Raw genomic sequence first — 144,179 nt, 5'->3', positions numbered from 1 at the left:
AGGAGTGTATTTGGGTAAATTGCTAATTCTTGATATTTCCTAATTTTGTGCTTGTAATGATATATACCTGATGTAACTGTATTTATGGCATTATCTTTGTTAGTACAAATTTCTATAGGTAACACTTTAAGAAACACTTGTTTTATTAGAATGCAGTTAAGCGTGTTTAATAAATAATAATAATAATAATAATAATAATAATAATGGTAATAATAATGATAAAACACTAAAGTAAACACTTCCATGGCTTCTTTCCTAAGCTTCAGTGCTTTGGACGACATAGTTTTCAGTTTATAAGCCAATTTCTAGTACATAAATGGTTTCAAAGATCTTTTAATATTGTGGTCATCTTCTTCCACCTTATATTGTTGAAGGACATCTTTTGGTTCTCTTGAATGTTCAACTGCGGAGCTCTCGTGCCCGACTCCATTGCTGTATATGTAAAACATTCTCGGTTTTCTTGCCGCTTCAATTCGGGATAAAATCTCAAGGTTTCGACGATATCCTCCATCGTCATCGTGAGGAGCAACTTATTGTCTTCAGTATTACTGTGGTAGCCTTTCTTTATAGCCCGTGGATGGATTCTGATTGGTCGCCTTGTGATTGGTCAGCGATTACGTATAAGTGCCGTCGCGAAAGACTTCGCTTCCATTGCTGTATGCTACAAGATGGGCAGGGATTACTATAGTAAAAGTCTTCTCCTCCTTATCATGGTTTGTGCGACGGATTTTTATCGTTTAGTTTATCTGAAAATGATTAGTATAGGTATGCTGACGGACAAATATTATTACACCCTCTTCGAGGTTTACAATGCACTCAAAATTTATAGTTGCAACTGTTCATATGGAGTACATGAAATGATTACATTTAGTGATCAATAGCATAAGCGGTTCTGTGGTAACAGGAATCGATCCATACCGAAACACACAGATTAGTAATTTATGTAGCATCCAGTCGATAGTGTCGATAGCGGATACTGACGGATACGTTATTCCACGTGTGTACGAAGTGTTCACTTAGTTCTGTAAGCGTTGTTGGTTGACAAGCCGCACGAGTCACTTCTCATCCCAATGTATCCCACATGTGCTCGATTAGAGTTCAAGATGGCTGACAACAACAACTTGTTATTAACCGAAGCAGTTTCATGTACCACAATTGCACTGTGTGGATATGCGGGAGAGAAGCGGGGGAAAAAAAGGAAACACACCTGGGTGAAACCGTTGGTTTTACGACGACACGATAAAAGCATTCAACAAAACTTCGTTATGTGAGCTTATAGTGGAAGGTGTCAAGTCGTACATCAATTACTTAAGAATGGATGAGCATGCATTTCTGTATGTGCTCATTGAAGTGTATCCTCATATCACAAAACACAATATTCACTTAAGAACTGCTACATGTGCAGAAGACAGGCTCACTGTAACACTCCGATTCTTTGCTACAGGAGAGGGTTGGGTTAGGTTAGGTTAGGTCTCCAGTCTTCTTAATTTATTTTTGTAGTCTGGGTGCCTCACGTTCTAAAGCGCCTCATCAGCTTCATACACCTCTATTAATTTTGTAGTTGTCGGCCCACACCAATTGTAGTTACCGGAAATGTTTATAAAAACACTGCAGATGACAGAACGCTGCAGCAATGCTAGCGCTCCATGTGGTAACATGTCACATTGCAGTGAACAGAAGACAAGCGACTTCTTAGATCAAATCTACAGCGATGCCCTAGATTTGATCATATATTGGGCGACATTTGACAAAGTTCCCATTACACCATCAAATATCTTTGACAAAGATTTTTGACCAAGATATTTGACAAAGAAACTTGATAGTTAATACAGGTCTTACTGGCCTGGGATGTTGCCCCACGGTTAGCAAAGTATGTTGAGTTTCACGGGCAGTGTGGGGGGAAGCATTACCCTGTTGGAACAACACATCACCTTCCTGATGTAAGAAGAACAGCAAAACAACGGGGCTAATAACATTCTCCAAGTACCGAGCACTGGTTAGCGTCCCGTCCAGAAACATCGAAGGTGAACGAGAGTTGTAGCTAATCGCATCTCAGACCATAAGGTCTGTGGGTGAGCCAGTGTGTCTTGAGCGAACGCACTCTACGAGAAAGCGGTCGTCAGGTCTAAGTCGTACCATCAGTTGCGTGCAGACCAGATGCTGCTTTCGTCGCTCAAAACCACGGCGCGCCATTCCACCATCCAAGTGATCCTCTGACGGCAACAGTAGATCCGTGTACGTCGATGCTGCGGCGTGAGTGGAAGACGGGCTAGAGGTGTGCGTGCTCCTAGTCCCAGTGCTAGTAACTGAATCGCAACATTTGGTTTTGGCACGTCTGGGCTTACAGGCCCTCTTATCGGTGCTGAGGTAACAGTACGACCAATCATTGATTTCCTTGCAGTTCGATGATCTTTGCGGGTGTCTGTTTGTGTGAATGTCCAGAACCTCGTCTACGGCAGTCAGAATGTTCACGTGACCGCTTACACCAGTATCGTTGCATAACCGTCGCAGCACGTTCAAGTAGTGCGACAATTCTCCGTAAGGACCGTCCCGCCACTCGGCAGGCCACAATTTGACCCCTTCCAAACTCTCTTAGTTGACTGTAGGAAATACGAGTGCGTCGCAGTGACATGGTTACCTGCTTGCTTCACGCGTTTGGAGAACACTTAGCCCTCCCGGTATGAGCACTGCCTATTAAAGGGCAAACACAGATGGCGATCTGGTAACTATGCCGCTACGCTGGCGGTGGATGACGTTTAAACCATTATGAGTACATCTATTATCCCCTAGGTGGCTTGCCGGCCGCAATTGCCAAGTGGTTCTAGGCGCTTCTGGCTGGAACCGGGCGACCGCTACGGTCGCAGGTTCGAATCCTACTTTGGGAATGGATGTGTCTGATGTCCTTAGGTTAGTTATGTTTAAGTAGTTCTAAGTTCTAGGGGACTGATGACCTCAGATGTTAAGTCCCATAGTGCTCAGAGCCATTTGAACCAACCATGTGGCTTATGCCGTCATCGGATCGAAAACGACGTTATCTTTCCGGGCGTACCAATATTTCTCCGGGAATTTCAAATAGCTGCACGCCCTCCTGATTACCCACTACCATTGAAACGCATGTGTCGCATGGTAGGTTATCAGAAAACAAATGCGAATTTGCTGTATGTTGCTAATATGCCTCAATTCGTACTGGTAAAGCAAAGACTGATTATGGTCCGCAGAGTTCTCCGCCTGTTGACTGTGCTGTCTCGAATTTTCGCTGTTAATCCCTGTTCCATATTGTTGCATCGAAATACTTTGTACTGTATCTGCAGACACACAGCCCGATGCACCAATTTGCTAAAATGGCTGTTATCGTTCTTTCCCAGACAATGTGTGTCAGTGAACTATATGCGTATATTGAAGTTTGCTGTGTGACAAACTTTGCCCATATAGAGCATCTTTAACGTGAGTTATGAATTTGAGAGCTGCTTTGTCCACTGATGAGTGTCTGTTCCCTATACGTCCTGTAATTTTTGTACAGTCCTATTCTGAAACCTTGCAGGGTCTTGTGAATAACGCTGTGTGTCCCATCTCTCTGTCCGTTTCACAATGATGGGAAATACTTTCTCACGTTTTTGCTTCTGACCACGACATTGATTGAAATAACGGTTCATTATCGGCTTTCACTCCGAAAATAATTTGGCAGTGAAAGCGTTAATACGAGGCGCACGTAACGATGCATTGCGTTGTTTACGCATTAATACCCTCTCGGTGCCTTCGTTTTTTCAACAATTTTAAAACTGATTTACAGAAAGTACACCTTAGCAGAAAGAAGGATAGAATAAATATATTGTTTTATAGAACACAGAATTAACCATGTATCATCACTATACATGATCTCGCTTCAGGATAGAATTGACTACGCATCGACACACTATCGTGACTCACTCAATGCAATCGATTCCTGAAATTTTCGCTTCGATATCTTGAATATCTCAGGAAATAAAGCGAGTGTTAAGCCTGACGTGGCGAAGTAGACGATGTGAAGGAATCCTGTTTCCTTTGAAAGCATAATAACACATGGGGGAAGCAAAGTAGGCCATAAAAACCACACTACCACATGCTCAGAAGACATTCTTGCCCGAAAGAAGACTGCTAGTACCGAACGTTGACCTTATGAGGATGAAGTTTGTGATAATTTTCTTTTGGATCACAAAATTGCACGAAATTCAGTTGTTGATTGTGGTAATACCGGAAAAGAATCGAAGCGCTAGATATGTCGTGCTACAGAATGATGTTGAAAATTAGGTGGACGGATAAGAATAGGTGGAGCCAGATATTCGGTATGAAATAAGACATGAAGGAATAACTTTCATAATATTGTACCACAGAGAGTCACAGTAGACATAAATTGTAGAGGAACGTAACCACTAAATAATTGAGAACGTAAGATGTAAGTGTTGCTCTGATGCGAGGTTGGCATAGGGGAAGAAGCTGTGGTAACCCTCATCGAACCAGTCAGAAAACAGGTAACAAAAAATGCACTAAATTTGTCGATATTGTCATCGGGAACGAAACTTGAGGCTGCGGATGCAGTAACGGCTCTTTAGCTCTTACTCGTCGAACTTGGGAATAATTTTCTACTTTTCTTTTCATAACTTGGTGCGCGCTACGCTGTAAGCCGTAATATTCTAAATGGATTTGTGTTGAAATTATCTATTACCCGGCTAGAAACACGAAAAATTTACGTTTCCTATACTTGACCTCCAGTGAAACGCATTTCATACACCCCTCCTATTCGATAGCGGAGGATTGTTTGCGGGTTGTAAACGGATTCATTGCAGGCTAAAGCTCTCTCCACGTCTTATCGTTAATACTAGAGACTTTATAGAACTACCACAAAAAGTCACATAAAATAACGTTTGACAACTATCTGCCAACACAGGGCTAACCTTCCGAGTCCGCAATTGTAAAAATCACATGGTTTTGAGGCGAAGAATTCGTCAAGCCATATTCGCACCTCATTTCTATCCGGGTAGGTAGTTCCTTCAAGGTCGTTCGACACAGAGCGGAAAAGGTGAAATTCTAAGGGCGCAAGATCAGATGAATAAGGTAGGTGCGGAATGACTTCTCATCCCAACTACTCTATAGCATTTACTTGAAATAGCTACATGTAATGAAAATTGAAAATTTTAACGTCTTATGCAGGAGTATAAGCGATATATCGATTACAAAGATGTACGTGTGAAATAACGCTGCGAGGCAGCTATCGATAAGGCAGAATAAGTGTAACAAAGAGCTTACGTTAGGTCGAACGGTGGTAGGCAGATGTTGCTCCGGAGTAGCGAGGAGTAGGGCGCCAGAGGCTGGCAATGTCTCTTGAGGTACACCGGAGTGGGCAGTCGCTTAGTATTAAATATACAGTGTAATAATTTCAATGTTGTGTATTAATGATTTCTGGAAGAAATAAGATTTGAATTAATAAAATGTTACAAATATTATTATGAAATTTTGATGATGAATATTTCTACATATTGTTACATCAATCTACTACAAGAAAATCAATACTCATTTATTTATACGCTTTTTTTGAACGAGACTAGCTTTGTATGTAACCCCAAGTTTTTTTTATTGTACGTTTTGTAAAGATCATTTGTTTGCGTAAATGTAATTTCTATGATATGTCTTTCACAGTATAGTAAGGTTTTCGAGTGATATATTACAGTCGAATTACTGAGTCATGTTCCGTCTTCCAATTCCAAATCGTTTTTATTTAAACAAATTCTAAATGTTTCCCAGTCAAATATCTCGCATTTTGACTTTTGCCACTTTAGTTAGTTTAGTAGTGCTGAGAGCAGAACAATGCGTTATCCACGGCGACATCAATACGAGGTAAGAAATTTATTGCACACAGTTTACGAGCTTTCGCAGAGGGACTGGTTTTGCCGTAGTAAGATCGAATATATTTGAATGTACTTACCTCTAATTGCTCATTGTCGCGCACAGTCAAAATGCAAGATATTCGACTGATTATATAATTTTTTGGAAGTGGATGTCACGGACGATTGTATAATTTATGAACTGGTTGTCACATGAGTAAGGTAAAATCTGCTAAATACATTGTTTGCTCTGCAACAAAATCTTTCCTTTGCTAACCACATGCATATTAGTAGTTAGAGCCTACAGGAGTTAGAATCTTTTATTTAGCTGGCTGCATTGGTGTTTGTGTATCGCTGTAGTTCGTGTAGTAAAGATTTTTTTGTGAGGTAACTGTCTTATGAAATGTATAGCTTACTGTTAGGATTTGTCCTAATTCAGTATTATTCTTTTGTGTTAATTATTTGAGCAGTTAGATTGCATATCATTGAATATTGTGGGTCATAAATGAGTAGAATAACTTTGAGCTTTATTTGTCAGGGAGAATTCTATACGTCAGTGTCGAAATGATAATAATTTAGTAAAGTGATAAAACGTTCAATTTCACTCAGCAGTTTCAGAAGTAAATTAAGAAGTTTGACCCACTCAGTTATTCAAATTTAAGTAAAAATAAATTTTGATGACTTGAACATGTAACCTGGTCGGACGAGTCTAGTTTCAAACCGTATCGAGCGGATGGACGTGTATGGGTATGGAGACAACCTCACGAATCCATGGACGCTGCATGTCTGCAAACAGACTGTTCAAGCTGGTAGGAGGCGTGTGCAGGTGGAGCGATATGGGACCCCTGACACGTCTAGATACGACTCTGAGAGGTAACTTGTACGTAAGCATCCAGTCTGATCACCTGCATCAATTTATGTCCATTGTGCATGCCGGCGAACTTGGGAAATTCAAGCAGAACAATGAGACACTCCACACGTCCAGAATTACTACAGAGTGGTTCAAGAAACACTCTTCTGAGTTTAAACAATTCTACTGGCCACCAAACTCCCCAGACACGAATATTATTGAGCATATGTGAGATGCCTTGCAACGTGCTGTTCGGATGAGATCTCCACCCCTCGTACTCTTACGGATTTATGGACAGCCCTGCAGGATTCATGGTGTCAGTTCGCTCCAGCACTATTGCAGAAATTAGTCCAGTCCATGCCACGTTATGTTACGGCACTTCTGTGGGCCCTACACGATATAAGGCAGGTGTACCAATTTCTTTCCCTCTTCATTGCATTTCGAGATATTGTAAATTTGATTGTGAACAGGAGATAGCCATCATCACCAGGAAAGTGTTCGAAAAGGGTCCGATATGCGTTTCAGAGATTTTTTTACGAGGATGAAACTATATCGAAATTACATTGATTCATATCTACTCTACAATTAACCTTCTGAGGTTATTATGTAGTGCATGATTGAGGCCCGTTTTCTAAATATTAGTAAGGTCAAGTTCTATTTCAAGCGCTTATGGAGAGCCCTCGCTGTTAGTAATTTTTTTCTTCTGCCCTCCACACGAGCTGCAGAGGCAGGCGAATTGCTCACGAAAAAGGACTCTCCTTTCTTCGACAGAATCCGTCGAAATTTCTCTTACAACTTCTTACACTATGTTCTGTACAAACGCGTTACGATCCCAGCAGTGCAACTCTGAATCTGTTCGATGTTGCCATCCCTACTTGAAATGGGTTCACACGCTGGAAAAGCATTCTGTATGGTATTTCACTGCTTATCCGCGAACTGTCTATTGAGCAGATACAGCTAGTTTTTATTTTTTAGTCTTAGTGAAACATTGTGTACCGTGTAAGCTAAACGATACACTTCTCTGCCTTGTTTCAAAAAACTCTTCTTTCTTTCGTACGACCAATTTTCAGGCTATAGCACACAGCTGATCTTAAGGATAACAGAACAAATCTTTGGAAAATGGGCTTTTCACTCGAAATTTACGTGTTACGGAACTAAGTTTTTTCGAAATAAGGCGAAAATGTGTTTCGTTTAGTTTATATAATACTATTTGTAGGTAAGGCAACCTAGAACAGAGACTATACAGTCGAAAATACGAAAGAAAGGTGTTGTTGGGTAGCTCTGTCTTCGGAATAAGAGAATCTGCAAATCCTTTATACACCGTACGCACAGATAAGCCATAACATTGTCACTACTAATCAGCGTTTAATTAAAAGGAAACGAATTCCTGTCCTGCGTGAATCTCAGCACTTCAGACCGGAACTTGGACCCTACGCCCTTAACTTTTGTTGGATGTATTCCCGTCTCTGTATTCCACTACAGTTTTTGCCCTTTGCTGTTCCTCCTAGGGTCATGGAAATTATTCCCTGGTGCCGTAACACAAGTCCTATTATCTAGTCTCTTCTTCTTGTTAGTTTTTTCCGCATGATCTTATCTTAGCCGAATCTGCGGAGAACCTTCTCATTCATTGCCTTATCAGTCCACTAAATTTTCAGCATTCTCCTTTGGCGTCACATCTCTAGCGCTTCGATTCTGTTCCTGTTTTTCCACTGTCCACGTTTCACTATCATACAATGCTGAGCTACAAAGGTGCATTCTCAGAAATTAGGGCCTTTGTTACATATCGGCATGGTTCTCATCGCCAGGAATGCCTTCTTTGCCTGCACTAGTCTGCCTTTTAACCCCTTCTTGCCTCATTCGTCATGGAATACTTTGCTTTCAAGGAAATTAAGTATCTTTGCCTACCTCATGATCACCAATTTTGATGTTAAGCTTTGCGCTGTCATAATGTGTGCTACATCTCATTGCCTGTCTTTTTCCCGCTTACTCTCAGTCTATCCCCTTTACTCATCAGGCCATTCCATTCAACTCATCTTGTAATTGTTCTGCACTTCCACTGTGCTCAGCAATGTCGTCGCAGTATCTTATCTTTGCTATCCTATCACAATGAATTTTGATCCCACTCCTAATCCTATCTTTTATTTCCATCTTTGCTCCTTCGATGTCCAGAGTAAACAGTAGGGATGAAAGACTGAATTCTTGTGTTACATCCTTTTCTTGGTCTTCCGATCTTATTGTTCCCACTCCTTTCTGGTGCATGTTGTGTATTACCTTTCTTTCTCTACGTATTACATCCTTTTTCGGAATTTCGAACATATTGCACCATTCTACATTTGTCGAACACTTTTTATAGGTCGACATATCCAATGAACGAGTCTCGATTTTTCTTTGGTTTTGCTTCTGTTACCAAGTGCAATGTCAGAGCTGTCTCTCTGGTGCCTTTACCTTTCCTGCACACAGACTGGCTGTCATCTAATTGATACTCATTTTACTCTCCCATTCTTCTCTATATTATCCTTGTCAGCAGTTTGGACGCATGAGATGTTAAGCTGACTCTGTGATATTCTCACAGTTATCTGCCCTTCCTTCGGCATCATGTTCATGATATTCTTAAGAAAGTCTGATTGCGCATCTCCAGTCTCATACATTCTGCGCAACAACTTGAATAATCAGCTGGTCGCCAAATCCCTATTTATTTTAGACATTCCATTGTCTCACTTCATTTCATGTTTTCCAGAGGCCTATTAAATTCTGACTCTTAACGCCGGATCTCCCATGTCTTCCATATCGACTCCAGTTCCTTCTTCTATCGCATTGTCGGACATGTCCTCCTCCTCATACAGGCTTTCAAAGTTCTCTTTCCATCTGCCAGCAGCAAAAGAAATATTTAACCGTGGGAGAAACAAATAGGGAATCACTGTACGGACGACACACGTCGCCGCAGTTTCCGCTCTGTACAGCAGGACAGATCTGTTGCAGATGTGACGACGGAATACAACGCTGGGGCAGCCACAAGTGTTTCGGATCACACAGTTCAGCGCACATTCTTGGCGAAACTTGGGAGGCGTAAAGCTTTCAGTCGTGCGGTCATCGAGCGTACATGGGTGGGCATTCGGCTCCGAAAGCCCTCATCGATGATGTTTCGTTGAATGGTTCGAACACTAACGCTTGTTGATGGCCCGGTATTGAAATCTGCAGCAATTTGCGGATGGGTTGCACTTCTGTCATGTTGAATTATTCTTTTCTGTCATCGTATGTCCCGTTCTTGCAGGATCTTTTTCCAGTCGCAGAGATGACTGGATTTGATGTTTTACCGTATTCCTAATATCCACGGTACATTCGTGAAATGGTCGTAGGGGAAAAATCCCCACTTCATCGCTACCTCGGAGGTGCTGTGTCCCATGGCTCGTGCGCTGACTGTAACACCACGTTAAAACTCACTTAAATATTGCTAACCTGCCATTGTGGCATCAGTGGCCAATCTAACAACTGCGCCAGATACTTGTCTTATATAGGCGTAGCCGACCGCAGCTACGTATTCTGCTTGTTTACATATCTCCGTATGTGAACACGCATGCCTATGCCAGTTTCTTTGAGGCTTCAGTGCATGACATGGTGCTACGGGATAACAGTGATGATAGAGAAATTTATAGCATGATTATAGCCTTAATCAATCGCATAAGACTTCGTTTTACGAATATGATTCGACTCTCATAGAGCCGTCCTCAAAACTGTAAGGTCACAGCGAAATTCCGCTCATTCTAGAGCTCAGTCATGTATCACAGACGTACTTGTAATAAATGTTTACAAATAATACATTTATCTATGTCATACAGTGTTAAGCTCTTTACTTTCCTACATATAAATAGTATTTGTGGAATAAACTATATGTTGCACTGAAATTATTTTATGTGAAAGTGATTCAGTGAGATTAAAAAACGTGTTATTAATAAAAACAATATGTGGTTAAGATAAAACATTATTTTAAAAAAATTCTAGTTTCCTAAATTTACCTTCTGCAGGGGACTGATTAACGGACAAGTGTCGGAAAAGCTTACTTGATCGCTGTCTAATGGCAACAGTACGGCGGGTATATTATCTAGTATGTGTTGTTGTGCAGGCTGCCTAAGCACTCCTTTGTATAGGTAATTGTGCAAGCAACGGTCTCTGTGATAGCACTATAGATGGCACCTAGAATAGCCGATCGAAAGCTTTTCTTCCTTACAAAGCTTCACCCCTTAAATGGATATTTTCGTGCTTCCTCCGCACCCTCAGTAGGTAATTCCCCTGCATCGCTGGCAAGTTCAGTCGCACCACGTGTCTTATTCATTCTTTAAACACTTCTTTGTTGATTTTAGCTTACGGACCAAAACGAAAGTGACTTAGGATTGAACACAATGTACTGAAGAAGGGAACGAATGTTTTTTCTCAAAACCGAGGTTCATTTTCTGAGTGAAATACGCTGCCTGGCAAACAAAGTGAAACAGCCGGGAAGAGAGGAGGAGACAATATCAAACTTCACGTTGAGAGTGAGTATGTGGGGTTAAGCTGATCACTGCAAAATCGAGTCATATCCTCAGAGAACTAGGCAGTTTGAAACCACTTACCAGTACGACGTTGCACTCCCTCCGGCCTGGATGCATGCAGTGATTCGGTTGGGAAGGGGGAAAAAGGAAGCTGCCCACAACTGTCGTAACAGATCCTTGATAACCTGGATACTGCCAAACGGACAGAATTTACATCCGAGATCTGAGGATCTTACTGGCCACGTGAGTACCTCAGTATCACACATAGAGTTCATAGGAGCACTTACCACGAATGGATTAGCACTTTCCTTTTAAACAGTAGCATAGCGATACCGTTCCATGAGAGGAAATTGGGAGGCCGGACATTCGTGACGCAACGTTGTGCCATCGGAGATCCCTTGATGACCACCAGCTACGACATGAAGTTATACCCGCTGGCTGCTCATGCCAGGAGTAACACAGCAGTGCATCTACAAAACACTGGAAGAATTGGACACCCCCCATGTTCGTCACCATACTCGTTAACAATGATCATCTGGGGCAGAGTAAAACCGCTACTCATTGAAGAACACAATGTGACGCCATGCATCAGCAGAGCATTCTTTCCGGTCAAGCACAACCCCAAGCGCAACTGTCTGCGTTTGTTTACGGCGACCTACGTGTGGGAGGGTAATTGTCTAGTCCAGATACTCGTAGTGTAGGGCTAGTGGTGCGAGATGAAATATAACTTTGCAGGGAGTACTTGTTCTCGGACAGTAGGCGCAGATGTGAAGGGCTTACGTGTGCTTGCTACACAATATCTCGATCAATGGTTCAAATGGCTCTGAGCACTATGGGACTTAACATCTGTGGTCATCAGTCCCCTAGAACTTAGAACTACTTAAACCTAACTAACCTAAAGACATCACACACATCCATGCCCGAGGCAGGATTCGAACCTGCGACCGTAGCGGTCACGCGGTTCCAAACTGAAGCGCCTAGAACCGCACGGCCACACCGGCCGGCAATATCTCGTTCCTCCCCTGTGGTGGTCAGGCGTACTCGACCAGAAACTCGACGACGAGTGTGTGTCCTCATGTTCCTAGCAATCGACCTACGAGCCACAGACACTTTCCGAAAATCCCCTCTCCTCACAAATCTTGGTTCTGCGCGATTTGCCACCAGAAGAAATGGAGACCCACAATAAAGTCTCTTGCAGGGTCGGTCAGATGTTCTTATCGCTGTATCACACGTGTGCAAGTCATCTCCGAGTACTTCATAGTGATTACTCAAGAACATATGCAGTCCAGTGCTCTTATACACCGTACGAGGCTTGGTAACAACGCTGGATCCTACAACGCTAAGATTTTCTGGTGGCCACTCTACTTGTCACAGGAGATTGTGACTCTTAATTATTTTTACATAAGAACTGACTGTGTGTACGAGTACGAAGTTATACTGAAATCCGACCATATCGTCTGGGTGCTTACTTTTTTGCCAGGCAGTGTGTTTGAAAACTAGTTGCTACATAGGAAGCAAGTTCACATTCTGAAAATCAAGCTGTCTTCTCGTGAATACTCCACACATCCTCGTCGGTCTTTTCTTCTTTGTGATCGCAAAAATTTCTGCAAAAATTTCTGTGTGTAACTTGAGTCGCTTGTAATTTTGGAGGTGGGTGGTCATTGCTGATCGTTTTTGTGGAGAGGATGATTCCAGCTGTTCCCTGAGACTAGTCATTAATCATAATCATCTGTTTTCATCATCATACTTTGCCTGCACTGAAACACAGAGCGACCAGTTAATGGCAAAAAGATATTCTGTTAATATTTTTTTCCGACTGCTCCTGGCTGTTTGGAAGCTTTCCAGCTGTGTCACCGCTGGCCATGGAGTTTATTTCATGAAGTGCATCGTCATGAAGCTGCTGACCATCATGACGTCACTTTGTTCTTCTGATTGTTTAACATCTACTAATTTCCATGCACTGTTATGTATTCGTCCTTCTTCAGTTTTTCTTTTTTAGTGAAGTCAAGGCCCTCCTTTCTATCTTTACGCGATGTGTCGAAAAAGTCGCTACCTTACTCTCAGCCTTGTCTGGGGTAGTTTCATGTATTTCATTTTTATGGATTCTGACTGTATGTAATGATTCTTATGAATATATAATCCTGTGCACTTTGGCAAGAGTTCAGTTTGTAGCTGCGCACCCAAGTCTAAACGTACCGGAAGCAATTCCATTGTAAATGATGCTAGGTAGGCAACGAAGCCAACCAAATCCGTTTGCTGATGTCTAACCGAATTCTGCTTTTCCTCTGCTTGCCCGCTGTGTTATTGTCATTTCCCACTTCGATTATAGTTGCATTATGGCCACTGGATGTTAGGTAATGGGGCACTCGGCAACTGTAAATCTTAGCTGTTGCAGTGCGGTTTCTAAAGTGAAATCTATGTTAGTGGCTGCACCTGCTTGTCCCTCGAATGTACTCCGTTGGGCGTTCTAGATTTAAAACAACGAGGTGTAGTTCCTGTATTGCATCCTCTGATATCTCATCTTCTTCGCCAGTGTGCCTTCTGTGACACAGCAAAGATTTGGCATTTGCATCTGTTGCCTGAGTTTATCCAGGTAAGGTACGATAGGATGAGAATACTGCATATATCTGCTTACTACAACCCACTTTGTCTGCGCTCCTTCAATTCTGCTGAGACCATGTGTTTGTCACATAGATATGTCACCTTTATCTTACTGAATTTCCTACTTGTAACGACAATGGCAGACATTGCCTCATCGTGCTCAGTAGCTGTTACCACATTCGCAGCAAATTGTCGGAGATTATTGTTTCTATATATGGTTCTTGCAAACAGACTATATCAACACTCCCCTCGTCAATTAGTTTCCGTATTTCAGTCATTGCCAGTTTGCTTCGTCAAACTTTTATCTGTAGTTTGTTTATCCTTTTACATGTTACAAGCCTTAACAAAGCACTTCAGAAGGGAGAACTGGGTAAAAAAAAACGTGTCCATACGCTTTTACTAAATCCACTAACAAATGTTCAGTGTCGAATGTTTCTTTTCGTGAATGCTTGGGAAGGAGGTCACATAACGGTTTAAACTCTGTTGGAAAATTATTTTCTCTCAAAAGAATCCTGTCTAGTACCTCGGGTGTAGGATACGTAGTAGATTTTTCTTTAGAATACCCAACTCTAATAATATGTCTAAGAGACATCTGGGATTTTCCAAACAACTTAATTGGCCAATAACCACAAAATTATTTTAAATTTTATCTGTGTGGATCTGAAAATCGTTTTTAACAGGACTCGAAGTATTAGAAATTTTTTTTGGGATTTGATAGAAGAACATGATTTTCACTGCGCTTCACTGTTTTGTGATTGTTGTTAGTATTATCACAGTCGCCATACTCCACATCACGCGGAAACAGAGGAGGCTCTGCAGATGGTGGCAAAGCTGCGTGGATGCCTACTGGTACAGCAGATGATGTATTGATGTTATCGTGATCATCATCATCATCATCTTTATCATACCCTTTAGCAGGAGTTCCCCATTGATGCGGCGTCTGATTGGACAGATAACAAGTAGGGAAGATTTCGGCTGCAGGCGTTGCTGCACCGGTAACATCTCTTCTGTCAGCACCCTCCTCAGCTTGGGTTGATCCAAGTGTTGCCCACATGGTGTCTCTTGAACGAAGTTCACAAACTTCATATGGTGTGATTTCGAATTTGATGAGGAAGTGCTTTCTTGTCTTGAGGACAGGACATTCTAAATTATACTGTCTATATTACAGATTCCTGAGCGTGCAGCTTCACTTATATAAAACTGCTGTAATTCTAATTCAATTTTCGTGCAACGTATCAGTGTCTGGGTTATTAGCCACTTAATACACTGTCTTGTAAGTTCCTTTGCATCTGCTCTCTTCTGTAGTAGCACTGAGGGACTAAACATCTGATGACATCAGATGTTTAGTCCCTTAGTGCTCAGAGCCATTTAAACCCATTTTGAAACTTCTACAGTCACTCTACGACGATATCTTCCCCTTATACTAAAAGGACATCAGCAAACACTTGCAGACTGATGTCCACCCTATTCGTTGTTGTCCACACACCACTGCCCAACAGCCGCGGCTTTATGAAAGAGTGCATTGTCATACTGATACTATCGTCTCCGAAATGCTCCCCTAGGATATGCAGTACACAGTGATGTAAATGTATTCAAATCCTTCAGCATTTTCCCTTTTTTAAGAGCAATAAGGGGAACACACTTTAACCAAAGAAAACAACTCCGTACGGTGACACTATATCCACTCTTCTTCATTGTTTACACTACATATGACGGCAGGTAACGTTCACCAGGCCAATCCTTCCTTCGGACTGCCATCGGTTATAGTCTGAGTCATCAGTAGAAATCATTTGTTTCCATATCAGCGCACACTCCGCTGCAGAGTGAAAATCTCATTCTGGAAACATCCCCCAGGCTGTGGCTAAGCCATGTCTCCGCAATATCCTTTCTTTCAGGAGTGCTAGTTCTGCAAGGTTCGCAGGAGAGCTTCTGTAAAGTTTGGAAGGTAGGAGACGAGGTACTGGCAGAAGTAAAGCTGCGAGTACCGGGCGTGAGTCGTGCTTCGGTAGCTCAGATGGTAGAGCACTTGCCCGCGAAAGGCAAAGGTCCCGAGTTCGAGTCTCGGTCGGGCACACAGTTTTAATCTGCCAGGAAGTTTCATATCAGCGCACACTCCGCTGCAGAGTGAAAATCTCATTCTGGCATTTGTTTGCAGTCATTCACTGTCCAGTGGTGCCGCTCTTTGCACCACTTCAGGCGTCGCTTACCACTGAGTACAGAAATGTGTGAACTGCTTGACCATTTTTTTTTTTTTTTTGTAAGAGGTGGAGCCCCTCCACGCCCACACCGGCATGATGGCCAACACAAAAGGTCTACTGCCATCTCTGCATAAGGGTTAGTATTCACTAAAGTGAGGTGTCGCAGGATGTGGGTACTGCGATGTTTGCGTACGTCTGGTTAGGATTAACCATTAATACGCGCTCATCTGGAGATAGATTGGTCGAAATCTGACGAAGGGTAGCGGTTTGAAGGCCAGAGGAAAAAAAGTGCCAAGGCAAGAGCCAAGAGAAAAAAACCTCTGCGAAAGTTAGGACGGGCGGCAAGAGCAGTAGCGGTTGTCTTGCTGCCTGCGATAGGTTGTGCAAGGATAGGCTTTGTTAGTAGTGGGTATCATGCATGTCGATACCTTGACGTTGTGCGTTTGTGCTGCTCGGCGGCTGGCGCTGGGTGCTGGTACAGAGTCCTCGTTCAGCGTCCTGCAACCTGCAACAGTTATGTTTGTTATCGGTCTTGTGTCCGATAGGTCATATACCGGAGGCACAGTGTGAGGGAGTGTTGGGAGATTGTTCGTGCGTCTGTGGGCGAGCTCGTCGGTGTCCCTGCTGTGGCCTGTTGGTCGGCTCTAATAGCAGCTGGTAGTTGCCAGTCAGTATTGCTGATATGCAGGGGCTTACCGACGTTTGTCGCTGTTTGCGTATGTTAGTTTACCATAGGTGGTTATGCCCTAGCCAGCAGTGTCTTTGGTCGCTTGTGTTTCCACCTGTGGTTGTGATCGTAGTTTCCCAGAGTGAGGATGAAAGGATTGTTCGAGTGTCTCGAGTTCCTGTATAGTCGTGTAGCGTGTTTCTTGAATACTTCCTTGAGGGTATCAAGGCGGTATTCATGGTGAAGATCCACGGTGCGTGTGTAGCGTGGAGCATTGCTAATGATTCGTAGCACTTTGTTCTGTATGATCTGCAGGCGGCGCAGTCGTGTGGGAGCTGCATATCCCCAGACGGGAGCTGCGTACGTCATCAGAGGTCTAATCAGTGTAGTGTATAAGGACCTCGACACCCTCCTATTCAGTGTGCTTTCCCTGTTGAGCATTGGGTAGAGCTGTTTGAGCCTCGCGTGCGCTCGGTTGGCAACGTATTCGATGTGGTCCCCCCATGTAAGTTTCCGGTCCAGCCAGACACCAAGGTATCTGACTTTCTCTCGGAAACGTATTGGGCGTGTATGTAGTGTTATCGGTCTACAGTGTTGGTGTTTGCGCAGTAGTTTCGGTCTGCGTGTGAACAGAACTGCTTCGAACTTGTCGACGTTTACTTTAATACGCCATCGCTCCAGCCAAGGCTCAGCTGTTCTGAGTGCTGTCTGTATTCGTGAGTTGATGTTCGACGGTTTCCAGTCTTGCGCGAGGATGGCTGTGTCATCCGCGTAGACGGCTAACGTCGTGTTTCGTGTCGCTGGGTAGTCATTAATGTACAGGTTAAACAAGATGGGCCCCAGAATGCTTCCTTGGGGTACTCCAGCTTGGATACCGTGTTGTGTTGATTGTTTATCCTGCACGTTAGTGTTGAAACATCTGTTCGTGAGATATGAGTGTATGAGACGTACGAGTCCGTCTGGGAAACCAGCTTCGCTTAGTTTGCGTATGAGTCCGTTGTGCCAGAGACGATCGAAAGCCTTTTCGATGTCTAGGAACACGGCCCCTGTGGCTTTGTTCATGTTGTAGCCGTGTGTTATATGTTCGACTACGCGGAGGAGTTGTTGTGTTGTCGAGTGGTGATTCCTAAAGCCGAATTGCTCCGGTCTTAGGGTGTCGTTGGCGATGCAATGCCTAGTGATACGTTTTAGTATTACCTTCTCAACAATCTTGCTGAGCGAGCACAGCAGACTGATGGGTCGGTAATTTTGTGGGAGGGAGTGGTCTTTCCCTGGCTTCCTGAACATCAGGACCTTGGCCGCCTTCCAAAAGTCAGGGAAGTGTTGGTGTGTCAGGATGGCATTCGTTAGGTGTGTGAGGTATTCTACAGCTTTATCCGTGAACTCCTGGAGGACACGGTTTTGAATGCCATCAGGCCCAGGGGCTTTTCTAGCGTTGGTGTGCTTGATAGCCCATGTGACTTCATTTGTGCTAGCACGTCTGATTTCGTCGCGCGAGGGCTGGGCTACAAGTCGTGTAACCTCCTGGTCCGTTTCAAGTGTGAATGCTGGGTCTGAAGGAACCAGATTCGGCATGAAGGACGCTGCAAGTGTTGTGGCCATAAGCTCTGCCTTCTCCGTCGCGGAGTAGGCTGGGCCGTCTGGTCCTTGTAACGTGGGAATGTAATGTTTCTCCCTGGTGAAGTGTCTGGCCAGCTGCCACACGCCAGGACGTGTGGTATCCAGCCGAGCGAGTCTCTGTCCCCATTGTTCGTTTCTGAATGTTTGGATTTTATTCCGTATTATGCCCTGGAGTCTGTTGACGTGCAGTTTATAGAACGGGCGCCTGGTACGCTGCCAGTATCTCCTGAGGCGGTTCCTCATTGAGATAAGGCCCAGGATTTCCTGGGGCAGGGCCGTCGAGTGTTGTCTTGGTGTTGTAAATGGAATGGCGTCAGTCATTGCGTCTTGGACGGCAGTTGTGAGAGCCTCCACAGCCTCATCGATTTGCTGTGTGTTGTTAATTTCGTGGGTGTCAGGAATGCGACTATCAAGCGTTTCCTTGAACAGTGTCCAGTTCGCACGTTTGTAGTTAAGCATCCTGCGTGGTTCAATGTCCTGCAGTGTCTCTTCCATGTGCAGTATTACAGGCATGTGGTCTGAGTGCAGATCGTTTTCAACCGTTAGGTTGAGTGTGCATGTGATGCCCTTTATGAGGGCTATGTCTAACACGTCTGGCCTATGTCGGGCCTGTGTAGGCACGAACGTGGGAACGTCCGGCCCAAGTATAATGTAGTTTCGGCCTAGTGCGTGTTCGTACAGTTTCTTGCCGTTGGAGGTTCGTATTCGTGAGTTCCAATCAGGGTGTTTTGCGTTGAGGTCTCCAGCGGCTATTACCCGCGGTGCCATGTTGAGTACTGTGCTGATATCGCGTGTTACTATGTTTTTAGGAGGATTGTATAGCGATACCAGTGTGGTGTTGGCTCCGTTGAACTTGACCCTAACGGCCGTAGCCTCCAGTCTTTCAAGTGCTGGGAGCTCGATGTTCGTGTGGTCTATGTCTCTGTGTATAATGATTGCCGTGCCGCCTCCCCTCCTGCCATCCGCTCGGTCGGTACGATAGACGCAATAACCTGGGAGGTTTAGTTGTTTGCGAGGCGTAAGCAGTGTTTCGTTCACAAGAGCGATTCGGATGCCCTTTCGCTCCATGAACGCGGCCATCTCGGCTTTTTTGTTTGCGATCCCGTTGGCATTCCAAAACAGGATCTGTGTGATTGTGTTTAAGTCTGCGTTTCGGGGCTGGTGTGGTGTATTATCCATGTAGTAGTGTAAAGAGCGGTGTGATAGTGGCTTGGAAGCTAGTCCAGTTGAGCGTACCCGACATGAACTGCATGAAGAGTTGTGAGACACACCCCATAATCTTCGTGACTATTTCGGTGGTCGTGCGTCCGGGGAATAATGTTTCCATTATTCTCTGGAATGTTGTTGAGATGTTGGTCATGTCGGCCTGGGAGTTGTTGGTCGTGTTAGCGGCCGCTTGTTCCAGTGTTGGCGTTTGGTGAGGGCTGGCCTGCGAGTCGGTTGTTCGTGTGGCAGTTGTGGGCGCCTGTGTATTTTCTGAGGTGAGTGGTTGTGTTATGTGGGTTGTTGAGTTGGTGTCCGGGATGTGTTCGTGGGTGTTGGTGTTCTGTTGACTGTGTACTTGTTGTGGTACTTGACCACTCCATCACATTCCTTTTAACCACCTACGGTTGCTAGTATTGCTGGTAGCTCTTCTAAATTCAAGACTGACGCCTTTCGCTGATTTTATGCGGTTTTCTACGGCCTCCCTCCGCAATGCTCAACGTGCCTGTCCACCAGTAAATAAGATCTGCCCGGTCTTCATTAGCTGTACTTGTTTCGTCGCATTTCCACTTGAAATCCACATAACAAAATGTCGATCTGGGCAGCTTCAAGCTGTTTGGAATGTCCCTGATAGTTTTTTAACTTCAGCGACATACAATGACTAGTCATCGTTCGAAGATACTGAGCACTCGAGACTGCCCTACTAGGGTGCTACTGCTTCTCTACTGGCAACTGACCTTTTAAACTGGCGGGTCTGCTTCTCGTGAGATCCAGTGGTCAGTACCACATTACACAGTGTGTGTGGATAATTTTCATCAAGCCGTGTACGTTTAAAACAACGCAGCTTCATAGTTTATCCCTGCTGTTCATTATTGTTGTGTTCATACTTTCTTACTGAGGAGATAGCCGATAGATCCAAATACTACTTTGAAGGCCGCAATGAGGGATAGGACTTCTCGGAAGACGTGACAGACGAAAAAACAGGAGCCGACAGGGAAGAGATAGGGTATCCGGTTTCAGAGTCGGAAATTACAACAGCTTTGGTCGTATTAAGATCAAAAAAGGCAGAAGAGGTAGAAGGGGTTGATAACATTCCAGCAGAATTTGTAAAACCAGTGAGGAAAATGGCAACAAAACGACTATTCACATTGGTTTGTAGAATGTATGAATCTGGTGATGTACCGTTTGACTTTAAAAAAAAAAGAAAAAAAAATGTATCCACACAATTCCAAACATTACAAGATATGACACGTGCCATAATTATCACACAATCAGCTTAACTAATGATGCATCCAAGTTGCTGACAAGAATAATACACAGACGAATGGAAAAGAAAATTAAATGGCTCAAATGGCTCTGAGCACTATGGGACTTAACATCTATGGTCATCAGTCCCCTAGAACTTAGAACTACTTAAACCTAACTAACCTAAGGACAGCACACAACACCCAGACATCACGAGGCAGAGAAAATCCCTGACCCCGCCGGGAATCTAACCCGGGAACCCGGGCGTGGGAAGCGAGAACGCTACCGCACGACCACGAGATGCGGGCAGAAAATTAAAGTTGTGTTCCTTGACGATCAGTTTGGCAATAGGAACGCACCAGAGACGCAGTACTGACGCTGAGGTTGGTGATTGAAGATAGGCCTAAGAAAAATCAAGAAATGTTCGTATGATTTGTCGACCTATGAGGTAAATTGGTACAAGCACCAAGAGGGAAAACCAAGAATGCAGTGCCCTACTGAAAAGCGTGGAAGGCAGGCATGCGTCTTTCATCCACACTATGCACTCTGTACATCGAAGAAGCAAAGATAGAAATAAAAGAAAGTATGAAACATGGGAAAAAATTCACCGTAAAGAAGTGTCACTGATACGATTTGCTAAAGAGAGTGTTATCGTAGATGAAAAAGAATTTCAGATTCGGTCTAATCAGATTGACACTCTAATGAGTAATAAATGTGGATGGATAGTAAACCGAAGAAAGATGAAAGTAATGTGAAGTATCAGAAATGAGAACAGCGGAGAACGTAACACGAAAATTGTTGAACACGAAGCAAACGAAGTTAATGATGTCTGCCATCTGGGAAGCAAAATAGCTCATGACGGGTGAAGCAAGAGGACAACAAAAGCTGACTACACACGCAAAGAGTGGATCCCGAGCCAAGAGAAGTCTGCTGGTATTAAACATTGACCGTATTTTGAGGAAGAAGTTGATGAGGATGTACGTCTGTAGCACAGCATTGCGCAGTGACATATCATTTGCTTTGCGAAAACCACCGAGCGAGGTGGCGCAGTGGTTAGCACACTGGACTCGCATTCGGGAGGAAGACGGTTCAATCCCGTCTCCAGCCATCCTGATTTAGGTTTTCCGTGATTTCCCTAAATCGTTTCAGGCAAATGCCGGGATGGTTCCTTTGAAAGGGCACTGCCGATTTCCTTCCCCATCCTTCCCTAACCCGAGCCTGCGCTCCGTCTCTAATGACCTCGTTGTCGATGGACGTGAAACGACACTAACCTAACCCCTTTGCGAAAACCGGAAACCTAGAGAATCCAAGCATTTGGGAGATGGTACTATAGAAGATCGTTCAAAATTAGATGCATTGCTAAAGGAATGAAGAAGTTCTCGGCAGAATATAGAAAGGAAGAACACGTGGAAAACATGTCAACAAGAAGGGACAGGATAATAAGTCACGTTATAAGACATCAGGAAACAATTTCCGTTGAACTAATGAGATAAATAATTGAGGCGGTAGGCTGAATGTGCTTATCTGTGATGAAGAGGATGGTTCAAGAGAAGAATGCGCGGCTAGCCTGAATAAAGCAGTCTGAAAAGTTGAGGAAAAAAGGGTCATTTATGTGAGCTTAGGACTGAGCAAGTACTTTCATTTTGACTAAAAGCTGCTGCACAGATTAATTTATGGAAATAAGTGTGATGTGCTTAAGTGTTTAAGTGCGTATGACAGATGTACCGGCCCGTGTACTGCTCGCTCTCAGTGAGTTCGATGGATACAGTTGTGCGCAGCAATGTGCCGCTTGTAGCTGATGGAGATAACGGATTTTAAGCCGGCAGGTGCTATAAGCTTACGAGTTAATGCCTCATAGCTTACACTATACAGTCGAATTAACGTACTCTCGCCCACTTTTAACGGCTTTCAATGTTTAAACTGTAAGAACACAATTTACGTCAGTTATTGTCCTAAACAGAAAAAAACTTCTGAGTGGTTTCAGAGTTAGCTCACTTAAACCTAACTAACCTAAGGACATCACACACATCCATTTCCGAGGCAGAATTCGAACCTGCGACCGTAGCGGTCGCGTGGTTCCAGACTGTAGCGCCTAGAACCGCTCGGCCACCCCGGCCGGCCCTTACCTCTTCTGCAGACAGGTGTACAGTATACTGTTGCATCTATTTTCAATAAGCTACCTCTCTAATTCAAAAATCTTAGCAGTAATCCACGCGTTTCCAAATCGAAACTGAAGAGTTTTCTCATGGTTCTCTCTTTATATTCTGTCATGGAACTCCTTAAAAAATTGGGCTGATTCTCGTTATATTGTTGGCTACATTTACTTAAACTTATGGACTCACATTTTTCGGGTTCATAAACATTTATCTATTATTACTTTTATGTTGTAATTTCATGTACTGACACGTTTCACGGCTTTGGAGATGTTCCTCAATTTGGTCCTACGGAAATTGAGGTGTAAGTAAAATAAATGGCCCTACCGTTTCACATGGAAGACAAGTCTTGGATTTACCTCACATTTCTCACATTAACAAATCATCGTCGAACTTAAAAAAAAAGAGAAAAGTATAAAAAAGAGTCTTTGGTCCAACTCCGGATTTACCCCTGGCCCTTTGTGATGTGTAGTCTGATACCTACCCTCCTATCCGCGGAAAAAATTTGAAATTATAAAATTATTTACGCTTTCGTTAGCCCTTGAAACGAACCGTCTATAAGGTTAAAAATTAATTGTTGTCTTTCCAAAGTGAAATCTGCACGGTACTTTTACGAAGAGAGTGAAGCTCTTCACTGCCCGGCCCTGTACTGTAGAACGTCCTCTCTGAAAGGACAATTTGATAGTAGGATGGTAGGGGTAAGGTGGCAATGGAGAGGGAGCAAGACAATTAGAGCGTAACAATCTGTAACGTTTTGCTATATTCGATTGTTGTTGAGATGTAGACTTTTATATTCTTATGGAACTGCACATACGATTTGCGTCAGCGGCGTAGCTAATTTCAATTTTTAGTAACTTCTTACTTTGAAAGTTGCAAAATTCGTCGTATTATCTCAGGAGTTACATGGGGAAGCAATTTGTCTGTATTTGTTGGATGAATGCAACGAATGGTCTATTTCTCACATTCTCGATGTGCTCCACAAAGGGGCCTTCATTATCAGACTTAGAAAGAGCAGTATTACATTAAGGTATTCCTACTTTTCCATATATAACAGATTTTTTCTCCTTTTTTGGAATTACTAATCTCTCCATAGAGTGTTTCGGATGAAAACATATACGCTGTTTCTTTTTACTTCGCCTTTTTGGTTCATTTCGTTGTATTTTCCAGGCATCTCCTTGCAACTGGAAAGCTCTATACGTTTCAGCAATTGCACAGCGTAAGCTGCCGGTCAACGGAGATATTTGTGTGATGTTCTCACCAGTTTACATAACATTGTTAAGCCCTTAGGACTCCAATGGCAGTGACGCAGTGTTACCTTATTCGGATGAGATGCAACAGCGTCTTAACCATGTGTCGACTCTGCTCTCATTTTATTCCTCTCCACTTACCAACCGCCGACGGAAGATTGTATTGTAGGATGGATTCCCTTGTACGTAGTTGTTGGACAAAGGAGATACTACAAAGAGCGGAAAACTGTCACAGAACGGCTTGCTTATTTGACGTGAACGTGACTAATTTTGCCAAACATTATACACTACTAGCCATTAAAATGCTACAACGCTAAGATGACGTGCTACAGACGCGAAATTTAACTGACAGGAAGAAGATGCTGTGATAGGCAAATGATTAGCTTTTCAGAGCATTCGTACAAGGTTGGCACCTGTGGCGACACCTACAGGGTGCTGACATGAGGAAAGTTTCCAACCGATTCCTCATACTCAAACAGCAGTTAACCGGCGTTTCCTGGTGAAACGTTATTCTGATGCCTCGTATAAGGAGCAGAATTGCGTACCATCACGTTTCCGACTTTGATAAAGGTCGGATTGTAGCCTATCGTGATAGTGATTTATCGTATAGCGACATTGCTGCTCGCGATGGACAAGATCCAATGACTGTCAGCAGAATATGGAATCGGCGGCTTCAGGAGGGTAATACTGTACGGTGTGCTGGATCGCAACGGCCTCGTATCAGTAGCAGTCGAGATGACAGGCATCTTATCAGCATGGCTGTAACTGATCGTGCAGCCACGTCTCGATCCCTGAGTCAACACATGGAGACGTTTGCAAGACAACAACCATCTGCACGAACAGTTCGACGAAGTTTGCAGCAGCGTGGACTATCAGCTCGGAGACCATGGGTGCGGTTACCCTTGACGCTGCATCACAGACAGAAGCGCCTGCGATAGTGTACTCAACGACGAACCTGGGTGGACGAATAGCAAAAAGTAATTTCTTCGGATCAATCCAGGTTCTGTTTACTGTATCATGATGGTCTCATCCGTGATTGGAGACATCGCGGTGAACGCACATTGGAAGCGTCTATTCGTCATCTCCATAGTGGCGTATCACCCGGCGTGATGATATGGGGTGCCATTGGTTACACGTCTCGGTCACCTCTTGTTCGCATTGACGGCACTTTGAACAGTGGATGTTACATTTCAGGTGTTTTACGATCCGTGGCTCTAGCCTTCATTCGATCCCTGCGAAACCCTACATTTCCGCAGGATAATGCACGACCGCACGTTGCAGGTCCTGTACGGGCCTTTCTGGATACAGAAAATGTTTGAATGCTGCCCTGGCCAGAATATTCTCCAGATCTCTCACCAACTGAAAACGTCTAGTCAATGGTGGCCGAGCAACTGGCTCGTCACGTTCCGCCAGTCACTTCTCTAGATGAACTGTCGTATCGTGTTGAAGCTACATGGGCAGCTGTTCCTGTACATACCATCCAAGCTCTGTTTGACTCAATGTCCAGGCGTATCAAAGCCGTTATTTCGGCAAGAGGTGGTTGTTCTGGGCACTGATTTCTCAGGATCTATGCACCCTAATCGCGTGATGATGTAATCACATGTCACTTCTAGTATAATATATTTGTCCAATGAATACCCATTTATCATCTGGATTTCTTCTTGGGTCAGCAATTTTAATGGCCAGTAGTGTATATCTTACAATTTCAGAAATCTCTCAGTATCTGGCATTTTAAGTATTCTGTTCAATCACAGTGAACCTTTAATTACAAGTAGAAATGTTAGTGAAAAGAGTGTTCACAGGACTGTAATTCTAGATGCGACAGTTTTCACATTTTCGCTATCGTATACTATCACAGAATGGCTGCTACTTTAATTTAGGTGAAATTTCGTGCAAGAAAAATGCAACAGTTCTCAGGTTTGGCAAGGGTGCAGCAACTTAAACACACGTTTCGGAACACTTTACCCTAGTTACTCAACTATCAAGCTACTATGGAAATCATTATACGTAAGGAACACAAGCACGAAAAAGCAGCTTTTCCATCCTTAGTATGACGCCCGCTGCTGCGACAGGTGCCAGCTGTGAGCAGATCTCGCCTCATCTGAAATTGGTGAGCTGGGACGTCGAGACAGCAGTCAGGGTTCTGTGACATCAACACTTCTTTTCTCCATCGCCTGCTTCAATCTCTGCTCCTGGTGTGAGGGTGACAATTCACACAGTATCCTTGAAACTTTCTCCAGTGTACATTTCTTTCTGCACCGTAATTCCTCATTTAATAACGTGTCCACAATGTCATCCTCATGAAACTGATGATGTAGCAGTAAGAATATTGAGACACCTGCCTCGATAACGCAGGGGTGGCCTTACGGAGAATCTACGCAGCATCTTGCTATCCGGATAGTATCCCTTCACCTGGAAACTCAGTGAAAATTTCCAGGATACAAGATTCCGTTTAAAAGTGGCATGTTGGCCCTCTGTTTCCTAAGCCAGCCTTGCTAAGTCGGACAATGAAATTTTGCCCACTAAAATGGTTCTTTTCAGGAGAACACCAATTAAAACATACAACAGGCATGATAAGTTTATTTTATAAGTTAAATGTGTTAACGAAGTAGTAAAATACGTGGATGTGGCCAATGGAAGTACGTATGGCTCATGTGATGAGTCGCATTGACGATTCTACTATTTTCACGATGAAGAGATTCATCAAAATTTGTAGAAAATTAATACTCCGGGAAACAGGTTAGTGGAATCACACAAACGGACGTTTGAGGAAATTGATTTATTTCCGTGACAAAACATTTCAGCACATGACTTAAGACCGTGTCGAGGGCACGAGCATTTGACTACGTTATGCTACGTTGCCATTGTGTGAAAAGTTGAAATATACGTTTAACTTATGAAAAGATTCCACTTCAGTGGTCGTATGAGCATTGATATCAACATTGCTAAACAATAATTGCTCTGCGTATTCTGAGGTTGTGGTTTAATGTTGATTACAGGATGTGCTAACAACAATGCCATGTCTCCTAAACCGTCATGCACCGTTGCCTAGCAATTACTTCCGTATTCACTGGAGTACTTGAAGTATTCATTGCGAATTCGTTCTGAGAGTTATTGTGTATAAGAAGCTTCATTTGTGAATTAAGTATTGTAGTGTTGTACTTTGTGTTTCGAGCACATCTAGCGAAACGCTTTAAAGTTCTTGAGGAGCTTTAGAAGCTTTCAGCGAAGCGAACACCTAGCTTCAGAGGCGAGGAGGGTTGAACCTGCAAGAGCTATGAGCCGTTGACTTAATATAACCTATTTATTTTTCATATTGAATCATTTGCAGTTAGAATATAGTATAAGCTTTTAAATGGTTGTGTGAGTAGTGGACGAGTACTGGCAAATTTATGCGTGTGATGGAGTGTGGCATGAATTCAGAAAATGCTGTTATTAACGGTGTAGAACGTGAAATAGGGCATTGTTTTACTTTTTTGTACAATCTCAAAGGTTGGATGTCTACTTGCAGAGGCAGACTTCTGTACTTCGTTTTTAGTGCAGTTGATGTTCTTCCACCCTGTACTCATACATATTACCCACGACCCTAAATTTTTGTGGTGCTGGAATTTTTTTCTGTGTGTGAAGAAAAATTTATTTTTCTAACTACAATACTGTCTCCTGTAACGTTGTCCCCTTCGGCAGCCCCGGGGTAGTCGCTGTTTCCCAGTCTCGGTAGAAGCGATAAGAGCTTTCAACAGGTAGGACCTTTACCATGTCCGTCGCATGCTTCTGAATTTTCTCCAGAGTCCCAAAATTACGTTGTTTAAAGGCATTTTTCAGGTTTGGGTAAAGACACAAGTCACAAGGACTAATATGAGGTGATTAGAGGGGTTGTGGAAAAACATGAATGCCTTGTGAGGTCAAAAATTCCGTGACGTAAGTGGTCATGTGACATAGGACGTTATCATGATACAGCAATGTCCTTTCTCACACATTTCACCTTTTTCCTGAGGCTTTCAAGAACATCGTTGTAATACACCTGGTTGCCAGTCTGTGCTGAGGGAAAAAATTCTTTATGCAAAAGAGCAAATCAGATTTGTTACTCATTCAGTCTTATTTTAGTCGAGAAGCTGTCTCAGTGTTCCACTCCCCAATTTTCCCGCTTGATCTCAGAATCGTACTCAAAACTCCAGGATTCATCACCTGTGATCACACGACTTAATATTCGTGCTCATTGCCAATCATCCACACGTTTCTTCGACTGTCCTTCTGCTCAGTTGTGAGGTTTTTCGGCACCATTTTAGAACAAAATCTTCGCATATGCAAAACTTTGGTCTAAATTTGATGTATGTTGAGAGAATTTAACATGTCATCCATCTATATTGTTATACTTCGGTCTGATCTCACACGTTCGACGTTCTCGTCGGTTTTGGGAACTATGTGGCTCCCTGAGCGAGGTTCATCATCAACGGGTTCTCGGCTTTTCAGGAATGATTTCTGCCACCGAAAAACGTGGGCTATTGATAAGGAACGTTCCCCCAAGACTTGTTTCAAGATTTCAAAGGTCACACTCATGAAATCCCCAAGTTTAGCAATTGACAGCATAACATTGCTCTAAACTCCATCCTTCTACTTGCGTAACACGCATAAAAACTTGTCTGGTGTCTCTTTCAAAAATCAGATGAAGGCAGTACGGAGCTTTAACTCGCACTCAGCATGTAGAATAGATGACAACTTAATTTTGACAGATCGCCCGGCATGTTGTCAGTCTCATTTTTTTCCTCACGCACCTTGTATTGTTAACTGTTAAATAATTGGGAGTTTATCAGTTTTCAGACGTTTTCATTATTTAGATAATTCTGGATATCGTTGAATTCGAGAACTTGGTTATTTCGCCTCAAACAGATTTATATTGTATAAAATTTAAATGCAGTGTTTGTTTAACCATTGATATCGACCTTCCTATAAAGTGATGTAGTCTGCAGTCACTGGGGTTGCTGTTTAATGTTAATCACAGGGTATGCTCACAACAATGCCATGTCTCCTAAACCGACATGGACCATTGCCTAGCAATTACTTCCATATTCTCTGGAGTACTTGAAGTATTCATTGCGTATTGGTTCTGCGAGTTATTGAGTATAAGAAGCTTCATTTGTGAATTAAGTATTGTAGTGTTGGATTTGGTGTTTCTAGCACATCTAGCGAAACATTTTAAGGTTCTCGAGAAGCTTTAGAAGATTCCGGCGAAGCGAACACACAGCCTTAGAGGCGAGGTGCGTTGAACCTGCACGAGGTATGAGCCGTTGATTTGTCACTGGCTTAACAGTTGCATATTTATTGACCATAAAAATAATCTAAAGTTACAATATTGTATAAGCTTATAAATAAACGTGTATTTAGTGGTGAAGATGTGGAAAATTGAAACGTGTGATGGAGCTTGATGTGACTTCAGAAAATGTTCATCAGTCTACAATGTGAAATAGCACTTTGTTTTAATATTTCATGGAGTTTCGATTGTTACATGACTAATTTTCGAGGTAGACCTCTATACTTAATTTTTCTTTAAGTTCATATGGTTTCGTCGTGTATTCTCAAGTCGATTGCTCAGTTTCACAATGACCACCATGTCAAGATCTCTGTCCAATTCTATCAGTCTGGTTTGACCCTTCACGTCCTGTGTGGCGTCACGGCTTTGCGTTGTGAAGGTGTAAGCGGCCTGTTAATAAATGTTGTCTGTCGTTGTGTTAGGTACTAATGTGATCTACGAAGTCGGTAAAATATGATGTTTATTTCAAATACACGTAATATAAGGCTGTGTTGCTTGTTGGGGGAAGGGGGCAACTTGAAACCACTGGTTAAATTATCAATGGGGAAACTAGTAGTCATTACATTTTTTTTTGTTTTCTGACAATTATTTAACTGCTTCCCTTTGTATTTCGTACGATATCCGAGGATAAGGGTAGGCACTACCTTAAGAGCACAAGATAAATTTTTGCGAGTGAAGTGATTAGTGATAGTAATTATCATGTTGATTGTTGCTATTGTTTAGCTGTCTTTGCAATGAGGGAGACTTGTCAACGGTCGTGAGAGGGATGAGTAGTAATGTTATTCAAAGTTTTTAACTGTTCCTTTTTTTTCCAATGTAGCGTTGCTCTGAGGGGCTGCGTGTATGAAGTACATTGCTTTATAGGGTTCATGTTGTTGTTAGCGATTTACTTACTTTCGGTTTTTGACCTGTTAATTTTCGTTTGTAGTGTGATTCCAGATTTTTGCACTTATTTACTTTCTTTTCATTCTGGAGAAAATTGGCTTTTTTATTTTTTTATCAAGCCTTTATTATGTGATGTATGCTATCTCTGTCCTCGTTTTAGCAACAGAGGTCACATGAAATATATAATTCCAGTTGCTTGGTGTTGTCTTCTTTTTTTCTTTTTTCGGTTTATTTTGAAAAAAATTCGTTTTTCTTTTTCGTATATGTCCATTACACGTAGGGATACAACGTGTGTGGTATTTTTTATGTTTTTTACGTTGATTATTTAATCGTTCCTGTGTGTTTTTTCTCTATTATGTCGTTTTGTGGGGCTCTGTCTGGTGATACTGTCTTTGTCAGAGCCATATAGGTGTGGAACTGTACGGTACCCGTGTCTTCGTTTGATCTATGTAGTTTAAGAGAATTACTCGAATCTAGTTTTGTGTTTTCTGTATATTTCCATGAGGTTTATTCTACAGGAATCCTTGCGAGGTATTATTCAATTTTTTGGTTGGAATGATCTTAGCTTTATTAACCTTTTTTTGTTTGTTCCTGCCCAAAACTCTCTCATTCCTGCAGCTGTCCCGTTACTATCAATTTATGTGTTCTTCGAAAACTTCGCGTGTTTTTTATGTTTGTAAACAACTGCATTATGCAGTACATAGCTGTAACGGATATTTTATTAGAGAATATCGATTTCGGTCGATGATTATATCTTCACCAAGTCCAAAAACAATCTGAGCTGTGAACTTGCGTTATTGGAATAGCTGTTTCCGATTTACATTGTTCCAACTTTGGTATTAAACATATGTACGTAACATTATGTCCATTATGTTTTTCCCAATGTTATGTACATACAGAAAAATCATTGGTCCAGCTATGTACATTTGATAACTACTACTCCAATTACATAAAGCACCTCTGAGACGTCTTTCCGACCCGATGATGGTCTGAATCTACACCGAAATCGATGATCTCTAACGGAATGTACCTTTATACCGGTCTACTGAATAATGCAGTTCTTAACATACAATAACGCTGTACAAGGTCTCCTGTACTGAACATTTTGTACGTTTGTTTCGCACGTAATGGACTATCTTGTAATCGTCTTCTCGAAAAATATAATCAGACTGTTATCAGATGTTATCTGTGGTTGTCGCAGTAGACTCGGGAGGGCTCTATTCCCTTTCATTGCTTACATTCACAATGAAAACTATGTAACCTATCTTCCTGTCTTGTCGATTACAAATACATATACACACCCTGTCTATTATCACTGTAAGATCATACTGCTGGAATTTTCTTCCATTTGCGATGAAGAACACACTTTGGAATCTGGTCTCAACAGTGTGGAGTCATACTGAGTTGAATTGCCATCGCAAGAAGAGCGTATTACTTTCCTGTTGCTTATGGAAATTAAGGTAATAGCTTGGCATACTGTTAACTGTTACATCGCTTGGGAGTTTATTAACTGCGCGGCCGTTTTCATCATTTAGACACCACTGCAGATCTTTCAATCGCAAAAAGTGTTTATTTCGTCTTACATACATTTAAATAACTTAGAATGTTTTTGCAGTGGTTGTTTAACCATTGATATCTACGTTCCTGTACAATGATGTGATAAGTACCTACCGAAGTTGCTGCTTCATGTTCATTAGAGTTTGCTAACAAGAATCCTATATCGCCTTAAGCCTGGTGGGCCGTAGCATATCAGTTACTTTCGTATTCTTTGGAGTAGTTAAGTTATCGATGTGAATTCGTCCGCCGGCCCGTGTGGCCGTGCGGCTCTAGGCGCTATAGTCTGGAACCGCTCGACCGCTACGGACGCAGGTTCGAATCCTGCTGCGGCCATGGATGTGTGTGGTGTCGGTAGGTTAGTTAGGTTTAAGTAGTTCTAAGTTCTAGGGGACTGATGACCTCAGTTGTTAAGTGCCATAGTGCTCAGAGCCATTTTTTGAATTCGTTCTGTAACTTTATTCAGTAATGGAGTCTTTAATTTTGATTCAAGCACTATAGTGTTGGATTTTGTGTTTCGAGAACAACTAAGGAAACATTTTGAGGCTCTTGGGGCGCATAAGAAGCTTTTACCGAAGCAAACGCCCAAAAAAAAGCGTTGTACTCTGTACTGGCCAAGAAGCATGAGCTATTGACTTAACTGTAACCTATTATTTACCGTGTTCTTCTGCGGTCAGAATATCGAATAAGCTACTAGGTGACTATGTATCTGGTGGAGAAGTACTGCAAAGCAGAAGCGTTACGACATAGTGTGATGTGATTTCGCGATATGTTATTAGTAATAGGATTGCATGTGAAAAGGAAAAGCACTATTCGATTTACATTCCAACGCATTGTTTCAATTTGCCATGCAGCTCCAAAAGGTTCCGAGAATGCCTGAGTTGTAGAGACAGATCTCTTTACTGAATTATAGACAATTTTCATGTTCTGGAATAGCGTATTGTCAAATTTATAGCTTCGTTTCACAATGAGAACGGCGTCGCGAATCTCTGTCGTTTTTGATTTCACGTAAATATGGTCTGTGTCATCGTTGGTTCGTCATACAGTTATTTACTGCCGTCTGTGTAAAAGAAATGTCGTAAACATGCTACAGCTGCGTAGTATTGTACTGAGTTGACATGGCACTGTAGCAGAAGTATCTTTTCCTGACACTTAAGGAGGTACAGCTAATGTCTTGGAGCATTGTTAAATGTTAAAGCTATTGTGTGTTTACAAGAAATTTTGTGTTTTCTTCGTTTAGAAACCACTGGCTAAATTTCGTCCGTAGACATGGTTAGTACTTCGTACACGTTACTGTTGAGCTTACATGTGAAAGAAGAGTACTTTAGATTTACTTCTGCACTTAGGTAGCTGATGGCTGACACAAAGAATTGACGATACCACACAGCGAGAATACAATGAATCGTAACACGGGTAACCGTAAAAAGCTCATTATGTTCATACACTGCGGATAGTTTCTTATATAAGCCACCAGACTGTAGCGTAGATAAGTAATTAGTGCCTTTATGCCACCATCAACACATGATGTGCATACATACAAACAAAGACATCATATCAGGCTGACCAAATGTAAAGCTGTAATAACTAAACTAGGTGTACATATGAAAGTAATGTAGTGTTGTACTGTCTTGATCATTAATGTTCAGTCTAATAGTGTTGCCTTCAGATAACTACTATCAAAGCAAATTCGAGACATGCCATTATTTTAATTCATCCAATACGAATTACTAACAAAGGGTTAAAATAGTTATTTCTGTCTCGTAACAAATGGATAAGCTTCATTAAGTATATGGATTGACACTGGCAAATGCTTTTATTACGAAAGCTAAGTTTACAGCCATGTCGTATGGTCCCAGGCTTTTCTTGTAATCCATATTTGGGACACTGCTATAAGATTTACCCGTGGATATAGTCTGGCCATGTCTAACGTGCTACCCATTATCTTCGCAGCATGTTCCAACGCATGAATAATTTTTTCTCCCGGTGTGTGGGAGGGGAGAGAAACGAAGTTCAGCGACTGGAGAAAGGTACTTTACAGGTGAGCCACGTTACAATGTATTACTTGCGACATAATATGCAAAGCAATGAAGTATGACAGCTACCTAATTGTACATAACATGGCCAGTTGATACTGCAGAAGCGGCTGCAGGAAGAGAGAGAAGTCCTTTCTGTTTCGGTGAGTGTAACTTCGAGCAGTATAGGGAGTAGTAGCAGTTGGTTTCAATGTGACGTTTTCGTTGTCTCACTACCTGATAACTTGCTGTCGAGTACGATACTAGTTACTGATCTGCTTCTCGGTGTCATGCTCAGTTGTTGTTAATTTTGTACACAATACTAAGATGTCCGTCCCAGTCATAAACTGCATGTGCTGCGAATTTTACGGTAATACCTACTAACTGCTAGGAACCTAAGCAGTCACAGAATACAACACGACCTGAAGAAGATGGCTCGGCCAGTCGTTGAAATATTGAGCATAAAATAGGAACAACAACGCGGCATAGCGCAGAAGCACATTATTAACCGATCGTGTCCCGAAAATCTCAAGGACAATGAGATATTATTTATTTGCTAGTATTAATAGTTGCTGAAACGTGAAACAAGTGATGTTACTTGGATACTAAAGTGAATTACTATATACTTAATATCGACATCTGTATCCCGCTAAATTTGAGATAAATGTAACAATTCGTTAACACTTTTATATAATAGGAACTAGCACGAATTTTGAATTACTCATCAGGTTCGATAACATAAAAATTCTTCGTACTTTTCCAACAGGAACGTCAGTTCACGCTGGACGCATTTCTTGAGGGGTTGCTGCAGGGGAGGCTGCAGTGAGGAGAAGAACGCCATCCTGCTACGGCGAGTCAAACTCCGATCTGTGTAGAGAACAACAGATTTGGCTTCATAAGTGCATTTCTCGTTTCATGACTAGATCAAAACTTCCTTGAGGAGGGAAATCCTCATTATAGTTTCTAGTCTACAATTTATGATTTTTGATGTAACTGAAATTCTGTCAGGTTAGGTATATCGATAAGGCTAAAAAATTCTATGATCCACCCGTGTATCTAATCGAAATCCATAGCCTGTTCTTCTTCTATAATAAATGTAAACTGTGATCAGATACGTAGTCCTTTTGTGACGGTACAATTCTTCGCTCTTGTATTAGTTGGCTTGACTCAAATGGCTCTGAGCACTATGGGACTTAACATTTGTGGTCATCAGTCCCCTAGAACTTAAAGCTACTTAAACCTAACTAACCTAAGGACAAGACACACATCCAGGCCCGAGGCAGGAGTCGAACCTGCGACCGTAGCGGTCACGCGGTTCCAAACTGAAGCGTCTAGAACCGCACGGCCACACCGGCCGGCTCTGGTATTAGTGCAATAGGATATAATTACACCCAAGAATCAGTGATACAATATTGTCGCCTACAATTTCACAGTATGGAGAGCTTTTCCAGAAAACATTCTCTTATATTTCCTTCTGTCCATAGAAGAGTTATTAAGTTTTCAGTATAAATTCACCTTCAGCGTCCCACGCATAATTTTGGTATTTCGTTTGCATTTTTTATGCTGCATAAAGTTTTCTTGTCATATAATTATCCATGAAGCTCTCCGAATTTCAACTATACATTTACAAATATTAAACTCTGGAACTTCGGTGGGGGCTACAGTTCCCTCCGTACCTTAATGCGTGAAACTAAGTTCAGAATAATACATCATCATGAGACAATGATTTTGTAGACTGTTTCATCAAAAGAAACTATACTTAGGGAGCAGGAGATAGGCAAACAATCATCACTGGTAGTTTTCATGGATAAATTCATAATTGAAGTTATGATTATTAGTATCCTAGGATTGGTGAGTATGGTCGACTGGAAAATCTCTTCTCTGACTCTGTATTCGGAGTGAAGAACGATTTACAAAATGTATTGTCATTGCACTGTTATTTTGCTGAAGCACTGCTACAGAATATTTTACATTTGTTCCAATAGCTATAAACTAATAGCCTGTTTTACGGTCTGAACAATATCGATATAGAAAATGACCTTACAATACCTTGTGGTCCTAAGAAAATATAGCACATTGCTTTACATATGTTGTATCAACCCACCGTAATAGGGTGACGTTTTTAATTTTGAATTTTTAATTTGTCGTCAGGTCAGTCCAGTGTCCTCCACGCCCACCATGGAGTTCTGTACTTCACACCGCGCAGCTCTTGAGAACCGCCATGTCAGACGCTGAACGTGTGGTCGCGTCTCCATCAACGCCACGTCTGGAGAACACCGTCTGGCTGCTAAACGGTTCGATCGCGATACTGCGGCGAACACCATCTGAAACCATAATTACCGATCGAATAAAACTTAGGATCTATGAGATGACACCGTCTCGCTATTTGCCTTATTTAGAATTTATTTGTGGTAACGCAAGGAGCTCGCATGCGGGTTGACGTTCATACAAGTTTTCTTTCGACCACTACGATCTAGGTTTCGGTGGTTTCTCTAAGTAGTCTAAGCGAGACGCTAGGATGGTTCCTTTGGATTAAAACTCACTCGATTTTCTCCCCAGTGCGAGCTCCATCTGTCATTACCTCTCCGTCGATAGAAGTCGAAATTACACCCAAATAATTCCTACTTCTTATATTTCCTTCAGTAAGAAATTGATTTGGGCAGTATTACAAAGCATACTTGTGCTAATGGTACACGAATGGAAAAAATTAGAGCTCACAGGGTCACCATTTCAAAATCTGCTAATTATGTTTAACAGCAAAATCATTGACACAGATGATAACATTCAAAAGAGTTACGTAATATCCGGTACGCAATATCCGGTGGTTCTACCTTTGACACGGATAACAGCGGTGACGCGTCACAGTACGGATGCAATGGGGTCTTAGTAGGTCGCTGGAGGGAGTTAGCACCACACCTGCACAAACAGGTCATATGACCCCCTCAAATTCCGGGGAGAGAGCAATGAGCTAAGACGCCACATTGAAACACAACCCACACGCGTTCGATCGGGTTCAGATGTGGCGACTTGGGAGTTCCAACACTTCAACTAGAATTCAGCACTGCGTTCCTCGCCATACGCCATCACATTCTTAGCCTTGTGGCATGACGCACTATCATGTTGAAAAATGCAAATGCGGTCAAGAAACACGATCGTAGTGAAGGGGTGTACGTGGTCTGCGACCAGTGTATGATACTTCTTGTCCGCATAGTGTCTTGCACAAACTCCACTCCCAGAGCATAATGGAGCCACCGCCAGTTTGTCTATCTTCAGCAGTTCAAGTGTCAGGGAGCTGTGGCTGATCAAGACGTTGACTTAGCGCCCTCCCATCGCCATGATAAAGAACGTATCGCGATTCATCAGACTACGCAACGCTCTACCACTTCGCCATAATCAAGTGCCGACTGCCACTAGCCAGTTCAGTCGTAGCTGCCAATGTCGTGGCGTTAATGTTCCAATCGTAGAACGTCGGCTGCGGAGGCTCACCGTTATAAGTGTTCGGTGCACTGTGTGTTTAGACACACTTGTACTCTGTTCAGCGTTAAACTCTGATCTTCGAATGTTCATTCCGTCACAGTTCGTCGCCTGTCCCGTTTTACCAGTCGACCCAGCATACGTTGTGCGACATCTGTAATGAGGATTGGCCTCCCAAGCCCACGACGTCCGGACGTGGGTTCACCGTGTTTCGCCACTTGCTAGAGACTCTCACAACAGCGCTCCTTGAATACCTGATAAGTTGTGCAGTTTCCAAAATGCTCGTGTCAAGCTTCCGGGCAATTGCAATCTGCCTCTTTCAGACTCAAATAGATCGCGCACCTCCTACATACTACACACGAACGGCACGCTCGCTGACGCTACATGCGCCGTACTGTGTATCACCATCTGCCATTCCTCGCCAGTCGATGCTCTTGTTTCCTGGCCAGGTTTATTTCTAAGGTGCAAGGGTGTTCCTAATGTCCTGGCTGATCAGTGTAGATTTCAGCGTTTGGCAGAACTCTGACCGTCTTATTGTATCCAATACGAATGTGATTCCGACTGATAGGGTGCTTCATTACGCAAGTTACCCCAGGATAAATGTGTGAAAGTAGTATAACAAGCAGCCTTGTTAAAAGAAAAACAGTTAGTGAAAGCTTAAAGTAATGGAAGCCGTAGTGTACGGTTAAATAGGACTCTCACTTATTACCGTCATGTTAAGTGTGTCAACTTACTTAGAACTTAGTGACTTAGCAACTCAGCAGGACATAAATTCAGTATCAAGAAATGAGTACCGGCGTATTAAGAAGTAAATGCGACTGACATCTGACAATGCGAACAAGAAAGTGCAAGACATCTGTGAACATTTGAACAGATTTGTAACGTTCAGTGAAGAAAACGAAGAGGAAATTCTATCAAGATATGACAGCAGATGAAAATAAGGAATACTTCGATTAATCAAGAATCATTTGTGCTGAATGCATAGATCACGTGCGTTAAGGACAAGTCTGGTGCAAAGTACTAGGATAATTTTAAACTCGTGTTAAGGTAACTTACAGTTTAGATGGGATCTTCAGATCAATCTCGTCACAAGCATCTCCCAGAAGTCACGCCAATTAATGGCCCGGTCAGATACATCAGCATGTAACTGTAGCAAACTTTCCGCCTGAAAAACTTGATCAACCCTGTTTACGACGGCCCTTACGAACATTACTAGTAAGAGATCAGAAGTAGAAAGAAATTCTCGTTGACACAACGATGACAGAAATTAAGCGGTATGAGCGTCACTGGAACAAATTCACAGCGTAGCTGATAGAGGGTGGATATACACGAAGCGCCAAAGGAATTGGTTTAAGCATGAGTATTCAAATACAGAGAGGTGTGAGCAGGCAAAATAAGGGGCCGCGGTCGGCAACCCCAATATAGGAGAACAAGCGTCTGGCGCAATTGTTAGGTTACTGCTGCTGCAATGGCAGGTCATCAAGATTTACGTTTGAACTTGGCGTTATAGTCGGCGCTAGAGCGACGGGGAACGACATCTCCGAGATAGCTCTGAAGTGCGGATATTCCCGTACGACCATTTCACGAGTGTACCGTGAATATCAGGAATCCGTTAAAACATCAATTCTCCGACGTCGCTACAGCCTGAGAAAGACCCTGCAAGAACGGGACCAACGACGACTGAAGAGAATCAGTCAACGTGATAGAAGTGCAGTCCTTCCGTAAATTGTTGCAGATTTCAATGCTCTGCCATCAACAAGTGTCAGCGTGCGAAACAATCAACGAAGCATCGTCAGTACAAGCTTTCGCAGCCGAAGGCATGTTCCTGTACTCTTGATGACTGTATGATACTAAGCTTTGCGCCGGTCCTTGGCCCGTCATCAGCGTCAGTGGACTGCTGATGACTGGAAACTTGTTGCCTGGTCAGACGAGTTTCGTTTCAAGCTGTATCGAGCTGATGGACTTCTATGGTTATGGAGACAACCTCATTAATCCATGGGCCCTGCATGACAGCATGGGACTGTTCAAGCTGGTGGAGGCTGTGTAATGGTGTGAGATGTGAGCAGTTGGAGTGATGTAGGAAACCCGATACGTCTACAAACGACTCTAACAGGTGACACGTACGTGCGCATCCTGCCTGATCATCTGCATCCCTTCATGTGAATTGTGCGTTCCAACGGACCTGGGCTGTTCCAGCAGGACAATACGACACCCCACACGTCCACAATTGCTGCAGAGTAACTCCCTCAACACTCTTCGGAGATTAAACACTTCCGATGGCCACCAGACTCCTCAGAGGTGAACATAATTGAGCACATCTGGGATGCCTTGCAACGTGTTTGTCAGAAAAGATATATAATCCCTCGTACTCTTACGGATTTATGGACAGCCCTGCAGAATTCGTGGTGTCAGTTCCCCCCAGCACTACTTCAGATATTAATCGAGCCTTAGCCACGTCGTGTTGCGGCACTTCTGAGTGCTCGCGGGCGACCTACACGATATTAGGCAGGTATTCCAGTTTCTTTCTCTCTTCAGTGTAGTTCAACTTCCATTACATAAGAGGACACCCCATGAAAAACAAGTGACCATAGAACACTGAAACCCTGTGCAAACATTTGCAAGGGCATAACGAATAAACTATTGGAACAAACCCATTTTAGTTTGCAAATCAGAGTGTAACGTTTATTAATTACGCACCACGTTTACGTTAAAATTTACACGTCACGTGTTGCTCAGTGTGACGACCACTGCATCCACGAAAGTCTGGTGCCGCATTAGGCAATCCTCTACTGCCGCCGGAAATATTCTGGGTGGGATGTAGCCTACCTCCCTAACTGTGCTCATTTGCACATTCCCCACTGGGATCCTCAACCATGGCCACATTTTATTTTCCAGCAATTTTTGGTGCTGTTGGTCATTGGCCTCTCCCAGGCGCAATCCCAAATCGCCAGTTAGTTTGAACTTCTCATTACGGTCTTCACACCCGGTGTGGAAAGAGGACGTCTCTACATTCCTTTAATGCCTTGATACTTGCGAAAAGCAGCTACATTATAGATGTTGTTTTGATAAAGTAGCTTTACGAGTAAGGCCCTACCCACCTTGGTCAAACTCATGTTGTCTTTTGCAACTGTAATACATATCGATGCTTGTGTTTCAACTCAACATTGCCGTGCCAGCGGTTATATTTAAACATGGCTCTTTCCCAGTTTTCTCGACATAACCTCGGTTTTAGAAGCATACGCGATTAATGCGGCGGCGAGTTTTGATATAATGGATGCCACTGAGGAAGAATTGTTATTCCTCGACAGAAACCGTGTTGGAGTGTTTTTTTGAAGGGGGAAACCCTTTTGAAGATTATGGTGACAGGAAGTTTGAACAGAGATTTTGTCTCTCGAAAGAAACAGTGTTTTAGTTATTAAACCAAATTAATGATAGGTTAGAATTTCCTACTGATCGGAATAACCCCACTTCGGCAGTGAGCAGGCCTTTGGATTACTTTAAGGGCATAAGCAATAGGTGCATTCAACATTATTATTGGGAACGATAGTAATATACATCGCACAACAGCACAACGAATCGTCAGAGAGGTTTCAGACATCATTTCATTAATGTCTCCTCGCTTTCCTTTATATAATATCCTAGAAGAGAAGTGCGCTCTCTGATGTATAGTTTTAGCCAATTGGACCGATTTCCTGGTGTTCTTGGCGCCTTGGACTGTACCCATATAAGAATTCAGTCTCCTGGAGGACATAATGCGGATCTTTTTCGTAATAGTACACCGTGTTTTCGTTTGACTGTCAAACCATTAGTGATCACAGCTTGTTAGTAAGAGATATTGTCGCTCGATGGCCGGGTTCTGTGCACGACAGTATCATATTTCTCAACGGCGCTCGTAAAGCTCAATTTGAAAACGGAGAAATACCAGAAGGACACTAATTCAGAGATATTGGTTACGCATGTAGGTCGAACTTCTTAACTCCACTTTTCAATCCGCAAAATGACTCAGAGCATCGATATAACAGGTCTCATATTAAACTCAGAAACACCGTTGAGAGAAAATATGACTTGTGCAAGAGAAGATTTCCTATATGATCTGTAGGAATAACATGTAATCCACAGTAATCAGTGTCAATAATTGTGGATACATCTGTCTTGCATTACATTTCCAGGAGTACGAGCAATGAAGAACCATCATAAGATCCAGAAATTGGTCGACTCTTGAATCAGTTACGTGAAGAGAGAGGCCCCAACATTGAAGATAACGAACCTGCTCCACCTGGATGGCAGGTGTATCGCGATGATACATTTGCCGTGCTATAATTAATAAACATTTGCGATAAGGTAACATAAATTCAGAAATTATTCAGAATGAAAAATTACGTTTATAGTTACGGGATTTTGCCTTATATCTAATTTTTCCGATTATTTCAGCATGTAATCGATTTTTTTTGTTATTTAGGGAACATAAAAGTACTCACTGAACTGGGTGAGTAATGAGAAATTTGGGGTTGTGGTGTGCCAGGGATACGTAGTGCTGCCTACAGACAATTACCAAGCCGCTGCTTTTCTGAGAGATTTTTTTAGTGTCGAACTGTTGATAATTCATTATTAAAGATGTATTCCTCTAATCACATTGGTTCCGAAAGCGATGCAGTACAATGCTATAATTCAGTTTCTGTGTATGTACTTAAATTTGAGAACAAATGACCCATTTAAATGTACGGAGTGAGTGAGTAAAAGCGAGTGGGATAAAATATTATGGGATAGTTCTGTAGTATGTTCACTATAGACGCTAGACATCTCTCAAATTGTCTACTCTAACAACAAATATGTGAATGTGCATCAGTTTACAGTATTAAAAGAGCATATTGTTTATTATGAGATTATTTTACTGCAATTCTGCTCACTATTAATGAAGTCTTGTCGCCTAGATTAGCTTAAGCTTGTGAAAATGTAGTAAACACATTGACACAAAATAAATAATCATTTGTGTAATGACATAAAATGTCAGTTTGGGATAGTTTATTTGTTAAATCGTTTCCATATTGATCACTACTCTTTGATTACGATATGATTTGCTTCGAACAGAAGTGTGTGCGTGAATAAGGTTGCAGATTTCTTGAAAAATGTAGACATATTGACAAACAAACTGTGCAAAGAATTGAATTACATTTTTCATTCTAGCCAGGCACGCCTGTAGCAGCACTACACTCAGTATTATGTACAACTGTATGGAATAAGAAAAATGGATGATATTGAAGAGAGATTTGTATTTAGAAAACGCAGCCAGAATATAGTTCACATTGTGACAAAAGGCAATGGAATTTTGTGAGCAATGTCTAATACTTTGCGGATCAGTGCAAGAGCAATAACTAGTTAAGGACTGTGCTACTTCAAAAGGTATTAAATTGGTACCGTAATGCTATGGGTCGTCTGTAAGAACTGTTGTACTTTAATGTCCATTATAATTATCCGGGCTGTTATGCCGCGGTCGGTTGATAAATTCTGTGGAGATTCCCAACGTTTCGTCTCCGACTGCGGGAGACATCTTCAAGGGGGTCCGTAGCTTGATGGAAGGTCCAACACACACACTGGCTCGCTACTGACTGCCGCTAAATTCCGTGTCCGCGCGCCCCCGCGCCGCGGCGTGACGTCACGTGTTCTGAAAACGTCAGTGCAATTGGCCGCTGTCCGTCGCCGTCGATCGCCGTTGCCATCACCCAGTAGTGGGCGAGTGGTACACATCTTCTTTAACACCGGCATCCATATACCGTTTAATTTGACGCCCTCCTCCTTTCGGTTGAAATTATTTGGGTGTTTAACGATTTCGATTGCCTCCCTGTAGAGCCTTTCGTAGTATCTGCTCGTGGCCGCTAGTACTTGCGTCTCCTCGAAACGAATATTGTGGTTCCCTGACTGGAAAGCATGCTCCGCAACAGCTGATCGTTCCGTTTCTCCTCTTCTACAATTTCCCTTGTGCTCTTCCAAACGGTTAGAAACAGTTCTTTTGGTGGTACCCACATAAACATCACCACAGCTGCATGGGATCTTATACACTCCAGATTTTTCCAATGGTTTGCGAGCGTCCTTGGCAGGCCTAAGGTATTCCTGTATCTTCCTGGTGGGCTTGTAAATTACGGTAATATTCCGCTTCGTCAAGATCCTCCCTATTCTTTCCGTTACATTTTTAACAAACGGCAGGAAAACCTTAGATTTTGCAGTAGCCTGTACGTCAGTATGATTTCTGCGTAGCTGCCTCAACGCACGTTTTATTTCGGCGGACGAATATCCGTTCTTCGTTAGTGCATTGTGGAGATGTTCCATCTCAGCGTCGAGCAACTCAGGTTCACAAATATTTCTAGCTCTGTCCGCTAACGTCTTGATAACACACCGCTTCTGTTGTGGGTGGTGGTTCGAATCCCGGTGCAAATAACGGTCCGTGTGGATTGGTTTGCGGTACACTGAGTGACCCAAACTACCATTTTCGTTTCTAAACACAACCACATCGAGGAAATGTAGTTTGCCGTCTACCTCCTCCTCCATTGTAAACTGAATTCTTGAGTTTATACTGTTCAGATGTTCGTGGAACCGGCTTAGTTCCTCCCTACCATGTATCCACAACACAAACGTGTCACCCACGTATCGGAACCATACATTTGGTTTCTTGCTGGCAGTACCTAAGGCCTGTTCTTCGAATTCCTCCATAAAGAAGTTTGCAATTACGGGACTTAGGGGGCTTCCCATAGCCACGCCATCCGTTTGCTCATAAAACTGTTCATTCCACTTGAAGTATGTGGTCGTCAAACAACACTTAAACAGCTCTAAAATATCGGCAGGAAAAATTCGATCCAGCTATTCCAATACATCATTAAGTGGAACCATGGTAAACAGCGATACCACATCGAAGCTGACCAATATGTCCTCCGGCTGGACCACTATTGCATTCAATCTGCTGATGAAATGTGTCGAATTCTTTATATACGAGTCCGAACGGCCCACATGTGGTTTTAACAGCGTAGTCAAAAACTTGGCTAACGAGTAGGTGGGCGAACCAATGGCGCTTAGTATCGGTCTTAACGGAACATTTTCTTTATGAATTTTGGGCAATCCATAATGCCTCGGTGGTAGCGCAACCGAACTGCAGAGACCTTTCTGTACACTCTCTTCAATGGAGGACTTTTTTATTAACCGCGACACAGTTCTGAGAACGTTGTTAGTGCGGTCCTTATTCAGCTTCCTATATGCTTGCGGATCCAGTAGATCCGTAATTTTTCTCTCATAGTCGGCCACATCCATAGCCACCGTTGCGCTTCCTTTGTCAGCTGGGAGAACCAAAATACCATGGTGGAATGAACAGTTTTAGGAGCAAACGGATGGCGTGGCTATGGGAAGCCCCCTAAGTCCCGTAATTGCAAACTTCTTTATGGAGGAATTCGAAGAACAGGCCTTAGGTACTGCCAGCAAGAAACCAAATGTAGGGTTCCGATACGTGGGTGACATGTTTGTGTTGTGGATACATGGTAGGGAGGAACTAAGCCGGTTCCACGAACATCTGAATAGTATAAACTCAAGAATTCAGTTTACAATGGAGGAGGAGGTAGACGGCAAACTACATTTCCTCGATGTGGTTGTGTTTAGAAACGAAAATGGTAGTTTGGGCCACTCAGTGTACCGCAAACCAACCCACACGGACCGTTATTTGCACCGGGATTCGAACCACCACCCACAACAGAAGCGGGGTGTTATCAAGACGTTAGCGGACAGAGCTAGAAATATTTGTGAACCTGAGTTGCTCGACGCTGAGATGGAACATCTCCACAATGCACTAACGAAGAACGGATATTCGTCCGCCGAAATAAAACGTGCGTTGAGGCAGCCACGCAGAAATCATACTGACGTACAGGCTACTGCAAAATCTAAGGTTTTCCTGCCGTTTGTTAAAAATGTAACGGAAAGAATAGGGAGGATCTTGACGAAGCGGAATATTACCGTAATTTACAAGCCCACCAGGAAGATACAGGAATACCTTAGGCCTGCCAAGGACGCTCGTAAACCATTGGACAAATCTGGAGTGTATAGGATCCCATGGAGCTGTTGTGATGTTTATGTGGGTACCACCAAAAGAACTGTTTCTAACCGTTTGAAAGAGCACAAGGGAAATTGTAGAAGAGGAGAAACGGAACGATCAGCTGTTGCAGGGCATGCTTTCCAGCCAGGAAACCACAATATTCGTTTCGAGGAGACGCAAGTACTAGCGGCCACGAGCGGATACTACGAAAGGCTCTACAGGGAGGCAATCGAAATCGCTAAACACCCAAATAATTTCAACCGAAAGGAGGAGGGCGTCAAATTAAACGGTATATGGATGCCGGTGTTAAAGAAGATGTGTACCACTCGCCCACTACTGGGTGATGGCAACGGCGATCGACGGCGACGGACAGCGGCCAATTGCACTGACGTTTTCAAAACACGTGACGTCACGCCGCGGCGCGGGGGCGCGCGGACACGGAATTTAGCGGCTGTCAGTAGCGAGCCAGTGTGTGTGTTGGACCTTCCATCAAGCTACGGACCCCCTTGAAGATGTCTCCCGCAGTCGGAGACGAAACGTTGGGAATCTCAACAGAATTCATCAACCGACCACGGTATAACAGCCCCTATAATTATAATGGACATGATATTTCCGTCCGTGAAAGTTTACATTTTATGTTGTACTTTAAGTTATTACTGAGGAAATATCCCTACCTCACTTTGTCACGAACATTGATGCAGTTTTTTCACATACTTAATGCTCACGTTTGCAGAAGGGAATTCCCTGTCATATCATAGTGCCATTGAATAATGCCTCCCTACAAATATAATTGTGACAGAAGTTATGAGTTTCCATCGTAAACATTAGAAGGTGCAGAATATTGTTAAGAAAGCCATACATACAATGCATCCTACAGCAGAAAACCGTGCCCCATCGTAGAAAGACGTTATTGAAAAAGACCGAACTACAAATTCTGTTATGATTAAAGTTATGGGCAGACATTATAATCATTAACAGGTGCAGAGTGTTGCTACAAGAGCCTAACAATACTATTCTCACAATTAAAGAAAAGATGTCCCATCATAACAATGCATTACTGAAAATAACTTGCTACAAATACTGTTGTGATAAAATTTGTAGGTTGCCATTATAAAAATTAAGAGGTGCAGAATATTGCTAGATAAGCCACGCAACGGTATTCTCACTATTACAGGAAAGAGGGCCCATCTTAGCAATGAATTACTCGAAAAGGGCTCACTATAAATGCTGTTGTGATAAACGTTACGGGTTTCAATAATACACATTACCAGATGCTGAGTATTGCAGGGAAACCCACTCAAGCTATGCTTACTTTTGCAGTAAAGAGTGCCCATCGAAGCAATGCATGTGTCAAAAAGCCTCGGTACAAAAAGTATTGTCATAAAAGTTACAGGTTTCCATTATAAACATTACCAGGTGCAGAGTACTGTTGGGAAGACAAATCACTCAATGTTGTGGTTTGCAGCACTTTCCCTCATAATTAAATATGTTAGGATATTTATAGTACAGATAATGCAAAACTACGTTACGTTGGGCCTCATGTACATAACTGTTACAACATATATGTGCCATTCGATGTTAGAGTAACAAGGATGGTTTATTACTATTATTTTTCTTCATTAACAGTGTACCTCATTGTTAAGTCATTTAAGTAGAAATCAGCACCTGACATTATGTCTAGAAGCCTGCAACTGACATATAGCTTACAGTTACTGACTTCTGTGGATGGCAGTGTTGCTACTCTGTTTTTATTTATGAAGTACTTCTAATTTTAAGTGATTCGATGAAACTTAGTTCAGTGTCAAATAAATTGTAAGTAGATACTAGACAGACAACAATTAGAATAGTAGCAGTCATAACTAACAGAACAACACAGAGAAACAGTTTGAAATGTAATAAAAATTTAATACATTAGAATACAACAGAGCAGAAAAAAATAATAAAAATTCACTGTCACAGAAAAAAATCACATGTTACTGGCACTTTCCTTCTTACGGTATTTTAATTTCTCTCTTAGGGCTAGAATCTTAAAATTTTTAATTCTCAGCTCCTTCTTATGTTCTGCCTTCATAATGTGCAGTTGGGCCTCCAGTACGTCCACTGTCTTCTACCACACGTCCGAAATTGGTGGTCTCGCGGTCGCGTTCTCGCTTCCAGGGCACTGGGTCCCGGGTTCGGGAATTTCACGTGCGTCAAAATGGCTGGGTCTTTGAGTTGTCCTCATCATTTTATCAAACGGTTTATATGGCTCTGAGCACTATGGGACTTAACATCTGTGGTCATCAGTCCCCTAGAACTTATAACTACTTAAACCTAACTAATCTAAAGACATCACACACATCCATGCCCAAGGCAGGATTCGAACCTGCGGCCGCAACGGTCACGCGGTTCCAGACTGAAGCGCCTAGAACCACGCGGACACACCGGCCGGCGGTGAGCCGGGACGTCGAGACAGCAGGCAGGGTTTTGTGACACCAACACGTCTTTCCTCCATCGCCTGCTTCAGTCTCTGCTCGTAGTGTGACGATGACAACTTATATTGTATCCTTGAACCTTTCTCCAGTTTACATTTCTTTCTACACCGTAATTACCTGGAATTAATAACGTGTCCACAATGTCATCCTCATGCAGCTGATCATGTAGCAATAAGAATTTGAGACACCTGCCTCGATAACGCAGGGGTGACCTTACAGAGAATCTACGCAGCATCTTGCTATCCGGCTAGTATCTCTCCGCCTGAATACTCAGGGAAAATTTCAAGGACGCTAGAGTCCGTTTCAAAGTGGCATGTTGGCCCTCTGTTCTCTAAGCCAGCCTTGCTTAGTCGGACAATGATAGTTTGCCCACTAACATGGTTCTTTTCAGAAGAACACCAGTTAAAACATACTATAGGCATCATAAGTTAATTGTGTCAACAAAGTAGTAAAATACGTTGATGAGGCCAACGTAAGTACGTATGGCCGATGTGATACGTCGATTGACAAGGCTTTCATTTTCACGATGAAGAGATTCATCGAAATAAATATAGAAAATTAATACTCCGAGAAACAAGTTAGTAGAATCTCACAAACAGACGTTTGAGGAAATTAATTTTTTTCAGTGACAAAACATTTCAGCATATGACTTAAGACAATGTCGAGGGCACGAGCATTCGACGCCGTTATGCTGCGTTGCCGTTCTGTGAAAAGTAGAAATATACGTTTAACGTATGGAAAAGTTCTACTTCAGTGGACGTTCGAGCATTGATACCAACATTGCTAAACAATAATTGCTCTGCATATTTTGGGGTTGCGGTTTAATATTGATTACCGGGTGTGTTAACAACAATGCCATGTCTCCTAAACCGTCATAGACCGTTGCCTAGCAATTACTTCCGTATTCTCTGGAGTACTTGAAGTATTCGTTGCGAATTCGTTCTGAGAGTTATTGAGTATAAGAAGTTTCATTTGTGAACTAAGTACTGTAGTGTTCCATTTTGTGTTTCGAGCACATCTAGAGAAACCCTTTAAAGTTCGTGAGGAGCTTTAGAAGCTTTCAGCGAAGCGAACACCTAGCTTCAGAGGCGAGGTGCGTTGAACCTGCAAGAGGTATGAGCCGTTGACATAATATAACCTATTTATTTAGCATATTGAATCATTTGCAGTTAGTTAGGTCCGTAGCTCGTGGTCTTGCGGTAGCGTTTTCGCTTATTGCGCACTGGGTCCCGGGTTCGATTCCCGGCGGGATTAGGGATTTTTCTCTACCTCGTGATGACTGGGTGTTATGTGTTCTTCATCATCATTTCATCATCATTGACTCGGAAGTCGCCGAAATGGCGTCAACTGAAAAGGACTTGCAATAGCGCATGGGGCCTCCCGGCCAACAATGCCATACGATCATTTCGTTTCATTTTTGCACTATAAGCTTCTAAATTGCTGTGTGTATAGTGGACGAGTGCTGGCAAATTTATGCGTGTGATGGAGTGTGGCATGATTTCAGAACATACTGTTATTAACGGTATAGAACGTGAAATAGCGCATTGTTTTACTTTTTTGTGCAGTCTCGAAGGTTGGATATTTACTATCAGAAGCAGACTTCTGTATTTAGTTTTTAGCGCAGTTCTGTTCTTTCATCATGTACTCAAACACATTACCTGTGACCCTGTATTTTTGTGGTGCTGGAATTTTTTTCCACGTGTGAAGAAAAATTTATTTTGGAACTTGCGCCAAGTGCACTGCATCGTATTGAGTGGCGCTGGCATCATAACAAGAGAGTTTTTGCCTTCTGTTGCCTAAGGAATGAGAATTAATACCTTGGAGTATGAGGTGTGCGAGAAAAGCAATGAGACTTTATTTTTAAGGAACTATAGGTTTTTTTTTTCGAACTACTATACTGTCTCGTGTAACGTAGCCCACTTCGGCAGCTGCGCTCCGGGGCAGTCTCGGTAGAAGTGATAAAATCCATCAACTGGTAGTACCTCTACCATGTCGGTGGCAAGCTTTTGAATATTCTCCAGAGTCCCAAAATAACGTCGTTTTAAGGTATTTTTCAAGTTTGGGAAAAAAAGTCACAAGAACTAAGATTAGGTGATTAGAGGCGCTGTGGAAATACGGGAATGCGTTGTGACGTCAAAAATTCCGTGATGGAAGTGGTCATGTGACATGGGACGTTATCATGATGCATCAGTGTCCGGCCTCACTCATTAATTTTTTTCCCCAAGGCTTTCAAGAACATCGTTGTTAACACACCTGGTTGCCAGTTTGTGCTGAGGGAACAAATTCCTTATGCAAAAAAGCAAATCACCTTTGTTGTTCATTCAAGCTTATTTTAGTCTAGAGGCTGTCTCAGTGGTCCATTCCTCATTTCTCCGCTTGGTCTCAGGATCGTACTCAAAACTCCAGGATTAATCAGCTGTTATCACACGATCGAATATTCGTGCTCATTACCAACCCTCTTAAGATCAACCACACGTTCCTTCGACTGTCTTTCTGCTCAGTTGGGAGGTTTTCCTGCACCATTTTAGAATAATGTTTCGCTTATGCAAAACTTCGGTTTTAATTTGAAGCATGTTGAAGGAATATAACATGTCATCCATCTTTATTATTACATGTCGGTCTGATAAACGTTCGATTTTCTCGTCGGTTTTAAAAGCTATGTGGCTCCCTGAACGAGGTTCATCGTCAACGTGTTCTCGTCTTTACAGAAATGATTTCTGCCACTGAAAAACGTGGGCTATTGACAGGGAACGTTCCCCAAAGTCTTGTTCCAACTTTTCAAAGGCCACACTCGTGAAATCCCCAAGTTTAACGTTTGACAGCATAACATTGCTCTAAACTCCATCCTTCTACTTGCGTAAACTCAAAAAAGAACTTCAATGGTGTCTCTTTCATTAATCAGATGAAGATAGTACGCAGCTTAAACTCGCAATCAGCATGTAGAAGAGATGGCAATCCGCTCTACACAAGAACAACAAAACTTTGACAGATCGCCCGGTTTGCTGTCAGTCTCACTTATTTTCTCACGCACCTCGTATTGTTAACTGTTAAATACATTGTGAGTTTATCGGCTTTCCGGACGTTTTCATTATTTCGATACTGCTCAGTATCGTTCAGTCCAAAAACTTGGTTATTTCGTCTTAAACAGATTTATATTGTATAAAATTTAAATGCAGTGTTGGTTTAACCATGGATATCGATGTTCGTATAAAGTGATGTGATCTGCAGTCACCGGGGTTACTGTTTAATGTTGAACACAAGGTATGCTAACAACAATGACATGTCTCCTAAAACGACATGGACCGTTGCCTAGCAATTACTTCCGTATTCTCTGGAGTACTTGAAGTATTCATTGCGTATTCGTTCTGCGAGTTATTCAGTATAAGAAGCTTCATTAGTGAATTAAGTATTGTAGTGTTGGATTTTGTGTTTTGAGCACATCTAGCAAAACATTTTAAGGTTCTTGAGAAGCTTTGGAAGCTTCCGGCGAAGCGAACATTCAGCTTCAGAGGCGAGGTGCGTTGATTCTGCAAGAGGTATGAGCCATCGATTTGTCACTGACTTCCCTGTTGCATATTTATTGACCATACACAACAATCTAAAGTTAGAATATCTTATAAGCTTATAAATGAATGTGTATGTAGTGTAGAGGATGTAGAAGTTTAAAACGTGTGATGGATCGTGATGTGACTACATAAAATGTTCATAAGTCAATAATGTGAACTAGCACCTTGTTTTAATATTTCATGGCGTTTCAACTGTTACATGGTTACTTTTCGAGGTAGACCTCTACACTTAATTTTTCTTTTAGTTCATATGATTTCATTGTGTATTCACAAATTGATTGCTTAGTTAGCAGTGACAAGCATATCAAATGCTCTGTCCGATTCTATCCGTCTGTTTGACCCTTCACGTCCTGTCATGTCCTGTGTGGCGTCACGACTTTACGTTGTGAAGGTGTAAACGCCCTGTAATAAATGTTGTCTGTGGTTGTTTTAGGTACTAATGTGATCTACGAAGTTGGTAAAATATGATGTTTATTTCAAATACATCGCGATATGAGACTGTGTTGTTTGTTGGGGGGAGGGGGCAACTTGAGAACACCGGTTAAATTTTCAATGGAGAAACTAGCAGCGATTATATTATTGTTTTGTTTTCGGACAAATACTTAACTGCTTCCCTTTGTATTTCGTACGATTTCCGAGGGTGAGGGTATGCATTACCTACACCTACCTTAAGAGCACAAAATAAATATATGGGAGTGAAGTGATTAGTGATGATCATTATCATGTCGATTGTCGCTATTATTTAGCTGTTTCTGCAATGAGGGAGCCTTGCCAACGGTGCTGAAATGGTCGTGAGAGGGATGAGTGATAATGTTATTCGAAATTTTGTAACTTTTCTTTTTTCTCGAATGTGATGTCGCTCTGAGGGGCTGCGTGTATGAAGCCCATTGCTTTATAGCGTTCATTTTGTTGTTAGCGATGGCTCACTCTTTTCGTGTATGATTGTTTTGTGCTGTGTTACGTAGTAATGATGTAGGTGAACGGGATCCAGTCCATGGTATTATTGGTCATTTATTTACAATCGGTTTTTGGCCTGTTAATTTTCGTTTGTAGTTTGATTCCAGATTTTTGTATTTATTTACTTTCTGTGTATTAAGGAGAAAATTGGGTGTGTCATTTTTTGATCAAGTCGTTATTATGTGAAGTTTGCCATCTCTATCCTCGTTTTAGCAACAGAAGTCACTTGAAATATATAATTCCAGTTTCGTGGTGGAGTTTTTTTTTACTTTTTTCGGTGTATCCTGAAAAAATTTGTTTTTCTTTTGCGTGTCGGTCCATTACACGCTGCGATACCATGTGTAAAGTATTTTTTATGACGTTTATTATGGAATAGTTCCTGGGTGTTATTTCTCGATTATGTCGTTTTGTGGGGCTGTGTCTGGTATTGCCGTCTTTGATAGAGCTGTATGGGTGTGGAAGTGTCTGGTACCTGTGTCTTCGTTTGATCTGTGTAGGTTAAGAGAATTACTCGAATCCAATTTTGTACTTTCTGTGTATTTCCATTAGGTTTATTCTACAAGAATTCTTGTGAGATATTATACGAATTTTGGTTGGAATGATCTTAGCTTTATTAACCTTTTTTTTTTGTTTGTTCCTGCACAAAATTCTCTTATTCCTGCAGCTGTCCCGTTACTAACAATTTATGTGTTCTTCGAAAACCTTCGCGTGATTTTACCTTTGTAAAGAACTGCATTAGGCAATACATAGTTGTAACGGTACTTTTATTAGAGAATATCGATTTAGATAGAGGATTAGATGTTCACCAAGTCCAAAAACGATCTCAGCTATGAACTTGCGTAATAGCTGTTTCGGATATACATTGTACCAACATTGATATTAAGTTTATGTACGTAACATTACGTCAATTTAACCTCATACATGTTTCTTCTCAATGTTACTTACATACAGAAAAATAAATGGTCGTGCCATGTACATTTGATAACTACTACTCAATTACGGAAAATCATTCCTGAGACAACTTTCGGACCCGATGATGGTCTGATTCTGCACCGAAATCGATGGTCTGTAACGGAATGTACCTTTATACCTGTCTACTGAATAATGCAGTTCTTAACATATAAAGCTCCACAACGACTCCTGTCCAAAATATTTTGTATGTTTGTTTTGTCCGTAATGGACTATGTTATGATTGTCTTCTCGAAGAATATAATCAGACTGTTATCAGACTGTTATCTGTGGATGTTGTAGTAGAGCCGGAGCGGGTTCTATTTCCTTTAACTGCTTACATTCATAATGAAAACGGTGTTACCTATCTTCCTCTCTTGTCGATTACACGTACATACATACATACATGCATACATACATACTGTCTGTTCTCACTGTAGGGTCACACAGCTGGAATTTTCTACCGTCTGAGAGGAATAACACAGTTTGGAAACTGGTTCCAACAGTGTAGAGTCATACTGAGTTCACTTGGCACCACAGAAAGAGCGTATTACTTTCCTGTTGCTTACGAAAAGTTAGGTAATGGCTTGGGACACTGTTGACTGTTACATCGCTTGGGAGTGTATTAACTGCACGGGCGTTTTCATCATTTGGACACCACTTGAGATCTTTCCATCGCAAAACGTGTTCATTTCGTCTTACATAGATTTAAATTAATTGGAATGTTTTTGCAGTGCTTGTTTAACCATTGATATCGACGTTCCTTTACAATGATGTGCTCTGCACTTACCGACGTTGCTGCTTCATGTTATCAGAGTTTGCTAACGAGAATCGTATGTCACCTTAAAGCCTGGTGGGCCGTAGCATAGTAGTTACTTCTGTATTCTTTCGAGTAGTTATAGTATCGATATGATTTCGTTATGTAACTTATTCAGTAATGGAGTCTTTAATTTTGATTCAAGCATTGTAGTGTTGGTTTTTGTATTTCGAGAACTGCTAACGAAAAAATCTCGGGCTCTTGGGGCGCATCAGAAGCTTTTACCGAAGCAAACTCCCATCTTCAAAAGCGAGGTACTCTATACTGGCCAAGAGGCATGAGCCATTGACTTAACTGTAACCTATTATTTACCGTATACTTTTGCAGTCAGAATATCGAATAAGCTTCTAGGTGACTATGTATCTGGTGGAGAAGTACTGGAAAGCAGAAGCGTTACGACATAGTGTGATGTGATTTCGCAATATTGTATTAATAATAGGATTGCATGTGGAAAGGACAAGCACTATTCGATTTACATTCCAACGCATTGTTTCAATATGTCATGCAGCTCCAAAAGGTTCCGAGATCACCTGACTTGTAGAGACAGATAACTTTACTGACTTCCAGACAATTTTCAAGTGCTGGGATAGTGTATTGTAAAATTTATAGCTTAATTTCATGATTCGAACGGCGTCGCCAATCTCTGTCGTTTTCGATTTCACATAAATATGATCTGTGTTCAAAATTGGTTCAAATGGCTCTGAGCACTATGGGACTTAACATCTGAGGTCATCAGTCCCCTCGAACTGAGAACTACTTAAACCTAACAAACCTAAGGACATCATACACATCCATGCCCGAGGCAGTATTCGAACCTACGACTGTAGCGGTCGCGCGTTTCTAGACTGAATCATGGTCTGCGTCATCGTTGGTTCGTTATACAGTTATTTACTGCCGCCAGTGTAAAAGAAATGGCGTAAACATGCTCCAGCTGCGTAGTATTGTACTGAGTTGACATGGCACTGTAGCAGAAGTATCTTTTCCTGACACTTAAGGAGGTACAGTTAATGTCTTGGAGCATTGTTAAATGTTAAAGCTATTATGTGTTTACAAGAAATTTTGTGTTTCTTCGTTTAGAAACCACTGGCTAAATTTCATACGCACACATGGATAGTACTTGGTACACGTTATTGTTCAGCTCACATGCGAAAGAAGGGTAGATTTACGTCTGCACTTATGTAGTTGATGACTGACACAAGTATTTGACGGTGCAGCCCAGCGAGAATACAATGAATCTGTAACACGGGTAGAAGTAAAAAGCGTAATCTTGTCATACACAGCGGATAGTTTCTTATATAAGCCACCAGACTGTTGCGTAGTTAATTAATTAGTGACATTGTGCCACCATCAACACACTGATGTACGTACAGACAAAACAAATTTATGTTCCTGCCTCCGAGTAAGGCTGTAACAGCTGACCAAATGTAAAGCTGTAATAACTAAACTTGATGTACATCTGAAAGTAATGTAGTGTTGTACTGTCTTGATCATTAATGTTCAGTCTAATAGTAATGCTTTCAGATAGTTGGTATCAAAGCAATTTCATTCTCTTCAGAATAAGTGTACCACATAATGAACAGGCGTTTTCATGAATTCGAAGAATTGCCATTATTTTGATTCATCCAATACGAATTAATAACAAAGGATTAAAATAATTAATTCAGTCTCGAAACAAATGGATAAGCATAATCAAGTATATGGATTGTATATGTCATTTGTGACACTGACAACTGCTTTGTTACAATAGCTTAGTTTACAGCCATGTCTTCACGGTCCCAGGCTTTTCTTGTTATCCATTTGTCAGACACTGCTATAAGATCTACACAAGAAGTAGGTCTGGCCATATCTAACGCGCTGCCCATTATCTTTGCAGCATGTTCCAACGCATGAAGAAGTTTTTCTCCCGGTGTGTTGGAGGGGAGAGAAACGAAGATCTGCGACTGGAGAAAGGTACTTTACAGGTGAGCCACGTTACATTGCATTACTTACGACATAATATGCAAAGCAATAAAGCATGACACCTACCTAATTGTACGTAACGTGGTCAGTTGATATTACAGACTGTTTTTTACTATAAATCAATCTTCGATGCACTATAAACATCCCAAGTCACACGTCATTGTAAATAACGCGTATTGGTCAGGCATCTCTGATCGGGTGACGATTTTGACGATTGTATGTTGATATCGGAGCAGGGAAAGGCATTACATGTATGAGACGAGTAAGCTTCGAAGTGCTAAAAACTAATAAGTATAAATTCTCTGAAGATCTTACTTACGCACGCACGCAAGGACACTGGCGCGCGAGTCACGCAAGAGCGCGCGCGCGCGCGCGCGCGCGCCCGCACACACACACACACACACACACACACACACACACTTACCGAAATCATATTTAAAACAATTTCCATATCTGATGACAAGACTGACTCCGTTTTACTGCTTCGAGGAATGATCTAAAATACTGACTAGTTCCTTCAGGCCTCGGAAGTCCCGAAGATACCGATCGACCGCATTGTCATCCACGGCCGATAGACGTCACTGTATACGGGTATTGCTGCTCATGTGGTCAGCACATTGCTCTTCCAGCCGTTGTCAGTTTTCGTGACCGGATAAAAAATACCGCCACCGATGAAAGTTACTGGTGGATGAATGGATGTGTTGATTACTGGAGCGAATGGGATATGCTAGTAACTGAACACCACACAAAATTCTTCATCCTAAAATTGGGTGTATTACCAGAACTACAAATTTTTTTTTAAAATTTACCATATTCGTCTCGACTTCATGTAAAAGAAAGGGCTCGTGTCCTCTTAAATTTAGTTCTGCCTCCACATCAAAAGATAATGTGCACATAGAATATGGGGTATAAGAATTATATACCACAAGCATCACAGATGTAGTGCTCGTTTAACCTGGATATATTGCCATTAGATAGGTGTGCTACTCCGATGAGAGTCAGGGTGACATTAACGTGTCCAGGTGATGTGTATGAGGTGGAGCTTTTCCGAATTATTGGCCAGTCAAACAATCAACTATAGTAGTATGATCTCTGACGTGAAGGTTAGTTTCAGCCTGTGTCTCGCTGTGTTCCTGCCTGCTCTTTTCCCTAGATCCCACTGGCCCTACCTCCTCTCCTCCATGTTTTTAGCACATCATATCCCGACTTGTCGCATTAGGTAGGATAACGTTGATAGTGTAAGCCAAATGTTGAATAAATGATTCTAAGAACTGTATTGTGTGGCATTAACACCGACCTAAGACACTGACTGTTATCTCTAACAAAACGATTTACCCATGCCGGAAAATTGGGTGTGCTGTTTGTTATAACTCCCCAGACAACAATGCGAGAGGCGTGAGAATTGAAATTTCTCTGTTAAGTAGTAGAGAAATATGCTGAAAAATATTCTAGTAGCAGAACACGAGCAGCTGGGTGAAGGCGAGTTTGCGGAACATCTGTCTACTAAGTCTGTTAGCTTCTGACCTGGTTTAATATCAGATTGACAAATCGAAATGTACCGGTAAGAGAATAGAGAAACGGGAATTGTTAGTGAAATTTGATACAGTCCTACTTACTTTCCTTTCCAGAGAAAGAACATGGAGGAACACAGAGTAAAGAAACCGTGGCCCAGTAAGTTCCATTGTACCCGTTCTGTCGTTCAAGCTTAACACTTCATCCATAGGATAATGACAGCGAACGTGCTAAGAACTGAGGTGTAACTCGGATATTATAGCCAATCAATGCATCTCCAGACCCAAAAATTCGAAATAAATGTAACAATTTGTAACAGATGTAAATTTAAAGAACTAGCACCATCTCTTAATTACTAAACATACTCTATATCATCATACTAATAAGTTTTTTTTTCCCAACAGGAGCGTCAGTTCACGCTGGACGCGTTTTTCGAGGAGATACTTCAGAAGCGGCTGCAGGAAGAGGAAGAAGTCCTTTCTGTTTCGGTGAGTGCAGCTTCGAGCAGTATAGGGAGTAGTAGCAATTGGTTTCAATGTGACGTTTTCGTTGTCTCACTACCTGATAACTTGCTGTCGAGTACGATACTAGTTACTTATCTGCTTCTCGGTGTCATGCTCAGTTGTTGTTAATTTTATACAAAATACTAAGATGGTCGTCCCAGTCATAAACTGCACGTGCTGCGAATTTTACGGTAATACCTACTAACTGCTAGGAAGCTAAGCAGTCACAGAATATAACACGACTTGAAGAAGATGGCTCGGCCAGTCGTTGAAATATTGAGCATAAAATAGGAACAACAACGCGGCATAGCCCAGAAGCACATTATTAACCGATAGTGTCCAGAAAATCTCAAGGACAATGGGATATTAGTTATTTGCTAGTATTAATAGTTGCTGTAACGTGAAAAAAATGATGTTACTTGGATACTAAGGTGAATTACTATATACTTAATATCGATATCTGTACCGTGCTAAATTTGAGATAAATGTAACAATTCGTTAAAACTTTTATATAATTGGAACTAGCACAAATTTTGAATTACTCATCATGTTCGATAATATGAAAGTTCTTCGTACTTTTCCAACAGGAGCGTCAGTTCACGCTGGACGCATTTCTTGAGGGGTTGCTGCAGGGGAGGCTGCAGTGAGGAGAAGAAATCCATGCTGCTACGGTGAGTCAAACTCCGATCTGTGTAGAGAACAACAGATTTGGCTTTGTAAGTGCATTTCTCGTTTCATGACTAGATCAAAACTTCCTTCAGAAGGGAAATCTTCATTATACAATTTATGATTTTTGATATAACTGAACTTCTGTCAGGTTAGGTATATCGATAAGTCTACAAAATTCTATGATCCACCCGTGTATCTAGTCAAAATCCATAGTCTGTTCTTCTTCTATAACAACTGTAAACTGTGATCAGATACGTAGTCCTTTTGTAACAGTATATTTCTTCTCTATGGTATTGGTGCAATAGGATATAATTATACTCAAGAATCAGTGTTATAGTATGGTTGCCTACAATTTCACAGTACGGGGAGCGTTCCAGAAAACATTGTCTTACATTTCCTTCTGCCCATAAAACAGTTATTAAGTTTTCAGTATAGGTTCACCTTCAGTGTCCCACGCATACTTTTGGTATTTCGTTTGCATTTTTTATGCTGCATAAAGTTCTTTTGTCATATAATTATCCATAAAGCTCTCCGAATTTCAACTGAACATTTAAAAATATTAAACTCTGGGACTTCGGTGTGGGTTACAGTTCTCTCCTTTCCTTAATGCGTGAAACTCAGTTCAGAATAATACATCATCATGAGACAATGATTTTGTAGACTGTTTCATCAAAAGAAACTATACTTAAAGAGCAGGAGATAGGCAAACAATCATTACTGGTAGTTTTCATGGAGAAATTCATAATTGTAGTTATGATTATTAGTATCCTAGGGTTGGTGAGTACGACCGACAGGAACATCCCTTCTCTGACTCTGTATTCGGAGTGAAGAAAGAATTACAAAATGTATTGACATTGCACTAATCTTTTACTGTATCATTACTACAAAGTGTTTTACATTTGTTCCAATAGCTATAAACTAACAGCTGTGCTTCCCGCCTATTTTACGGCCTGAACAATATCGATACAGGAAATGACCTTACAATACCTTGTGATCCTACGAAAATATAGCACATTGCTTTACATATGTTGTATCAACTCACCGTAATAGGGTGACGTTTTTAGTTTTGAATTTTTAATTTGTCGTCAGGTCACTTCAGTGTCCTCCGCGCCCACCATGGAGGTCTGTACTTCACACCGCGCAGCTCTTGAGAACCGCCATGCCAGACGCTGGACGTGTGGTCGCGTCTCCATCAACGCCACGTCTGGAGAAGACCGTCTGGCTGCCAAGCGGTTCGACCACAATACCGCGGCGAACACAATCTAAAACCATATTTACCGATCCAATAAAACTTCGGATCAATGAGATGGCATCGTCTCGCTATTTGTTTTATTTAGAATTTATTTGTGGTAACGCAATGAGCTCGCATTCCGGTTGACGGTGATACAAGTTCTCTTTCGACCACTACGATCTAGGGTTCAATGATTTTTCTAAGTACACTAAGGGAAACGCTTGGACGTTTCCTTCGGAATAAAACTCACTCGATTTTCTCCCCATTGCTAGCTCCAACTGTCATTACCACTCCGTCGATAGAAGTGGAAGCTACACCCAAATGATTCCTACTTCTTATATTTCTTTCAGTAAGAAATTGATTTGGGCCGTATTACAAAGTATACTTGTGATAATGGTACATGAATGTAAAAAGTTAGAGGCCACAGGATCACCATGTCAAAATTTGCTAATTATGTTTAACAGCAAAATCATTGACACAGATGATAACATTCAAAAGAGTTGAGAGATTAGAAAAGCTCTGTTTGTAAGGATAAGAGATTAGTCCCTGTAATCCTGACATTTCCTCTTCAATTCAATGGGCAACATGTAATATAGCCTTACACAACGCAGGTACAAAACCATAAACAACATTCGACGTCCTCAGGATACAGTGTTCACCGCACTCGGCTAGTCTTCACTCATTAATGACTGTCTATACTTGTACGCAGAGAACTACACTAATCAAAACTACACTAATCATTCAGACCATGACGACCACCTACGACACGGATAACAGCGGCGACGCGTCACGGTACGGATGCAATGAGGTCTTAGTAGGTCGCTGGAGGGAGTTAGCACCACATCGGCACAAACGGGTCACATGATCCTCTTAAATTCCGGGGAGAGAGCGATGAGCTAAGACGCCGCATTGAAACACGTCTCAGATGTGTTCGATCAGTTTCAGATGTGTCGACATGGGAGGGCCAACACTTCAACCAGAACTCGGCACTGCGTTCCTCGTCCCACACCATCACATTCCTGGCCTCGTTGCATGACGCATTATCTCTTTGAAAAATGCTACTGCGGTCAAGAAACATGATCGTCGTGAAGGGGTGTATGTGGTCTGCGACCAGTGTATGATACTCTTTGTCCGCCATAGTGTCTTGCACATATTCCACTCCCAGAGCATAATGAAGCCACCACCAGCTTGTCTCTCCAGCATTTCTGGTGTCAGGGAGCTGTGGCCCATCAAGACGTCGGATTAGCGCTCTCCCATGGCCATGATGAAGGTATTGCGATTCATCAGACTATGCAACGCTCTGACACTTCGCCAAGATCATGTGCCGACTGTCAATAGCCAGTTAAGTCGTAGCTGCTAATGTCGCGATGCTAACATTGTTTCAATCTTGGATCGTAGGCTGCGGAGGTCTGTCGTCATAAGTGTTCTGTGCACTATGTGCTCAGACACATTTCTACTCTGTGCAGCATTAAATTCCGATCTCCGAGTGTTCATTCCGTCACAGTTCGTCGTCTGTCCTGTTTTACCAGTCGGCCCAGCACACGTTGTGGAACATCTGTAATGAGGGTTGGCCTCCCAAGCCCACGACGTCCGGACGTGGGTTCATCGTGGTTTCGCCACTTGCTAGAGACACTCACAACAGCGCTCCTTGAATATCTCATAAGTTATGCAGCTTCCAAAATACTCGTGTGAAGCTTCCAGGGAATTACAATCTGCCTTTTTCAAATTCAACTAGATCTCGCACCTCCTACACACTGCACACAAACGTCACGCTCATCCGCCGTACTGTGTGTCACCATCTGTCATTCCTCGCTCGCCAGGTGATGCTCCTATTTGCTGGACGTGTTTATGTCTATGGTAGGTGGGTGTTCGTAGTGTGCTGGCTGCACAGTGTAGATTTCAGCGTTTTGCATAACTCTAACCGTCTCGATGTATCCAATACGAGAGTGACTCCGACTGACAGGGTTCTTCATTACCCAATCTACCTCAAGATAAATGTGTGTAAGCAGTATGCCAAGTAGCCTTGTTAAAAGAAAACCAGTTAGTGAAAGCTTAAAGTAACGGAAGACGTAGTGTACGGTTAAACAGCACTCGCACTTATTATCATTATGTTATGTGCGTCAAATTGCGTACAACTTAGTGACTTAGCACCGCAGATTGACATAAATTTAGCATCAAGAAATCAGTACCGGCGTATTAAAAAGTAAATGCGACTGACATCTGACAAGGCGAAGAAGAAAGTGCAAGACGTGTGTGAACATTTGAACAGATTTGTAACGGTCGATGAAGGAAACGAAGAGGAAATTCTATCACGATAAGACAGCAGATGAAAATATGGAATACTTCGATTAATCAAGATTCATTTGTGTCGAATGCAGAGACCACGTGCGTTAGGGACATGTCTGGCGTAAAGTACTAGGATGATTTTGAAATCTTGTGAAAGTAACTTACGGTTTAGATGGGATCTTCAGATCAATCTCGTCACATGCATCTCCCAGAAGTCACGCCAATTAATGACCCCGTCAGATACATCAGCATGTTACTGTAGCAAACCATCCGCCTGAAAAACTTGATCACCCCTGTTTAGGACGGCCCTTACGAACATTAGTAGTAAGAGATCAGAAGTAGAAGGAAAGTTTCGTTGACACAGCGATAACAGAAATTAAGCGGTGTGAGCGTCATTGGAACAAATTCACAACGTAGCTGATGGAGGGTGGATATACACGAAGCGCCAAAGGAACTGGTATAGGCATGAGTATTGAAATACAGAGAAGTGTATGCAGGCAGAATAAGGCGCCGCGGTCGGCAACGCCATATAAGGCGTCTGGCGCAAATGTTATGTTACTGCTGCTACAGTGCCAGGTCGTCAAGATTTACGTAAGTTTGAACTTGGCGTTATAGTCGGCGCAAGAGCGACACGGCACGACATCACCGAGATAGCGCTGAAGTGCGGATTTTCCCGTACGGCCAATTCACGAGTGTACCGTGAATATCAGGAAGCCGTTAAAACATCTATTCTCCGACATCGCTACGGCCGGAGAAAGACCCTGCAAGAACGGGACCAATGACGACACAAGAGAATCAGTCAGCGTGATAGAAGTGCAACTCTTCCGCAAATAGCTGCAGATTTCAATGCGGGGCCATCAACAAGTGTCAGCGTGCGAACCATTCAACGAAACATAGTCAGTATGAGCTTTCGCAGCCGAAAGCTTGTTCCTATACTCCTGGTGTCTGTACGATACTAAGCTTTATGCCTCTCCTTGGCCCGTCAACAGCGTCAGTGGACTGTTGATGACTGGAAAGATGTTGCCTGGTCGGACGAGTTTCGTTTCAAGCTGTATCGAGCGTATGGACTTCTGTCGTTATGGAGACAACCTCATTAATCCATGGCCCCTGCATATTAGCGTGGGACTGTTCAAGCTGGTGGAGGCTGTGTAATGCTGTAAGACGTGAGCAGTTGGAGTCATATAGGAAACCCGATACGTCTAGAAACGACTTTGACAGGTGACACGCACGTGAGCACCCTGTCTGATCATCTGCATCCCTTCAGGTCAATTGTGTGTTCCAACGGGCTTGGGCTATTCCAGCAGGACAATACGACACCCCAAACATCCAGAATTCCTACAGAGTGACTCCCTCAACACTACTGAGAGATTAAACACTTCCGCTGGCCACCAGACTCCCCAGAGGTGAACATTATTGAGCATATCTGGGATGCCTTGCAACGTGCTTTTCAGAAAAGATATCTAATCCCTCGTACTCTTACGGATTTATGGACAGCCCTGTAGAATTCATGGTGTCAGTTCCCTCCAGCACTACTTCAGATATTAATCGAGCCTTAGCCACGTCGTGTTGCTGCACTTCTGAGTGCTCGCGGGTGACCTACACGATATTAGGCAGGTATACGAGTTTCTTTGTTTCTTCAGTGTAGTTCAACTTCCGTTACATGAGAGAACATGCCATGAAAAACAAGTAAACATAAAACACTGAAACCCTTTGCAAACATTTGCAAGGGCATACAGAAAAGAAATAATGAATACACTATTGAAACAAACCCAATTTAGTTTCCACATCAGAGGGTAACATTTATTAATTACGCACCACGTTTACGTTAAAGTTTACACGTGTTGCTCAGTTTGACGACCACTGCATCCACGAAAGTCTGGTGCCGCATTAGACATTCCTCTACTGCTGCCGGAAAGATACTGGGTGGGATGTAGCCTACCTCCCTAACTGTGCTCATCTGCACACTCCACACTGGGATACTCAACCATGGCAACATTATATCCTCCAGCAGTTTTTGGTGCAGTTGGTCATAGGCCTTTCCCAGGCGCATTCCCAAATCGCCAGTTAATTTGAACTCCTGATTATGTTCTTCATACCCGGTGTGGAAAAAGGACGCCTCTACGTTCCTTTAATGCGTCGAAACTTGCGAAAAGCAGCAACATTATAGATGTTGTTTTGATAAAGTAGCTTTACGAGTAAGGCCCTAACCACCTTGGTCAAACTCATGTTGTCTTTTGCAACTGTAATACATATCGACGCTTGTGTTTCAACTCAACGGCGCCCTACCAGTACCGGCGCCTAGCGGCAAGTCACGATACTAATGGCCGAGTGCACCGATCTCGATTAACAGTTAACTGCAGTTAAGTAGTTTTCTAATCCTGTTCAACGCAAAATTCTGCTGCACCGACATCAATCTACGTTAAACGGGGGAATCGACAGCGGTTATATTTAAACATGGCTCTTTCCCACTTTTCTCGACAAAACCGTGGTTTTAGAAGCATACGCGATTAAAGAGGCCGTGCGTTTTGATATTATGGATGCCAATGAGGAAGAATTGTCAATCCTCGACCGAGACCGTGTTGGAGTGGTTGTGGAAAGGGGAAAACCCTTTTGAGGATTATGGTGACCGGAAGTATGAACAGAGATTACTTCTCTCGAAAGAAACAGTGTTTTAGTTATTAAACCAAATTAATGATAGGTTAGAATTTCCTGCTGATCGGAATAACCCCACTTCGCCAATGAGCAAACTTTTGTTTACTTTAAGGGCATAAGCAATAGGTGGATGTGTAACAACGCCAACGCTATACTATTGTACGTATAATAACTTTTTTTTCTGAATTTCGATAAATTAGTGTAATCGATGTTCTGATTTCATTTCTTTTTCTTTTCTTGCCATTATGTTAAAGAAACTGTAAACAAATTTCGATGTGAATATTGATATTTATGTCAAATTTCAAGCAATGTTATAATAGAATTGAAATGTAAGAAACGTTGAAACTATTGTAAGATGTCAAAGTTGTAATTGTGTGCCTGCTCCATACGTAGGCAATGTATTAGGATATGTAGAATGCAAAACCTCGGGTGAATACCCTGTCTGTAGGGGAGCGGTAAAAGGTGGATGGCAGGCGAGCGCGGGAAAATACACACGGGCGCTGCACGGCATAACGGGCTCAGCAGTAGTAGTCGGAGTTGGGCATCGGTCTAAGTAACACGTTCTGGATCGAGGAGGCTCTGCTGGAAGACGTGGTTTCATTGAGCCTCGGATGGGCCGTTTCCGACGACTATACAGCATGGCAAAATTGCATAGGCACTAAATGGAAAAATATTGCGACGCTATGAAGAAGTAAAGTGCCGATACATCAAGAGCCATAGCTGTGATTGTATGTGTGCTCTGCGCCTCGCCATCTCGCCGCCCGCCAACCGCCGCATCGATACGAACAGGTTGAATCTTTTAGTACTGTATTCGTGTGGACCAGTGTTACTTTTGTTCCTTACTGTTCAATAACAACTTAACTTTTACCAGAACTGTCCTATCATTTAATTATCCTCATCACTAACCTAGACAGGATCCTCTCCACATGTTGTGCAATCCGAGTGTCCCGAGATGAAGATTTAAAGTTTATGTTAATAATAATTACCTGCAGACCTATTTATGTTGGAATGATGTTTAAAGAAATTTGTTGTTAATGAATATATAGGTAAATAATATAGGTCTGACAAAGTTGGAAGATAATGTTGAAATTGGTTTAGTAATGAAGGCTAATTAATTTGAGACAAAAATAATGGTAGTTAAATGAGCAAGAAATAAGACAAAAAGAGTAGTAACTCCTATATTGGAAATATTGAGTGCTTAAAGATTTCTATAATCAAAAATTTCAGTACAGTGATCATAACAGTTTCAGGGCCTCCCCCCCCCCCCCCCTTTTTCTTTTCTATTCATGTAAATTCTGAAATGTACTGAACTGATTTGACCAGCAAAGTTAAAGTCTAGATAATACCAAAAGTTATTAGTGTTTTACCTTTTTCAAAATTGATATTGTATGTGTGTTTCGAAAGTGCTATTTCTAGGGTAACATATGCCCGATTTTAATCAGATCAGTAGACTGTACGAAGTTTGTAGTAAACATTATAGTGTATTGTTGTGTATTTATGGCTTGTATGTATTAGTACAGAAAGTGAAATTATTAGTTCAGTAGAATTTCTGGTTCAAAAATTTACCATATTATGCAGTGTTATTATGTGTTGTTTTGTATGAACGTACATCAACTTGTACAGGGAAGAAACTCAGTTAATGCCTAATTAGGCTGGCGACCGTATTATTTACAATTTGGTAGCATCTGCTGTGTTGTTTCTTGTCCGTCCTAACGTGTGGTTGCTCTCCGGAATTGCTTGACATATCATTGTCGTTACTGAGTGGGTGAAAGTCTGATTTTGCCTCCATTCTGGTACACGCGGTCAACATATATACCAAAATCCTTTCTTATAAGGTGAAGCCCGTCAACTTACCATAGTACAGGCTTTAATAAGTATTGTGCGCCCGAGCGTAGTGCATGCAACATTCTTATTGGGTACGATAGTAATATACATTGGACAACATCACAACAAATCATCACAGAAGTATCAGACATCATGGCATTAATGTCTCCTCGCTTTCCTTTATATTATTTCCTACAAAAGAAGTGCGCTCTGTGATGTATAGTTTTAGTCAATTGGACCGCTTTCCTGGTGTTGTTGGTGCCTTGAATTGCACCCATGTAAGAATTCAGTCTCCTGGAGGACATAATACGGAACTTTTGCATAATAGGAAACCATATTTTTCTTTTGACTGTCAAACCATTAGTGATCACAATTTTTTAATAAGAGATATTGTCGCTCGATGGCCGGGCTCTGTGCACGACAGTACCATATTTCTCAACGGCGCTCTTAAAGCTCAACTTGAAAACGGAGAAATACCAGAACGTCACTTATTCTGAGATATTGGTTACGCATTAGATCGAACTTCTTAACTCCACTTTTCAATTCGCAAAATGAATCAGAGCATCGATATAACAGGTCTCATATGAAATCCAGAAACATCGTTAAGAGAAAATATGACTTGTGCAAGAGAAAATTTCCCATATGATCTGTAGGAATAATATGTAATCCACAGAAATCAATATCAATAATTGTGGATACGGCAGTCTTGCATTACAAAAAAAATGGTGCAAATGGCTCTGAGCACTATGGGACTCAACTGCTGAGGCCATTAGTCCCCTAGACCTTAGAACTAGTTAAACCTAACTAACCTAAGAACATCACACACATCCATGCCCGAGGCAGGATTCGAACCTGCGACCGTAGTGGTCTTGCGTCTTGCATTACATTGCCAGGAGTACAAGCAATGAAGAACCATCAGAAGAACCCGAAATTGCTCGACTTTTGAAACAGTTACGTGACGAGACAGTCCCCAACATTGAAGATAATGAATTTGCTCTACCTGCAGAGCAGATGTATCGCGATATGGCCAGGAACAGCACTTTGCCGTGCTAAAACTTATGAACATTTCCGATAAGGTAACATAAATTCAGAAATTGTTCAGAATGAAAAATTACGTTTATAGTTACGGGATTTCGCCGGATATTTCATTTTTCCGATTATTTCAGCATGTAATCTATATATTTGTTATTTAGGGAACATAAAAGCACTCACTGAACTGGGTGAGTAATGAGGAATCTGAGGTTGTGGGGTGCCAGGGATAGGATGTGCTGCTTACAGACAATTACCCAGCCGCTGCTTTTCTGTGAAATTCTTTTAGTGTGGAAGTGTTGATAATTCATTATTAAAGATATACTGCTCTAATCACATTGGTTGTGAAAGCGATGCAGTACTCTGTTATTTATATACATGTTCAGTTTCTGTGTTTGTACTTAAATTTGAGAACAAATGACTCCTTTACATTTACAGAGTGAGTAAGTAAAAGCGAGTTGGATAAAATATTATGCGATAGTTCTGTTGTGTGTTCACTATAGACCCTAGACACCTCTCAAATTGTCTACTGTAACAACAAATATGTGAATGTCCATTAGTTTACAGTATTAAAAGAGCACATTGTTTATTATGAGATTATTTTACTGCAATTCTGCTCACTATTAATGCAGTCTTGTCGCCTAGATTAGCTTAAGCTTGTGAATATGTAGTAAACACATTGACACAAAATAAATAATCATTTGTGTCATAACATAAAATGTCGGTTTGGGATAGTTTATTTGTTAAATTGTTGCCATATTAATCACAACTCTTTGTTTACAATATGATTTGCTTCGAACAAAAGTGTGTGCAGGTATAAGGTTGAAGATTTCTAGAAAAGTGTAGACGTAATGACAAACAAACTGTGCAAAGAACTGAATTACATTTTTCATTCTAGCCAGTCGTGCCTGTAGCAGCACTTTACTCAGTATTATGTACAACTGTATGGTACAAGAAAAATGGATGATATTGAAGACAGATTTATATTTAGAAAACGCAGCCAAAAAATAGTTCACATTGTGACAAAAGGCAATGGAACTTTGTGAGCAATGTCTAATACTTTCGGGATCAGTGCAAGAGCAGTAATTAGTTAAGGAGTGTGCTACTTCAAGAGGTATGAAATTTGTACCGTAATGCTATGGGTCGTCTGTAAGAACTGTTGTACTTTGAGTTATTACTGAGGAAATATTCCTACCTCACTTTGCCACTAACGTTGATGCAGTTTTTTCAAATACTTAATGCTCACCTTTGCAGAAGGGAATTCCCTGTCATATCATAGTGCCATTGAAAAATGCCTCCCTACAAATACAGTTGTGACAGAAGTTATGTGTTTCCATCGTAAACATTAGTAGGTGCAGAATATTGTTAAGGAAGCCACACATGCACTGCTTCCTGTAGCAGAAAACTGTGCCCCATCATAGAAAGATGTTATTGAAAAAGTCCGAACCACAAATTCTGTTGGGATAAAAGTAAATGGCTGACATTATAAACATTAACAGCTGCAAAGTATTGCTACAAAAGACTAACAATACTATTCTCACTATTAAAGAAAAGAGTGTGCATCTTAGCCATGAATTACTCAAAAAGGCCTCATTACAAATGCTGTTGTGATAAACGTTACGGATTTCCATAATGCACATTACCAGGTGCAGAGTATTGCTAGGAAAGCTATGTTTACTTTTGCAGAAAAGAGTGCCCATCATAGCAATGTACTTCTCAAAATGCTTCAGTACAAAAGCTATTGTCATAAAAGTTACAGGTTTCAACTGTAAACATTACCAAGTGCATTTTACTGCTGGGACGATAAAACACTCAATGTTAGGGTTTGGAGCACTTTCCCTCATAATTTAATATGTTAGGATATTTATGGTACAGAGAATGCAAAACTTGATTACATAGGGCCTCATGCAGATAACTGTTACAGCATATATGTGCTGTTAGAAGTTCGAGTAACAAGGGTGGTTTATTTCTATTATTTTGTTTCATTAACAGTCTACCTCATTGTTAAGTCACTTAAGTAGAAATCAGCACCTGACATCATGTCTACAAGCCTGCAACTGACATGTAGCTTACAGTTACTGACTTCTGTAGCCGGCAGTGTGGCTACTCTGTTTTTATTTATGAAGTACTTCCAATTTTAAGTGATTCGATGAAACTTAGTTCAGTGTCAAATAAGCTGTAATTAGATACTAGACAGACAACAATTAGAATAGTAGCAGAGAGAAACAGTTTGAACTGTAAGACAACTTTAATACATTAGAATAAAACACAGCATAAAAAATGATAAAAATTCACTGTCACAGAAAAAAAATCACATGTTACTGGCACTTTCCTGCTTCCAGTATTTTAATTTCTCTCTTCGGGCTAGAATCATAAAATTTTTAATTCTCAGCTCCTTCTAATGTTCTGCCTTCATCATGTGCAATTGGGCCTCCAGTGGAACAACTGTCTTCTAGCACACGTCCGAAACTCGTGGTCTCACGGTTGTGTTATCACTTCCCGGGCACGGGGTCCCGGGTTCGGGATTTTCACGTGCCTCAAGATGGCTGTGTCTTTGTGTTGTCCTCATCATTTTATCCTCATGCATGAAAATGGCGAGATTGGAATGACCAAAGGTTGAGAATTTGTACGGTTTCTGATAATCGCGCAGTTGAATTCAAAAACGGTTCAAATGGCTCTGAGCATTATGAGACGTAACTTAGAACTACATAAAACTAACTAACCTAAGGACATCACGCACATCCATGCCCGAGGTAGAATTCGAACCAGCGACCGTGGCGGCGCAGTTGAGTGCCCCACAAACCAAACATCATAATCATCATCATCTTCTGGCAAACATTTTCAATTACTGTTCCCAAACCTGATGGCGTTGCCGACCGCGCGCCTTATTCTGCCTGCTTACACTTCTCTGTATCTGAATACTCATGCTTAAACCAATTCCTTTGGCGCTTCGTGTATATCCACCCTCTATCAGCTACGCTGTGAATTTGTTCCGATGACTCTCACACCGCTTAATTTCTGTCATCGTTGAGTCAAAGAAAATTTCTTACTACTTCTGATCTCTTACTACTAATGTTCGCAAGGGCCGTCGACAACAGGGGTGATCAAGTTTTTCAGGAGGATAGTTTGCTACCGTTATATGCTGATGTATCTGACGAGGTCATTAAGTGGCGTGACTTCTGGGAGATGCTTGTGAAGATGTTGATATGAAGATCCCGTCTAAACTGTCAGTTACATTCACAGAATTTCAGAATTATCCTAGTACTTTGCGCCAGACTTGTCCTTAACACACGTGATCTATGCATTCGGCACAAATGATTCTTGATTAATCGAAGTATTCCTTATTTTCGTCTGCTGTCTTATCTTGATAGAATTTTCTTCATTGACCGTTTCAATTCTGTTCAAAATGTTCACAGAACTGTAACACTTTCCTGTTCGCATTGTCAGATGTCAGTCGCATTTACTTTTTAATACGCCGGTACTGATTTCTTGCCAATAATTTTATGTCAATCTGCGGTGCTAAGTCACTAAGTTCTAAGTAAGTTTACACACTTAACATGATGATAATAAGTGAGATTGCTATTTAACCGTACACTTTTGCTTCCGTTACTTTTAACTTAAACTAACTGGTTTTCTTTTAACAAGGCTACTTGTGGTATTGCTCACACACATTTATCCTCAGGTAACATGCTAATGAAGCCCCCTATCAGTTGGAGTTACGTTCGTATTGGATACAATGACACGGTCAGAGTTCTGCAAAACGCTGAAAACTACACTGATCAGCCAGCACATTACGAACACCCACCCACCATATGTATAAACAAGTCCAGGAAATAAGAGCATCACCTGGCGAGGAATGACAGATGGTACACACACTACGGCGGATGTAGTGAGCGTGACGTCCGTGTGTAGTATGTAGGAGGTGCGCGATCTATTTGAGTTTGAAAAAATGCAGATTGTTACTGCCCGGAGGCTTGACACGAGCATTTTTGAAGCTGCACAACTTATCAGGTATTCAAGGAGCGCTGTTGTGAGTGTCTCGAGTAAGTGGCGAAACCACGTCCGGACGTCGTGAGATTGGCCGCCCAAGCCAACCCTCATTACAGATGCTGCACAACGTATGCTGGGCCGACTGGAATAACAGGACAGTCGACGAACGGTGACGGAATGAACAATCGAAGATCGGAATTTAATGCTGCGAAGAGTGCAAGTGTGTCTGAACACACAGTGCACCGAACACTTATAACGGTGGGCCTCCGCAGCCGACGATCCAAGATGGAACCAATGTTAACACCACGACATCGGCAGCTACGAATGAACTGGCCGGTGACAGTCGGCACTTGATGTTGGCGAAGTGTCAGAGCGTTGCATAGTCTGATGAATCGCAATACCTTCTTTATCATGCCAATGGGAGGGCGCTAATCCGTCGTCTTGTTGGGCCACAGCTCCTAGACACCTGAACTGCGGGACGGACACAAGCTGGCGGTTGCTCCATTATTCTCTGGGAGTGCAGTTTGTGCAAGGCACTATATCCAGCAACGAGTACGATGCGTTGGTCGCAGACCGCGTACACCTCATGAGGACGATCGTGTTTCTTGATCGTAGTAGCATTTTACAGCAAGATAATGCGTCCTGCCACAAGTCATGGAATGTGATGGTGTACGGCGAGGAACGCAGTGCCGAGTTCTAGTTGAAGTGCTGGTCCTCTCATGTCGCCACATCTGAAACTGAACGAACGCATCTGGGACGTGTTTCAATGTGGCGTCAGAGCTCGTAGCTCCCTCCCTGGAATTTATGGGGATCAGGTCATCTGCTTGTCCAGATGTGGTGACAAATCCCTCCACCGACCTACTAAGACCTCATAAAATCCGTGCCTTGACTCGTCCCCACTGTTGTCCGTGTCAAAAGTGGACCTACCAGTTATTATGTAGGTGGTCATTATGTTCTGAATTATTTGTGTCGTTTTGATTAGTGTAGTTTTCTGCTTACAACTGTAGACAGTCATTAATGAGTGAAGACTAACCGACTGAGGTGAACACTGTATCCTGGGGACGTCGAATGTTGCTTATGTTTTAGTACCTTCGTTGTGTAAGACTATATTACATGTAGCCCATTGAGTTTAAGAGGAAATGTCAGGACTACAAGGACCAATTTGTTATCGTTAGAAGCAGAGCTTTTCTAATCTCCCTAGTCTTTTGAATGTTATCATATATGTCAATGATTTTGCTGTTAAACATAATTAGCAAATTTTGAAACAGTGATCCGCTGGGCTGTAATTTTTTCCATTCGTGTACCTTTAGCACAAGTATGCTTTGTAATACTGGCCAAATCAATTTCTTACTGAAAGAAATATAAGAAGTAGGAATTACTTGGGTGTAACTTCCACTTCTATCGACGGAGAGGTAATGATAGATGGAGCTCGCACTTGGGAGAAAATCGAGTGAGTTTTAATCCAAAGGAACCATCCATGCGTCTCACTTAGTCTACTTAGAGAAACCACCGAACCCCAGATCGTAATGGTCGAAAGAGAACTTGTATCACCGAATGCAAGCTCCTTGCATTACCACAACGCCACCTGTTCTAAATAAAACAAATAACGAGACGGTGTCATCTCATTGATCCGAAGTTTTATTGGATCGGTAACTATGTTTTCAGGTGGTGTTCGGCGCGGTATCGTGGTCGAGCCGTTTGGCAGCCAGACGGTCTTCTTCAGACGTGGCATTGATGGAGACGCGACCACACGTTCATCGTCTGACATGGCGGTTCTCAAGAGCTGCGCGGTGTGAAGTACAGACCTCCATGGTTTGCGCGGAAGACACTGGAGTGACCTGTCGACAAATTAAAAATTCATAATTAAAAGCGTCGCCCTATTACTGTGGGTTAATAATACATACGTAAAGCAAAATGCTAAATGATCGTTGGGCCACAAGATATTGTAAACTCGTTTTCTGTATCGATATTGTACAGAACGTAATACAGACGCGAAGCACAGCTATTAGTTTATAGCTTTTCGAACAAATGCAAAACACTTTTTAGTAATGGTACAGTAAAAGAATACTGCAATGACAATACATTTTATGATTCGCTCTTCAGACAAGATACAGAGTCAGAGAATGGATTTTCCAGTCGGCCATACTCACCAAACTTAGCATACTAATAATCGTAAATACAATTATGAATTTATCGATGAAAACTACCATTAATGGCAGTTTGCCTATACCCTGCTTCCTGAGGATAATTTTTTGTGTCTATAAAATCATTGTATCATGAAGATGCATTATTCTGAACTTCGTTTCACGCATTAAGGAACGGAGAGAACTGTAACCCACACTGAAGTAGCAGATTTTAACATTTTTAAATGTTCAGTTGAAATTCGGATAGCTTCATGGATAATTATATGACAAAAAACTTTATGCAGCATAAAAAATGCAACCGAAATACCAAATGTATGCGCGGGACGCTGAGGGTGAATTTATACTTATAACTTAATAACTGTTTTATGGGCAGAAGGAAATATATGAAAATGTTTCCTGGAACGCTCTTTCTTACTGTGAAATTGTAGGCAAACATATTGTAACACTGATTCTTGAGTGTAAGTATATCCTATTGTACTAATACCATAGCGAACAAATGCATAGTCACAAAAGGACTACGTATCTGATCACAGTTTACAGTTATTATAGAAGAAGAACAGACTATGGATTTCGACAAGGTATACGTGTGGATCATATATTTTTGTAGCGTTATCGATATACCTAAGGTGACAGAATTTCAGTTATATCAAAAATCATAAAATTGTAGACTAGAAACTATAATGAAGATTTCCCTGCTGAAGGAAGTTTTGAGCTGGTCATGAAACGAGAAACGCACTTAGAAATCAAAATCTGTTGATCTCTACAGAGATAGGATTTTCACTCACCGTAGCAGCATGGCGTTCTTTTCCTCACTGCAGCCGCCCCTGCAGCAACTCCTCAAGAAACTCGTCCAGCGTGAACTGACGCTCCTGCTGGAAAAGAACGTGTTACTTTTATGTTATCCAACATGATGGGTAATTCAAAATGTGCTAGTTCCTATTATATAAATGCGTTTACGAATTGTTACATTTATCACAAATTTAGCATGGTACAGATATCGACATTAAGTATATAGTAATTCTTTTTAGTATCCTAGTAACAGCATTCTTCCCACGTCTCAGTAATTATTAATACTAAGAAATAACTAATATCCCTTTAACTTTTAGATATTCTGGGTAAGATCGGTTAATTATGTGCTTCTGGGCTATGCCGCGTTGTTGTTCCTATTTTATGCTCAATATTTCAACGATTGGCCGAGCCATCTTCTTCAAGTCGTGTGATATTGCGTGACTGGTTAACTTCCAAGCAGTCAGTAGGTGTTAACGTAAAATTCGTTTACCCATGCAGCTTATGACTGGGACATCCACAGAAATACTGCGCATAAAATGAACAACAACGAGCATGACAGCCTGAAGCAGATCAGTAACTAGTATTGTACTCGAAAGCAAGTTATCAAGTAGTGAGAAACCGAAAACTTCATATTGAAACCAACTTCTACTATTCCCTATACTGCTCGAATTTACACTCAGCGAAACAGAAAGGACTTCTTTCTCTTCCTGCAGCCGCATCTGCAGTATCTCTTCAAAAAACGCATCCAGCGTGAACTGACGCTCCTGTTGAAAAAAGAAAAACCTATTAGTGTGATTATATAGAGTATGTTTGGTACTTCAGAGATAGCGCTGGTTCTTTAAATTTACGTCTGTTACAAATTGTTACATTATTTCCAATTTTTGGGTCTGGAGATAGCGATAGCGCTTATACATTGATGGTTGTAATATCCGAGTTACAGCTCTGTTTTTCAAACGTTCCCTGCCGTTTTCCTATCGACGAAGTGTTAAGCTTGAAAGACAGAATGGCTAAAATGGAACTTATTGAGCCACGGTTTCCTTATTCCGTGGGCCTCCGTGTTCTTTCTATTGAAAGGAAAGTAATTGGGACTATAACAGATTTTACTAACAATTCATGTTCCCTATTCTCTGATTCCACCGTACATTTGGTTTCGTCAATCTTACATGAAATCCTATCAGTAGCTTACAGGGTGAGCAACCAAATAGTCTGCGAAGTCTCATTCAACCAGCCACCCGTGTTGGACGCATATTAAGTGAAGTTCTGCTCCCAGAATATTTTTCAGCACGCTTCTCTACAACTTAACAGAGAAATATCCATTCTCAAGCCTCTCACATTGTTTCTGGGGAGCGTTAACAAATAGCACACACAATTTCCAGGCATGAGTGAATCGTATGGTTACAATTAACACGCAATGTCTTAGGTCAGTATTAAATTTAATGCTCTGCAATACGGTTCCTAATCAATATTTGGATTACACTATCAACGTTATCCTACCTAATGCGACAAGTCGGGATATGATGTGCTAGTAACACGGACGAGAGGAGGTAGGGCCAGTGAGATCTGGGGAAAAGAGCAGGCAGGTAAAGCAGTGAAGTAGGTCAGTAGGGAACACAGTGAGACACAGTCTGAAACTACCCTTCACGTCAGAGTACATACTACTGTAGGTGATGGTGTGACTGGCCAATCAACCGTCAAAGTCCCACCTCATACACATCACCTTGGATACGTCAATGTCACCGTGACTCTCACCGAATAGCACACTTTTCTAATGGAATTATACCCATGTTAGACGACCACTAGATCTGTGATACTTGTGGTATAAAATTCTTATACCGCATATTTTATGTGCACTTTAGCTTTTGATATGTAGGTAGAACCAATTTTAAGAGGACACGGGCCCTATCTTTTGCATGATGTTGAGACGAGTACGGTAAATTTTTAAAAAAATATATAGTTCTGGAAATATACCCAAGTTTTAGGATGAAGAATTTTGTGTGCTGTTTAGCGACTAGCACATCCCATTTCGCTCCAGTAATCAATACATCCATCCGTCCTCCAGTGACATTCATCGAAGGCGATGTTGTATATCCGGTCACGAAAACTGACAAAGGCCGGAAGAGCAATATGCTGACCACATGAGCAGCCATTACCGTATAAAGTGACTTCTATCGGCCGAGGATGACAAGGCAGTCGATCGGCAGCTTTGGGGTCTCCTACGACTATTCGGACGGAATAAGGGTGTTAGTTGGTATTTTAGATCATTCCTTAAACGTGTAAAACGGAATGTCTTATAGTCAGATACCGAAATTTTTTAAAATATCATTTCGGTAATTGTGTATGAGTGTGTGTGTGTGTGTGTGTGTGTGTGTGACTCGCGCGCCAGTGTTTGCGTGTGCGTAAGAAAGTAAGAACTTCAGAGTATCTTTACTTATTAGTTTTTAGCACTTTGAAGCTCACTCGTCTCATACATGTAATGCCTTTCCCTGCTCCGATATCAACATATAATAGTCAAAATCGTCATCGAGCAGAGATGCCTGGGCCGGCCGAAGTGGCCGTGCGGTTAAAGGCGCTGCAGTCTGGAACCGCAAGACCGCTACGGTCGCAGGTTCGAATCCTGCCTCGGGCATGGATGTTTGTGATGTCCTTAGGTTAGTTAGGTTTAATTAGTTCTAAGTTCTAGGGGACTAATGACCTCAGAAGTTGAGTCCCATAGTGCTCAGAGCCATTTGAACCATTTTTAGAGATGCCTGTCTAAGAAGCGTTATTTTCAATGACGTGTCGCATGGGACGTTAATAGCGAACCGAATAATCATTCACAGTAAATCGTGACAGTCTGTAATATCAACAGACCATGTTATGTACAGTTAGGTACCTGTCATATTATGTTGTAAGTAATGCAATGTAACGTGGCTCACCTGTAAAGTACCTTTCTCCAGTCGCAGATCTTCGTTTCTCTCCCCTCCCACACACCGGGAGAAAAGCTTCTTCATGCGTTGGAACATGCTGCAAAGATAATGGGCAGTACGTTAGATATGGTCAGACCTACTTCTCGGGTAAATCATACAGCAGTGTCTCACACATGGACACAAGAAAAGCCTGGGACAGTGACGACATGGCAGTAAACTTAGTTTTTGTAATAAAAGCAGTTGCCAGTGTCACAAACGACATATACAATCTGTGGTGTCACCGCCAGACACCACACTTGCTAGGAGGTAGCCTTTAAATCGGCCGCGGTCCATTAGTATACGTCGGACCCGCGTGTCGCCACTATCAGTGATTGCAGACCGAGCGCCGCCACACGGCAGGTCTAGAGAGACTTCCTAGCACTCGCCCCAGTTGTACAACCGACTTTGCTAGCGATGGTTCACTGACAAATTACGCTCTCATTTGCCGAGACGATAGTTAGCATAGCCTTCAGCTACGTCATTTGCTACGACCTCGCAAGGCGCCATTATCAGTTGCTATTGATATTGTAAAGAATGTACAGAGAAGAGCTACGTTCAACGTTAATGGATTAAAGTTAAGTATTCCACCAGCTACATCCTTTTTTTCTAGTCTAACTTCCTTGTCCTGTTCCAGACCTCACGCCAGCCTGCGTGAGGTAAAACGCGTGCCTTTCGGCTTCCTCTACCATTAGTGGGTTGGCTCTCATGCCAATCCACAACACAATCCATATACTTGATTAAGCTTATCCATTTTTTACCAAACGGAATTATTTTAATCCTTTGTTAGTAATTCTTATAGGATGAATCAAAATAATGGCACTTCTCGAATTCAAAATGGTTCAAATGGCTCTGAGCACTATGGGACTCAACATCTTAGGTCATAAGTCCCCTAGAACTCAGAACTACTTAAACCTAACTAACCTAAGGACATCACACACACCCATGCCCGAGGCAGGATTCGAACCTGCGACCGTAGCAGTCCCGCGGTTCCGGACTGCAGCACCAGAACCGCTAGACCACCGCGGCCGGCTTCTCGAATTCATGGAAACGCCTGTTGATCATGTGGTACAATTATTCTGCAGAGAATAAATTTGCTTTGCTAGCAATTATCTGAAGACGTCATTATTAGACTGAACATTAATGATCAAGACAGTACAACACTACATTACTTTCAGAATGGCTCTGAGCACTATGGAACTTAACGTCAGAGGTAATCAGTCCCCTAGAACTTAGAACTACTTAAACCTAGCTAACCTAAGGACATCACACCCATCCAGGCCCGAGGCAGGATTCGAATCTGCGACCGTAGCGCTCGGGTGGTTCCAGACTGTAGCACCTAGAACCGCTCGGTCACTCAGAACGGCCATTTACAACTAGTTTAGTTTTTACAGCTTTACATTTGGTCAGCTGTTAAAGCCTGATATTTAATCTTACTCCGAGGCAGGAACAGAAATTTGTTTTGTCTGTACGTACATCAATGTGTTGATGGTGGCTTAAATTCACTAATTAATTAACTACGCTACAGTCTGGTGGCTTATTTAAGAAACTATCCGCTGTGTATGACGAGAATACACTTTTTACGGCAACCCGTGTTACCGATTCATTGAATTCTCGCTGGGCTGCACCGTCAATTCTTCGTGTCAGTCATCAACTACCTAAATGCAGACGTAAATCTAAAGTACTCTTCTTTCTCATGTGAGCTCAACAATAACGTGTACGAAGTACTAACCATCTGTGCAATTGAAATTTAGCCAGTGGTTTCTAAGTGAAGAAAACACGAAACTTCTTGTAAACAATTAATAGCTTTAACATTCAACAGTGCTCCCAGACATTAACTGTAACTTCCTTAAGTGTCAGGAAAAGATTATACTACTGCCATGGTGCCATGTCAACTCAGTATGACACTACGCAGCTGGAACATGTTTACGACTTTTCTTTTATCCTGACGGCAGTAAATAACAGTATAAAGGTTCAAATGGTTCAAATGGCTCTGAGCACTATGGGACTTAACATCTACGGTCATCAGTCCCCTACAACTTAGAACTACTTAAACCTAACTAACCTAAGGACATCACACAACACCCAGTCATCACGAGGCAGAGAAAATCCCTGACTCCGCCGGGAATCGAACCCGGGAAACCGGTCGTGGGAAGCGAGAACGCTACCGCACGACCACGAGCTACGGAAAACACATATAAAGAATCAACGATTACACAGACCATATTTATGTGACTTCGAAAACGTCAGAGATTGGCGATGCCGTTCTCATTGTGAAATTAAGCTATAAATTTGACAATACGCTATTCCAGCACTTGAAAACTGTCTAGAATTCAGTAAAGAGATCTGTCTCTACAAGTCAGGCAATCTCGGAACCGTTTGGAGCTGCATGACATAATCAAACAACGCGTTGGAATGTAAATCGAATAGTGCTCTTCCTTTTCACATGCAGTCCTATTACTAATATCATGTTGGGAAATCACACTACGTCGTAACGCTTTTGCTTTCCAGTACTTCTACACCAGATACATAGTCACCTAGAAGCTTATTCGATATTCTGACTGCAGAATTATACGGTAAATAATAGGTTACAGTTAAGTTAATGGCTCATGCCTCTGGGCCAGTATAGAGTACCTCGCTTTTGAAGATGGGCGTTTGCTTCGATGAAAGCTTCTGATTCGCCCCAAGAGCCTCAAATTGTTTCGTTGGTGGTTGTCAAAATACAAAATACAACACTATAACGCTTAACGACTCCATTACTGAATAAGTTACAGAACGAATTCATATCGATAGTTTAAGTACTCGAAAGAATACGGAAGTAATTGCTATGCTACGGCCCACCAGGCTTAAGGCGACATACGATTCGTGTTAGCAAACTCTGATAAACATGAAACAGCAACGTCGGTAAGTGCAGAGCACAACATTGTACAGGAACGTCGATATCAATGGTGAAACAAGCACTGCAAAAACGTTCTAAGTAATTTAAATCTGTGTAAGACGAAATAAACAAGTTGTGCAATGGAAAGATCTCCAGTGGTGTCTAAATGAAGAAGAAGGCCGTGCAGTTAATAAACTCCCAAGCGACGTAACAGTCTACAGTGTCCCAAGTTATTACCTTAATTTCTGTAAGCAACAGGAAAGTAATACGCTCTTGTTGTGGTGCCAAGTCAACTCAGTATGACTCTACACTGTTGGAACCAGTTTACAAACTGTGTTCGTCTTCGCAGACGGAAGAAAATTCCAGCAGTATGACCCTACAGTGACAACAGACAGTGTGTATGTACATATGTATGTGTAATCGACAAGACAGGAAGATAGGTAACATCATTTTCATTGTGAATGTAAGAAATTAGAGGAAATAGAGTCCGCTCCGAGTCCACTACGACTACCACAGATAACGTTTGATAACAGTCTGATTATATTCTTCGAGAAGACAATCACAAGATAGTCCACTACGAGCGATACAAACATACAAAATATTTTGCACAGGAGACGTTGTGCAGCGTTATTGTATGTTAAGAACTGCATTATTCAGTAGACAGGTATAAAGGTACATTCCGTTAGAGATCATCGATTTCGGTGTAGGATCAGACCATCAGCGGGCCCGAAAGTCGTCTCAGCAATGCTTTTCGTAATTGGAGTAGTAGTTATCAAATGTACATAGCTCGACCAGTGATTTTCCTGTATGTACGTAACATTGAGAAGAAACATGTATGAGGTTAAATTGACATAATGTTACGTACATAAACTTAATATCAATGTTGGAACAATGTACATCCGAAACAGCTATTACGCTAGTTCATAGTTGAGAACGTTTTTGGACTTGGTGAAGATCTAGTCCTCGACCGAAATCTATATACTCTAATAAAATGTACCGTTACGACAATGTATTGAATAATTTAGTTCTTTACAAACGTAAGAAACACGCGAAGTTTCTCGAAGAACACATAAATTGATAGTAACGGGAAAGCTGCAGGAATGAGAGAGTTTTACTCAGGAACAAAACTCTAAGATCATTCCAACCAAAAAATCGAATAATATCTCACAAGAATCCCTGTAGAATAAACCTAATGGAAATATACAGAAAACACAAAATTGAATTCGAATAATTCTCTTAACCTACACACATCAAGCGAAGACGCGGGTAGCAGACACTTCCACATCTATATAGCTCTAACAAACACAGGAATACCAGACACAGCCCCACAAAACGACATAATCCAGAAAACACTCAGGAACGATTAGATAATAAAGATAAAAAAAACATAAAAAATTACTACACACATGGTATCGCAGCGTGTAATGGACCTACACGCAAAAGAAAAACGAATTTCTCCAGAATAAACCGAAAAAAGGAAGACAACTCCACGCAACTGAAATTATGCACTTCAAATGACCTCTGTTCTTAAAACGAGGACAGAGATAGCAAAATTCACATAATAACGAGTTGATCAAAAACTAACACAATCAATTTTCTCCAAAATAAACAGAAACTAGATATATACAAAAATCCGGAACCACACAGCAAACGAAATTTACCAGGACAAAACCCGAAAGTAAATGAATAACCAGCAATTCCACGGACTCGATCCTGTTCACCTACACCATTATTACGTAACACAGCACAAAACAGTCATACACGAAAAGAGTGAACCATCGCTAATAACAAAATGAACCGTATAAAGCAATGGACTTCATACACGCAGCTCCTCAGAGCGTCGTCACGTTCGAAAAGAAAACCAGCCAACTTTTTATAACTTAATACTTTTGAATAACATTAATACTCATCCTTGTCACGACTATTTCAGCACCGTTGACAAGTCTCCCTCACTGCAAAGACAGCTAAATAATAACACCAACCAACATGATAATTCTTATCACTAATCACGTCACTCACAAAAATTTTAAGGTAGTGCCTACCCTCACCCTCGGGAATCATACGAATAAAAAATATTGTCGCTACTAGTTTCTCTATTGACAATTTAACCGGTGTTCTCAAGTTGCCCCCTCCGCCCAACAAATAACACAGTCTTGTATCACGATGTATTTGAAATAAACATCAGATTTTACAAACTTGGTAGATCACATTAGTACCTAACACAACTACAGACAACATTTATCAACAGGCCGCTTACACCTTCACAACGTAAAGTCGTGACACCACACAGGACTAGAAGGGACAAACCAGACGGACAGAATCGGACAGAGCATTTGACATGGTTGTCATTGTTAAACTAAGCAATCAATTTGAGAATACACAAGGGAAGCATATGAACATAAAGAATAATTAAGTATAGAGGTCTACCTCGAAAAGTAACCATGTAACAATTGATCTTCATGAAAACTTAAAACAAAGTGCTATTTCACATTATAGACTTATGAACATTTTCAGAAGTCACATCACGCCCCATCATACGGTTCAATTTTCCAGATCTTGTCCACTACAAACACATTCATTGATAATCTTATACGATATTATAACTTTGTGCATGGTCAATAAATACGCAACAGTTAAGACAGTGACAAATCAATGGCTCATACCTCTTGCACTTTCAACGCACGTCGCCTCTGAAGCTGGGTACTTGCTTCGCTGGAAGCTTCTAAAGCTTCTCAAGAAAGTTAAATCTTTCGCTAGATGTGCTAGAAACACAAAATCCAACACTACAATACTGAATTAACAAATGACTTTTTTATGCTCAATAACTCGCAGAACGAATACGCAACGAATACGGAAGTAATTGCTAGGCAACGGGCCAAATCGGTTTAGGAGATATGGCATTGTTGTTAGCATACCCTGTGATCAATATTAAACAGCAACCACATTGGCTGCAGATTACATCACTTTATAGGAACGTTGAAATCGATGGTTAAACAAGTACTGCGTTTAAATTTGATGCAGTATAAATGTGTTTCAGACGTAATAACCAAGTTTTCGAATTGAACGATATCCAGCAGTATCTAAATAATGAAAACGTCCGAAAAGCCGATAAACTCCCAATGTATTTAACAGTTAACAATACGAGGTGCGTGAGAAAAGATATGAGACTGAGAACAAAGCGGGCGGGCTGTCAAAATTACGTTTTTCTGGTGTAGAGCGATTTGTCTTCTCTTCTACTTGCTGAGAGCGAGTTTAAGCTCCGTACTGCCTTCATCTGATTTTTGAAAGAGACACCAGTGAATTTGTTTTTTTTTTTTTTTTCGTGTTACGCAAGTAGAAGAATGGAGTCTAGTACAATGTTATGCTTTCAAGAGTTAAACTTGAGGATTTCGCGAGTGTGACCACTGAAAAGTTGAAACAAGACTTTGGGGAACGTTCCTTATCAATAGCCCAAGTTTTTCGGTGGCAGAAATCATTCCTGAAAAGCCGAGAACCCGTTGATGATGAACCTCGCTCAGGGAGCCACATAGTTCCCAAAACCGACGAGAACGTCGAACGTGTGAGATCAGACCGAAGCATAACAATATAGATGGATGACATGTTAAATTCTCTCAACATACATCAAATTTAGACCAAAGTTTTGCATATGCGAAGATTTTGTTCTAAAATGGTGCCGAAAAACATCACAACTGAGCAGAAGGACAGTCGAAGAAACGTGTGGATGATTGGCAATGAGCACGAATATTCAGTCGTGTGATCACAGGTGATGAATCCTGGAGTTTTGAGTACGATTCTGAGATCAAGCGGGAAAATTGAGGAGTGGAACACTGAGACAGCTTCTCGACTAAAATAAGACTGAATGAGTTACAAAGCTGATTTGCTTTTTTGCATAAAGAATTTTTTCCCTCAGCACAGACTGGCAACCAGGTGTATTACAACGATGTTCTTGAAAGCCTCAGGAAAAAGGTGAAATGTGTGAGAAAGGACATTGCTGTATTATGATAACGTCCCCTGTCACATGACCACTTACATCACGGAATTTTTGACCTCACAACGCATTCATGTTTTCCCACAACCCCTCTAATCACCTCATAATAGTCCTTGTGACTTGTGTCTTTACCCAAACTTGAAAAATGCCTTAAAACAACGTAATTTTGGGACTCTGGAGAAAATTCAGAAGCATGCGGCGGACATGGTAAAGGCCCTACCTGTTGAAAGCTCTTATCACTTCTACCGAGACTGGGGAACAGCGACTACCCCGGGGCTGCCGAAGGGGACTACGTTACAGGAGACAGTATTGTAGTTAGAAAAATAAATTTTTCTTCACACACAGAAAAAAATTCCAGCACCACAAAAATACAGGGTCGTGGGTAATATGTATGAGTACAGGGTGGAAGAACATGAACTGCGCTAAAAACTAAGTACAGAAGTCTGCCTCTGCAAGTAGACATCCAACCTTTGAGATTGTACAAAAAAGTAAAACAATACCCTATTTCACGTTCTACACCGTTAATAACAGCATTTTCTGAATTCATGCCACACTCCATCACACGCATAAATTTGCCAGTACTCGTCCACTACTCATACAACCATTTAAAAGCTTATACTATTTTCTAACTGTAAATGATTCAATATGCTAAATAAATAGGTTATATTAAGTCAACGGCTCATACCTCTTGCAGGTTCAACGCACCTCGCCTCTGAAGCTAGGTGTTCGCTTCGCTGAAAACTTCTAAAGCTCCTCAAGAACTTTAAAGCGTTTCGCTAGATGTGCTCGAAACACAAAATACAGTACTACAATACTTAATTCACAAATTAAGCTCCTTATACTCAATAACTCTCAGAATGAATTCGCAATGGATACTTCAAGTACTCCAGTGAATATGGAAGTAATTGCTAGGCAACGGTGCATGACGGTTTAGGAGACATGGCATTGTTGTTAGCACGTCCTGTAATCAACATTAAACCGCAACCACAGAATACATTGATTAGCAATGTTGATATCAATGCTCAAACGAGCACTGAAGTGGAATCTTTAAAATAAGTTAAACGTATATTTCAACTTTTCACAGAATGGCAACGAAGCATAATGGCGTCGAATGCTCGTGCCCCCGAGACGGTCCTAAGTCATATGCTGAAATGTTTTGTCACGGAAAAAAATTAATATCCTCAAATGTCCGTTTGTGTGATTCCACTAACCTGTTTCCCGGAGTATTAATTTTATATATATATTTCGATGAATCTCTTCATCGTGAAACTGGAAGACTTGTCAATGCGATGCATCACATGACCCATTGGCCTCATCCACGTATTTTACTACGTTACTAACACATTTAAATTACAAAATTATCTTATGATGCCTATTGTTTGTTTTAATTGGTGTTCTCCTGTAAAGAACCATTTTAGTGGGCAAACTTTCATTGTCCGACTAAGCAAGGCTTGCTTTGAGAACAGAGGGCCAACATGCCACTTTGAAATGGACTCTTGCGTCCTGGAAGTTTTCCCTGAGATTCCAGGTGGAGGGATACTAGCCGGATATAAAGATGCTGCGTAGATTCTCCGTAAGGTCATCCCTGCGTTATCGAGGCAGCTGTCTCAAATTCTTGTTGCTACATGATCAATTTCATGAGGATAACATTGTGGACACGTTATTAAATCTAGGGAATTACGGGTTAGAAAGAAGTGTAAACTGGAGGAAGGTCCAAGGATACAATATGTGTTGTCATCCTCACACCAGGAGCATAGATTGAAGCAGGCGATGGAGGAAAGAAGTCTTCGTGTCACAGAACCCTGCCTGCTGTCTCGACGTCCCAGCTCACCAACCTCAGATGAGGCGGGATCTGCTCATATCTTTCGCCTGTCGCAGCAGCTGGCGCCATACTATGGATGGAAAAACCGCTTTTTCGTGCTTGTGTTCCTTGCGTATAAAGATTTCCATAGTAGCTTGACAGCTGAGTACCTAGGGTAAAGTGTTCCGAAACGTGTGTTTAAGTTGCTGCACTCTTGCCAAACCTGAGAACTGCTGCATTTTTCTTGCATGAACTTCCACCTAAATCAGAGTGGCAGCCATTCCATAAGAGTGTACGATAACGAAAGTGTGAAAACTGTCGCATCTAAAATCACAGTGCTGTGAACACTCTTTTCACTAACATTTCTACCTGCAATTAAAAGTTCACTGTGACAGTTTCGGATTGAACAGAATACTTAAAAAGCCAGATACTGAGGGATTTCAGAAATTTTGAGATCTATATTTTTTGGCAAAATCAGTCATGTCAGATAAGCGAGCCGCTCTGTGACAGTTTTCCGCTCTTCGTAGTATTTCCTTTGGCCAACAACTACGTACAAGGATACCCATCCTACAATACAATCTTTCGTCGGCAGTTGGTAAGTGGAGAGGAATAAAATGAGAGCGAAGTCGACACATGGTTAAGACGCTGTTGCATCTCATCCGTCTAAGCTAACACAGCGTCACTGCCATAGGATTCCTAAAGGCTTAACAAGGTTATGTAAACTGGCGATAACGTCACACGAATATCTGCGTGGACCGGCAGCTTACGCTATGCAATTGCTGAAACGTATAGAGGTTTCCAGGTGCAAGGAGATGCCTGGCAAATAAAACGAAATAATCCTAAAAGCCGAAATAAGAAACAGCGGATGTGTTTTTATCTGAAAGACTCTGTGAAGAGATTAGTAATTCCAAAAAAAGGGTGAAAATCTGTTATGTATGGAAAAGTAGGAATAATTAATGTAAGTCTGCTCTTTATAAGTCTGATAATGAAGGCTCCCTTGAAATTTGAGCTGCTCAGTTTCACTGCAGCCTGTGAAATTAAAAAGTCAGCTTTTGTTGAATTGTGTGTTAGAAATTGTAAAAACTTAGTCTCACTGTGATTTAGCATTAGTTTATTTTCTACAAGCCACGAACTTGGGTCATGAACTGCACTAATTGAAACTGAGCCAATTTTTCACACTACATCCATTACTAGCAAGCTAGTGTCATCAGCAAACAGAAATATTTTTGAGTTACCCGTAATACGAGAGGGCATATCATTTATATAAATAAGCAACAGGAGAGGCCCCAACGCTTATCTTTGGGGCACCCCCATTTGACTGTACCCCACTCAGACCCCACATCACAGCCATTCACAACATTGTGAATAACGACCATTTGCTGTCTGTTGCTAATGTAAGACGTGAATCAATTGTGAGCTACTCCCCGTATTGAGCAATAGTCCACCTTCTGGAGCAATATTTTGTGATCAACACAATCCAACGCTTTACTTAAACCAAAAAATATGCCTAGCTTTCGAAACCTTTTGTTTAACCCATCCTGTACGCCACACATAAAAGAGAATATAGCATTTTCGGTTTATAAACTACTTCTGAAGCCGAACTGTACATTTGATAGCAAATCGTGTTATATAAAATGATCAATAATCCTTACATTCGCAGCCTTTTCAATAACTGTAGCAAAAACTGATGGCATACAAATAAGTCTAAAATTATCTATAGTATCCGTTTGTTACTTTTTATAAAGCGGCTTTACTACTGAGTACTTTAATCGTTCAGGAAACTGACCATTCCTAAAGGAAATATTACAAATATGGCTAAATACAGGGCTAACATCTGCAGCACAGTATTTTAATATTCTGCTAGGCACTCCATCATAACCATGTGAGTCCTTAGTTTTCAGTGATTTAATTATTGACTCAATCTCCACCTTGTCTGTATCATAGAGGAGTATTTCAGACATCAATCTCGGAAAGGCATTTGCCAAGAAAGTTATATGATTCCCTGTAGAAACTAAATTTTTATTTAATTTACCAGCAATGCTCAGAAAATGATTCTTAAATACTGTACATTTATCTGATTTATCAGTCACAGGAATATTTTTACAATGAACTGACTTTATATCGTCACCCTTGTGTAACCGGACATTTCCTTCACAACTGACCATATGGTTTTCATTTTATCCTGTGAATGAGCTATTGTATTTGCATACCACATACTCTTTGCCTTCCTAATAACATTTTTAAGCACCTTACAATACTGTCTGTAATGGGCTACTGTAGCTTGAATGTGACTACTTGTAACATTTTGATTTAATTCCCGCTTTGTTCTACATCATATCCTTATCCCACTAGTCAGCCATACTCTTTGCCTTCCTAATAACATTTTTAAGCACCTTACAATACTGTCTGTAATGGGCTACTGTAGCTTGAATGTGACTACTTGTAACATTTTGATTTAATTTCCGCTTTGTTCTACATCATATGCTTATACCACTAGTCAGCCATCTTGGCTGCCTATTACTGTTAGTACACCGCTTAGAACGTTTTAACGGAAAGCAACTCTCAATGAGCATGAAAAATGTGTTAAGGAAAGCATTTTATTTATCATCTATGTTATCGGCACTATAAACATCCTGCCTCTTTTGTTCCTTGACAAGGCTTAAAAAACTCTGTGTTGCTGTTGGGTTAACTTTCCTACATAGTCTGTAATTATATGTGACATTTCTTAGATCACAAACGCCTTTTAGTGTTAAAATTTGTGCATCGTGGTCCAGAAGGCCATTCACCCTTTTACTAACAGAATGCCCATCATCAGATAATATGAATATAAGAGATCTACCAAATTGTTCAAATGGCTCTGAACCCTATGGGACTTAACTCCTGAGGTCATCAGTCCCCTAGCACTTACATCTACTTAAACCTACATAACCTAAGGACGGCCGGCCGGGGTGACCATGCGGTTCTAGGCGCTACAGTCTGGAACCGCGCGACCGCTACGGTCGCAGGTTCGAATTCTGCTTCGGGCATGGATGTGTGTGTTAGTTAGATTTAAGTAGTTCTAAGTTCTAGGGGACTGATGACCTTAGAAGTTAAGTCCCATAGTTCTCAGAGCCATTTGAACCTAAGGACCCCACACACATCCATGCCAGGGGCAGGATTCGAACCTGCGACCGTAGCGGTCGCGCGGTTCCAGACCGTAGCGCCTACAACCGCTCGGCCCCCCGGCCCGCAGAGATCTACCAACATCCTTTTTTCTTGCACCATCATATACAAAATTTATATTGAAGTCACCACATATAACTAATTTCTGCTACTTCTAGAAAGTGAATCAAAAACCCTCTCTAGCTTGAGCAGAAATACTCATGAGTCAGAATCAGGAGACCTGTAAACAGAACTATAAGAAGTTTAGTTTCACTAAATTCAACTGCTCCTATACAACATTGATATACCTGTTCAGTGGAGTGCTGCGATACGTCTATGGATTCAAATGGAATACTGTTTTGTAGTAAGTGGCCACACCCCCACTCCACAAAGAACTCCTTGAAAAACAGCCAGCTAATCTGTATCCCGGTAAAGGAAGCCTGTGAATTGTCAAATTATTTAAATGGTTCTCCAACATACTAATTATTTCAGAGTCAACATCTATAAGCAGTTCACTATCTCTATCTCTAATACCACTTATATTTTTTAATGAAATATGCTAAATTCCTTCTCTACTTGAAAACATGGCATCATCTGAAGGTGAGCCGTTAGTTAGAGGGACTTCCTTTAAGCAGCTGACTTCAACCTAAGAAAGTTGCAGGACTAACACCAAATACTACAGGTATTTTTCCATGAGTGATCCCATCACCACCGACTACACTGTCACTTATAAGCTTTGCCAGCCTCCGCCTCCCACAACTATTGAGGTGCAGGCCATGTCTAGTGAAACCCGATCCACTGATAAACTTAACTGGCACCAGTGAAATGTGAACCATGCTCTCTGCCATCAGTGCCTTCTCACTTGAGCCAACCCTGCAGCAGGCTTCACAATGCTAGTGTCCTGGTACTTACTCCCCAATATTTCCAGCAATTTCTGGCCCACACCTCTACCGTGCGAACTACATAGCAGCGGAACCTACTTCTTTCTATTAGACTTTGCAACAGACCTAGGCCTCCTAACTGCTGAGGACTGCTGCATGTTCCCTACACCTTGAGCTACAAGAGGCTCCTCTCCACTCAACTCCAACAGTTGGTCATATCTACTGTATATACTCAAAGTATAAGTGCATTCTGCTATCATTCTCAGTCTGAGGAATTTTGTCTCCTTTACTGTAGTTATTTAGTTTCATGCATTTCATTTTTATGGTTTCTGACTGTGTGTAGTGATTCTAAAGAATATAAATATCCTGTGCACTTTGCAAGAATTCTGTTTGTAGCTGCGCACCCAAGTCTACACGTACCGGAAGCAATTGCATTGTAAATGATGCAAGGTAGGCAACGAAGCCAACCAAATCTGTCTTCTGATGTCCAATCGAATTCTGCTTTCTCTCTGCTTCTCCGCTGTGTTATTGTCATTTCCCACTTCGATTATAGTTGCATTATGACCACTGGATGTTAGATACTGGGGCACTTGGTAACTGTTAATCTCAGCTGCTGCCATGCATTTTCTAAAGTGATATCGATGTTAGAAGCTGCACCTGCTTGTCCCTCGAACGTACTCGGGTGGGTCTTCTAGATTTAAAACAACGAAGTGTAGTTCTTATATTGCGTTCTCTGATATCTTATCTTGTTCGTCCGTTTGCCTTCTGTGACAGAGGAAAGATTTGGCATTCGCATCTGTTGCCTGAGTTTATCCAGATAGGGTACGATAGAATGAGAATACTGCATATATCTGCTTACTACAACCCACTTTGTTTGCACTCCTTCACTTCTGCTGTGACCATGTGTTTGTCACATAGCTATGCCACCTTTATCTTACTGAATTCCGTACGACAATGGCAGACATTGCCTCATCATGGCCAATAACTGTTACCTAATTCGCAGCAAATTGTCAGAGCTTATTGTTTCTAAATATGGTTCATGCAAACAGACTATATCAACACTCACCTCGTCAATTAGTTTCCGTATTTCAGTCATTGCCAGTTTGCTTCGTCAAGCTTTTATCTATTGTAAGTTTATCCTTTTACATGTTACGGGTCTTAACAAAGCACTTCAGAGGGGCAACTGGGTCGAAGAAAAACGCGTGTCCATATGCTCTTACAAAATCCACTAGTAAATGCTCAGTGTCCAATGTTCTTCTCGTGAATTATTGCCGAGGAAAGTCACATGACGATTTAAACTCTGTTGGCAAATTATTTTCTCTCAAAAGAATCCTGTCTAGTACATCCGTTGTAGGATACGTAATAGATTTTTCTTTAGAATACCCAGCTCTAACAATATGTCTAAGAGCAACTTGGGATTTTTCAAACGACTTAACTGGACTGTAACTACTAAATTACTATAAAATTTTATCGGTGTGGAGTTGAAAACCATTTTTAACAGGACTCGAAGTATTAGAAAAATGTTTTGGTATTTCATAGAAGGACATGATTTATACTGCGCTTCTATGTTTTGCGATTGTTGTACTTGTTAGTATTATCACGGTCTCCGCACTCGACTCCACGCGGAAATAGGGGAGGCTTTGCAAATGATGTAGAGGCTGCGTGGATGTCTACTGCTACAGCAGATGCGGTATTGGTGTTATTTTGACCATAATCATGATCATCTTTATCATAACCTTTAGCGGGAGTTTCACATTGATGCGGCGTCTGATTGGACAGATAACAAATAGGGAAGATTTCAGCTGCAGGCGTTGCTGCACCGGTAACATCTCTTCTGCCACCAGCCTCCGCAGCTTGGGTTCATGCAGGTGTTGCCCACATGGTCTCTCCTTGAACGAAGTTCACGAACTTCATATGGTGTGATTTCGCACATGATGAGGAAGTGCGTTCTTGTCTTGAGGACAGGACATTCTAAATTATACTGTCTGTATTACAGCTTCCTGAGCGTTCAGCTTCACTTATACAAAACTGCTGTAGCTCAAGTTCAATTTTCGTGCAACGTATCACTGTCTGGGTTATTACCCACTTAATAAACTGTCTAAGTTCCTTTGCAGCTGCTCTCCTCTGCAGTAACATGTTGTCTATGAAATTCATGATGTCAAAATGCTGCTTCTCAATAAACTCTGCAGCAATTGTTACTGGAATTCGAAAAAATGTGACAGTCCTCTCCGTCACAGTATAGTCACAAGATGCTGACGCTTGGCTACGGCACAACGCCAATTCCTGGCTTCTGTCGATGGCCACTTGCCTTTACGCTTCCTGTGCAACGTATCTCCTATTTCTTGATTTACGTAGATTTGATTTGTAACTGACCAATCTACGTGTGCTTGAATTTTAGATGCATCCATAGGAGGACAATACTAACACGGCATTCGAATATTATTGGGTTGCTTTTCCTACTCATCTACATTAACTTAGATTTTGCTACCTTCATACATCAAATGAAGTAGAAATTATGTCTAAGTCATCCAGTGAACTTCTACAGCCGGCGGCTGTGGCCGAGCGGTTCTAGATGCTTCAGTCTGGAACCGCGCGACCGGTACGGTCACAGGTTCGAATCCTGCCTCGGACACTGATGTGTGTGATGTCCTTGCGTTAGTTAGGTTAAAATAGTTCTAAGTCCTAGGGGACTGATGACCTCAGATATTAAGTCCCATAGTGCTCAAAGCCATTTGAACCATTTTTCTCGGAAGAATTGACAGAAGAGAAACCTCGAGCCGACGGGGAAGAGATGGAATTTAAAAGAGCTTTGGACGTATTAAGATCAAATAAGGCCGAAAGGGTGCATGACATTCCATCAGAATTTCTAAAATCATTCGTGGAAATGGCAACAAAACGACTATTCGCATTGGACTGTAGAATGAATGAGGCTGACGATATACGATCTGACTTTCGAAAAAACCATATCCACACAATTCCAAAGATTACAAGATATGACAAGTGCGATAATTATCGCACAATCAACTTAACAACTGATGCATGCAAGTTGCTGACAAGGATAGTACACAGACGATTGGAAAAGATAATTAAGGTTGTGTTCGATGACGATCGGTTTGGCTTCAGGAAAGACAAACGCACCAGATATGCAATACTGACGTTGCGGTTGGTGATGCAAGATAGACCTAAGAAAAATCAAGACAAGTTCATATGCAGAATAAGATTTTCACTCTGCAGCGGAGTGTGCGCTGATATGAAACTTCCTGACAGACTAAAACTGTGTGCCCGACCGAGACTCGAACTCGGGACCTTTGCTTTTCGCGGGCAAGTGCTCTACCATCTGAGCTACGGAAGCACGGCTCACTCCCGGTCTCACAGATTAACTTCTGACAGTATCTCACCTCCTACCTTCCAAACTTTACAGAAGCTCTCCTGCGACCTTGCAGAACTAGCACTCCTGAAAGAAAGGATAATGGGGAGACATGGCTTAGCCACAGCCTGGGGGATGTTTCCAGAATGAGATTTTCACTCTGCAGCGGAGTGTGCGCTGATATGAAACTTCCTGGCAGATTAAAACTGTGTGCCCGACCGAAACTCGAACTCGCGACCTTTGCCTTTCGCGGGCAAGTGCTCTACCATCTGAGCTACCGAAGCACGACTCACGCCCGGTCTCACAGCTTTACTTCTGCCAGTATCTCGTCTCCTACCTTGCAAACATGCCCGCAAAATGCAAAGGTCCCGAGTTCGAGTCTTGGTCGGGCACACAGTTTTAATCTGCAAGGAAGTTTCATATCAGCGCACACTCCGCTGCAGAGTGAAAATCTCATTCTGGAAACATCCCCCAGGCTGTGGCTAAGCCATGCCCCCGCATTATCCTTTCTTTCAGGAGTGCTAGTTCTGCAAGGTTCGCAGGAGAGCTTCTGTAAAGTTTGGAAGGTAGGAGACGAGATACTGGCAGAAGTAAAGCTGTGAGACCGGCCGTGAGTCGTGCTTCGGTAGCTCAGATGGTAGAGCACTTGCCCGCGAAAGGCAAAGGTCCCGAGTTCGAGTCTCGGTCGGGCACACAGTTTTAATCTGCCAGGAAGTTTCACAAGTTCATATGATTTGTCGACCTATAAAAAACTTTTGACAAAGTAATATGATGCAACCACCAATGTAAAATGGTACAAGCACGAAGAGAGAAAACCAAGAATGCAGTGCCCCACTATTCACTCTCTACATCGAAGAAACAACAACGGAAATAACAGAAAGTTTCAAATGTGAGAAAAAAATTCACGGTGGAATGGTATCACTCATACGATTCGGTGGTGAGAGTGTTATCCTAGATGAAAAATAAATACAGATTCGGTTGAATGAAATTAACACCCTAATGACTAAAGAATATGGATTGAGAGTAAATCTAAGAAGACGAAAACTATGTGAAGTATCAGAAAAGAAAGTAGCGGGAAATTTAACGGGCATGAGAAGTCTACTAATATTAAACATTAATATTATTTTAAGGAATAAGTTAATGAAAAATTACGTTTTGAGCACAGAATTGTGTAGTAATGAATGATTTGCTTACGGGAAACGGGAAACGAAGAGAATACAAGCTGTAGAAGAAAGTTGAAAATTAGATGAACTGCTAAATGAATGAGGAAGTTCTCGCAGAATATAGGAAGAAAGAACGTGCGGAAATCACTGCCAAAAGGAAGGAGCAGGATGATAAGTCACGTTTTGAGCATCACAAAACAGTTTCCATGGGACTGATACAGTAAATAATTGATGACGTAGGCTGAATGTGCCATCTGTAATGAAGAGGATGGTATGACACAAATGCGTGGCGGGCCGCAATAAATCAGTCATAAAAATTGAGGAAAAATGGGTCATCTGTGTGAGCTTAGAACTCCGCTAGTATTTTCCGTTTGAGTAGAAGCTGCTGTACACATTAATTTAGAGAAATCAGTGTGATTTACAAAGGTTATGTTTTTAAGTGGGCATGACAGATGTATCGTCCCGTGAACCTCTCGCTCTCAGTGGGTTCGACGTATACATCTGTCTGCAGCAATCTGTCACTTGTAGCTGCGGAGAATAACGAGTTTCAAACCGGCAGATGTCATGAGGTCATCAGTTGATGCCTCATCCATTACATTGTACATGTCTCTGGCACATTCTCGGCCACTTTTACCGGCTTTCAGTGTTAATACTGGAAAGGAGAAAAATTACCACAGTAGGTGTCCTAAACAGAAAATAAATTCTGGAGTTGTTTCGGAGTTAGCCCACTATTTTTCGAAAACACTATTTTATTTACCGTGACAACTTGTACGTTAGCCCTGACAAGGTCGACCAGTACGAAGGCGGCGTTTTCGTCACAATGTGTAAAAATAGAAAGGAAGCCCTTGACTTCACTAAAAATGAAAAACTGAAGAAGAACGAATACGTAACAGTGCACGGAAATTAGCAGATGTTAAAGAAACAGAAGGACAAAGATACGTCATTATGGTCGGCACTTTACAAAATGGTTCAAATGGCTCTGAGCACTGTGGGACCTAACATCTGAGGTCATCAGTCCACTAAAACTTAGAACTACTTTAACCAAAGTAATCTAAGGACATCACACACGTCCATGGCCGAGGGAGAATTCGAACCTGCGACCGTAGCAGCAGCGCGGTTCCAGACTGAAGCGCGTAGAACTGCTCGGCCACAACGGCCGTTACATGACGATACTTTTCATGAAACAAACTCAAAATATGGGATCATGCAAAAGTGACAAGAATATGAGCAGCGTGGCCAGGAGTGGTTCAAAGCTGGATAACTATCAAACTGTCAGAAAACCCTAAATCCAGAAAGATATAAACAGTGTTACAGCACTGTGTATTGAGCACAGTAGAGAATCATCTCGGAGAAGATGATTGTTTGAATGAGTTTGGCACTGTACTCTGTTATAAAGCGTTCTCTTTAAGGCAACGGTTTGCAAACGGCAGCATTTCAGAAATGGACTGGCCAGTCTACAGTGGAAGACCTCTGGCATGCGTAACGTCGACTTCGCTCCAGACCCAGCTTCTGCCATCAGTCTCATCTCTGGTTTTGACTCATGGGGAAAAACGGGCTGCCGAACATCCACAGGCATTCAGACACGTCATTGAAAGTGACCCCAGCAAAGTTCAAGCCGTCATGGAGGTGAAACGTACTTACACCCCATATTAATGTCCGTTAGTAGGTGTCCAGAAGGTGAGCATTGGGTTGAAAGGGAAAGTGTACAAGTCGGTGGTAAGGCCTGCTATGATAAACGGGGTAGAGACATGGCCAATCACAGTAGCCCAGGAAAGGAAGATGGAAGTGGCGGAAATGAGGATGCTGAGGTGGATGTGTGGGGTAACAAGGAAGGACACAATTAGAAATGAATTTGTTGGAGGAGCTGTGAAAGTGGGACCCATGGGGAAAAAGATGCAAGAGAGCAGACTAAGGTGGTACGGACACTTACAGAGAAAAGGGGAAGAGTGTATCGGAAACAAAGATACAAAGATTGAAGGAGCGAGAAGGAGAGGAAGACTGAAGATAAGGTTGAAGGATAAGATATCCGGGGACTTGAGGGAGAAAGGATGGAAGAAGGAAGAGGCAATGGATAGAGAACTATGGAGGAGAAGGATCCAGAAGAGCAACGACGAGCCTACGTGATGTGGGACAAGGCGACGATAAAGAAAGAAAGGCCGGCCGGTGTGGCCGTGCGGTCTAGGCGCTTCAGTCTGGAACCGCGTGACCGCTCCGGTCGCAGGTTCGAATCCTGCCTCGGGCATGGATGTGTGTGATGTCCTTAGGTTAGTTAGGTTTAAGTAGTTCTAAGTTCTAGGGGACTGATGACCACAGATGTTAAGTCCGATAGTGCTCAGAGCCATTTGAACCATTTGAACCAAAGAAAGAAAGAAAGAAAGAAAGAAGCAGGTGTCCAGAAACTTTTGATCAGAGAGTGTACTTTGTACTATGATTGCATCAAGTCGCACTGGAATAGCCCTTCCGAGATAACGTTAATCTTTTGACAGCATTGACGCGGACGCGTACGTCAGTCAGGTGGAACTTGGCCGTTAGCAGCGTGGACTGGAGAGGGGCGAGCAGCAAGATTGATGGCGTGAATGAGGCGGCGCGGGTCCGAGGTGCCGCCGGCGTGGGGTGCGGAGGCGGCCACATTCACGCAACTGGCCGTCCGTCGCCGCGTCGCAATTAATCAAATTTCTCCGCCTGCGGAGTGCGTACTGGGGACCCGCCGCCATTTCACCGCTCGCTGTCACCGACTGCAGACCTGGCGCCGCAGGCACAGGCCGCGTTTCGCGGGGAGCTCTTTTGCCCCTAATGGCGGATGGAGCCTCCTGCTGAAGACAGACTACCTCCTCGTGAGCTGCTCGGTTTTCTAGTATGTGCGGCTACGCCTTTGAACTTTTTTACGGGCTGTGTCTTGTTTTATTATTCAGCCGTGGTCGAGAGTGCCGACTTTCGCCAGCTTGCTTGGACACAAGGGAATCCGCAGAAAAAATATGCAAGAGTGTGCGAGATTATGCAACTGCCATTTTCGACGTAGCAAATACGGCGAGTCTGAGAGCGTGTCGTTCCCTAAAAACTAAATTTGACAGCAAGTACAGGGTGTTTCACAATGTACTGACGATTTCAAAGTTGAATAACATACAAAGTAACTGTGAAAAGAAGTTAAGCATTTTACACAAGGTAACATATTTATTCAGGTTTGCTTCAGAAATACTACATCTACATCTACAAATACTACATCTACATGGATACTCTGTAAATAACATTTAAGTGCCTGGCAGAGGGTTCATCGAACCACCTTCAGAATTCTCTATTATTCCAATCTCGTATAGCGCGCGGAAATAACGAATACCTATAACTTTCCGTACGAGCTCTGATTTCCCTTATTTTATCGTAGTGATCTTATCTTTCTATATAGTTCGGTGTCAACAAATTACGTTCGCACTCGAGGGAGAAAGTTGGTGATTGCAATTTCGTAAGAAGATTCCGTCGCAACGAAAAACGCCTTTCTTTAAATGATATCCATCACATATCATGTATCATTTCCCTGACACTCTCTCCCATTTTTCGCGATAATACAAAACGTACTGCCTTTCTTTGAACTTTTTCGATGTACTGAGTCAGTCCTATCTGGTAAGTGTCCCACACTGCGCAACAGTATTCTGAAAGAGGATGGACAAGCGTAGTGTAGGCAACCTCCTTAGTAGGTCTGTTATATTTTCTAAGTGTCCTGCCAATGAAACGCAGTCTTTGGTTTGCCTTCCCCACAACATTTTCTATGTGTTTCTTCCAATTTAAATTGTTCGTAATTGTAATACCACATTACTACAAGGGATATTAGGAAATTAAGGCTCGGCAGGTCTAGAAATGGGAACCACAGGGAAAATCCGATACGATTTTCCACAGACATTTTCGGCAGTGCGTCTAGTATGCCTATCGATCTTGCCAAATCATTCTTGTCATTTCTGAGCATACAGTGATCACATAAACATTCTTAGTAACATAGCGTCTCCCGCCAAGTATGTGTGGCGGCTGCGAGGTTCCGCCTGATTTCATGCACCCCACACAGCGTACCTGTTATGTATTTCCTTATTCACGATAACTCGGTCGCACACTGCAGGGGCAATGAGGACGCCCCTAAAGCGTTATCGATGGGAAGTGTTTCATTACCCACCATACTGCCCTCACCTGGCTCCTACTACTGTTCATTTCTGCTCACATTAACCGCTGGCTACGAAGATAGCATTTTGGCACAGACAGTTAACTCCAGACGAGGGTAGAGAAGTGGCAGAGAACACAGGAGGCTGCCTTCTGCGAAGGGGTTATTGGAAAGTTGGTACAAATGTCTAAATCGGAGCGGCGAGTATGTAGAGAAGTACCGGTACAAGGAAGGTGCAGTAAACTGTTGCAAATTTTTCTTTTATTTTCAGTGTGGTTTCCTTTTCGCGAACGATCGGAACTTACCTTCCGAACAGCCCCCGTACATCGGACAAATGACGATCATTCGCTGCTACGTAATGCTTGAGGCGTGTTACAATAGTTTTGAACACACCTGCTAGAGAAATTCTGGAAATTTCATCGTGAATTCGATCTTTGAACTGTTGAAAGCTTCTCGCACGTTCAAATAACTCCATAGGTAGAAGGCTGGCGGCGTTAAATCAGGCGAGCGAGGCGGCCATTCAACACAAGCGCGCTTGGAAGTTATGCGGTTACCAAAGGCCTCAAAGAGGACTTGCAAGGTCTTGTCAGATGTGTGACATTTCGCGCCGTCGTGTCGGAACCAAGTTTCCGTAATGTACGACGAGGGCGTGCCTGTAAACAGCTACGCACACGTTCGATTTCTCGAGAGTTCGGACGGTTTTCCGGGATCCGGTTCACTTTCGACTGGATGCACTGACAGTTTCACGGAAGTTTATTAGCCGGTTCTGTAATGTTCCGCGTGCAGAAATTGAAATGCTTAGAAAAGGCACGTTGCATGCTCAGGACAGATTCCTCGTACTAAAAAAGACACTGCAACGCGAAACCACGATGTTGCTTCGACCACTAAGGCATGATTACTGACCTGTATGTGGGATGAAACTTGAATCTCGGCGCTACTAACAGACAGCGCCACCGGCGCTGAATCTTGTTTTTAGTGTGGTTTATTCGAATTTGAAATCGTTGAAGCATTCTGAAACAAGCTATACAATAAACAATTTCTCTCACTAATCTGTGATAGTCATTAGTTATAAATTTATTTCAAAGCACGTTATAGCAGAGGTATACTGTTAACTTGCATTGGCTCTAGTGATCAAATTCAAGTTCTAAGTTTTTTGTTATTAATTCTGACGTATCGAACATGGATAAATTCTAGGGAGTGAGCCACACTTATTAAAATAATTAAGAAATTTTGTAATTTAAGAATGTTTATTAGTACATTAGTACAGTGGCTTTGTGTGGAAGGTCTATTGTTATTCTTTTACTCCACTATGAATATATCTTCAAATAAAAACTTCTTTTATCGTACTTCGAAAACATGATTGCAAGGCACTCTTGCTACTGATACAGTGTCATGCCGCTTAGTGTTCTTGCTTATGTTGCTATACCTGGATACGATCTGACTTCATTCATATGATGAAATGGTTGACAGTAGTTAACGCTCTTGCTTGTGTGCTCTAGTGAAGTAATAGCGGCAAACTTTATCTGCATTCAAACGAAGAGGGTGCCAATTCAAACGAATGCATTAAAAATGGTTCAAATGGGTCCCAGCACTATGGGACTTTACAGCTGAGGGCCTCAGTCCCCTAGAACTTAGAACTTTTTTTTTCTTTTAGCACTCCGTCTTCAGACAACGAGTGGCCTACTGGGACCATCCGACAGCCATGTCATCCTCTGTGGAAGATGCGGATAGGAGGGGCGTGGGGTCAGCACACCGCTATCCCGGTCGTTATGATGGCATTCTTGACCGAAGGCGCTACTAGTCGGTCGAGTAGCTCCTTAATTGGCATCACGAGGCTGAGTGCACCCCGAAAAATGGCAACAGCGCATGGCGGCCTGGATGGTCACCCATCCAAGTGCCGACCACGCCCGACAGCGCTTAACTTCGGTGATCCCACGGGAACCGGTGTATCCACTGCGCAAGGCCGTTGCCTAAAACCTAGAACTACTTAAACCCAACCAACCTAAGGACATCACACACATCCACGCCCGAGGCCGGATTCGAACCTGCGACGATAGCGGCCGCGCGGTTCTAGACTGAAGTGCCTAGAATGCTTGGTCACATTGGCCGGCGTCTGCGTTAAAAGCATATGGTGGCTGAGGGCTAGGGGAGCGTTTATTCGGTGGAACCTGGGTGCAAACGTTTGCAGACTGTCCAGACCCTCAGTCTCATTGTGCAGACATGTTGGATGGCGCTGGTCGATCGGCGGCCGCGTCCAGGTGGGCTGACTAGTGCTGAGGAGACGCTATGGGCAGAGCATTGATGACCGGCAATAAAGCAGATAATGGGCCCTTGTTAGGCAGGAAGCCATTGAAACGACTGTGAGTATCTGCGAATTTCCGTGGAACAGGTCAGTGGCGCCCAGGTGTCCAGACTCTGCAAGAAGACATATTTGTAGAGGCATGAAGCTTTCAGTGAGTTTATCGCCATTCTTTGGAAAGTTATAAATGGACACAACAAAATAGATAATCTTTTTATGGAGGGCTGTGGTTCCATCCAGGTCATGGATGGAAAGAGGCCGCGCAGCTGAATCTTTTTTCCTTACCTCCCAATTAATTTTTAAAGTCGCTGGTTGGTCAAATCTGTGTATGCAGAGCAGGAGGCGGTCTCCCTGCTTTGAAGGCCGCTCTCCAACTTGTGATTGGCTTGTGCTAAAGTTGGAGTAGTCCAAGACGTAAATGTGCTATGCTACTGAGCTGGCGAGGAAAGCCGAGAGAAAGAGAAGAAGTCACTCTTGTACTGGCTCGTCGCTAGCATAGAACTGCAGGTCTTACCTAAATGGTGAGACTTGTGTCCTTTGCTAGTGTGCCACTTAGAGCCTATACCAGTCACCATGTGAACCATCAGAGGTACTGCATCTAGAATCACGCACACAACGAGTGCTGCATGGGTGTTCTCATTTCTTCTGAATCGGCTGTCTAAACATTTCACATATTCCGTCACACATAGTCGTGTCACGGAGTCAAATTGGTCTGGCAGACCAGCAAACGGGTCCACCTTCACACTGGAATCCACAGGGGATCCAGATGCTCATGGGGAAGTATCTGGGTTCCGAATCAGCCGATTGCCATACCTGGATACGATCTGACTTTATTCATATGTTGAAATAGGTGGCAGTAGTTGAAGCTCTTGCTTGTGGTGGTTAGTGTTTAACGTCCCGTCGACAACGAGGTCATTAGAGACGGAGCGCAAGCTCGGGTTAGGGAAGGATTGGGAAGAAAATCGGCCGTACCCTTTCAAAGGAACCATCCCGGCATTTGCCTGAAACGATTTAGGGAAATCACGGAAAACCTAAATCAGGATGGCCGGAGACGGGATTGAACCGTCGTCCTGCCGAATGCGAGTCCAAAGCTCTTGCTTGTGTGCTGTACTGAAGGAATAGCGGTGAGCTTTACCTCCATTCAAAGGAAGAGGGTGCCAATTCAAACGACTGCTTTACAAGCATACGGTGGCTGAGTGCTGAATCATTTTTCCTTTTCTCCCTTTAAGTAAAGGTTATAATAACAGATTGTCGCTGTCCATGACTGCAGTCGCCGAGCGCATCGTGGTGTGCCTCCCTGACCAGGAGAAGGGTAAAGAATTCGCTGCTTCTTCGTAGGGCTCCAATATATGCTTCTCAGCATCCTGTTCTTTGGAACCATATTTTCTTTATGAGATAGTAGAGCACAGATCTTTGATAGTAGCGTAGTTTTTGGGCCATACCACGGATTCACATGTATGAAGTCAGGTAAAGCGATTAGTGTTTGTTAGTGCTGTGTGCTGATGCCCAGCTGAGCACTTTGTTCACCATAGACCGCATCTCATTGAGAGCGTTTGTGAAATTAAAAAAAAAAAATGTATTTGTGTGGCGATTCTTTACCCATCTTTTCTCATGTAGTGTTAAGAAATAATAAATCAATTGTTATTTAGACCACAACTCCTCCCAGTGTTCTGATTAACATTACCTTTCCTATTTTTATTAAAGTCATTATAGCAATTAAAAGAGCAGAACATTGCAAACATTTGCTCACCGAAAAAATCGTTCGTAGTGGGCTATTTATGTGCATTTAATGAACACGGAATGTCAAGATGCAGTGTAGCTAAGGTCACTTTTAACATAAACTGAAACTAATATTAAGTAATACCCCTACATTCAGTTATCACACACGAAGAATAAATTTACGACGAGACCTACATTAAATCAGTTGCTATGCAACAATATGTGATTGCGCCTAGTATGGCTGCGCTTCTACAAAATATGAATGATAATGACGGTGGGTGTGCCGTATGAATCTGCTGTAAAAGTATGATCGCAGAAAAGCGTCCTTCTTGGCTCCTTCTAAAACAAAAGGATGCCTCTCGCTTCACAAAACAACTGCGGGACGTAATTCTGCATTTGTTTTTGCGCTTGTCGATCTAACTGTTCACTGTTCACAGTTCTTCATTTTTAATTGGTACTTTATTTACTTCTTGCGTTTCAAGTATTTTGTACGTAAAATCCGCTCTTCCAGCAAATGTGTCTTGAAAAACTGTAAGCAGTGGATAAAACAGACTTCAAAGGCCTGACCTTAGTGAAATTTGAGTCTAGGATTGACTATCTAGTAAGATAAGCTCACCAGACGAAAAATTAGTCACCTCTAGAGAAATCATAACAAGCATCATTTAACACCGTGTGATTCCGTTCCTGTGCTCTGCCTGGAATGGAGTCCATCCACATTAACCCACTCACTGAGGATCTCATCGCACAATTTCACCCAACTGTGGGGATGGTACTGTCGACGTTTTACCTACTATTGCAACAAGTCCCACAGATATTCTCTGGAGTTTAAGTCAAATGAATTTCCAGACCAGTTGAGACGTAATGATGTGTGTTAATGTTCAGAAAACCAGTCACATATCCTTCCAGCCCAATGAACTTCGCTGTTGTCGTCTTTATGCTCCGGTATGAGCTATGACCTCTCGCAAGGTGATAACCCCAAGTGTTCATTTAATGCACACCCCGTCACAATGTTCCCACACTGACACGTTGTCATTGATCTTCATTCACTGCCTGCAGCAATTCATAAGCAATGGAACACGTCTCCAGTCCCTCTCAGTCAGTCTCCTTTTCCGACCACAGATCCGAAATCGTGTTCCGTGGCCATGTGTTCTACACCACTGCTTCTGGACTCTCACAGTGAGCCACGAAACAGCAACAAATGCAGCAGCTTCACACGCCGCCTGACTATGGGCACGGCCAAACACGATTGGCCCTTTTTGTCACTCTGTCACGTGTTTTCATTTACTCATATTCACGAGCAATGTGCGCTTGCAATATAAATGTCTCACTGATTGCTACAGTTTCATGGTCACACAGTGGCAATGCAGGTGCGGTTGAACAAGTGACGCTATCGCGCCGAGGGACTAACTTTTTGTTAAGTCCGACCGGGGAGGTCAAGTAATCACAAAATGTAACAAGATACCAAATCAAATTACACTACTGGTCATAAAAATTGCTACACCACGAAGATGACGTGCTACAGACGCTAAATTTAACCGACACGAAGAAGATGGTGTGATATGGAAGTGATTAGCTTTTCAGAGCATTCACACAAGGTTGACGCCGGTGGCGACACCTACAGCGTGCTGACATGACGAAAATTTCCAACCGATTTCTCATACACAAACAGCAGTTGACCGGAGTTGCCTAGTGAAACATTGTTGTGATGCTTCGTGCAAGGAGGAGAAATGCATACCATCAAGTCTCCTACTTTGATAAAGGTCGGATTGTAGCCTATCGTGGCTGCGGTTTATCGTATCGCGACGTTGCTGCTCGCGTTGGACGAGATCCAATGACTGTTAGCAGAATATGGAATCGGTGGGTTTAGGAGGGTAATACGGAACGCCGTGCTGGATCCCAACGGCCTAGTATCACTAGCAGTCGAGATGACTGACAACTTATCCGCATGGCTGTACCGAATCGTGCAGCCACGTCTCGATCGCTGAGTCAACAGATGGGGACGTTTGCAAGACAACAACCATCTGCACGAACAGTTCGACGACGTTTGCTCGAAGATCAAGGCTTCGGCTACCCTTGACGCTGCATCACATCGCTGCTAGCAGCGCTAGCGATGGTGTACTCGACGATGAACCTGGGTACATGAGTGGCAAAACGTCATTTTTTCGCATGAATCCAGGTTCTGTTTGCAGCATCGTGATGGTCGCATCCGTGTTTGGTGACATCGCGGTGAACGCACATTGAGAGCGTGTATTCGTCATCGTCATACTGGCGTGTCACCCGACTTGATGGTATGGGGTGCCATTGGTTACACGTCTCGGTCACCTCTTGTTTGCATTGACGGCACTGTGAACAGTGTACATTACATTTCAGATATGTTACGACCCGTGGCTCTACCCTTCATTTGATCCCTGCGATATCTTATATAATGCACGACCGCATGCTGCAGGTCCTGTAGGGGATACAGAAAATGTTCGACTGCTGCCTTGGGCAGCACATTCTCCAGATCTCTCACCGATTGGAAACGTCTAGTCAATGGTGGCCGAGCAAGTGGCTCGTCACAATACGCCAGTCATTACTCTTGATAAACTGTGGTATCGTGTTGAAGCTGCTTGGGCAGCTGTACCTGTACACGCCATCCAAGCTCTGTTCGACTCGATGCCCAGGCGTATCAAGGCCGTCGTTACGGCCAGAGGTGATTGTTTTGGGTACTGATTTCTCAGGTTCTATGCACCCAAATTCCGTGAGAATGTGATCACATGTCAGTTCTAGTATAATATATTTGTACAATGAATACCAGTTTATCATCTGCATTTCTTCTTGGTGTAGCAATTTTAATTGCCAGTAGTGTAATTTATTACAAGATGTAGCTAGAAAACATTAACATGAATTTATCATACGATCTGACAGAGTCAGAAATGGCAAGTTCACAAGCGAAATGTTTGTTGAACATGAATGATACTAAACGTTTGTCGAAGACCCGAAAGAAGGAGAATGCTTGAGGTTATCATCTCGTAGATCATCTAAAAAACATGCGAGCTCGCGGTAGCTGCTAGGTTATCGTCTCATAGATCATCTAAGAAACGTGCCATCTCGCGCTAACTGCTCAGTGATTGATGATTACGTTGAAAGATACAAATGTAATGTGTCTTCAAACACTCCGGGATAAAAAAAATACTGCTTTCGAAACGATAGCTCATTACTAACGTAGTGCCTCACCCAGTTGTCTTAACTTCGCTTCATCTTACTAAACTCGGCACGTCGTGGAGCAGAATTCATGATCTGTTGCTAAGTCTTGCTCGCGGAGAAGCTGGTGCTGCTGGGAACAAAGTGTTTCCACTGCGTCTAGAGAAGAAGTCCCTTGTGTTCGCACTTGAAAAAGAGTATATCTTGTTCATTCTTAAGCCTAACTCTCGCTTCTGCGTCTCTATAGCTTTCTGGGAGCCAATCGGATAATTTTACAGAACAGGCCAATGGCGTAGTCAAAAACAAGTCAACAGCCTATAAGTGTGTACTGCAGGTTGTCCCAAACAAAAGCGTTACGCCTCGCGTACCGGTTAATTATCTTAATCGAATTACATATGAAATGGCATTAATGCCTCGAAAGTTCGCTACGCTGCACTTTATCGGAGAGTTGAGTCGTGCTGTGTGTTCGTGTGACAAGTGTTGTGAGACGATCGTGTGGTTGAGTTGTTACAGAAAAGGAGCATTTTGCATTACAAGCACGAATTGACATTGGCGAGTGTAAATAGAGACAGACTCCATCAGGGAATATAAAGAAATGTTTCAATCGAAGTATACTGGTACTAAACACTCCACGACCAGCACTATTCAAGATGGAATAGGTGACTGGCAGTGAGGACCCCTGAAACTATAGAGAGAATTCGCATGGACACTATGAGATGTTCCTGCAAATTGGTAAGGAGGTTGTCGCAGCAGGTTCGTTTATCTCGTACATAGTGTCATCTAGTAATAAAACATACGAAATTAGTAGCATATCGTGCGAGTTTGGTGCCAGAGTTTAAATCTGAGAATGAGGAAAAAGAATTCATTATTGTAACTGGTGGACAACATGAATTGCTGACGGTTACTTGGAGACCTTGTGTTACCTCATGTCAGATGATCCCTGGTTTCATTTATCATGTTATATAAACCCCCAAAACTGCAGATTCTGACAGCACGGCAACCCACATACACTGTATGAAGAACTTCTACACGCAGAGAAGATAGATGTTTAATGTGCATTGTCCGGCATGCACATTATTGGCCCTATACTTTTCAATTTGTGCTGTTCAGGAGTGAAACTAAAACTCGAGATGAAAGGATATCAGTGATACGATTCACTGATGACATTGCTATCCTTACTGAAAGTTATGAAGAATTACATGATCTACCGAATGAGATGAACAGTCTAATGAGTACAAAATGTGGACTGAGAGTAACTCGAAGAAAGTGGCAAAAATGAGAACAGCGAGAAACCTGACTTCAGGTTGATGGTCACTAAGTAAATGAAATTAAGGAATTCTGCTACCCAGGCAGCACAATAACCAATGACGGACGGAGCAAGGAGGACATCAAAAGCAGACTACCACTGGCAGAAAGGCCATTCCTGGCCAAGAGAAGTCTACCAGTACCAAACATAGGCCTTAATTAGAGGAAGAAATTTCTGAGAATGTACGTTTGGAACATAGCGTTGTACGGAAATGAACAGGGACTGCGAGAAAACCGGCACAGAAGAGAATCGAAGGGTTTCAGGTGCGGTGCTGCAGACGAACGTTGAAAATTAGGTGGACTGATAAGTTACGGAATGAGGAGGTTATGTGCAGTATCGGAGAGGGAAGGAATATGTGGAAAACACTAAGGAGAAGGGACAGGATGATAGGATATTTGTTAAGACACCAGTGAATGACTTCCATTGTACTGGGCGGAACTTACGTAGACAAAAACTGTAGAGGAAGACAGAGACTGGAATATATCCAGAAAATAACTGCGGACGTAGGTTGCAAATGCTACTCCGAGATGAAGAGGTTGACAAAGGAGAGGGATACGTGGCGGGCCGTATCAAATCAATCACAAGACTGATTACTCAAAAAATAAAAAAATAAATCAATGACACATTTAACAGGGCCAAAAATCTGGGGTTATTTCACTCGTTCTACGCTCAATTAACAGATACATAAAAGCAGTACTCCAACAAGATGGAGACATCGCTGGCACATCGAACTGAAGTATGGTCCGCATCACCAACGTATTTCCTGAAGACAGACTTGTCAGTAGAAGCCTCCGGCCCCCAAGGTCTCCGGACTCAACACTGCGTGATTTTTATTTATGGTGCACATTTACAAGCACAGTGTATGATGTCCATCCTCCCATTCATTAAATAGCTACGCCAGGCTGCGCTGGGTCGCTAAGCTCAGCGAAGGAAGTTAACAACATCACATGTGCAGAATTGCGGCGTGTTGCTAGTAACGTTATCACACAAAGTCAGCAATGCCTGGATGCCCATGGCCAACACTTTCAGCATCTTTTACAAACAGATGACTACATTTTTTGAATGTGACTATTATCTACTCTTTTTAGGTACTTAATTGTTTCATGAATCTTGGGTATGAGATATACCGGTTTTACATGGAACACTCTGTATTAACCCATAGAAGGACTCACTTCTGAACAAGTATTCCTGACACCTGCACTCTGATATCGAATTGTCTCTCTAGCCAGTCCGCTACTCCACGTTTTGAACTATGTAAAAGTCAATGCTCGGCTACTACACTGTTAACTGTTAACTAGTAGGGCGTGTCATTCTAAGTTTTCTGCAAAATGACTGTGTTGAAGACTTAGGTTTCGCAGTTTCTCACGGTTCTGCAAGGTGCCTCCTAACCTCACACTACTCGCTTCCACGAAGGACTTTCCAACAGCTAAACTTCTTTCATTAAATAGCTACGCCAGGCTGCGCTGGGTCGCTAAGCTCAGCGACTCGCTCAGAATTAAGTGTTTTTACACTCCGTTATCTGATTCTCTGGAAAGCCTCCCAGACCACATCGAGCTCGAACCACCGTTCGGTGTCTGAGATTCACTGGAGGAGGTACGTAAGACTCTCACACAGTGCCAGAGGTGAGTGGCTTATCCGGTCGTTACCACCGGGCCTTGTTATCACAAGTGTGGACCTAAATGCAAGAATAGGCAGTACTCCAGTACCAAACGCTATTGTCCTCTTGGAGAAAAGCATATCAACAATTATGACTTCAAGGACTTGACTTTGATATTGATGGAGCGATGCTAGCAGAGGTGCGTTTGTGACTCCGTCAACAAAATCAAATACTCTAAAGTCACGGTATCAATAAACTTTTTTTCTCGTTGGGAGAAATGTGTTCGTCGCAAGGATGACTATTGTGGCGTTCGCTGTGTTATTCAGTGGTCTGGTATTTAACTAATTTGTAAATGAAAATGATAATCTTATTTTATTACAGTGAGCAATTAGAAAATAATTTTTTTGTCTCGCAGCTAAAGATTTGGTCAAGTTGCTCAAGAAATCCAAGTAGACGTTGTGTTAAAGCGTTGTCTGTAAGTTGTGTAAGTGTCACTAAATCACAGTTCATACAACAGAGTCTATACAATTATTGATTATGATAGTAACAGTTATCTTCAGCAAAATGATCATTAAAACCATCGAATATCAGCCGCGCACGACACTGACGTATTGATACCTGAAACAATATTCTTAGCAACTCGTGCGTAATTAATTTCGGCTCCATACATCAGCAAGAAAAAGTTTATTACATGGATCGTGCTATGAGCACGCTTTGGCGATTCCCGTAAGAGTTTGGGAATGCGTGCGCGAGTAATGAGTGGATGGGCAAATGTCTATAAGGTACATTTCATATGTAGAATTGTGGACACTTGGGAATATCAGTCTCACGAGAAGCGTGCAAGGGATAAGTCCCTGCAGTCGCGCTATTTATCTGTGTCCTCGGTGGCTCAGATGGATAGATCGTCTGCCAAGTAAGTAGGAGATCCCGGGTTCGAGTCCCAGTAGGGGCACACATTTTCAACTCTCCACATCGAGGTATATCAACAACACCTGTCGGCAGCTGAGGGTTTCAGTTAATCACCATTTATTCCAGGAAAAAGCTGCACGGTCACCAACAGTATTCTGTTCTTTCGAGAACAGTTACTGTCTTCACATATATTGCATCATATTGTTAAATAAACTACTTGAAACTGTATGAATTTCTTTCATCCAGCACCTTATCACTCACCAAACTAGATTTCCACCGTGTCAACCACATTACGACTGCGAAGCCGACCGCAACACACTTCACCGATGGCCAACTCTTACAAGTAATTAACTTTTAAAAGTACTAGTAGCGCTGCTCTAGTAGCGTTATTCGTTTGTCAGTTGTTAATGGTCGCTGAGATTTAATGTAGGTTAAATAGCAGTTGCGTGATTGTATTTGCATGAGGCAGTTGCGTGGTAAAGCCCTACTAGAGCAGTCGACTACTGATTTGTGTACCAGTTAGGTGCCTGAACTCTTATTTTAAAAGTTGTCAGGTCACGTTAAAACATTTTGCTCGATTGCAATTATTAAGGAGCTCAGTTTCAGCACACAGATCTGATATGAAGTGACCAGCAAACCAGCCGGCCTTATAGCATTAAAGCAAAAACCTTACCTACTTATTTAGTAGCTGTTATGAAACGTCCCCTTAGAAAAATTATACACGACTGTGCTTAAACTGGCATACAATATTTTTAGCGCAACGCAATCTGACTTTCAAAAATCCCTACAAAAGAATGGCCCTGACTAACATTAAACTATACCTTTCAGAAATCACTTACCTCACAAAAATCTTCATTACTCGAACTACTGCAATACAGCGAGCGCCACTACTGCCAGCTAAATAAAAGATTCAAACTACTCGTAGGGATAGTTAGCAAATGAAAGATATTAATAGAGAACAAACAATGTATTTACCTTAATAGTCATAATACACTCCTGGAAATGGAAAAAGGAACACATTGACACCGGTGTGTCAGACCCACCATACTTGCTCCGGACACTGCGAGAGGGCTGTACAAGCAATGATCACACGCACGGCACAGCGGACACACCAGGAACCGCGGTGTTGGCCGTCGAATGGCGCTAGCTGCGCAGCATTTGTGCACCGCCGCCGTCAGTGTCAGCCAGTTTGCCGTGGCATGCGGAGCTCCATCGCAGTCTTTAACACTGGTAGCATGCCGCGACAGCGTGGACGTGAACCGTATGTGCAGTTGACGGACTTTGAGCGAGGGCGTATAGTGGGCATGCGGGAGGCCGGGTGGACGTACCGCCGAATTGCTCAACACGTGGAGCGTGAGGTCTCCACAGTACATCGATGTTGTCGCCAGTGGTCGGCGGAAGGTGCACGTGCCCGTCGACCTGGGACCGGACCGCAGCGACGCACGGATGCACGCCAAGACCGTAGGATCCTACGCAGTGCCGTAGGGGACCGCACCGCCACTTCCCAGCAAATTAGGGACACTGTTGCTCCTGGGGTATCGGCGAGGACCATTCGCAACCGTCTCCATGAAGCTGGGCTACGGTCCCGCACACTGTTAGGCCGTCTTCCGCTCACGCCCCAACATCGTGCAGCCCGCCTCCAGTGGTGTCGCGACAGGCGTGAATGGAGGGACGAATGGAGACGTGTCGTCTTCAGCGATGAGAGTCGCTTCTGCCTTGGTGCCAATGATGGTCGTATGCGTGTTTGGCGCCGTGCAGGTGAGCGCCACAATCAGGACTGCATACGACCGAGGCACACAGGGCCAACACTCGGCATCATGGTGTGGGGAGCGATCTCCTACACTGCCCGTACACCACTGGTGATCGTCGAGGGGACACTGAATAGTGCACGGTACATCCAAACCGTCATCGAACCCATCGTTCTACCATTCCTAGACCGGCAAGGGAACTTGCTGTTCCAACAGGACAATGCACGTCCGCATGTATCCCGTGCCACCCAACGTGCTCTATAGGGTGTAAGTCAACTACCCTGGCCAGCAAGATCTCCGGATCTGTCCCCCATTGAGCATGTTTGGGACTGGATGAAGCGTCGTCTCACGCGGTCTGCACGTCCAGCACGAACGCTGGTCCAACTGAGGCGCCAGGTGGAAATGGCATGGCAAGCCGTTCCACAGGACTACATCCAGCATCTCTACGATCGTCTCCATGGGAGAATAGCAGCCTGCATTGCTGCGAAAGGTGGATATACACTGTACTAGTGCCGACATTGTGCATGCTCTGTTGCCTGTGTCTATGTGCCTGTGGTTCTGTCAGTGTGATCATGTGATGTATCTGACCCCAGGAATGTGTCAATAAAGTTTCCCCTTCCTGGGACAATGAATTCACGGTGTTCTTATTTCAATTTCCAGGAGTGTATTTACGTCTCACAGCATCCCACGGACACAACTTGGTCTCTGCTTTCGTCACGTCATCCCTCTCCACGTAATGTAGCATCTTCAGCCGTCGTCCAGAAGTTCATGTCTGATGAACTGCCTCGGAGTAGGGTCTGATTCTTGGGGTACTTCACGACTGCAAGTCGCACTCTTTGTCTCTGCTGCAGCAGACCCAAAATACACAGAGACTACTTAAAGATACTACTTTCTTTCACTGTAATCGGTACCTTTATTTTGCAGTGTACTTACTAAGTCGAGGACACTGTTGGGATTGTTCTTTTCATCTTGGCAACCAGCAGAGGGCACCCAGCAGTAGCAGGCGGCACAGTGGGGACCAATCTGACGCAGCAACGTCGGAGGTGCGGCTGTTTGCGGTGGTTAGCATGGATACAGACACTGTCACCTTCACAGTAGTCTTGAGCCCAGTGTGGGTCTTTCTCCATGCATGGTAGGATAAGGCAGGCTTGCCCATACGGCTGAATGAAAAGTTAATTTTACAGAACGAATACGGAACAGAGAAGATTTCAGATGTCGATTTACAGCTGCAATTTCTGAAGTGAAACCTGAGTTACCAAATGCATTAGACAGAATCGCACCTAAACAATACAACTAAGCATGTCAAAGAGCTCACGAAGATGAAAAGCCACAACAACAAAAAATCTAGTGACCCAGACAACATTTTTCTTCCTATGAGAAGCTTTTCCCCACCCACACAGCTTCACTCTTTCTTGACTTGCGAAAGATGACTCATAGCAGCATGGGAAACATTAATCAGCCAGGAGAGAAATGATGCAAAAACTCATCCTTACTACCCTATGCTCCAACTCGTAACCCCACTCGTTATCCAGCCCCTTCGTCGCAGTGTACCCATTGGAAGAATTGGCTCAACATTAACTCATCCACCGACCACACACTGAAAGCGCAGGGCATGGTACCGTTTTATACCTACCACTGAAACTCTGTAATCAATGCCATGTCCATAAGACATCAGTGAGATCGAAAGTTGTTGGCATGTTACTTTTCTTTACACATCGAAAGCAATGTATAATCAGTCCCTCGTATCCATGGCTCAAAATAAATGGACTGTAATTAAACTATAAACTCCTCTAAGAGGACACATGTTTGTCATCACAATGTGTTAGTAAACATAAAATACTCACATTTGAACAGATGTAAATATAAACCACACTAAATGCTACTCACAGCTGCCTGATGGTCACATCGTGTCACAAACGCGCAAAATCAAGGCACAATAACAAACGAGGGAAACGCGGCCGAACTGCAGCGACAGGCGAACAAGCCGCTCCATGTAAACAACAACAAAGCTGTGGACGGCTTAGCTCTGCCGGCCGCAGCCAGTCCGGGCTGGCTGGCTGTTGTTTGAGATTGGGCGATGGGAAGGGGAGGGGGGGGAATGTGGGGTAGGGGGTGCAGAAACACCGGCGGCGGTCGGCTGCATAGCTCGCAGCTAGCGGTGGGGTGAGCGCAGCACTGAATAGAGTCAAGCAGAAGACAAGCAAAAGCCTCCGCCCAGAAGAAAATTGGAAACTGTGCCATTTCCGGGGTTTTTAGGTAAATTGCAAATGTCTCTGAATTTCCAAGAGTTTTTCAGAACAAAGAACTCCCTACGCTCCCCTGGTTTTTCAGGACGCAGGGTATACTGACTTAGTTCCATACATAAAGTTTCGGTGTAGGTATCTGCTGTCTTCTAGAGCGTCTATTAGATACAGAATGTACTCTCGGTAAGCACTGATGGATCTTCTTCGCCTATACACAAACGACAAACTAGTAATGTGACTTATTAATGCATTAGGACAACAGGGAGTAGGGGCTACACCCTTCAGCCACTGGATAAGAGCTGTACGAGGCAGGTACGATAAAAAGATTCAGGACTCTATTTCGGAGACGTCTTATAAAAGTAGAGACCTCTCATGGCAGCAAAACTGCAGTCTACAAGACCACGAGACTACGTTATGCAGCGCATGCTAAAACTGTAGGGTATGCAGTTGCAGTTAGCAATGTTGTATCTGAGGTTTAGTCGAGTCGCAGACAAACTTCTGAAATGCTTAAGAATTTTATAAATCTTCATCCAAGATTCAGCGAAGGGGCAAGTGTCCCATGGTTCAAATGGCTCTGAGCACTATGGGACTTAACGTCTATGGTCATCAGTCCCCTAGAGCTTAGAACTACTTAAACCTAACCAACCTAAGGACATCACACAACACCCAGTCATCACGAGGCAGAGAAAATCCCTGACCCCGCCGGGAATCGAACCCGGGAACCCGCGCGTGGGAAGCGAGAACGCTACCGCACGACCACGAGCTGCGGACGCAAGTGTCCCATCCTAGCTCCTCCTGCATCCTCTTGTTGACGGCTATGGAGGATGTAGAGCATCATACTCATTTCATCCAATAATGTGATAACCTTATACGTACGGATTGGTGTGGAAGTAACAGTCATGGAAACTCTGTATTACAACTGTCAGGAGAACTTAGTAATCACAGAATTTTAATGCGAGTGCAGCGAACACAAAGGATCACAAATATTCTCATTCCATAAAAATCATTTGTCAGGTGTCCTATGCTGTAATAGACGGTTGCTAGTTGCTTGTACTAATGTTCACAAGAATTTGTCGTCGCTGGACCATTCTAAGAAAACGCGTGGCACCTAAGACAGTATTTCCACATGGTGTGATGAATTGTTCTCCTCCTTACACAGATAAACACACAGTGTAAAGCACATAAATTCAGTACTGCCTTATTTCCAATTCAAACCGGAGCACCAGGAATTTTATTTATCGTGCTTACGTAGTGAAGTAGGAAGAATTCATGATTAAGTTTATAGGTAATATATGAATATAAATGGTGCAAAATTTAGTTTATAGATTTGCACCTAGGTATTCTGCCCCTTAACACGGACATAGAACTCTATTCAAGTTATTTACGCTTCAAATGGATCGAAAACATACGAAGGAGAAGAATTTTTTTAAACTTTCGCCAAATTGAATGTTTGCTCAGGCAGTCATCCATTGAGGAGAAGCGATTGTCGTGTTTGCATTGAGAAAAATTCAGGAACTATATGTGACATAGATAATAGCCTATTAATAATAAAAGAAAACCATTAATGTAACCTCCAGCATTGGCTGAATAATATTTGTTCAGCCTCTGATCTTTCGCCGAATAGAACCTACAGTGAAAATCGAAAATCTTTAGTTTACAATATTAAGCTACATCTTCCAGCTACTTCTCTACATTGTCACAGCTGTGCCAAAATGCTGTCGTCATAGCCAGTAGTTCATGTGAGCGAAAATATGAAAATCAGAGAAACAGACAATTCTAGGTGGCGTGGTGGGTCACCAAAGACTTACCATCGTGAATGCTGTTGGAGCGTCTTCAGTGCCCCTGCAATATACAGATAACTTTTCTCGAAAGAGTCGATATTTTCTTTTAATAACATTTTACATGGAGTGTTTCTGGAAATGATTCCATGTCGAATTGCATTTTTCTCTGTGTACTATGCCATTTTTCGTAATGTTTTTCATGTGTGAGGCTGAGCATCGTTGCGTTGCCTTTACTGCAGTGTATAAAAGCTTAGCCATATTTAGTTGATTATGGACCTTTATACGTAGTTTGTGCGGAAATTTGGAAGGTCTTGAGCTTACCGTTTTCTTATGGTCCACTTGTGCTGAGCGTCACACATACCAAACATCGCACACAATGTATGAGTGAAACTCAGCACGAATGCACCGTGCGAAAAAATATCTTCCAAATTTCGCCACTAACTATATATAAAGATCGACAGTCAACCAAATATTCTGACATTTTTATACACCACAGTAAAGGCGACAGAACAATGCACCACTTGACATGTCAAAACATTTCGAAAAATGGGACAGCACACACAGAAAAATGCACTCCAAAATAAGAATCGTTTCCTGAAACCAATTGTCTTCACAGTCGTGAGCTTACACAATTTCTGACTGATCAAATATAAATTTCCTTTTCTTACCTGGCATATTTTTTCAGGCATAATGCCTGCTGCAGAGGAAAACCCTCACAAGCCCACTTGAGATAATGGTCCACCTGCACGTTGGCAGGACAAGGGCTGTTGTGCACCTGATCAAAGCTACGTCTGTAGACAGACCAGACGCTAAGGTAATGAGACCATATGGCGCGCACGTCTCGCCGTAAAGATTGAGGTTGCCGTCACAAGAAGCTTGGAGCGGTAGAAAAAAGTTTTATGGTAGTTAACATTCTTTGTCGTTGTAAATCTGATGTCGGTGATTGTTTTAGAACATCTCCGGCTGAAACACCACGGTGCAAACATCGCTACCTGGCAGAGGCTGTCTGAGGGGGGAAGCAAGAAAGTTGTAAAAAAGGTAGCGAAGATTAAGCGCTCAATACAAAGACACTGGTTTTAAACTAGACAGTTATGGTGGCCCACTTAGATGATATGGCAATAGAAGAGATCCATGTTTTCTCTCATTCATTATGAATTATTGCTAGCGTTTCAATTGAATTGTGGGCAACGGCCTTGCCGCAGTGAATACACCGGTTCCCGAGAGATCACCGAAGTTAAGCGCTGTCGGGTGTGGTCGGCACTTCGATGGGTGACCACCCAGGCCACCATGCGCTGTTGCAATTTTTCGGGGTGCACTCAGCCTCGTGATGCCAATTGAGGAGCTATTCGACCGAATAGTAGCGGCTTCGGTCAAGAATACCATCATAACGACCGGGAGAGCGGTGTGCTAACCCCACGACCCTCCTATCCACATCCTCCACTGAGGATGACACGGCGGTCGGATGGTCCCGGTAGGCCACTCGTGGCCTGAAGAGGGAGTGTTTAAATTCAATTGTACAAATGTATCCAGCAATGGCGGGAATATCTAGTAGGGTGTTTGCATCGCTTGAAATAATGTGTTGTTATTTAAATGCGTGATATGTTATTAAAACAGATATTTATATAAAACAAGCTGGGACCATTGGTAGTACGCTAATTGTGACAGGCGAAGTTCCAGTTTCGACTACAGGACTGACCCTAAGTCTCAACCGGTCGGCGGTAGTTCCATAACAGCTGCTACGCAGACGGTAACTGATCAGCCCATCAGACACATTTCTGTTTTTTCTTTTTCTGACAATGTTGGGAGAATCTTAATTAAATGCAATCATGAACTCAAGAAATGGCTTAATGACGGGATAATCACCGCCACTAGTACCAGCGCCGTCGGCACATACAGTTTGTTGGCGCAATGGACGCTCAGAGAGAGAGAGAGAGAGAGAGAAGGAGTGTGTGTGAATTCCTAAGGGTCAAAACTCCCGAGGTCATCGGTCCCTAGACTTGCACACTGCTTAAACTAACCTAAACTAACTTATGCTAAGAACAAAACACAGACACACCCATGCCCGAGGGAGGACTCTAACCCTGGCGGGAGGGGCCTCGCAGTCCGTGACGTGGCACCCGAAAGCACGTGGCCACTCCGCGCGGCGACGCGCTTAGAATTCCTACGTTACCTCCGTTAAAACGCACATTTCATTTATGACCAAATGCTTGTCATGTTTTCCTGTCTGTGATACACATAAATAAAATCTTTAATATCCGTGAATGTGTAATAAGACAAAAATGAAAGTGACATGTCCACTGAACAAGGCAATCAGCTTACAGAAGTTCATCAAACTGAACGAACTCACTACTGACAGAAAGCGCACTTATATTTACATAAAATCAAATATCACGGAAATTATTTGTATTCATTTCATACGAAAGTTAACCTTTTGGGAAATGCGAAGCTGAAGGAAGTATTGAACACAGGAGGACGTGAACCTTCTACTTACCCACGATCGGTCTTTTCCGTTATTGTCCGTGGCATTTTGTCTGGGTGGACATCACATGACACCCGTTCAACGTTGATTCTCTCACTCAGTATTTTCTATTTAATTTATTTTTGTTTTATTACAATAGGCAGCCGCAGTTGGATAACATACCGTCTCAACCATCCACGCTATGCTGAAACTCTGCTTGGTGACAAGAGGCTTTAATCATCGAAATGTTATTAACCGACATTTAATTACAACAAATCCTATCAACAACGACACGTTCTGATGAATCTTCAATAAGTCGCTGCCTTAAAATGTCTTTTTACATAACACAAACTTTGTAACGCTAAAATCGGAAATCATGAAAATTCTTTGAGCTCCAATATCATGTTTCCCGTGATTTTATTTCTACAAATTGTACCAATAACGATTCGCTCTTGAGACATTCAATGTGCTGTTGCTTAGAACCTGGAAGGGACAGTCCAATAGACAGGAGGAAGAAAGATTAATGTTAAATTGATGTTCGATCACATTAACACTCAATTTTTACGGTTTATAATACACAATTTATCTAAAATTAGCATTTTGATTACAAGAAATGGCCACGCGATTAGTCAGACTGAACATTCTAACTTCACTTGGGGTTGAGATGGATGGTAAACTGTCATGAAAAGCCCACAGTCAGTGTCCGATTCTAAAACTGAACGCTGCTTTATTTACCGTTACAACACAGAGTTGAATAAATGATAGTTCAACTTGAAAATTAATCTCCGCTGCTTATTTGATTCACTTATGACATTATATTATGAGTTAACTCTTCCAAATATAAGGCGTAAGTTAACAAACCTCTCAGTGACCATTTTTCAGGAAGCTTATGATTTGCTGTTGGCCTCAATATTTTCTTTAATGCTGTTGTTGTTAACAATACGAACTTATTCTCAAGAATTAGCATACTTCACTAAGTTAATACTAGGGAGAAATCCAGTCTGCATTTTTATCGCATCTCTTTCACTCTTCGGTGGAAAGTGTACAGCATTCACCTGCGACCATTTTCAATAAGCTAACAATTTCAATAAGCTTAGCGGTTAACCTCGCGCTTTCTAAATTGAAATAGTTCCTCAAGTCTCAGTAGGGGAGCTTTGTATGAAATTACGCAGATAAGAGATGATAAAATTTTATCCAGCAGTAACGGAAACATATACAACGGGGCAGACCATATATATATATATATATATATATATATATATATATATATATATATATATATATATATATATAAAATGGAAGCAAGACTAAAGAAAATTCAAGATACGTTCACAGAATTTCTCGACCAGGAAAAAGCGATTCGAAAACTGAAACCTGACTCATCAGTTTCCTGACTGATTTGATGCGGCCGTCACGAATTCATCTTGTGTAAATCTCAGAGTAGCACTTGTAACCTTTGTCCTCCATTATTTGCTGAATGTATTTAAATTTCTGTCTAAAGTTTTGCCTTCTACAGCTCTTCTAGTACTATGGACAGATGTCCTATCACCCTGTCGATTTTCCTTGTCAATGTTTTCCACGTATTCAAAATGGTTCAATTGGCTCTGAGCACTATAGGACTCAACTACAGAGGTCATCAGTCCCTTAGAACTTAGAACTACTTAAAGCTAACTAACCTAAGGACATCACACACATCCATGCCCGAGGCAGGATTCGAACATGCGACCGTAGCGGTCTCGCGGTTCCAGACTGTAGCGCCTAGAACCACACGGCCACCCCGGCCGGCTGCACATATTCCTACCTCTCCGATTCTGCCCAGAACCTCCTCATTCCTTACTTCATCAGTCCACCTAATTTTCAACATTCGTCTGTAGAACCACATCTTAAATGCTTCGATTCTATTCTGCTCCAGTTTTCTCACAGTCCATGTTTCACTATCATACAATGCTATACTCCAGACGTACATTATCAGGAATTTCTTACTCAAATTAAGGCTGATATTTGATATTGGCCAGGAATGCCCTTTTTGCCTTGCTAGTCTGCTTTTGATGTTCTCCTTGCTCCGTCCGTCACTGATTATTTTGCTGCCTAAGTAGTAGGATTCCTTAACTTCAGCTACTTCGCGACCATCGGTCATGATCTTAAGTTCCTCGCTGTCCTCATTTCTGCTACTTCCATTTACTTTCGTCTTTCTTCGATTTACTCTCAAACCATATTCTGTACTCATTAGTCTGTTTTACATTTAGTAGATCATGTAATACTTCTACATTTTCACTCAAGATATCAGTGTCATAAACTAATCTTATCATTGATTCCTTTCACCTTGAATTTTAATTCCACTCCTGATACTTTCTTTTATTTCTGTGATTGCTTCTCCGATGTACAGCTTCAACAGTAGAGGAGGAAGACTACGCCCTTGTCTTACACCGTTTTTAACCCGACCACAACTTTCTTGGTCGTCCACTTTTATTATTTCCTCTTCGTTCTGGCACATATTGTATATTACCCATTACCAGGTTTCAGTTTTCGAATCGCTTTTTGCTGGTCGAGAAATTCTGTGTACGTACCTTGAATTTTCTTTAGTCTTGCTTCCATTATCAAACGCAACGTCGGAATGCCTCTCTGGTGCCTTTATCTTTCCTAAGGTCAACCTGATCATCATCTAACACATCCTCAATTGTCTTTTCCGTTCTTCTCTATATTATTCTTGTCAGCAACTTGGATGCATAAGGTGTTAAGCTGACTGTGCGATAATTCTTTCACTTGTCAGTTCTTGCAGTCTTCGGAGTTATGTGGATAATATTTTTCCGAAAGTCAGATGGTACGTCATCAGACTCATACACACCAACGTTAGTAGTCATTTTGTTGCCACTTCCCCAGATGATTTTAGAAATTCTGATGGATTGTTATCTATTCCTTCTGTCTTATATGATCTTATGTCCTCCAAAGCACTCCTAAATTCTGATTCTAATATTGCGTTCCCAACCTCTTCTATATCGACTCCTGTTTCTTCTTCTATCTCATCAGACAAATCTTTCCTCCCATAGAGGCCTTCAATGTGCTCTTTCCACCTATCCGCCCTCTTCTCTGCATTGAACAGTGAGTTTCCCGTTGCACTCTTAGTGTTCCCACCCTTGCTTCTAATTTCACCGAAGGTTGTTTTGACTTTTGTATATGCTGAGTCGGTTCTTCTTTTTCGATTTCTTCATATTTTTCATGCAGTCATTTTGCCTTAGCTTCCCTGCAATTAATATTTATTTCAGTCCTCAGCGACTTAAATTTCTGTATTCCTGAATTCCCCTGAACATTTATGTACGTCCTTCTTTCATCGAGCAACTGAAGTATTACCCATGGCTTCTTTCCGTTTACCTTCATTATACCTACGTTTTATTTTCTAATTTGTGTGACTGCCCTCTATAGAGATGTCCATTCGTCTTCAACTGTACTTCCTATTGAGCTATTCTTTATTGGTGTATCTAGAGCCTTAGAGAACTTCAAGCGTATCTCCTCATCCGTTAGCACTTCCGTATCCCACTTCTTTGCGTATTGATTCTTCTTGACTAATCTCTTAAACTTCAGCCTATTCTTCCTCACTACTACATTGTGATCTGATTCTATCTCTACTCCTGGGTACGCCTTACAACCTAGTATCTGATTCGGAGTCTCTGTCTGACTATGATGTAATCTAATTGAAATCTTCCATCGTCACCCTGTCTATTCCAAGTATACCTCCTTCTCTTGTGACTCTTGAACAGCGTATTCGCTATTACGAGCTGAAATTTATTACAGAACTCAGTGAGTCTTTCTCCTCTCTCATTCCTTGTCCCAAGCCCATATTCTCGTATAACATTTTCTTCTACTCCCTGCCCTACAGGCCGCCAGGCGTGGCCGTGCGGTTCTAGGCGCTTCAGTCAGGAACCGCGTGACCGCTACGGTCGCAGGTTCCAATCATGCCTCGGGCATAGATGTGTGTGATGTCCTTAGGTTAGTTAGGTTTAATTACTTGTTTAATTAGTTCTAAGTTCTAGGCGACTGATGACCTCAGACGTTAAGTCGCGTAGTGCTCAGAGCCATTTGAACCATTTTGAAGCCTGCCCTACAACTGCATTCCCTCCTCCCACCCCCACCCCCACCCCCACCCCCCAAGGCTATTAAAATTTCATCTCCCTTTACAAACACTACTCTTTCAGTGTCCTCATATACTTCCTCTGTCTCTTCATCTTCAGCTTGCGACGTCGGCATGTTTCCTGAACTATCGTTGTCGAAGTAGGTTTGCTGTCAATTCTGATAAGGACAATCCTATCACTGGACTGTTCACAGTAACATACTCGCCGCCCTACCTTCCTATTCGTAATGAATCCTACACCGTTTCACCATTTTCTGCTGCTGCTGATAATAACCAATACTCATCTGACCAGAAATCCTTGTCTTCATTTCACTCCCATACTATGTCTAGATTGAGCCTTTGCATTTCGCTTCTCAGATTTTCTAACTTCCCTACGATGTTCAAGGTTCTGACATTCCACGCCCCTTTCGTTGGGTATTCACACTTGTGCTCATGGTTACCTCCCACTTGGCATTCCCGTCTCGGATATCGAAATGGGGGATATTCCGGAATCTCTTGCAAATGGAGAGATTATCGTGCTCAATTACAGGCTACATGCCTGTGTATAGACGTTATGTGTCTTTAGTTCAGTGGTTTCCATTGCCTTCTTAATCCTGCATCCTCTTGCCGCTGATCATAGATGATGCTGAGATACCTTTGTTGATGCGGAAACTACTTAGAAACTGCTGATAAGAACAATTAACAGTAGATTTGAGAAATCTTTATTTATCGGACGGCGTACTTCTAGAAAAAGATTTTCGGATGCTGCATGGAATAGTGACGTGATTCGCTGCGGACAGGAAACGCATCGTAAGTCGATGTCTTGTAAGTACGAGACACGTATTGTGCACGTCAGATGCAACGTGGCGGAACCATTGCACAGCTTTACAGCCCTCTGACTTAGTTCCTGCTCCTGTGCTGACTGAGCACGTTGGGCAGTACAGTAGTTTCTTTACGACCAAACTCTGCTCAAATAGCAGCGCCTAACTGGGTCACTAGTGTGCTATTTTTCCTCGTCCAACAAGGAGAGTGGCAATATAGTCGATCGTAATTTCCCTCTGACATTTACATACAGCACTGTTAATTTGGCACTGAGCTACATACTCTGTGTAGATAAAAGAGCTCTGTAAGCGTTCTGCAGAGCGATAACGTCAATTGAAACTGTCAACACACGTAGTATCAAATTCGCTTTTTCCTCTTATTGATCAGTATAGCGCCAATCCTGCTCACTCTAATGTAAATGTGTCGTTCGTAGTCGAATACGAAATGTCTCTTTAGTCTGTATGGACTGAAAAAACTTTATGATTTCGGTTAGTTATTGTTTTTCTAACCATGTATCTGCCGTTAATGTCATTTTATAAGATGTTGAAGACATTTTTGCTAGAAGATGAGACTGCATTGGATAGAAGCTGTAATAGGGGGTTAGGAGCTACTCTCAGTGCCAGGAGAGAAGTACTGAAGTTGTAATAGTTTTTCAACAATATAATACCTAAACGACACAATTATAGGGCTCCACTTTTATATTCCTAGCGCTCAAATAGACTTCAGCGACAAATTGTTGGTTTCAGAATACGCAAATTAAAGACGCTACGATATTTTTAATCGGCTCATCTCTCTTGACTGGTTTCGTGCAACCTACCACGAATTCCTCTCTCGTGTCAACTTCTTCATCTCGCACCCAACGTCCCAATTATTTATGAAATACGTTCAGTCTCTGTTGTCTTCTACGGATTTCACCCTCTGCAGCTCCCTTAGATTTCATAAAAGTCATTCCTTGACATCTGTCTTATCATTCTGTCCCTTCTTCTCGTCAGCGTCTTCCACGTGTTCTTCTGTTCAACAATTCTCCAAATAACTTGCTCTTTATCGTAAGTCCACTTAATTTTCGACATTTTTCTGTGGCATCACGTCTCAGAAGCTTCGATCCTCTCGTTTAAAGATTTCCCCACAGTCAGTAAATCACTTCCATGCAATACTACGCTCCATATGTCAATTCTCAGATATTTCTTCCTCTAATTAAGGCATTTGTTTGATACTAGTAGACATCTTTTCGTCAGGAACAGCCTCTTCACATGTGCTAGTCTGCTGTTTATGTTCTTGCTTCTCCCGTCGTGCCTTACTTTGCTTCCCAGGTAGCAGAATTCCTCAGTTCTGATGTAAGTTTTATCTCTAGTCTCATTTCCGCTAATCCAAATTAATTTCGCCTCTCTTCGGAATACTCTCAAGCCACAATATGTGCTCGTTTGACTGCTCAACTCTTATATTTACCGAGGGCAGATAGGTCATCAAAGAATCTCGTTATTCATAACCTTTCACTCAGAGTTATAACCCTACTCCTAACCCAACTTTCATTTCGACGAAAATATAACCAATCTCTTCTTTGTGTGCTTATGTTATACCCACATGCTTTCGTCAACAACAGTTACTTTCATCTCGATCTAGGAATACCTAAAACTTTTCTTTGTCCATTTTACGTCTTTCACCGAAGTTATTGCTTTAGAATGTTACAAACTCGTATTCACCTTATTTCGTACGATTTGACAATTAGCCACGTTTGCATTCCTTGCTACTCTGAAGCGAACTTAGCATAGTTTTCATGTTAGGTCGTCCCTTGTTTCCTTAGATCTCTATATATTTCCTGCCAATATGTCTCTTTTTTATAATGCATTCACAGAAAATTGATTCTTTATACGAATTTTGGTCTTTAATACTCCTGTCAGATCGTTTCTTGGCATCTGTAACAGCGTGTTCTTGTTTATTACATAATCATTATTAAAAATTGTCATAGCTCACTTAGGCAATTTATATTTGCTTAGAGGTTGTTACTTAGTTCGTAATTATGTACCTTCTCCCGTTTATTTGAAATATAACGTTTAACAATGCTGAATTCCGTTTTAAAATGTTTCTTTAGGAAAGGAAAAGGGAGTATTGTTCCATTTCAGTTCCCACACGATTGCAAGGATGGATAGAATAGATATTGGTGTCAGTTGCATTGAGAAACACCTGAAATTGTTAAAATCGAATAAAGCGCCAGGGATCGATGGAATCATTCTCAGATACTATACAGAGTTAGTCAATGAGTTAGCCTTCGTCTTTCAGCCATAATACGTGGTAGATCCCACGAACTAAATTAGATTTTTCCCTTTTTTTGTCACTAGTCTTTTGTCTTCTGACTGGTTTGACACTGAGCGTGACGAACATTCCCCTCTTGCCCCAACCTCTTCCTCACATAGGAGCTCTTGCAACTAGCGTCCTCAATTATGTGTGGAATACTTTACAATTCCTATCTCCCTCTACAGTTTTTACCCTCTGCAGCTCCTGCTAATACTGCTGAAATTTTTCACACTGAGACGAAAAGAAATGAGACTTTTACTCAAAGACAGTAATTACATTGAACTCACCGCGATTTATGACGGTTCCCTGGGTATTACAAATGTGGAACGTGGTTCTTAAGAGTGTGTGTGATCACCACGGACGGCAGAGTACACTCTTCAACTTGCTCCCATGTTGTCCACCAGATGGGTAAAGAGTTTTTGTGGTGGAGACTCCATTTCTCGACCATCGCGGTTGATGATTGCTGGGTTGGCGTTGGTGCATGTGGACGCGTTACAATACGTCTCCCCAATGCATCCCACATGTCCTCGAGGGATTTAAGTCGGGGAACGGGCAGGTCAGTCCGTTCCCTTAACATAACTCTCAGAGATCATCGACCTGCGCTATTCGATGGTGCAGCACATCATGATCCAATATAAATGCAGTCAGAGTCGAATGCATCCCTGAAAAGACTGACGAGAATATCGTGCTCAATGATTTGGTGCGTTCAGGACGTCACCCCACCTCTCACTGGTCCAGCCCCTACACTTTTGGCATAATTGCAGATGTTGGAGCGTGAGATGTGCGCCACGCAGTTCTGTTAAATATGGTTCCAATAGCAACCGCTGTTTCACGTCGTCATTTGTTGCTGTGGATGGCCGTGGCCGACGGCCTCCCGTCCGTCGATAAGCAGTGCCTCGGAATGTTCCCCATGGACGTGAAACAATGCTGCGAATTGTTCCAAACTACAGTCTACACTCGTCACACAGCAGCCCTCTTCCGGTTTCCCGATGTTGTCTCCGGAGCTTGCTGTAATGAAGAACACCACCACAGTGCATTATAACTGCTCGATGATTGTGCACATTATCTCTTTCCGTTCTTTTACGTGGTTCGTGCTGCGAGGTCTGCCCAAATTGGCGCTATGGTCTCACTGACCTCGCGTCTCCTGACGTCTGGGTTTCTGTGCACGACTGGGAGACTTTTGGCAACAGGCTCCAGCCCTTTCGTTGATTTCCACCGAATTGTTAATATGCTATGTTACATTATCTATCTGGTCCATAAGTTTTGCAGATAAGTGTATAGTACGGTAACACGAACAAAATGACCACCATGGCAACCAGTATAGGTTCTGAAAATATCGATCACTTGACAAACAACCAGCGCTTTTCTCACGTGACATCCTGAAACCTACACACCATGGCAGTCTGGCCGATATAGTATTTCTTGACTTACAAAGATCATTTGACTTAGTACTAAAACAACCACCACCACGCTACGAATATACGGTGGCATATCGTGCGGAATTTGTGACTGTGTTGACAGTTTACTGATAGGGAGGACACAGCATGTTATCCTGGATGTACGCGTAAATTCTGTAGTACCAAAGGGAAGTGTTTTGGAACCCTTTTGGTTCATGTTCTATACTAATACCATCAGAGTCTTAGCATTTGATGTAGTTATCCATAATAAAGTACCGTCTGAAATATATATTCAGTCAGACCTTGATAAGATTTCAACGAGGCGCAGTGACAGGCAACTTGATTTAAATGTTCGCATAAGCAATATTTTGCACTACAGAAATCGACGAAACGTTAAGCCCTGTGATAAAAAATCAACGAGTCACAGATTGAATCGATCATACATAAGAATACCTGGGTATAACAGTTTTTAGGGCTATGTAAAGTAACAATAGCATGGACTCAGACATAGTCCTAGGAAAAGCAAGTGGAAGATTTCGGTTCATTGGTAGAGTTCTTCGGAAACAGAATTAGTATATAAAGCTGACTGCTTACAAAACACTGATGTGATCCATCCTACAATATTGCTCAGTTCTGTGGGACCTGTACCAAGTAATACCAGATGACGATACTGAATGTACGCAAAGAAGAACTAGACGATTGGCTGAGGTTTGTTTGGCCCATGATATAGCGCCACTGAGATGCTAAAAAAACTGAATTGTTAACCACGTGATGTTTCGAAACCAGCTGTAAGTTATGAATCTAGGAATATAGTACAACATTCTACATATTAACCCCGTAGAGACAGCGAAGACAAGATTAGCCTAATCGTAGCACGCGCAGAGGCGTTGCAGGAATTATTCTTCCATCAGCCTAAACTTAAATGGAACGGGAAGAAGCCCTAATAGCTGGCACAATGAGAAGTACCCGATGTCAAGCACTGTGTGGATGTAGATGGTGATGCAGATACAATTGGAAAACGACGTATCTTGATATATTGCCAGTATTAAACCGCTTCATGTCTCGACACGATTTCCACTAACTCAGGTACTTCATCTTATAAAGAGCTATGCACTTTTTACTGAAACCTCTTATGTTGCTTTCCGTTCTTCCACAAACAAATCGCTCGAGTGTTTTCTTCCTTTTCGTAGATATTTCGTTTCTCTGGTATCTTGTTTTTATACACTGAATAATTGAAAATTCGTGTGATCTCCAGTTTCGTTTCACACAACGAATGGCAGATCTGTTGTGTTGGTTTCTGTCGGCATTTCGCTGTCGGTTTTCATTTCATTATTGATATGCCCATTAACTACTAAATCCCGTGTTCTGCCACTAGAGCTGCTTCTGAGTTTCCTCTCGTACTAATCCACATGTTACCTTTCTCACTTTTATCACCACTCTTAAAATTAACTACTTGGCCTTGATTCCTGTACCCTACACATTATCTCACTAATATAATATGCGCCCTTTAAAAGTATGAAACCACACCTTGGTTGTCTTGAAGCAGAATGCCATATCCAACATAGCCCAAAGAAAATTAGGTGGACAATTTTCAAGCAAAAACAAATGTTTGCATCATATAAACATTCACAACGTAAACACACGCTCGTATACTGAGTCTCCCTTGAATAACGTCACATTCTAAACAAAAGAAGTTACCAGAATGTAATCATCTGCAAGATCAGTTTGTTGTTCTCGTTACGAAACGTGAATCATTTCGCGAATAATCTTAAACGACACACACTAATTCTACGAAAGTCGGGCCGCTTTCATAAATCGAGTCTGTCACTTGAAATATCCTGGCACTTACGTGAAACAGAAAGTCATCGTCCATGCAAGGCACAAAAACTTTACTGTACTGCACTGTAATTATTCAATCAATCATGAAAACATTGCTATACATTGACGACCATTTTTAATTACTGAATTAATTACAAAAGGCCACTTGTTTGTGGTGAACACTGAGTTGAATTTAAAAATTGTAATTAGGCACGTCATCTGCGGGCCCGATAATCCACAGACATATCATATACATTTTCTGTTATGACATTGATTTCGTGTATTTGGGTTGAATTAGAGTCAGTCTTAAATTTCATTACACTGGATTTCCTAGCAAAACAGTAGGTCAGTGGAGAATATTTTTAGAGCTTACAGCATTTAGGAACTTTTAGAAGTAAAAAAGCGGCTGGGATAGCAACATCATGTACAGTACTGTCTATAATTTCGTAAATTTACATGACATCCTGCTACTCCCCTTGTAGGAGCTATGTCCAGCTTGTGTCTATTTGTGGAAGCACTCCACCATTCCTACAGCTGCCTAAGGACTGTGTCGTTAGAAATTTGCTCTTTCTGACATGCAAACACAGTCATTGCCAACGTGATGAGGGAAATAGTGTTTCTGAATGGAAGAACAGAAGAATTGGTAATTTCATAGACGTCGATAACCTCTTTACGGAATTAGAATGCACAAATAAAACGCATATAAATACTTTATAGATCAATAGACTTCTAGCTGAGAAACTGGTGTCTGTACGACAGAAATCTCACATACTATAAAATTTCTTTCGCATGCCCACTATTGGCCTGCATGTAAGGGCTGCATATTTCAGATGTCTCAGGCACGTGATATGTTAAGGAAACACGTTAAATTAAGTTACTTTTGGGTAGTGTCGAGAATAATGTCCGCCTTCCACGGTGAGATGTGTACCAGATATTTTGCCAGTCCAGTAATATCCTAGAGATCTGACAACGGACGTCAGAAGGAGGGGTACATTCCCTCATTGAGCAATGGGCCATTTCAACGACTAAATGAAACAAAACTGCTGACGTAGCTCAGACGTTGTGCCACAAAAGAACATTTCCACTACCGATTTATGCAGCACAGCCTCGTTGGAAATCTGTGCATTGAACTACTGAATTACAATCAGTCGCTAATCATTTAGGTCTGGAATGTGTCTACTTCTTAAGAACAGAGAATGCTTACCTCATTACAGCAGTCAAGAATAGGCGAAGATACACTAGAAGAGGTGGACTTTCTATGGCTGCTGCTCTTCGCTAAAGAGCTATTGACTGAAAATGTATTAATGTATTTATCACCTAATCACATACAATGGTGCATACTGCACATGTCAGACACTTCAACGCCTTTACTCCGTATACACATAAACAAATACATTTTCGCATACACCATGCTTACCATTTTGTGAATGGGACATGTTGTCCCAGAATCAAATTAAATGTTGTTCCCAACCACCGGTTCTAACATCAGTTTTTACGGGGTTTCCATTGGTTGTGAGGCAAATAGAGGAACTGTAAGTCCCCTGTCAAATACTCTCCATTTGGATCTCGTTGCCCCACTACTAATACGCGAGCTATTTGACTATGCCTAATTCTACAATGGATCATTATTCGATCAACTCTCTCTAGCTACAGTATAAATTTAGCCCTCTATTGCCCCGCTATCATCTTTACTGACACCGTGTGGATGTAACTAAACGCCGGCCGTTGTGGCCGAGCGGTTCTAGGCGTTTCAGTCTGCAACCGCGCGACTGCTACTGTCGCAAGTTGGAAGTCTAGGGGACTGATGACCTCAGATGTTAGTTCTAAGTCTAGGGGATGGATGACCTCAGATGTTAAGTCGAATAGTGCTTAGAGCCATTTGAACCATTTTTGAGCAACTGTGAAAAAAAGTTCCCAGGTTCAACATGGTCCTGTACCTAGAAATACACTCCTGGAAATTGAAATAAGAACAGCGTGAATTCATTGTCCCAAGTAGGGGAAACTTTATTGACACATTCCTGGGGTCAGATACATCACATGATCACACTGACAGAACCACAGGCACATAGACACAGGCAACAGAGCATGCACAATGTCGGCACTAGTACAGTGTATATCCACCTTTCGCAGCAATGCAGGCTGCTATTCTCCCATGGAGACGATCGTAGAGATGCTGGATGTAGTCCTGTGGAACGGCTTGCCATGCCATTTCCACCTGGCGCCTCAGTTGGACCAGCGTTCGTGCTGGACGTGCAGACCGCGTGAGACGACGCTTCATCCAGTCCCAAACATGCTCAATGGGGGACAGATCCAGATATCTTGCTGGCCAGGGTAGTTGACTTACACCTTCTAGAGCACGTTGGGTGCCACGGGATACATGCGGACGTGCATTGTCCTGTTGGAACAGCAAGTTCCTTTGCCGGTCTAGGAATGGTAGAACGATGGGTTCGATGACGGTTTGGATGTACCGTTCACTATTCAGTGTCCCCTCGACGATCACCAGTGGTGTACGGCCAGTGTAGGAGATCGCTCCCCACACCATGATGCCGGGTGTTGGCCCTGTGTGCCTCGGTCGTATGCAGTCCTGATTGTGGCGCTCACCTGCACGGCGCCAAACACGCATACGACCATCATTGGCACCAAGGCAGAAGCGACTCTCATCGCTGAAGACGACACGTCTCCATTCGTCCCTCCATTCACGCCTGTCGCGACACCACTGGAGGCGGGCTGCACGATGTTGGGGCGTGAGCGGAAGACGGCCTAACGGTGTGCGGGACCGTAGCCCAGCTTCATGGAGACGGTTGCGAATGGTCCTCGCCGATACCCCAGGAGCAACAGTGTCCCTAATTTGCTGGGAAGTGGCGGTGCGGTCCCCTACGGCACTGCGTAGGATCCTACGGTCTTGGCGTGCATCCGTGCGTCGCTGCGGTCCGGTCCCAGGTCGACGGGCACGTGCACCTTCCGCCGACCACTGGCGAGAACATCGATGCACTGTGGAGACCTCACGCCCCACGTGTTGAGCAATTCGGCGGTACGTCCACCCGGCCTCCCGCATGCCCACTATACGCCCTCGCTCAAAGTCCGTCAACTGCACATACGGTTCACGTCCACGCTGTCGCGGCATGCTACCAGTGTTAAAGACTGCGATGGAGCTCCGTATGCCACGGCAAACTGGCTGACACTGACGGCGGCGGTGCACAAATGCTGCGCAGCTAGCGCCATTCGACGGCCAACACCGCGGTTCCTGGTGTGTCCGCTGTGCCGTGCGTGTGATCATTGCTTGTACAGCCCTCTCACAGTGTCCGGAGCAAGTATGGTGGGTCTGACACACCGGTGTCAATGTGTTCTTTTTTCCATTTCCAGGAGTGTAAATATTTATTGGCATTTAAAGGTTTGCAATTGAGAAAATCTTGTTAGTTCTGGTGAATAATAATCCGTGTCTTGCATCAGTACTGTTATACACACCAATAATAAGTAAGTGAAAACAAGGTAAGTAGAAGTACTATCCAAAACCAGTTACAAGTTAAATATATTTTGAAATAGTAGCTACTGGAAACTAACACAAATGTACGATTTGAAGGCAATGCAAAATTCCTAAGATATTAAAGAAACTCAGTTATTGCAAGTTCCGTGATAGAAGACATCTACATCTACATCTAAATGACTACTCTCTAGTTCACACTTAAGTGGCTGGCTGTGACAGTATTTCTCTTCCGTTCTATTCTCGAACAGCGTGGGGAGGAAACGAAAACTTGAGTCTCTACGTCCGAGCACTGATTGCCCTTATTTTATTACCATGATTTCTCCATATGTAGGTGCGCTTCAACAAAAAAATTTCGCATTCAGAGGAGAAAGGAGGAAATTGAAATATCGTGAAAAGGTGTCGCCGCATCGAAAAACGCCTTTGTCTTAATGATTGGCTGCCCAGCTCACGTATCATATTCGGGAGACTCTCTCACTTATTTCACGTTAGTAAAAACGAACTTTCATCCTTTGAAATTTATCTAAGTCCTGGTAAATGACAGAGATATCTGCATCCAGTCAAAGATGGTTGCGCACGTCTCCAAAATTATTTGTGTGGAGTGCTTACAGAACTTCATTAGGGAACGCCACATATCTCTTACGTTGTATGTCGTACTTGATGGCTTCCCGTCAGTTACTACAAACAGCGACCTTTCTGACAGAAGATCACGAATCCAGTCGCACAACTGAGACGATACTCCATAGACACAAAATCACAATAGAATCTGCTTGTGAGGAAAGATCTCAGAAGCCTTCCGGAAATCCAGAAATTTGGAATCAATTTGAGATCCCCTTCCGATAGCAGTCATTACTCCACGAGCATAAATGCCAAGTAGTATGGCACAAAAACATTATTTTCTTAATCGCGTTGACTGTGTTTCGATAGATCGCTTTCTGCGACGTAATTCATAATGTCTGAAATAATTCATAATGTTTGAACACAGTGTATGCACCACAGTCCTCCAGCAACCTTCTTCCGTGTCCACGTGTTACATAACTAGTTTCACAAACACATAGAATTTTACTAAGCATGGAATGCTGTAACTGAAGAATTAAGTTTGTGTTTCAAACCCTGTAACATATTTTACACTGCCTAAATATGTGGAATGCAGTATATTTACAAATGGTACACAAAACACAGCCTCATGCCTAACAGCAACAAGAAGTAGTAGAAAATGCTAGAAACTGCTAATGACGGTCTCTAGTGCACCTAGCATAGTGTGACTGTAAAATTAGCCATAAGAGCGAAATACTGACCAGGCGACATAACGTATTCTTAGGTACACTATCCTCCAGGTACAACACACTCACCTGCGAAAAATTTGAGAGAACGCAGAGGAATAATTTCTCAAATTGTATGCCTGAGATTAACTGCATACTGACAGATACCACGGAAGCTATATTACAAGAGTTAATCGGTCTGTGAAAGACTTAAAAGCCGTAGTTTACTGGCACAATGTGTCTTCACTGTTGCAGAACCATTTTTCTTATTTCCAGTACTCCACACAAAAAATTAGTAAAAGTTGTTGATATGACATATTAGCTAACGTATCCTCAAATGTTAAACGCGCCATTGATAAAACTGGTTTTCGTACATGTCATTATTCATTGTTCGTCTGAACCGATACTATGTAAATAATTTGTTAATCGGATTTCAGTAGGTTACAGGAAGGTGCTGGAAAATGATGAGATATGTGACTGAAGTGGTGATTCATTTTAGGTATTCACTTCTGTGGCACTTTTGGATATAACTAACTGAATAGTCTGCATTCATTTTTCTTTTCTTACCTACACGCTGTAACGCATAATTTCCAGTATTCGACTTTCCTTGCTGTCAGACACCCTTCAGAAATCGTTTATCCTATCAAGAAACGTAACGTCTATTATGAAGAATTTCTTCGTACCACTAAATCTCTTCCTGTTCATACCCTCGTCGTCTTCGGATTATTCTTTTACTGTTGACAATTGCCTTTCATATTACTTAAATTCAGCTGCTGGCTTCTGAATGATTCTCTTCAGTCGTCGTTGGTCCCGTTCTGCCAGGATCTTTTTCCGGCCGTAGCGAGGTCGGAGATTTGATGTTTTACCCGATTTCTGTAATTCACCGTTCGCTCGATAAATGGTCGTACGGGAAAATTCCTATTTCATCGGTACCTCACTCGTGCGCTGACTGTAACGCCACGTACAAACTCACTTAAATCTGCCTAAGCTGCCACTGCAACAGCAGTAACCGATCTAACAACTGCGCCAGACACTTGTTGTCTTATACGGGCGTTGCCGACCGTAGTGCCGTGATCTGCCTGTTTACATATATCCGATTTTCAATACGCGTGCCTATACTAGTTTCTTTGAGGCGCCGGCCGCGGTGGCCGTGCGGTTCTAGGCGCTCCAGTCCGGAGCCGCGCTGCTGCCACGGTCGCAGGTTCGAGTCCTGCCTCGGGCATGGGTGTGTGTGATGTCCTTAGGTTAGTTAGGTTTAAGTAGTTCTAAGTTCTAGGGGACTGATGGCCACAGCAGTTCAGTCCCATAGTGCTCAGAGCCATTTGAACCATTTTATTTTCTTTGAGGCTTCAGAGTATTGTGGTTTTGGTGGTAGAGGATTAATTTTGGACACTCAATTGTCTACGGCAGTATGGGACAGGTTGTTAGAGGACCGTATTTCCGGACGCCTTAGATGATACCTCACATTTTGATTAACACACTTATCGGTAATTTTCGATATCTAAAGTAGTACCTGGATTGGTCCCTGGCCTCAGAGCATTTTTGTTTTTGCTCTTTGATTATCGGAAGACAGCACAAGAAACAATCGCTCAAGAAGATGTTGTGCTCGTCAGACTGACTCCTGAGAAACGCGTGTTTTACTACAGCGAACGGTTGTGTGTTCACGTGAGCAGAGCGTAAAACGTCATTGGACACACTGCGCAAAGCGGGAGCTAGCCTGGCACTTCCGAAGATCGTAGATGGAGGAAGTGGTGGTAGTGAGCAGAGAATGGCGTGTGGTCAGGTTAAATGTGCACGGAACTGACAGGTTTTGAAGAACGTAAAATTTATATTGACAGTCCAAGAAAACTGCGAGTATCACCCGTGAATAACAGTCAAATTAATGACCTGTATCCAGTGTTTGCCCGAGGTGATTGACCAAAATGGGCTAATATACATTAACAGGCGCTGTCGACATTCTAAGTGATTAATAATGGCCGGCCGGAGTGGCCGAGCGGTTCTAGGCGCTTCAGTCTGGAAACACGTGACCGCTACGGTCACAGGTTCGAATCCTGCTTCGGGCATGGACGTGTGTGATGTCCTTAGGTTTAAGTAGTTCTAAGTTCTAGGGGACTGATGACCTCAGATGTTAAGGCCCATAGTACTCAGAGCAATTTGAACCTTTTTTTTTCAAATGTTTGAGTAAGGGACAGCCTAATGGAATTAAGACAAATGGAAGGAAATAAGTAAACTCTTTGTTATTTGAAAAGTGGTCACCAAATACGTTTTCCCACCGTCAGACAAAACGGTCAATTGCTTCTTGACGGCTGAGAATATCTTTCTTTGGGGCTCTCAAAATACAGAGATCACAAGGGCGAAAATTGAAACTTTGTAACTGCTTCCTCAAAAACTTCTGCAGCCTCACAGTGGGATAGAAGCAGTAACAGTTATGACGTGTAATTTCAAAATAATAAATTGTCTAATTACTTTTTACATCTGAGTCGTTTTCATGTGCCTGTGACTGCCCTGTAGTACATGGCAGCAGTTATTTAGATATTAAGGTGGGTAGAATAGGGAATGGCTCGATTTTAGACCATGATCTTTTTTCAGTAATACAACAAACAAACTACAAATCCAATTTAGAACTTTATAGCACACCGTTAAGTTTGTATTATTTAATTTTAGCCGGCCGCGGTGGTCTCGCGGTTCTAGGCGCGCAGTCCGGAACCGTGCGACTGCTACGGTCGCAGGTTCGAATCCTGCCTCGGGCATGGATGTGTGTGATGTCCTTAGGTTAGTTAGGTTTAAGTAGTTCTAAGTTCTAGGGGACTGATAACCACAGCAGTTGAGTCCCATAGTGCTCAGAGCCAGCCATTTAATTTTAAGTAAAAATCTTTCACCCTGGGGACACTCAAAGACATGACGAAATACCTTCGCGAAATACGAGGAGAGTTGGTGGGAGGTCTGAACGCTACAATCGTCAACCTAGAACAGAATTTTAAAAACTGTTTGAAACTGATATAATTTCTGATAGAGTAAGTAGGGACATCCCATAGTGCTCAGAACCATTTTTTTTATTAATAATGGTTCGCAAATTAAAAACGGATACAGTTGCGCATTTTCTATTTGACATAATCATATTCCCACAGAGAACACGTTAAAGCTTTTCACTGACGTCAACAAAACGCGAACGAAGCTGTCAACCAGTGTCCTCCGCAATGAAACGGGTAAAATAGGTACATTATTGACATGCTTCAGAAACTTTGGGTGTAGGGGACGTATAAAGATAGACCTTGAACGTGAAGACAATGAGATACGTGATTCAAGAAAAGACACTGAATGTAGCTGATTCTTTTATTAATACGACACAGGCATGTTACCAGAAATTAAAACTGTTGTGCAACCAAAGGGCTAAATGACTATCAGTAAATAAAACATTTTTATACTACAGAATTAACATCCATCAATGGTGCCGTCAGTTAACACTGAGGTGACATGTCAAGCCGTGCTGGGTAGCCGCGTGCTCTAGGCGCCTTGCCGCGGTTCACGCGACTGCCCCCCGTCGGAGGTTCGAGTCATCCTTCGGGTATGGGTGTGTGGGTTTTCCTTCCACCACCACAAAAGCCTTGGGACAGCAGTATACACATACACAGACGGCTGTACACAAGCTATAAAAGGGCTGTGCATTCTCGGAGCTGTCACTTGTGTAGAAGTGATTAACGTGAAGAGGTTTCCGACGCTTGATTATGGCCGCACGACGAGGATTAACAGACTTCGAAGGCGGAGTAGTGATTGGAGACAGACACATGGAACATTCCACTTCGGAAATTATTAGACGGTTCAATAGTCCGTGATTCACAGTGCCAAGGGTGTGCCGAGAACACCAAATTTCACGCATTGCCTGTCACTACGGACAGCGAAGTGGCCGAATGTCTTCACTTAACGACCGACAGCAGCGGCGTTTGCGTGGAGTTGTCGTTGGTTACAGACAAGCAACACTGCGTGAAATAACCGCAGAGATCAATGTGGAACGTACGACGAACGTATCCGCTAGGACATTGCGGTGAAATCTGGCGTTAATGGACTCTGCCATTTGACGACCAACGCTAGTTCCTTTGCTAATAGCGCGACATCGCCTATAGCGCCTCTCCTGGGCTGGTGACCCTATCTCTAAGCCCCTGGACGACTGGAAAATCCGCGGGCTGGTCATATGAGTCCCGATTTCAGTTGGTAAGAGCTGACGGTAGGGTTCGAGTGGGGCACCGTGCAAGCTGATGTTGGCTCCATAATGTTGTGGTCTTCGTTTACATGGAATGGATTTTGCCCTCTGGTAGAACTGAAGCGCTCACTGACTGGAAACGGCCATGTTCGGCTATTTCCAGACCACCAGCAGGCATTCATGGGCTTCATGTGCGCAAACAATGACATCATGTCACCGGGCCACAGTTGTTGGCGACTGATTTTTAAGAGCATTCTGGAGAATTGAGCGAATGATGCGGCCACCCAGATCGCACGACATGAATCCCATCGAAAATTTATGGGCCATAATCGACAGGTCATTTCGTGCACAACATCCTGCACTGACAACTATTTTAAAGTTATGGACGACAGGATGAAGCAAGGCTCAGTATTTCTGCAGGGGCCTTTCAACAACTTGTTGAGTGAATGCCACGTCGAACTGCTGCACTACGGTGGACAAAGGAGGTAGACACGATATTTAGAGTTTTGTGGACTGGCAAGACAGCCAATCCACTAGGACGGGAGGCCGAAGGGCACGCGTTTAAGCTCACGCAGGCTGGCGTGAGGTCTGGAACAGGACAAGGTAATTAATATAGCCAATAATACGAACGCAAAATTCTCGTCGCCAACTTTAATCCATAATTGGTGAACATCGGTCTGACGGTACATGCATCACAAGATAAATAGCAAATGATAATGGCGCCTTGCTAGGTCGTAGCAAATGACGTAGCTGAAGGCTATGCTAACCATCGTCTCGGCAAATGAGAGCGTAATTTGTCAGTGAACCATCGCTAGCAAAGTCGGCTGTACAACTGGGGCGAGTGCTAGGAAGACTCTCTAGACCTGCCGTGTGGCGGCACTCGGTCTGCAATCACTGATAGTGGCAACACGCGGGTCCGACGTATACTACCGGACCGCGGCCGATTTAAAAGCTACCACCTAGCAAGTGTGGTGTCTGGCGGTGACACCACAAAGAGGTACCTTATGAGTTTTGTCACCTCGATGTATGTTTGGCTTTTGACACCAGAACAAAATAACCAATTTCTTGATGCATTAAAAAAGGTCGTGTTACAAGGCGAGTGAGAATGTTGGTCTTAATTTTTTAAATTTTTCTCGTAATTATTGTTCTTCGTTGCATTTCCCGCGAGCGTTGTCATAGGAACAGAGGCAGGTGTTCAGCGGCTTACGTGAGTGGATACGTCACATTTCTGTCAAAACGCATATGAAAAACTCGCACCGTTGTTCGGTACGTGGAGCCCACGCGGCTCTGATTTTCTGCTCCGCCGAGCCGTGTTAGTCAACCGTTCAATATTACATCCTCCCGCTGCACTTCTGTTTATTGCGAACAGCGTGTACGGCTTCACAAGTTCGCAAATTAGCGTGCGTTTGCTAAAGCGACGCGATTGAAGTTGTTCGCAATTCGCAGGATACGTCTCGCTTATTTTCAAAAGGCTGTGTCAACATCTGAAAGCAAATTACATCGCAGTGGAAATTAATTTGATTAAAATTTATTTTGCACAGCAGCTGGTGTGGCGCATGCTGATTGTAACGCGGGATTGCAGCCTAACAGACGCAACAAATGAAAAATAAATTGTAATAAACGTATCTCATTTAAAAGGGCAGAAATGATAGCCCAAAATACTTTATCAACGCATGCCCCCCTACACGTGTGACAGACTCAGAATCAAGTTAAGAAAACAAATGCCGGTAATTGTTATACGGTTCGTCGTTGTAGGTGTCCAATTACTCACGCCGCCAGGAAGCTGAATCATATTCTTTCCGTGTCGCTATTGTTTTAATGTCGCGCCAGTTAGCAGACAGAAATCAGTCCCATGTAGCAACGACGATACCACTCTGATGGCCTTTTCATATGGCAAGAGAGCAGGAAATTATCGCAGTACAGTGCAGTGACGGTTAAAATGAAACTTCCTGACAGATTAAAGCGGTGCTCTGGAAGCCAGATCAACAATTTTGCCGAATATTTCTTCATCAGAACAGTTAGCGAAGCAATACTTCAAATATCTGGAATATTTACTATCTCCGCATAAAAAGACACACTTTTATTTCGGAGTACCGTCATTTTGTAGTAAACAGGTTTTTTTAATGTCCCTACTTACTCTATCAGAATATATATCAGTTTCAAACAGTTTTTAAAATTCTGTTCTAGGTTGACGATTGTAGCGTTCAGACCTCCCACCCACTGTCCTCGTATTTCGCGAAGGTACTTCGTCATGTCTTTGAGTGTCCCCAGGGTGAAAGATTTTTACTTAAAATTACATAATACAAACTTAACGGTGTACTATAAAGTTCTAAATTGGTTTTGTAGTTTGTTTGTTGCATTACTGAAAAAAGATCATGGTCTAAACTCGAGCCATTCCCTATTCTACCCACCTTATTATCTAAATAACTGCTGCCATGTACTACAGGGCAGTCACATGAAAACGACACAGATGTAAAAAGCAATTAGACAATTTATTATTTTGAAATTACACGTCATAACTGTTACTGCTTCTATCCCACTGTGAGGCTGCAGAAGTTTGTGAGGAAGCAATTACAAAGTCTCAATTTCCGCCCTTGTGTTCTCTGTATTTTGGGAGCCCCAAAGAAAGATATTCTCGGCCGTCAAGAAGCAATTGACCGTTTTGTCTGACGGTGGGAAAACGTATTTGGTGACTACTTTTCAAATAATAAAGAGTTTACTTATTTCTTTCCATTTGTCTTAATTCCATTAGGCTGTCCCTTACTCAAACATTTGGAAAAAAAAGGTTCAAATTGCTCTGAGTACTATGGGACTAACATCTGAGGTCATCAGTCCCCTAGAACTTAGAACTACTTAAACCTAACTAACCTAAGGATATCACACACATCCATGCCCAAGGCAGGATTCGAACCTGCGAGCGTAGCGGTCGCACGGTTCCAGACTGGAGCGCCTAGAACCGCTCGGCCAACAATGCCTGCTCAAACATTTGAAGCTACATACTGAAGAATGGATCTTCCTCTCAATTTTCTTTTATTTGTCATCATTCTCTGATACCTTAGGCTGTGTCGTATGAACCGATCCGTTAGTCAGTATGTGGCTTTTTTTTCTTTTTTTTCTCACTTCTATTCGGTAGCTCTACACTAGTTACTCGTTCAGATCTTCTAATCTTCATTATTATTTGGTAACACGACATATAAGCTGCTCCCCTTCTTGTCTGGGATCTTTATAGTTCACGTTTCACTAAACTCCAGACAAATACCTTAAGAAAATACTTCCTGTACTTACTGTTTTCATTCAGTGTTAAGATTTCGTTTCTGAAATGCTTTTTCTCGCTGCTGTCAGCCGGCTTTCACGTCCTCTCGTCTTCGGAAATGGTCAGTTGTTTTGGTTCCGTAGCAGCAAAACTCATCTAGTGCTTTAAGTGCTTCACTTCTGAAAATGATTCGCTCAGCATCATGAATTAGACTACATTCCATAACCTTTGTTTTAGTTTTGTCGATATTTATCATACAGTCTCTCTTCAAGACAATATTTATTGCGTGCAACTGATCTTCAAAGTCGTATCATGTCTCTCACGGGTTTACAACGTCATCTGCAAACGTCTAAGTTTTTAACAGTTGTTACCATATTTGCAATCTTAAGGCGAAAAAAACAAGGTAATAAGTGATATGTAACAGCTACTGCAGAAGCGGCTCATCCAAAGAAACTCAGAGTTTTTATTTCTTCTCCCTGCAATATAGATCACAATTCAAATTCCTCCTCGTTTTAGTTTACTGTTTGCTCAATGTACAGACTGAGTAACATTATGGATTGGCTACATTACCGTCTCCTGTCTCCTTATCTTCTGATCTGTTTACTTCCTTTCGAGTTCTTTGACTCTTGTAATGTTGCTGTTTGGTTTCCTTTAGGCTCCTGTATTTAACGCCCGCCACCCTCTTAGTTTCTCAGGTAAACCATCAGAAAACAAACTATCTCTCTTGAACCAGTAACGGCATGAGTAGACGACATTTAATATAGCCATTTACTGCACTTACGTCACTATATTGCCTGAAAGCTCCTAATCCTCCTTACGGAAAATATTATGTTCATCTTTGTTGCATCGTTGTCAATCATTGTATGCAGCTGAATGCACTCTGCCAGTTAAGGTAGTATTTTATTTCTACTTAGAACATTTTAAGGCAATTTTTCAACAAAAAGGGCGTCTCCTGTAAATCTAGGAAGAGTTCTGAAATTCTAAAGCAGGTCATTTTTTAATGCTAATTACTGCTTCGTATGGCGTCATGTTTAATAATACCTAAATAACTCTAATATTTTTACATATTTCCAAGCGAACTTGAGGTCAAAGGAGCACCATTCATTTCATTCTGAGTCACCTGCAGGAAGATCCTTTATACACCGAAAATATTTTGTTAACCATCGTCTGAATTTTATTACAACGTTTTGGACTGCATTACAACTCTACTCACTCCTAATTTTACATTTATGTGCGATTACCAGTTTATTCTGTTTTGTATACTGCCCCTATCATTATAATGTTAGGAAAACTGACACAGTTTGTGGAGATGTAAACATTCGCTGTTGATAATGCAACGTTAAATCGATTCTTTACATTTCTTTTTGTGCTACCATTTATTACTGCAGGTATGGCCGCCATTTACTTATCATTATTTTAACGTTAAACAGTTGCTGCAACTAGCGCTATTTAATCATTATGCTCTTCTTCCTTTCTTTCCCTTTCACATTATTTCCAGTTAAAGTTCTACCGATTTATCGTATCCACCACTAAACAAAACTTCGAACACCCGACACTATGTAAGTCGTTTTCTTTTTTTTCACTTTCCTCCTCGTTATTACGTTTATTGCGATAGTTGGTGAGATGGAAAGGATAGCTGTTTCCCTTGCTGCCTCTGTTTGAGCTTTTCATGTAACGTTTTCAGTGGCCTTCTGCAGCACTAAACCTAGACAAGAACCGATGGGAAATAGCTCTGAACAGCTATCTAGAAAAATCTGGTTGTCCATTAGATTCGAGCGATTGTAGTATAACTCGCACTAAGGTCCCGATACATATTTACCTACACTTGTGTCCCAGTTATTGCTCGTATTACAGACATTTATTGATCGCTACGTTCATACCAGACAGCTATTATGTTAAAGTAGCTCAATTTGTTAAACTCGAAACCCACGTTTTTAATTTGACGCCCAAGCAACGTGAGAGCTTTCAAAAGAACTGAACTCTCTTGTATATAAGTTACTTCCTATGGGAATCCCTTATCTGCCCTTGTACATCTAATTTCAGATATAAAGTAATTAAAGTCATTATGCCTTCGTACACACATCACAGGCTATTTTCCTTCCCTTCCTGCAGTCTTTGTGAGGTTACTATTGAGCATTAACCATGTCCCTGTAATTCCATTAAGACCTGAACCCAAGGACGTTATTGGTGAACAGGTAGCTTCCCCTGAGGTCATATGAACAGTTAAACAAAAGTTGCACAATGGTTAATTATGTGACACATCTTAATGCAAACATTGGTGGCCCAATCACACACGAAATATGGATACCATATCTCACAGAGATATAATGAGTAAGATATCATGTAATTATGGAATGAAACAATAAGTCATTGCTAGTACGCATCGACTTGAGACATCCCATATACAGTGTGTAAATTTTAAGTTGACAAACCAGAATAACTCGAAAAATAAGCTTAACATGAGGAAATGTGTAGAATCCAAAGTTGATTATTTTCGAGGGGGACATCTACTGATGCTAAAATTAGCCCTCCTCCTGGGGGTGGGGCAGGAGGCAACTTTAAAATTTCAAATTGGACCCCCAGTTTTTATTGCAGAATCAGATTATACATAAAAAACTACGTACATTAGTTATTAAAACCACAGTGGTTCATGGGTTATTTAACATAGACGAACATACCTTAACAGAGATGGTTGGAACTGGAAAGGAAACAATAATAATGCTGTACAATTATCTGTGCCTGTATAGATCGCCAATGACTGCAGAATTGGCTAACATATTAAATGAAAGAGCCACAAAATTACGTATGAGCACCAGTTACTGTCTTTAACCGTATGTTCACCACACTAGGTGAGTGTGTGAACTAATTCAGATATGTTAAACACTAACTCAAAAATAAAATGACCTTATGTCTGCCTCATAATGCCGTGAACAAATGCTTACCATCGTTCTAAAACTCAAATGAAGAAGATGGTTACAGTACCACCTGAAAGTTACAAGATCAGCTCCAGCATCTGTGATCAGCTGTGATACAGAATCTCAAAACGACCGTCTACTAAGGCGACTAAGGCGTTGTCTACTGGAAGCGCGGACGAAGCTAAGTACTGCCTCTATAGAGCTCTAAGACGAAGTCACTATATCCTTCCAAAAATCTTTCTGCCTCTGCCAGCACCACATTATCATTTGCG

This window comes from Schistocerca americana, chromosome 5 (assembly GCF_021461395.2).
Source record: "Schistocerca americana isolate TAMUIC-IGC-003095 chromosome 5, iqSchAmer2.1, whole genome shotgun sequence".
NCBI lineage: Eukaryota > Metazoa > Arthropoda > Insecta > Orthoptera > Acrididae > Schistocerca > Schistocerca americana.
The sequence above is the reverse complement of the archived record's forward strand: the minus strand, read 5'-3'. Positions refer to the sequence as shown.